This window comes from Mus musculus, chromosome 13 (genome assembly GCF_000001635.26).
Source record: "Mus musculus strain C57BL/6J chromosome 13, GRCm38.p6 C57BL/6J".
Classification (NCBI taxonomy): domain Eukaryota; kingdom Metazoa; phylum Chordata; class Mammalia; order Rodentia; family Muridae; genus Mus; species Mus musculus.
Genome location: NC_000079.6, coordinates 100470065 through 100613489, shown reverse-complemented (window position 1 = coordinate 100613489; position 143425 = coordinate 100470065). Strand labels below are relative to the sequence as shown.

At 43.4% G+C, this 143425-nt stretch overlaps 3 protein-coding genes, 2 non-coding genes and 1 pseudogene across 17 annotated transcripts in view; 4 read left to right on the top strand and 2 right to left on the bottom strand.

Moving 5' to 3' along the window:
• Marveld2 (MARVEL (membrane-associating) domain containing 2) overlaps positions 1 to 17533 on the top strand; it is a 21015-nt gene extending 3482 nt beyond the window's left edge. The window contains exons 2-7 of one of the 3 annotated variants that reach the window (NM_001038602.4): positions 906 to 2057; positions 5678 to 5713; positions 12453 to 12601; positions 12858 to 13029; positions 15638 to 15688; positions 16079 to 17533. In NM_001038602.4, coding sequence (NP_001033691.1) covers positions 921 to 2057; positions 5678 to 5713; positions 12453 to 12601; positions 12858 to 13029; positions 15638 to 15688; positions 16079 to 16201 — 1668 coding nt within the window. In that variant the 5' untranslated portion in view covers positions 906 to 920 and the 3' untranslated portion in view covers positions 16202 to 17533. The remainder of the gene's footprint in view (positions 1 to 905; positions 2058 to 5677; positions 5714 to 12452; positions 12602 to 12857; positions 13030 to 15637; positions 15689 to 16078) is intronic. The other 2 variants (XM_006517605.2, NM_178410.3) reach the window with 2 other exon arrangements.
• Positions 9028 to 9131, bottom strand: Gm24261. The gene has a single exon (XR_003950775.1). It is a non-coding gene; the product is annotated as a U6 spliceosomal RNA (small nuclear RNA).
• On the top strand, positions 53465 to 54269 carry Gm8847 (predicted gene 8847; annotated as a pseudogene).
• A 6502-nt stretch (positions 54270 to 60771) lies between these two features.
• Ocln (occludin) lies at positions 60772 to 116986 on the top strand. 6 transcript variants are annotated; one of them, NM_001360536.1, is made up of 9 exons: positions 60772 to 60926; positions 72306 to 72422; positions 73557 to 74229; positions 78366 to 78527; positions 98315 to 98463; positions 101863 to 102078; positions 107168 to 107339; positions 110513 to 110554; positions 114575 to 116986. In NM_001360536.1, the coding sequence occupies exons 2-9, from the start codon at positions 72373 to 72375 to the stop codon at positions 114674 to 114676; spliced, it is 1566 nt and encodes a 521-aa protein (NP_001347465.1). In that variant the 5' UTR covers positions 60772 to 60926; positions 72306 to 72372; the 3' UTR covers positions 114677 to 116986. The 6 variants fall into 6 exon arrangements, with proteins under 6 accessions (NP_001347465.1, NP_001347468.1, NP_001347467.1 ...); NM_001360538.1 differs by lacking the exon at positions 60772 to 60926 and adding an exon at positions 60992 to 61074; NM_001360537.1 differs by lacking the exon at positions 60772 to 60926 and adding an exon at positions 60992 to 61118.
• Positions 91008 to 91151, bottom strand: LOC115488221. Its single transcript, XR_003950733.1, has one exon. It is a non-coding gene; the product is annotated as a small nucleolar RNA SNORA48 (small nucleolar RNA).
• Positions 116987 to 120880: 3894 nt separating the features above from the next.
• The window catches only part of Gtf2h2 (general transcription factor II H, polypeptide 2), a 32392-nt gene continuing 9847 nt past the window's right edge, over positions 120881 to 143425 (top strand). For 2 of the 6 annotated variants that reach the window (NM_001360706.1, NM_022011.4), the window contains exons 1-15: positions 120881 to 121033; positions 123326 to 123414; positions 123930 to 124007; positions 124318 to 124354; positions 124555 to 124641; positions 126966 to 127016; positions 127365 to 127419; positions 130447 to 130552; positions 132188 to 132278; positions 132399 to 132486; positions 132843 to 132950; positions 134236 to 134299; positions 136280 to 136386; positions 136918 to 137020; positions 142572 to 142611. In NM_001360706.1, the coding sequence (NP_001347635.1) occupies positions 123359 to 123414; positions 123930 to 124007; positions 124318 to 124354; positions 124555 to 124641; positions 126966 to 127016; positions 127365 to 127419; positions 130447 to 130552; positions 132188 to 132278; positions 132399 to 132486; positions 132843 to 132950; positions 134236 to 134299; positions 136280 to 136386; positions 136918 to 137020; positions 142572 to 142611 (1071 nt within the window). In that variant the 5' untranslated portion in view covers positions 120881 to 121033; positions 123326 to 123358. Of the gene's footprint in view, positions 121034 to 121095; positions 121248 to 123325; positions 123415 to 123929; positions 124008 to 124317; positions 124355 to 124554; positions 124642 to 126965; positions 127017 to 127364; positions 127420 to 130446; positions 130553 to 132187; positions 132279 to 132398; positions 132524 to 132842; positions 132951 to 134235; positions 134300 to 136279; positions 136387 to 136917; positions 137021 to 142571; positions 142612 to 143425 lie in introns of those variants that run through there. The other 4 variants (XR_873759.3, XR_873756.3, NR_153794.1 and 1 more) reach the window with 4 other exon arrangements.

Sequence of the window (143425 nt, the reverse complement as noted above, 5' to 3'; positions counted from 1 at the left end):
GACCTTCGGAAGAGCAGTCGGGTGCTCTTACCCACTGAGCCATCTCACCAGCCCAAAATTTAAATTTTTTTCAGGTATATTAAATTCTAGTTATTCTAATCCTAAGATGCTTTAGTTGTCCATGGTAACAGCAAATTGCCTTTAGATAATTGCTGTGGGAACAGCGGCATTCACGGTTAGTGCTGCTGCTGTTTTACACTGGCTCTGGGGAGCCACAGCTGTGACGTTTTTACCTGGGAGAGCTCAGTTTGTAAGTCTAGTGCCAGCTGTTGACATTTTAGGAGGAAAGAAGCAAGCCTGCCAGACTGTTTATCTTATTTTGTGTATGTGCTTGTTTTGCTTGCATAGATGTCAGTGCACCACATAGATGCAGTCCCCTAGAGGCCAGCAGAGGGCATCAGATCCCCTGGGACTAGGGTTACAACCATCTGTGAGCCCCCCACATGGGTACTGAGAATCGCCCAGTAACTTCAGAAGAGCAGCCAGTGGTCTTAACCTCAGAGCCAGAGTTCTAACCCCTTGGCTAACTTTTTGATTAGGAAGGGAAAGGCCTTCTACTTGCTGCCTGTTAAGACTGCTTTAATGGCCCCTTAGCCATTCCAAAGCAAAAAGTGGGCTAATGAAAATGAAGAGCATTTGATGAGCCAAAAATTTTGGTATGCTCAGACTCGTAAATATTTTGATTTAGATGTCTAAAGACAAGACTGTACTTGGGAATATATTAACACTCTGTATTGCTCGTTTTTGTTTTGTTTTTATTTTTTGTCTACAAGAGTCATAATAAAACTTGGGTATAATCATGTTTGCCGCCTGAATACGTTTTGTAATTAAGTGAGTAAAATAACTGGATTTTATTTATGAAGGATAAAGTAAGCATAAATGATAACCTTTAATTTTGGCCACAGGTGTGAAAATCACAAATGTCGTCAAGTGACGCAAGGTCCAGGATTCGGGACAGGGGCTATAGTGAGGTTCCCAGGGACACGTCTTGTCCAGATGGTACCATAAGAACCTTCCAGTCTCTTCACAGCAGTGAGCTGGCAGTGAGCGCAGATCCTCTGCCTCCTCCCCCTCTCCCATTACAGCCACCATTCGGCCCCAGCTTCTACTCAAGTGACACAGAGGAGCCAGCAGTGGCACCAGACCTCAAGCCGGTAAGACGCTTTGTTCCCGACTCCTGGAAAAATTTCTTCAGAGGGAAGAAAAAGGACCCAGAATGGGATAACCCGGTGTCTGATATCAGATACATCTCCGATGGTGTGGAGTGTTCACCTCCAGCCTCTCCAGCAAGGGCAAACCACCACCCTTACAAAGACCCTTCCAGAGGGTCGCAAGGCACCTTTAATTCCCAGCACGAGGCAGATGCCATGTTTGCCCACGACCCCTATGCATCCTTAGACCGGCGCACACAGACGGCGCGGACGTATTCTGAGAAGGTAGAGGAATACAATCTGCGCTACGCCTACATGAAGTCGTGGGCAGGCCTGCTGAGAATCCTGGGTGTGGTGGAACTGCTTCTGGGGGCCGGCGTCTTCGCGTGTGTCACGGCTTACATCCACAAGGACAACGAGTGGTACAACTTGTTTGGCTATACACAGCCCTATGGCATGGGAGGTCTCGGCAGCCTCGGCAATACATATGGGGGTTATTACTACAGTGGCCCCAAGACCCCCTTCGTACTCGTGGTGGCTGGATTGGCTTGGATCACCACCATTATTATCCTGGTGCTTGGCATGTCCATGTATTACCGCACCATCCTTTTGGACTCTAACTGGTGGCCCCTGACTGAGTTCGGAGTTAACGTTGCGTTGTTTATCCTGTACATGGCTGCAGCCATAGTCTATGTGAACGATACCAACCGAGGTGGACTCTGCTACTACCCGTTATTTAATACACCAATGAATGCGATGTTCTGCCGGGTAGAAGGAGGTCAGATAGCTGCAATGATCTTCCTGTTTGTCACCATGATAGTTTATCTCGTCAGCGCCCTGGTCTGCCTAAAGCTGTGGAGGCACGAAGCGGCTCGGAGACATCGGGAGTTCCTGGAGCAGCAGGAGGTGCGTGCAGGGCTTCTCGGTACCTTTCTTTTGTCTTGCTTTCCTTTTCCTCTTAAAAATACATCATCCTCAAAACTTTGTCAGAGTCATTCTGTATCTGTATCTGTATTTAAATGAGCAGACTTTCAGAATGCCTTTCCCAGTGGCCACTCTGCTGGGTCTGCTTGTTATCTCAGAGAGACGCCACAGCACACAGTAGCTCGTTAACTAAGTGCGTTTGTGGTGACTGACTGATGCAGAGAAGGACGTGGCCACTGAGTTTTAGGTAAATGAAAATAACTTAAATTACATAATATATCATAAGTAAATACAATATGCATGCAATAATAAATGCAATACATAAAAAAAAAAAAAACCCAGGGGCTGGTGAGATGGCTCAGTGGGTAAGAGCACCCGACTGCTCTTCCGAAGGTCCAGAGTTCAAATCCCAGCAACCACATGGTGGCTCACAACCATCCGTAACAAGATCTGACTCCCTCTTCTGGTGTGTCTGAAGACAGCTACAGTGTACTTACATATAATAATAAATAAATCTTTAAAAAAAAAAAAAACCCAGAAATAACATGGATTAAGTGTCTAACCATCAAAGCAAATTCAGGAACAGCTTTGATTCTTTCCTAAGATAAAATTTAATAAAACCTCATGAAATATTTCACTTATAGGAGGGACATATGCATTTAAAGACTACAGTTTACTTTTTTACCCCTGGAAATAACAATAAGACTTCATAGCTGGGTGGCTCAGCCAAGCATGAGAACCCCAAGTAATAAGTCACTAGATCTCTTTAAGAAGTAAAAAAAAAAAAAAGTTGGGCCGGGCGGTGGTGGCGGCACGCCTTTAATCCCAGCACTTGGGAGGCAGAGGCAGGCGGATTTCTGAGTTCGAGGCCAGCCTGGTCTACAGAGTGAGTTCCAGGACAGCCAGAGCTACACAGAGAAACCCTGTCTCGAAAAAGAAAAAAAAAAAAAGTTGGCACCTGTACTCCCAGTGCTGGGAGGAGGAGGCAGGAGGATGCCTGAAGCTTGAAAGTGAAGCCCTCGTCTCAAACAAAAAGTAGGGTACCTGAGGGCTAACACCCTAGGCTGCCCTCTGACCTCCACATGTATGGTATGGAGGCTTAGGAACCCACATCATCAGATGCAGACACCCGCACACATACAAACGAGTTTGGCTAATGGGAGTAGTGGCTTACACCCGTAACTTCTGCCCTTGGGAAGTTGAAGCAGGAAGACCGCGAGTTCAAGTCCAGCCGGGGCCACGTAGTTTGAGGACAGCCTGGGATCCCAGTCTCAAAAAGCAAAGCCGGAAAAGAATGTGGTGATGGTGGTGACGGTGTTTGCGTTAAAACCAAGCATCAAATGCCAGAGTCATGGCGAGCATGAAGCTCATCTGGCTTTGATGGTTCATCGTTGGGGAGGTGTGAATTCCAAAATAAGAAAATACTGCCTTTGTTTCTCTTTCTTGGATTTTACTAACTAAAAATAACAATGAAAATAAAAAGCAATGAGAATAATACAGAGGAAAAGATGATGGTAAGACCTAATATATTACCATATGTAAATACGAATCACATAAAAAAATCCCATTTAAAATGACATGAGTTTGACAGTAGCAAACATTAGGTATGTTGTACTACTTTCAGTACGCTCTGAAGTAAGTTGATATTTCACTATCTTTCGGTAGGTTCACTAGGACCTCCTATCCTACCCAAAATGCTATTTGCCTTAAATCTGTTCTTAGTTGACTGTATTGTAAAAATTTCCATTCCCGCATTCCTTAAGTCTTCCTAGATTCTATATAATGGCACATGTATAAATGAAGATTAAATCGTATCCCTTTTAAGCACATTTTAAGCTTTTTCATGAGTGTGGTTTGTGCTATGTAGCCCCAGCTGGCCTGGAGCTCAAGGTGCAGACCAGGATCTTGCTGAGAGCCTCTGCCTCCTGCCTCCTGCCTCCTGCCTCCTGCCTCCTGCCTCCTGCCTCCTGCCTCCTGCCTCCTGCCTCCTGCCTCCTGCCTCCTGCCTCCTGCCTCCTGCCTCCTGCCTCCTGCCTCCTGCCTCCTGCCTCCTGCCTCCTGCCTCCTGCCTCCTGCCTCCTGCCTCCTGCCTCCTGCCTCCTGCCTCCTGCCTCCTGCCTCCTGCCTCCTGCCTCCTGCCTCCTGCCTCCTGCCTCCTGCCTCCTGCTTCCTGCCTCTGCCAGGATGATCATTGTGCTCGCCTGGCCCTGCAAATGGTGTTTATAACACCTAATGTGTTAATTAAGAAACTTCTCATGTTCTAGTGTGAAGTTGTTTTCTTCTGGTTTTGGTTTTTGAGACAAGATTTTGCTGTGTATCCCTGGCTGGCCTGATACTGTGTGTCAACCTGGCCTTGAATTCACAAGATCCTTTGCCTCTGCCTTTGAAGTGCTAGTGTTACAGGTGTGTGCTACCATCCTGGAAAGGAATTTTAAACTCTAATATGTGAGATCCAAAACAGGAAGGCTTTTACCCTTCTTCATAATGTTCATGCTTGTTTAATGATAATATTTAATTATTTAAGTTACTACAGTAACATGATTGTAATTATTAGCATATGTTTTTCATCAAGAAAAGCTTATTTCATACCAGGTTGTGGTGGCGCATGCCTTTAGTTCCAGCACTCAGGAGGCAGAGGCAGGTAGATCTCTTGAGTTTGAGGCCAGCCTGGTGTGCAGATCGAGTTCCAGGACAGCCAAGGCTACAGAGAAAACTTGACTAAACCAAACCAAACGAAAACCCAAACACTTACTTTGTTTTGTTTGAGAGGAGCTTTCACTATGTAGCCCAAGTTGGCTTACAACTCACCACAGTCCTCCTGCCTCAGCCTCCCAGAGAGCCATAATTACAGTTATAAGCCAGCGTGTTCACTTTAAAAACTTTTAATAAGATTTTTTAAAACAATATTTGAATTAAATTTGAGTTATTGAAGGTGCCACAACAGACTTTTGTCCTATTAAGTTTATAAAATGACTATATCAACATTTACTTATCTAGGGTGCCGGGCATGGTAGGTCATAGCTGTAATCCCAGCACTCGGGGCAGAAGCAAGAGGATAGCAACAAGGTTAAGGCCAGCCTGATCCATGCAGTGAGTTCTAAGCAAGCCTGGGGTACATAGCAAGATCATATCTCATAAAACAATCAAAACAAAATAAAAATAAAAACACTCAAGATAAAAGTAACTTAAGTAATTCAAGCAAGTTAACTAATGGTAACCCTATCCCATATCTCCAGATCCCTCCATGCTCCTGGCTAACACAGAGCCAGTAGTTCAATAGTTACCTGTCGTCCTCTGGCTCCCCACTGGCCCAGAGAAGTATGGGCAAACGAGTGTGGAGAGCAGACATCAAGAGAGGGTCGACCTCTGGGAACTGGGAATGCAAACAGATGGAAACTGTTGCAAAGTAGCTTCTAGTTTACTTATGTGTATGTGTGTCCTCTGTGTATGTGATGTGCACTCGTGTGTGCAGTGCCCAAAGTGGCCAGAAGAGGGCGGAGGCTCTCCTGATGTGGATGTTACAGGCAATTGTGCATAAGAGCAGTGAGTACTATAGTCAGCCCCTCAAAATCATTTTAACTCTTCTGTTATTGTTATTCCAGATAAATGACCCGTCGTTGTCATCGAAAAGGAAAATGGTAAGAGCACCATTAGTTTGTCATGTGGTCTCTGCAGACTGGCTAAACACTTGTATTAGTGGACAGTAGAATCTGTCATCCCTGTGTGAAAGTGTGGTTGTGAGCTCAGGTGAGGACTTTCAGTTTTTTTCTTATATTGGTATTCTATGTACATTGGCATTTTGCCTGCAAGTATGTCTGTGTGAGGGTATCAGGTCCCCTGGAGCAGGAGTTCTAGAGCTGTTGTGAGCTGCCATGTGGGTGCTGAAACTTGAACCCAGGTCCTCTGAAAACACAACCAATGCTCTTAGCCACTGAGCTCTGACTTTCAGCATTTTTTCTGATACTAAAAGGACGAAACCAGGCAGTCTTCCCTAAACCCCTTTTCATTTTCTTACCTGTTTGTTGTTGTTGTTGTTTTGTAAGTGAACATGGTTGGTCTTTCTCATATGCTGAATTATTTGAGATAAGTTCTTGCTGTGTAGCCCAGGTTGACCTTTAATGCATGTTGCTCCTGCTTCTGCCTCCTGTGGTACAGAACTCTGGGCTTACTAACTGTGCCTGCCTGGCTAATTTTCTTCAATGGAAGTCATTCTTCCTGTGTCTGGGATGTAGCTTGCTCAGTGCTTGTCTAGCAGGTGCTAAGCTCTGGATTCCCTCCCTATGCAGACTGGGGATAGTGGCCCTTGGCTGTAATCCCAGCATGTGGAACGTAAAAGCCAGAGAGTCCAAGTTCAAGGTCATTGTCTTAGTTAGAGTTTCTATTGCTGAGATAAAACACCATGACCATAATCAGGTAGAATGCTTGCCTGCCTAATGTGTGTGAAGCCCTGGGTTCAGTCCCCATCTCTGAAATCCATCCGTTCACCCATCAGTCACTTGTCAGTCATCTTTGGGGATGTTTTAAGGCGTCCACTTTGCAACTGCTTATTTCCCAGTACTGGGCTGAACAGGGCCATCTTACTGGGCAGTGCTGTAGTAGTGGCAATTGTGCTTGCCCCGGGTAGAAGGTATGGGTTCCTGGTTATTCCCCCTGAGGCAGTGGGATTGACCGATACAATTCATGCAGAAAAGCCAGGAAGATGCTGGAGAAAGCAGCCCTCAGTAATCAACTGTCAGTGTTCCTGCCTGTTGGGACATACAGGTGGGACAGGGCTATTAAGATCTGCTAGAGAGTTCTAGGGCACCTCTGTCGGGCTGGCTCGGGGCCAGACAGCATGTCCACAGCGTATTTCCAAGTTCTTTATTCTGAGAGGTCCTGGAATAGTTAGGAATTATGCCCACTCTTTTTCTGTCCCCCCCCTCCCACTCAGGGTTTCTGTGTGTACCCCTGGCTATCCTGGAACTCCACCTGCCTCTCCCTCCCAAGTGCTAGGACTAAAAGGCGTACGCCTCCATGCCTGGCATAAATGCCCATTCTTACTCTGGAAATCGTTTGACCTACAGTTTTCTTGACTCCTTCTAAAATACGGAAGCTGAAGCCAAAACACACCCTTTTAAAGGCCCCTCCCTGGAGACGGATCAGTGTAGAAAAAGCTTAGGTGTATTCTAAGAGAGACTCCCATGAATTAATTGAACTTAACCAATGAGAAACCTGATGGAAGGTTCTAGAGCTCCAGTTTTTCGAGGGTATGATTTTTCTCTCTGAATCCTAACAGGGATGGTTTGGCTGAGTGGCTTGAGAGAGACAGTGATACACTGAGAAGAGATGAACTTTAGAACTGAGCTGCTCTGAATCAGGACACCTGTGCAGTTGCCTTCTTGCCCTTTGGTCCTAGGGAAATTACTTATCTTCTCTGAACTTGCATTTCCTGTCCATCCACTGAGCTATATAGTAGGCTGAGCCTTATGGGTTTTTTTTTTGTTTGTTTGTTTGTTTTTTGTTGTTTTTTTTGAGACAGGATTTCACTATATAGCCCTGGCTGGCTTTGAACTCTCAGAGATCAGCCTACTGAGTGCTGGGATTAAAGGTGTACACCATCACACCTGACTAAAAAGAAAATTTTTTTTCAAAAAAGATATATTTGTTTTATGTGATGAGTGTTTTGCCTGCCTATATATCTGTGTGCCACACGCGTGCATGCTCATGGCGGGTCAGAAGAGGGAGTCAGATAGCCTGGAGCTGGAGTTACAGACAGTTGTGAGCTGCCACGTGGGTGCTGGCAATGGAACCTGAGTTCTCTGAAAGAGCAGCCAGTGCTCTTAACTTCTGGGCCCTCTCTCCTGCCTCAAGATTTACTTTGTGTGTGTGTGTGTGTGTGTGTGTGTGTGTGTGTGTGTGTGTGAGTAAATGTATGCCGTGTGTGTGAGTCCCCTCTGTGGCCTTAAGGGGCTGTGAGATCTTGAGGAACTGGAGTGACAGGGGGTTGGCAGCCCCCTGCCATGGGTGCTGAGATCTGGACCCAGGTCCTCTGCAAGAACAAGATGTGCTCCTACTCAATGAGCCACCTCTCCATCCCCGAGGTAATTTTTTTAACAAAATGTTTTATAGACATAAGATCAGTTATAGCAATGCATTCTAATAAAGGCCTATCTCTGGGCAGGGTTTTTTTTTTTTTAATTGGGCAGATTAATTTCCCTGAGATTATATTCCATAAGCCGTGTAAATGTTCATTAAGCCTGGAGTTTTGTTGTTTTTTTTTTAACATTTTATTTATTTATTTATTAGATATTTTCTTTATTTACATTTCAGATGCTATCCCGAAAGTTCCCTGTACCCTCTCCCTGGCCCTGCTCCCCTACTCACCCACTCCCACTTCTTGGCCCTGGCATTCCCCTGTACTGGGGCATATAAAGTTTGCAAGACCAAGGGGCCTCTCTTCCCAATGATGGCCAACTAAGCCATCTTCTGCTACATGCAGCTAGAGACATGAGCTCTGGGGGGTACTGGTTAGTTCATATTGTTGTTCTACCTATAGGGTTGCAGACCCCTTCAGCGCCTTGGGTACTTTCTCTAGCTCCTCCATTGGGGGCCCTGTGTTCCATCCAATAGATGACTGTGAGCATCCACTTTTGTATTTGCCAGGCACTGGCATAGCCTCACACGAGACAGCTCTATCACGGTCCCTTTGGTGGCATATGCAATAGTGCCTGGGTTTGGTGGCTGATTATGGGATGGACCCCCGGGTGGGGTAGTCTCTGGTTGGTCCATCCTTTTGTCTTAGCTCCAAACTTTGTCTCTGTAACTCCTTCCATGGGTATTGTGTTCTCTATTCTAGGGAGGAATGAAGTATCCATGCATTGGTCTTCCTTCTTCTTGATTTTCTTGTATCTTGGGTATTCTAAGTTTCTGGGCTAATATCCACTTATCAGTGAGTGCATATCAAGTGACTTCTAAACATATGGAACACTTCACGAATCTGCATGTCATCCTTGCGCAGGGGCCATGCTAATCTTCTCTGTATCGTTCCAATTTTAGTATATGTGCTGCCGACGGCACACGCCTGGAGCTCTCAAACTTTATTATGCAAACCCATCAGTAGTCAGCTTATTGCAGTGGACCCTGCTGGGCCCGGCTGGCTCATTTGCTGCTTTTCCTCAGGATGTGAGCTTGGTCTGAGGAACTACGTGGAGGAAGGAGAGAACAGACTCCTGTTGGTTGTGGCACATGTGCCTCTCCATCCTAAACAAATACATGGGATTTTTGAAAACGTAATGGCCTTTACACTTAGCAGACCCGTGCTAGAGCTTAAGCACCTGTGTATCTAACAGTTGACCACGTGGGAGTCAGAATCCTATGTGGGTATTGAGGATGCTGGGGTGGCTTTGGGTCAGGCCCGTGTGGACACTCAGGGAACGTCAGAACTTGCACAGACGTGCACTGGGCACAGGTCGGCTCTCCGTGCTTCTAAACCACAGGGTGTCCACCCAGCCCACTCTGAGTTTGTAAAGCGTAGTGGATTCCATAGTGCCACTTGTCTGTCCCGATGTTTAATCCCTTTGTCCTGGATCATCACAGAGCATTTCCAGTATTTGCTAACAGGACAAGTTTCAGTTAAGAGACAGGAAAGAGGCCGTGTTAAACCTTGGCTCTGCGGCCTTTCTGTCTCCTTCAAACGTGCTTGTAACTAGAAGAGTGTGGCTTGTCCCTAAACTGGAGCCCAACCCCACGCTCTCATATTAACAGGTAAACCAGAGAAGTAGCTCTGAGCAAACAATGAAAATGATTGGTGCTTGAGCCAGGTGTGGTGGCTCAAACCCATAGTTCCGTATTCTGGAGGCTGAAGCAAGAGGATTGTCATGAGTTTGGAGCCAGGCCACGGTACATAGTGAGTTTCAGATCAGACAGTGTGAAACCCTGTCTCTAAAATAAGCAAACAGATAAAATGAGTAGTAGTTACCTGACTTTTTTTTTTAATTTTTAAAATTTTTTTATTTTTTTTTTTTAATGTCTGCCTGGGCCAAGTTCATGCCTTTGCCCAGGTCATGTTTGCCTAAGGGCTGTTGGCGAGCTCCAAGACAGTCTATCCTGGAAAGCCTTCCTGAGCTGGTACACAGAAGTCTTGAGTGTCAATGCTAAAGAGAGGCACCATGCAACCGAAATCCATCGATTCAAGTCAGAATGCTTCCTCTAAGCCAGGTGGTGGTGGCGCTCACCTCCAATCCCAGCACTTGGGAGGTGGAGGCAGGTGGAGCTCTGAGTTCCAGGATGGCCAGGGCCACACAGAGAAACAAAAACCAAACAAACAACTCCCCCCCCTCCACCTGAACGTCCTCTAATGTTTAATCTCTGGAGTCGCGTTCAGGGTTGAGGTATGAGAAGCAGCATGCTAGGCATCAGGGAGCACAGCAGAATGACAGTGGTCTTTAAAAGGCATTCCCTAAGTGTCCCGGCTACTTTTCAATTGCTGGGATAAAACACCGTGACCACGGCAACTTGGAAAGAAAAAAATTTTAATTTGGGGCTTGTGGTTTTAGAGAGTTAGAGTCCACAATAGCTGATCAAAAGGCGTGGTAGGAAGCAGGAGGTAGAAAGACAAACTCTGGGAATGACATGGGCACCTCAAAGCCCGCCCCCAGTGACACGCCTCCTCTGACAAAGCCATACCTCCTCCTCCTTCCCAGGCAGTGCCACCAACTGTGGACCAGGTATTCAAACACATGAGCTGTGGGGCCATTCATATTCAAACCTCATCAGGGAGACATCCTTGTCTGTTTCCTATTCTGCCTCCACTTGGGGTTTTTTGCTGTGGGTCCCAGTACCCAGCTGTGATGTGATCCCCTCCCATCTGGCCTGTGGGTCTGGAGCCTTTCCTTTGCAGGTCCCTTACTCAGGGCTAGTTAACAACCCCACTAACCAGCCCTATGCTCTCTGGTGAGGTAATAGCTGATGGCCTTGACAGTGAGCTAATGTTAAACCAAACCTCAAGACCAGTCCCGAGGCAGGGAAGTGGGAAAACAGAAGTTTTAAAGGTTGCCATAGCAACAGAGGGCAAGGTTCAAAAGCATTGCATTTCTGCACTTTTGTTTTGTTTTGTTTTATAGGTTTAAGGGACTGGTAATGGAGAAAGATGCTTCTGCATCGGGGACCAGCCATGTGTCCCCCAGGTGTGGTTGGCACTACCAGCTTCATTCACCAGTCTCGTTTCTAGCATGCTTCTGGAACTTCAGGGAAGGTTAGCATGTGAACAGTATACACTGAAGTAAACAAGTTTCCTCATATTCATTTAAAGCAGTGTTTTCAACCTTCCTAATGTTTGACCCTGTAATACAATTTCTTATGTTGTAGTGACCCCCAACCATAAAGTTATTTTTGTTGCTACTTCATAACTGTAACTTTGCTACTGTTAGGAATTGAAAAGGTCATTCAACACACACACAAAGGGATTAAGACTCACAGGTTGAAGAACACCAATTTAAAGTATCAGTGACTTGTGTTACAGTATAGTGCTAGAACACTTGTCTGGGATGCTCAAAAACTGGGTTCGGTCTCCAGCACCACAAAAATGAAATACTTAGAGTTTAATTGTGGTTTTTTCTCGTTCCTTGCTGTGTGACTTTGAGGGTTTTCTTTACCCTCTCTGAACCCCTCTTCTGGCGTCTGCAAACCTTGGCTAGAGGGTTCTGGGTGCAGTGCAACTGAATGCCGACCTGCTTTGGCTGCCTACTCTAGAACATTCCTCTGTATCTTCATCTTCTACCTCCCTTCTGCTGGCTTTTGTTCGAAGCCTGTCCCAGCCATTTTCTTTTCTCTTTCCTGAATATGTAATGTTTTTATTGAAGGGTGTGGCTGTAGTCCACAGTCTCATGCCTGTAAGCTTTCTAAGCCCCAAGCCCGCAGTTTGAGAACACAAACCCACTTCTCCCTGTCCTCCGACTGGTTCTCCATGCAAGTTCCTCTTAAAGACTGACATTGGAGACTCTTTCTTTCTGGAACATTGTTGTTTTATTCGAAATGTTACGAAATGATCTTGTTATGATCTTGTTATGTAGCCCAGGCTAGCCTTCAACCCTTGCCAGTCTCTCCGGTGCTGAGGTGTGTACCACTACACTGTGCAGAAAGTGGCTGTCAGCATGGATTCTGTGCTTTCTCCCTTTCAGATAATGCATCAGTGTGGCTCGTCGTCGTCCCCTCCCCCAGCTGCTTCTGACTGACTCAGGCTGCCTACGTTTCTATAGGTCTCAGAACTCTTAAGTGATCCTTGTTTTTCTTCTTCTTCCTGCCCCCTCTTCATTTCCTCCTCTCTCTGGGGTGGACTCTCTCCCGGCCCCCCCCCCATCCCCCCAGGTTCACACCAGTCCTTTTCCTTTTCTCCTACAGTGTGAAGCGGCCATCAGTGATCGACAGAGGGATCAGGAAGTTAATGTCAAAGACTTGAGAACAACAACTAAAATGACTCCTGAGCTGTTGAGTGGGCACATCCCTCCCGGCCACATTCCGAAGCCTATCGTGATGCCTGACTACGTGGCGTGAGTCCGTCTCATTTTGGGTTTCATCTTCTAGTTTGTTATCCAGGGTAACATACTGGAAAATAAGAATGGGACCCAGGTCTGGTCAGAGAGCAGTAAGCTGACCAGTTTTACCAGTTCAGCTTGTTTTAGTAAAAGTTACAATGTTTTCCTACTCTGTGGCTAGAACCCAGGGTAGGAGCCACACTGGGCATGCACGCCACCACAGACCTCCTGCAGTGTAAGGTTGTCACTCTGCTTTGTGGTTTTCCCTCAGAAAATATCCTGTGATTCAGACAGATGACGATCGAGAACGCTATAAGGCTGTGTTCCAAGACCAGTTTTCAGAGTACAAAGAGCTGTCTGCGGAAGTGCAGGCCATCCTGAGGAAGTTTGACGAGCTGGACACAGTGATGAGCAGGCTCCCACATCATTCTGAAAACCGCCAGGTCCGTGTCCACAGCTCCGATGGGAGGAGCAAATGCCCGGGTCTCAGGATTCCCCAGCGCCTGTCTCTGCTGTCTAGGAATGCGTTTGGATCTTAGAAGTAGCTAAGCAGGTCTCCACTCCTGTCAGTAGAACAGTGTATGCAGAAGGCCTTAGGCTTGATCCCAGAGCTACAAAAAGAAAAGAAGAAAAAAAAAGAAAAATTTAAATTATATAACGAAATGTCTTTTAACATTTCTACTGTCTTTTTGTCTTTTTTTTTTTCTAGTGCTGGAGATCAAACTCAGGTCTCGGGTATGGTAGACAGAACTCTGTCACCCTCAGCCCAACCTTCAGTTACTAAATATTTTATTTTCTTTTTTATTTTTTTATATTTATTTATTTATTATATGTAAGTACACTGTAGCTGTCTTCAGACACCCCAGAAGAGGGCATCAGATTTCGTTACGGATGGTTATGAGCCACCATGTGGTTGCTGGGATTTGAACTCGGGACCTTTGGAAGAGCAGTCGGCGCTCTTAACCGCTGAGCCATCTCACCGGCCCTATTTTATTTTCTTATTTAAGTAAAATACAATTTGCCAAAGAAAAGATATATAGTGCCAGAGTATTGAAGGAGACAAATGGCCCACTCAGTAGAATTACCCCAGGAGGGGTTGTGGACAGTGCATTCCCACCCATCTCAGTCCCAAGCAAGGAGAGTTCTATGGGGAAGGCCTAGAGCAGAGCTAAGCCCCTCCGATGGCCACATCTGAGTGACCACCAGGGCTAAAGCAAAGAGAAAAGCTACAATGGAGACAGTAATTATGAGGACGAGAGGAAGTCTTCTTTGAAATATGCTTTTAAAGATGAGGTGGGGTAAACTCGACAGTGGAGACGCACACCTTTAGTCCCAGCACTGGGGAGGCAAAGGCAGGTGGATCTTTGAGTTCAAGGTCAGCCTAGTCTACATTGCAAGGTACAGGATAACCAGGGATACACAGAGAGACCCTGTCTCGAAAAACCTTTATAGAGAGAGAGAGAGAAAGAGAGAGAATATGAATGATTGAGGCTGACCGAGCATGGATGACACAGGCCTTTAATCTCAGCACTCAGGAGGCAGAGGCAGACAGATCTCTGAGTTCCAGACCAGCTTCATTTATATATTGAGTACCAGGACAGTAAGGACTACATGGTGAAACCCTGTCTCAAAAACAACGGTGTCACCTAGCTGGTCCCTCATGCAAAAATTTTTAAAAGAATTCATGTATTTGAATACACACACAGACACAAACAGATTTTTCTTCTGAGAACCTACATTAATTGGGGGGGGGGGGTCTTTGTTTTTATCACATATGTATAATATACATTTAAATCACTCTTGATTATGAGTTATCTAAGATAACTATGTATATAGTTATGATATTTCCCCAACCCTGAAGCAATGGAAGAGTGTTAACTAAGAAACACTCATTCCAGGAAGCAGGAGAGATCCAGCAAACACTGAGGTAGCATGTCAGCTATCACTGTATAGAAAACACTTCAGATCCACAGGTCCAAAAGGGTAACCAAGCTTAGAGGTCTTCAGAGGTGTGCAAGAAGAGCCACGTGTGGTGGCACAAGCCTGCAGTCCCAGCTGCTTGGGAACTAGGCAGGGGAAGCTGCTGAGCCCAGGAGTTCTAGGCCAAGGGAACAGCGGGAGATCTTGTCTTACAAGAAGTTGTGTAAGTGCCTTTAATCCCAGCACTTGGGAGGCAGAGGCAGGCGGATTTCTGAGTTCGAGGCCAGCCTGGTCTACAGAGTGAGTTCCAGGAAAGCCAGGGCTACACAGAGAAACCCTGTCTCGAAAAAACAAAAACAAAAAAACATATAAAATAAAAAATAAAAAAAGAAGTAAAGAAGTTGTGTAAGGAAAAACAAGGCATTCATGGAGAAATGGAAATATTTCCATAGTCGTCTGTAGTACTGGGGAGTCAATCTCTTCACACATCTTCCATTTATTATAAAGTTTATAATAAAATCAGAAGGGACCTTATATTAGCTGTTCTCAGGAAGAGCTGAATATTGAAGAGCCCCAGCCTTTTTTTTTTACCCTGATTCACCAGGAGGAGCTTTACAAGGACAGAGAGGGTGGTCACAGCTAGTGCTGTGGTCTTTATGTACCGAACACTTTATTAGAATCATTGCTAATAAGTGACCCCTCCTGATGACCATTTGAGATGGCTATGGATATGATTTTCAGGGAAAAAGAATGTTAGGACAAGTGGCTAACCCAGGGTCATATGGCTGCTTGTCACACTCCTGGAGACCAGCACCTGGTAGGTAGTTAATGTGCAGACACTTGTCTAGTAAGTTATATTTTTGTGCAAGTATTTTCTGTCTAGCTTTGGGCAAAAAAATAGAGAGCTTTGTTTTTGAGGCAGGGTCTCCCTCTGTGCCCAGACAGATTGAGAATTCATAGCGGGAGGTAAGAGGGGAGGCACCCACCCCACTCCTCCCTACCCCTATACCAGAATTACAGGCAGATGCTGACATACTTGGCAAAATAGTTTTCTGTTCTAATTCCCAGTGAACTGTAAGACATAATCTGAGTAAATATGTGTTTTAACTAATAAAAATATATTATTTTTAGGAACACGAGAGAATTTCAAGAATTCATGAAGAGTTTAGGAAAAAGAAGAATGTGAGTAATTTTCTAGGTCAACTCGTCCTTATCCTGGTACACCGGTGATAACCGATAGATTTCTGATTTCTTTTAAGCTAAATTATTAAATGTCTCTCCATCGAGTCTCTGCCGACCCTGAGATGCCGTGAAGGCTGGAGTTGGAAGAGACATGGGAGAGACTTTATTCATATTTCCTACACTTTCCTTTTCATGTATTTTGACTCCTAAGGGTACCTCTACTCTGTGCATTCCCCTTGGTTTTGCTGTGAACCTAAAACATAGGGTATGTTGTGTATTGTGCAGGTCGTGTCTCTGGGCAATCCTGCTGTGTCAGCAGTTTTCCTTGAGGATGTGTTTGTGTTAACCACTGAGGGAAGCGGTTCTGAATGACGACTGTTTCTCTCCTAGGACCCTTCGTTTCTGGAAAAAAAGGAGCGTTGCGATTACCTCAAGAACAAACTCTCTCACATAAAGCAAAGAATTCAAGAATACGATAAAGTGATGAATTGGGATACGCAAGGTTATCCCTAGACACTGTTTAGCCGCTGCTGCTGTGTGCTGGTCTCCTGGGTGAGCAGCAGGCACCTCCAGGTCATCTTCCGCTTGGTTGAAGCACATCCTAGGCAAACGCACTGTGACTTCACTCAGACATCTCAAAACCGTTTCAAACCCGCGAGGGCCTTTACTGAGATGAGGGGGACAGCGTATTCAGCTGGGATAGTTTAAGGTTCTTCTGATGAACAAGGGCTTGAAGCAAGATCAGTTGTCACACTCTGTGCTCTTGGGCGAGTTGGTCAGTCCTCTGTGCCTGTTTCTTTTGTAAAATGATACCTACCTCATAGGGCAGTTATGAGACCATATGTGCTCACCTTTATTTCTCAAGCATCTGGAACAGAGCCTCCTGCTGTTGCTGCTGCTGCTGCTATGGAAGAGCCACGTTCGTGTGGGGAGGGCTGTGGGCCCGTTTTTGGAGGATGAGCTACACAGGATGAGTCTCAGGAAGCAGTCCATAGTGAGCAAGGGTCAGCAGCTAACCAGAGGCGCGTGTCCCATAATGCCCTGGCGTTTTTCCGCCTTTAGCACTGTAGCCTTAAGTGGAAGTTTCACTGCTGCCTGTGAACTGTTATGGCCCCTCACGGCCTCCATGCCTGTAATCAGGGTCACTGTGCATAGATCCCCGTGTCCCACAGCCCACGCTGTGTGCATGTGAGAGCTAAGCCTTTCAGTTTACTTGGTGTCTCCCCTGTGATTCATTGCCACACCTACCCCATCTGTGTGACAGTTTCCACCCACTACAGCTTCCAGTCAAACAATTAACCAATCAATGTCCGAAGGGTTTTACAAAGTAGCGAAACCAAAGTAATTAATGAGTGGAGCTGGCAGAGGCCTGGAAAGTTCTGGGTGCTGATGACAAAGTTTTGTTTTGTTTTGTTTTATTTGTCAGTGAAACCTGGCAATACTCTTGCAGACTAACTTTTGTAGTGAGACCTTGTCTCAGAGCACGAAACAAATAAAAACAAAATAAAGGAGGAAAAAGACAAGTAGTAAATAAATAAAACATGGTAGCACGTGCACACCACCCTGACACTCAAGAGCAGAGGCAGGAGTGTGTCGAGTTCAAAGCCAGCCTGGGCTTCAGAGCAAGGACCCCCTCTCTCTTTAATGCAAGATATTGCCGTTTTGTACATACATTTAAAAAGCTTAGGTTAGCGTTAAATTTAAACGTTAAACACACTTAACTTTGTGAGACTTTATTTTACTACAGTTGTAAATGTTAATCTTTTAAGACTGATGCTGTAACACTGATTTATTTTTTAATGTTCTATCAATACAGAGGTGTATTAAAATGTCAGTTACCTGCTGTTTTGTGTGTGCTCCTTATTGGCTGGTTTTGAAACCTTCCTGTGTTCGCCGAGAATGTTTTAAGAATACTTTTCCTTAATCAGAAGATAAACTGGATGGCTGGAGAGACAGCGGTTAAGTGCACATACTATTCTTGCTGAGAATCTGAGGTCTTCCCAGTACCCACTGTTATGAAATATAAGGGCGAGGGGGTACCTGGCAGGCCCATGCCAAGGTGTGCCCTGAGTATGCCATGTAACAGATCTGCTATAAAGTTTGTTGGGGGAAGGGAGAGGAGTGAGACCTGGGAAGGGGTTTGGCAGGCAGTGAACATGTGGGCAGGCAGATAAATACCACCAGGCTAATAAATACTTTCTTGAAAAGAACTGGAAAGTCATAAATACCCGTAGGTCACAGCACTCATGTGATGTCTCCTGTTGGAAAGAATTTAATGACAAACCAGGCATGGAAATGCATGCCTGTGATCCCAGCACGTAGAATCCCAGACCCAGTCAGAGGTAGGAGGCTCCTAGAAAGTTACAGGCCCACGAGGGCTAAAATCAATAACAACAAAACAGGTCAGGAGAGAGTCCTCGGAAGTGCTTCAAGGTGAGTTCCCAGACGACTGGGTCATTCCAGCTCAGACTTACAGACAGGGAGATCCCAGCCTGGTGCACTTGGCAAGACCCAGGCCACCAGTTGGAGTGTCTCTCTCTCTCTCTCTCTCTCTCTCTCTCTCTCTCTCTCTCTCTCTCTCTCTCTCTCTCTCTCTTTCTCTCTCTCTCTCTCTCTCTCTCTTTCTCTCTCTCTCTCTCTCTCTCTCACACACACACACACACACACACACACACACACACACAATAAAGATATAGAGCTGGCTGGTCAGTGGTAACGCACACCTTTAATCCCAGCACTCAGGAGGCAGACACAGACAGATCTGAGTTTGTGACCAAACTGGTCTACAGAGTGAGTTCCTGGACAGACAGGGCTACACAGAGACACACCTGACTTGAAATAACCAAACAAGGAAAAAAAAAAAAAAAAAAGATAAAAAGCTGGCCTGCAGTGGCAAACACCTTTAATCCCAGAGCTTGGAAGGCAGAGGCAGGGGGATCTCTTGAGTTTGAGTCCAGCCCAGTCTACAGAGTGGGTTCCAACCATCTCAAAACACTAAAATACAAAAACCTAGATTTGTGTAATATTTGCTTTTATTTTGGGCTAAAGCTAGATTAGGTCTCTTTTCAGAAACAAATGTCTTTGTGCTTACTTATTTCATTTTAATGTAATTTCATTATACTAAAGCTTTTGATGTTCATACCAGATGATAGAACAAGGGATTAGGCTGAAGTCACATGACCTCAAAGCAGATCTACCTGATTGAGCAGTGACAGATGACAGAAGGTACAAGAGGCCTTTTGTAAACCTGAACACCCTGACGTGTAGTTGTAGAGTTTTGGCTTGGTAATGTTACTGGTAAGAAATTTTCTTGAGCCAAAGAATAGTTCATTGTTAATAAAGGGTGGACTCTGGAGGTTGTGTGTACCGACCGGTTCGGCCTATTGTCTCCACAATGCTATTCACATACACAGAAGCAATTCACCAAGACCGAAGTCACAACATTATTAGTCAGCATAAAAGGGGGAAAGGGAGAAAGGCGACTGGGAAACAGGAGACATTGTCTGATTAACAGGAGAAAGATTCGGTTTCTTCTTTATGAGGAAGGAAGGTGACACAGAGATGGCTGTCAGTGAGTGTGGGAAGCCGCCCCCACATTCGCCGTCACAAGATGGCGCTGACATCCTGTGTTCTAAGTTGGTAAACAAATAATCTGCGCATGAGCCAAGGGTATTTACGACTACTTGTACTCTGTTTTTCCCGTGAACGTCAGCTCGGCCATGGGCTGCAGCCAATCAGGGAGTGATGCGCCCTAGGCAATGGTTGTTCTCTTTAAAATAGAAGGGGTTTCGTTTTTCTCTCTCTCTTGCTTCTTGCGCTCTCTTGCTTCTTACACTCTGGCCCGATAAAGATGTAAGCAATAAAGCTTTGCCGTAGAAGATTCTGGTTGTTGTGTTCTTCCTGGCCGGTCGTGAGAACGCGTCTAATAACAATTGGTGCCGAATTCCGGGACGAGAAAAAACTCCGGACTGGCGCAGGAGGGATACTTCATTTCAGAACCAGAACTACGGATCACGTTTATAAAGGTTCCCGTAACACAGACTGTTGAGAAGGATTCAACTGCCGAATTCAGAACTCATCAGCTGGGGAACGACGGTGATAAAGGTTCCCGTAAAGCAGACTGTTAAGAAGGATTCAACTGTATGAATTCAGAACTTTTCAGCTGGGGAACGAGGTAAGTCTGATCTTGAACTTTCTAAGGAAATTCAAGACAGTCTATCAGAAGTAAAGTGGAAAATGGCTTTACAAGTTATGTTTGGCCTTAAATTTTTTCTAGTGTTAGAAGCCCTTTTGTTCCTTTTCACATGTTATATAGTGCTTAAGATAGGGCTGAAAATTCTAGAGGAAATTCAGGACAGTCTATCAGAAGTAAAGCGGGGAGAGAGAGTAGGAGCAAGGAGAAACGGTAAGTATACAGGCCTTTCCAAGGGTCTTGAACCCGAGGAAAAGTTTAGGTCAGGTAAGAATACCTGGAGAGAGATTAGAAGAAAAAGAGGAAAAAGGGAAAAGAAGAAAGATCGATTAGCGGAGGTCTCTAGGAGATACTCGTCACTAGATGAGCTCAGGAAGCCAGCTCTTAGTAGCTCTGAAGCAAGTGAAGAATCCTCCTCTGAGGAAACAGACTGGGAGGAAGAAGCAGCCCATTACCAGCCAGCTAATTGGTCAAGAAAAAAGCCAAAAGCGGCTGGCGAAAGTCAGCGTACTGTTCAACCTCCCGGCAGTCGGTTTCAAGGTCCGCCCTATGCGGAGCCCCCGCCCTGCGTAGTGCGTCAGCAATGCGCAGAGAGGCAATGCGCAGAGAGGTGCGCAGAGAGGCAGTGCGCAGAGAGGCAGTGCGCAGACTCATTCATTCCCCGAGAGGAACAAAGGAAAATAGAACAGGCATTTCCAGTCTTTGAAGGAGCCGAGGGTGGGCGTGTCCACGCTCCGGTAGAATACGTACAGATTAAGGAAATTGCCGAGTCGGTTCGTAAATACGGAACCAATGCTAATTTTACCTTGGTACAGTTAGACAGGCTCGCTGGTATGGCACTAACGCCTGCTGACTGGCAAATGATTGCAAAAGCCGCTCTCCCTAGTATGGCCAAATATGTGGAATGGCGAGCTCTGTGGCAGGAGGCGGCACAGGCGCAGGCCCGAGCAAACGCTGCTGCTTTAACTCCAGAGCAGAGAGAGTGGACTTTTGATTTGTTAACGGGTCAGAGAGCTTATTCTGCTAAACCTGATAAGAGGTATCAATGGAAGGTCTTACCACAGGGGATGTCCAATAGTCCTACAATGTGCCAGCTTTATGTGCAAAAAGCTCTTTTGCCAGTGAGGGAACAATTCCCCTCTTTAATTTTGCTCCTTTACATGGATGACATCCTCCTGTGCCATAAAGACCTTACCATGCTACAAAAGGCATATCCTTTTCTACTTAAAACTTTAAGTCAGTGGGGTCTACAGATAGCCACAGAAAAGGTCCAAATTTCTGATACAGGACAATTCTTGGGCTCTGTGGTGTCCCCAGATAAGATTGTGCCCCAAAAGGTAGAGATAAGAAGAGATCACCTCCATACCTTAAATGATTTTCAAAAGCTGTTGGGAGATATTAATTGGCTCAGACCTTTTTTAAAGATTCCTTCCGCTGAGTTAAGGCCTTTGTTTAGTATTTTAGAAGGAGATCCTCATATCTCCTCCCCTAGGACTCTTACTCTAGCTGCTAACCAGGCCTTACAAAAGGTGGAAAAAGCCTTACAGAATGCACAATTACAACGTATTGAGGATTCGCAGCCTTTCAGTTTGTGTGTCTTTAAGACAGCACAATTACCAACTGCAGTTTTGTGGCAGAATGGGCCATTGTTGTGGATCCATCCAAACGTATCCCCAGCTAAAATAATAGATTGGTATCCTGATGCAATTGCACAGCTTGCCCTTAAAGGCCTAAAAGCAGCAATCACCCACTTTGGGCAAAGTCCATATCTTTTAATTGTACCTTATACCGCTGCACAGGTTCAAACCTTGGCAGCCGCATCTAATGATTGGGCAGTTTTAGTTACCTCCTTTTCAGGAAAAATAGATAACCATTATCCAAAACATCCAATCTTACAGTTTGCCCAAAATCAATCTGTTGTGTTTCCACAAATAACAGTAAGAAACCCACTTAAAAATGGGATTGTGGTATATACTGATGGATCAAAAACTGGCATAGGTGCCTATGTGGCTAATGGTAAAGTGGTATCCAAACAATATAATGAAAATTCACCTCAAGTGGTAGAATGTTTAGTGGTCTTAGAAGTTTTAAAAACCTTTTTAAAACCCCTTAATATTGTGTCAGATTCCTGTTATGTGGTAAATGCAGTAAATCTTTTAGAAGTGGCTGGAGTGATTAAGCCTTCCAGTAGAGTTGCCAATATTTTTCAGCAGATACAATTAGTTTTGTTATCTAGAAGATCTCCTGTTTATATTACTCATGTTAGAGCCCACTCAGGCCTACCTGGCCCCATGGCTCTGGGAAATGATTTGGCAGATAAGGCCACTAAAGTGGTGGCTGCTGCCCTATCATCCCCGGTAGAGGCTGCAAGAAATTTTCATAATAATTTTCATGTGACGGCTGAAACATTACGCAGTCGTTTCTCCTTGACAAGAAAAGAAGCCCGTGACATTGTTACTCAATGTCAAAGCTGCTGTGAGTTCTTGCCAGTTCCTCATGTGGGAATTAACCCACGCGGTATTCGACCTCTACAGGTCTGGCAAATGGATGTTACACATGTTTCTTCCTTTGGAAAACTTCAATATCTCCATGTGTCCATTGACACATGTTCTGGCATCATGTTTGCTTCTCCGTTAACTGGAGAAAAAGCCTCACATGTGATTCAACATTGTCTTGAGGCATGGAGTGCTTGGGGGAAACCCAGACTCCTTAAGACTGATAATGGACCAGCTTATACGTCGCAAAAATTTCAGCAGTTCTGCCGTCAGATGGACGTAACCCACCTGACTGGACTTCCATACAACCCTCAAGGACAGGGTATTGTTGAGCGTGCGCATCGCACCCTCAAAGCCTATCTTATAAAACAGAAGAGGGGAACTTTTGAAGAGACTGTACCCCGAGCACCAAGAGTGTCGGTGTCTTTGGCACTCTTTACACTCAATTTTTTAAATATTGATGTTCATGGCCATACTGCGGCTGAACGTCATTGTTCAGAGCCAGATAGGCCCAATGAGATGGTTAAATGGAAAAATGTCCTTGATAATAAATGGTATGGCCCGGATCCTATCTTGATAAGATCCAGGGGAGCTATCTGTGTTTTCCCACAGAATGAAGACAACCCATTTTGGGTACCGGAAAGACTCACCCGAAAAATCCAGACTGACCAAGGGAATACTAATGTCCCTCGTCTTGGTGATGTCCAGGGCGTCAATAATAAAGAGAGAGCAGCGTTGGGGGATAATGTCGACATTTCCACTCCCAATGACGGTGATGTATAATGCTCAAGTATTCTCCTGCTTTTTTACCACTAACTGGGAACTGGGTTTGGCCTTAATTCAGACAGCCTTGGTTCTGTCTGGACAGGTCCAGACAACTGACACCATTAACACTTTGTCAGCCTCAGTGACTACAGTCATAGATGAACAGGCCTCAGCTAATGTCAAGATATAGAGAGGTCTCATGCTGGTTAATCAACTCATAGATCTTGTCCAGATACAACTAGATGTATTATGACAAATAACTCAGCTGGGATGTGAACAAAAGTTTCCGGGATTGTGTGTTATTTCCATTCAGTATGTTAAATTTACTAGGGCAGCTAATTTGTCAAAAAGTCTTTTTCAGTATATGTTACAGAATTGGACGGCTGAATTTGAACAGATCCCTTCGAGAATTGAGACTTCAGGTCAACTCCACGCGCTTGGACCTGTCGCTGACCAAAGGATTACCCAATTGGATCTCCTCAGCATTTTCTTTCTTTAAAAAATTGGGTGGGATTAATATTATTTGGAGATACACGTTGCTGTGGATTAGTGTTGCTTCTTTGATTGGTCTGTAAGCTTAAGGCCCAAACTAGGAGAGACAAGGTGGTTATTGCCCAGGCGCTTGCAGGACTAGAACATGGAGCTCCCCCTGATATATGGTTATCTATGCTTAAGCAATAGGTCGCTGGCCACTCAGCTCTTATATCTCACGAGGCTAGTCTCATTGCACGAGATAGAGTGAGTGTGCTTCAGCAGCCCGAGAGAGTTGCAAGGCTAAGCACTGCAATGGAAAGGCTCTGCGGCATATATGAGCCTATTCTAGGGAGACATGTCATCTTTCATGAAGGTTCAGTGTCCTAGTTCCCTTCCCCCAGGCAAAACGACACGGGAGCAGGTCAGGGTTGCTCTGGGTAAAAGCCTGTGAGCCTAAGAGCTAATCCTGTACATGGCTCCTTTACCTACACACTGGGGATTTGACCTCTATCTCCACTCTCATTAATATGGGTGGCCTATTTGCTCTTATTAAAAGAAAAAGGGGGAACTGTGGGAAGCCGCCCCCACATTCGCCGTCACAAGATGGCGCTGACATCCTGTGTTCTAAGTTGGTAAACAAATAATCTGCGCATGAGCCAAGGGTATTTACGACTACTTGTACTCTGTTTTTCCCGTGAACGTCAGCTCGGCCATGGGCTGCAGCCAATCAGGGAGTGATGCGCCCTAGGCAATGGTTGTTCTCTTTAAAATAGAAGGGGTTTCGTTTTTCTCTCTCTCTTGCTTCTTGCGCTCTCTTGCTTCTTACACTCTGGCCCGATAAAGATGTAAGCAATAAAGCTTTGCCGTAGAAGATTCTGGTTGTTGTGTTCTTCCTGGCCGGTCGTGAGAACGCGTCTAATAACAAGTGAGGTACTAGCATGACTGGATCCGAGAACCCTCATAAAAAACAGGTACGGTGGCGTGTACTTGTAGCCCTAGCAATGGCAAGACAGGCATAGATAGGCGGATGCCTGCTCACTGCCCGGCTAGGTTAGCCCACTTGGCAAAGTTCCAGGCCTGTGAGACCCTGTCTCAAGCCAACAGTGAAAGCTTGAGGGGCAGCACTCTAGGGTTCTCTGAACCCCACATTGGATACGCTGGCATTTGAGGGAAAGGTGGGACAAGAGATGGGGGAGGTGGTGTGGAAGGAGGATGAAGAACACAGTAAGGCAATGTGTGTGAAAATACCACAGCAAAGGCCATTATTTTGTGTACTAAATGAAAGGGTACATTTTTCTTTATTTAGGAATAATATTTTAAGATATTTAATATTTAAATATTATTAAATATTTAATAATAATATTTAAGTCCTCATTAGTTAGACTAGGCTGGCCTCTGACTCACAATGATCTGTCTCCGCCTCTGCCTCCGTCCCCTCCTCCCAACTGTTGGGATTAAAGATGTGCATCACCATGCCCAGCTAAAATAAACAACTTTCTTTTAGGGCCTAAAATTTAGCCCTTAGACTTCCTTCTCTGTCTCTGAAGATCCTTGTAACAGGCTCTGATACATAGACTACGCTTGAAGTGCAAACACAAGGGATATAGGTGTAGATATTGTGTGAGTCACTTCTTTGTTACCCAGAGCATATTCAATAAACACTAGTTTGCTAAAATATACAAGGACAAAGGGCCCCCAGATACAAGGAGCTTTCAGCTACCCCATCTCTGGGTATGCACTTTCAGATTTAGTTCCTTGGCCCTGTAGATGCTTTGGAAAAACTATGCTACTGCAAGGTACTGGACTAGTGACAGGTTGAAATATTTCTCTTTACCCAGGCACCATTTATGGGAGCAATTACTGCAGTAATTACCAGTTATAGAGGGATTTTTGTTGGGAGGATTTATAAGTTAAGGACTTTTAAACTTTTTATTTATTTATTTACTATATGAGATTTCACTATGTTGCCCAGGTTGGCTGCCAACTTCTGGGCTCAAGTGATCCTTGCTTCCAAGCCTCGAGTAGCTTGGATTATAGACAACTACCACCATATTTGGCAAGGCTCCTAGCTCTGTTCCACAGAAACTAAAGCTGGTTGGCTTAAAGGGAAGAACTTATTACCATCTTACTGTACCTCTAACAGAACTGGAGAAGGTGTAGAGAACTGAGGTCAAGGCCACACAGGAGGAACAATGTCCCAAGTCACATCTATAAACCACCTGGTGAGAAGAGCTCCCCTGTGTGTCAAGTGCACCATTAGCCCCACCCTCCTCAGTGCTGCACTCCTGCACAACTCAGATGCAGAACAAGATGTGGACTGATGGGTCCAGGTCCTGTGCCAGGCCCCGAGCGCAAGGGATGCGGGTAGCTAGGGCCTTTTAGCATCAGTAGATGGGCTCTTGCTGACAATCAGCTCAGTGGGGACTCTCCGAAAGCATGAAGTGGTGGGATGCTGAAAACCAAAACAGGATACTGGCTGTCTTACCGATTAGAAATTTATCTTCTTTTTATAAGTCATTATTACATTGATTGAGTGGTTGATTGGGTGTGTACATGTGTTTTACAGAGTGCATGTCACAGCACACGTGTAGAAGTCACTTATAAAGGAGTGGGTTCTTTCCTTCCACCACAACCAGCCAGCCCTTCAGGGCTGAAAGCAAAGGCATATAGGAATCCTCTTAAACCATATTTAAAAGAAATACAGGGTTTCTTCATTGTTGTTGTTCTTTTTGATTTTTCAAGTCAGGGTTTCTCTGCGTAGCCCTGGCAGTCTTGGAACTTGCTGTGTAGACCAGGCTGGCCTACAGTTTATAGTCACTGGCATGCCTCTGCCTCTGGAGTGCTAGGATTAAAGCCCTACACCACTATTTCTGAAAACTTTACTTTTTATTTAAGTGAGTACAGATGTTTGCCAAAAACAAATGTACAAGTTTACTCATAGACTCCAAATTGGTAATAACCTAGATATCTGTTTTAGTTAGGGTTTCATTGCTGTGAAGAAACGCCATGACCATGACAACTCAGAAAGGAAAACATTGAATTGGGGTTGGCTTACACTTTCAGAGGTTCAGTCCATTATCATCATGGTGGGAAGCATGGCAGCATCCAGGTAAACATAGGGCTGGAGATGGAACTAAGAATTCTACATCCTGATTCCCAGGCAGCAAGGAGGACACTGGCTATATTTCACTCTGGGCATAGCTTGACCTATGAGACCTTAAAGCCCACCTTGGTAGTGACATACTTCCTCCAACAAGGTCACCCCTCTTAAGAGTACCACTCTGTGCTCTAATAGTGCCGAGCATTCAAACACGAGAGTCTATGGGGGTCACGCTATATTCAAACCACCACAGTAGATCTATCAACAGTAGATAAATAGAAATGAAAAATAAATTGAGCAAAAATGAACTACTATTACACAGAACATGGATATTTGTCTGAGGGTATAGTAGTCTCAACAGGAGCTAGATGAATGCTTTCTGGACAATTCATTTATATAAAGCCAAAAACCACAGCAACCAGGGAGGAGGAGTGGGGGAGTGCAGTAAGCAGCAGATGTGATCAAAGTGCATTACACACACGTGTGCAATTGTAATAACGAAACTTATCACACTGTGCAGGTAATATGTGCTAATAGGAAGAAGAAAAGGAAGGGGAAAGGGGGCAGAAGGAGGAGGAGGAGGAAGAGGAGGAGGAGGAAGTAGTGGTAGTGATAGTGGTAGTAAAGGCATGTACCTTTAATTCCAAGCACTTTGGAGGTAGGAGGCAGAGGCAGGTAGATTTCTATGAGTTCTAGACCAGCCTCATCTACACAGAGTTTTAGGCTAGCCAGTGTCTCAAAAACAAACAAAAAAAAAAATCCACAAGAAAAAAAATGGCAAAACTAATTCAGTCAGAGCAGCGGTAGCTTTGGGAGAGCAAACACTAACTGGAAAGGAGCACAGGGTGTCTTCCAGGGTTTGAAAGTCCTCTAGGTGCTGCTCCGGATGGTCATTGTATCAGCATCTTAGTCTTCTGTGTGTGGTGGGGTGTAACAAAATATCTGAGGCTGGAAATTCAGTTAAAAATTCTAGAGCTGGAAATAAGGAACAGCATGGAACAGCGTGGAAGACTGATCCTGCTGAGACTGCTTGGCTACATCACATCACGGCAGGGAAAGGGGCTAAGAAGAGACCAAGCGCACAGGGTAAGCCTCCATAGCAACCTATTCTAATAAGAAGTAAGTCACTACTGGAGGTCAGCACTAGCTGCCGGGGGCACAGTTCCAGTCATCTAAGTATGTGCATTACAGCCGTTTCTTAACAGTGCCACCACCTTGAAGCTGCCACACTGAATCGAGCGTCCAGCATGAACCGTACAGCTGTGATAAAAGCAAAAAGCCATTCACGGAAGAAAGAGTTTACTGAGCTTACAGTCCCAGAGGAGAGTCCATAATGGTAACTCAGGGATGGCAGCAGGTGGCCGGAGCAGGAAGCAGAGAGATCGTAATTCCTGCCACACAGAGAAAACGGAGAGGGGACAAGAGGTGGGTGAGGCTGTAAATTCTCAAAGCCTGCCCCAAGTGACACACTCTCTCCAGGAAGGCTCCATGCCCGAAATGCTTGTTGCTTTTCCACAGGACATGGGTTTGGTCCTCAGCACCCAAATGGTAGCTTGCAACCACCTTGTAACTCCAGTTCCAGGGGATCTGACATCCTCTTCTGACCTCCATAGGCACTAGGCTCACATGGTGATATACATACATGCACGCAAAAACAGTCTTGCACATTAAACAAATACATAAACGTTCTAACCTTCCCCAAACAGCACCCATAACAGAGAACCAGGTGTCTAAATGCTTGAGCCTGGGGAACATCTCTCGTTCAAAGCATCACGCTGAGCTGCCCTCTCGAGATGCAAGCCCTTCATGTGCTTAACATCCACGTATTACATTCATTGTGTATCACTAACAACACCTGGTTTTAGATCCTAAAGCTGCAAGAGCCTGAGGTGGGGTGGTGGGGTGGTGGCTCACTGGTTATAGTGCTTTCGACAGGCATAAAGACTAAAGTTCAGAGCCCACCCCACCCCGGGGCCCACATAAATGCTGAATAAGTGCCAAGGACCAGCCTTGGCTTGGAGAGGGTTCTGAGAGATGGGGTGTCTGTGAGCAGTGAAAGCATGGCTCCAAGCAGTCCTGCTTGATGCAGCCTTTCCAGTCTGCTTCTATGTTCTGCTTTCTCTCTGGAGATTTCTGGTTGCTTGCTATTCTAAGAGATCTCTCTATCCATCATGCTCAGCTTGCTTACTTGTGTGTGTGTGTGTGTGTGTGTGTGTGTGTGTGTGTGTGTGTGTGTGTACACTGTAGCTGTCTTCAGGCACATCAGAAGAGGGCACTGAATCCCATTACAGATGGTTGTGAGCCACCGTGTGGTTGCTAGGAATTGAACTCAGGACCTCTGGAAGAGCAGTCAGTGCTCTTAACCACTGAGCCACATCTCTCCAGGCCCACTCCAATTCTTAAGGGACAGCAAGCATACATTTTTCTTAACATTGCAAAAGAACTCAGAGATCTGTCTGCCTTTGTTAAGCACAAAGGATAAACTAGTTGGGTGGGACTCTGTCTTGAAATTACCATTTCTACCAGATGACAGGGAAGACAGTTCCCTTCCTGACATCAAAATCTGATCTTTGGCCGGGCATGGTATCGCATGCCTTTAATCCCAGCACTTGGGAGGCAGAGGCAAGCAGATTTCTGAGTTCGAGGCCAGCCTGGTCTATCGAGTGAATTCCAGGACAGCCAGTGCTATACAGAGAAACCCTGTCTCAAAAAACAAAAACAAACAAACAAAAAAACAAAACAAAAATCTGATCTTCATATGTAAGTATGTGGAGACTACCCACACAGGGGCCTATAAAGGGCATAGATGCATATACATACAAATGCACAACACACACACACACACACACACACACACACACACTTGGCACACACGGAAAACAATTCTAAAGATGTAGTTATAGCAACTGGGTCAGGGGCCACATTCTTCAGGGATGTAGCCACTGGTACCATTCATTAAATGCAAAGGAGAAAGGATAAAATTGGACCATGAAACCAAACCATGAAAACGGGGAGTGGGGGGACTGTTGGAAAGAAGTGGGGGGTTGGGGGGGAGGATCAATATATGTTATATATGATGAAACTGAAAGAACAAATGAAAAAATGAAATGGAAAATCCAAGAAACAAATCATTTATAACTTAAAAAAACCAACAGCAAGTGCTGGGCATGATGCTATATGGCAGTAATGCCAGCTCTTGGGAGGTGAAGTCGGAGGATCAAGAGTTCAAAACCAGCCTGGGCTACACAAGACCCTGCCTCAACACCCCCACACAAGCTGTTTAATCAGTGGTACAAATTTCAGAATTTTAGAGGGGCTTCATCTGAGAAAGCTTTGTTTGAGAAGAGGCACTTAGGGAATTAAGGAAACTTCTGGATACTACGGTAAAATTCATTAACCATTTAAGATCAGTGCTCTTTACGGTACATGTATTGCAGCTCAACTGGAGTGTGTTTACGTTGCATGTATCTGTGCAGGTATGCAGGTGTGTGTTTGTGCATATGGAAGCCAGAGGTCAACCATAGGGGTCACTCCTTGGGAGCTGCGCTCTTGTTTTAAGTGGTTTCTCATTGGCTGGAGCTCCCTGGTTAGGTGAGACCCACAAGGAGGCTTTTCACACACAGGCTCTGGAGGTTGGCCTTATGTCCTCCTGTGTTTGCACAGCGAGCTCTTTACTACGAGAACCTCAGCTCTGTACCTGAATTTTATCTTTTAAAGATTATTTACACTTTTAGTTTTTCAAGACAGGGTTTCACTGTGTTACCCTGACTGTCCTGGAACTCTCTATAAACCAGGTTGGCCTCAAACTCCCAGAGTGAGTGCTGGGATTAAAGGAGTGTGCCACCACACCCCGCTTACCTTCATTTTTAACAATCTACACATTTGAAGAAAAGCATGTTACCGGGTGTTTGTCCTTTTTGTTGTTTTTGTTTTTGTTTTTCTGGGTTTTTTGTTTGGTTTGGTTTTGGTTTTGGTTTTTCCAGACAGGGTTTCTCTGTGTAGCCCTGGCTGTCCTGGAACTCACTCTCTATAGACAAGGCTGGCCTCGAACTCAGAGATCTACCTGCTCTTCCTCCAGAGTGCTAACATCTGGCACACATACATATGTGCAGGCAAAACTTTCATATACATAAAGTAAAAATAAGTCTGTTTTTCAAAGAAGGAAAAGTCCAAAGTAAATTTGGAAACATAATCGCTTCATAAGCTGGAAGCTGCCTTTGGTGTTCTCATGACTTTTTTTAATTACTATTTTGTTTTTAAGTTTGAATACAAAATAATGAGCTTCATTATGGTGTAGTGATCTTAGGAGAACACTTACTGGGTTGTGGCAGGTTAGCACAACAATCTTATAATTGTTGGTTCCATGAGTCATGCTTGCACCCCGTGTGTGTGGGGGGCGGGGCGAAGAGGAAGGGAGAGAGAGAGAGAGAGAGAGAGAGAGAGAGAGAGAGAGAGAGAGAGAAAGGGAAAGGGAAAGGGACAGAGAGGCTCTGAACCTGACCTCACGACTAAGAGGGCATCTTACAATAACATGGTTACAACAATGTCCTTCTCGTCCTTCTTGTCCCCATGAGCAGTCCTGAATGAGCAGAGCGCCAGGCAGTGAAGGCCCCTGAAGATGGTTTATATTTGTTTTAACACGTTTATCCTAACTGACACTTGATTCCTCCCTGTGTGTGCGGCAGGAGGCAGAGGAGGGTGATAGGGGAAGAAATGCTGTTTGTTACCAGAGTGTGAGATACTCGGCTCAGTCCTATTTAAACTTCTCCTGTGACCTGAAAGCTTGCCAGTGTCATTAATATTCAAGAGGACTCCAGGGATTTTTACTGCCAGAGGGCAACCCCAGGTTAAACCATGGGAAAAGCTATTCAGAACACCCCCCCACCCCCTGCCTGCCAGGTGACTCAGCCACCAGGAGATGGAAACTGCTGCTGCTCACAGAACTGCTGGTGATAGCCAGGATTTTCTTAGAAACACTTTGGATTAGCCTTTGAAATCAGAGAATATGAAGGACTGCATACACGCTGCAGGAACATTCCAGACAACTGGCTACACTATGTCCTATGGCCATGAGTAGCTACTGTGCTGTCTGCTTCACTGAAGGTCATTTCTTGATGTCTGCCTTAGCCTCAGGATGGGAAGCAGGTGCTAAAGTATACTGAAAAAAAGTCCTGCTCCTGGGCTGGGTATACAGCTTAGTGGTAGGGCACTTGCCTAGTATGCATGAGGCCCTGTCTTCCATCCCTAAACCAGGAACAAAGGAGGGATGGAGGGAAGGATGGAGGGAGGGAGGGTAGGGTGGATGAAGAGAGGGAGGGAGGGAGGAGAGAGGGAGGGAGGGAGGGAAGAAGGGAGAGAAGAAGGGAGAGAAGGACGGAGGAAGGAGAAACAGGGAGGGAAGAAGTGGGAGCCTGGAAACGGCTCAGTGGGTAAGAGTATTTGTTGTGTGAGCTTGAGGACCTGAGAACGGATCCCCAGTGCCCATGTAAAAAGCCTAGCATGGGGGGCTGGTGAGATGGCTCAGTGGGTAAGAGCACCCGACTGCTCTTCCGAAGGTCCGAAGTTCAAATCCCAGCAACCACATGGTGGCTCACAACCATCCGTAACGAGATCTGACGCCCTCTTCTGGAGTGTCTGAGGACAGCTACAGTGTACTTACATATAATAAATAAATAAATAAATCAAAAAAAAAAAAAAAAAAGCCTAGCATGGCTCTGGTTCTCGCCTGTGATCATAGTACTGGGGGCTGGAGAGGGAAATGGAGACAGAATAACCACAGAAGGCTCCTGGTGGACTCCAGCTTCAGGGAGAGGCTGTTCTCAAGGGACATGATGAAGAGACACAGGTACTCCACATTGTCCTCTGTCCTCCACATGCATACAAACCAAGTGCCTACACCTGGCACCCATGTGTGTACATTTGCTCACATGCATGTGCCATATTTACACACACACACAGGAAACAGAAACTACTCTTTCTCTTTGAGGCACTCATTAGCAAGGTTCCGACTTCTCCACATCTAATTTTTTATTTCTTTGAGGCAGTCTCATGTAGCCAGGGCTGACCTTGAAGTTGATGTGTAGCTAAGAATAACCTTTAACTTTCGATCCTCCTGCCCCAAGGCACTGAGAGCTAGGATTACCTAGGACTCCCAGCATGCCACCATAACCCTTGGCCCATTCTCCAAATGTTTACCAACACACACACACTCCTTTCCTCTCTTGCCCCTTTAGTAACAGTCATTGTCATACGGATTTGCATTTTTCTAAGGATGTTGGTCATACATCCATTTTCTTTGAATAAATATCTATATAAGTCCTTTGTGTCTTTTTAATTAGACAAGTTTGTTGTTGTTGTTGTTGTTACAGAGATTCTTTCTATAGTTGAGATTTGATTTAGATATATATGTTTGTTTCAGGTGACGGTAAGTGAGCTAGGGCCCTGGGCATGCTGGGTAAGTGTTTACTGTATTCCTAACCCAGGTTTTGAACTTGGGTAAATCTATCTTGTTGTTCACCAGAAGATGTGGAAGTAGCCTTCAGAAGATAATCATAGTCAGATTCCCTTAAGAAGCAAAAACACTCACTGTGCCCTGCCTTGGTCTGGTGGCTTAGACCTGCAGGTGTCACTGCATGACTGGTTGTGCTTACCAGGTTAGTTACAGACAGCAGGTCATAGAAATTAAAACCAAGTCAAAGAAGAGCTCAAACTAGGGCCCCTGAGATGACTTGGTGGGTGAAGTTGCTTGCTGCTTAGTGATGCAAGACTGACAATCTGAACTCAGGACCTCTGGAAGAGCAGTTGGTGCTCTTAACCACTGAGCCATTTCTCCAGCCCAACAATTTTTAAAGTATAAAAGTCAAATAACAAAATCCAAGGTGTCTTTTGTACCTGCAGTCATAGTTCCTGAGGCTGCCACCGGCCTCCTTCCTTCAAGCCTGGCAAGCCATAAGCCAAGTGGGAAATAAATGGGACCTGTCCCTTAAATGCTTTGTGTTGTATTTTATTTTTGAGACAGCGTCTCACTATGTAGCTTTGGCTGTCCTGGAACTTGCTATGTAGAGCAGGTTAGCTTTGAACTCATAAAGATCCACCTGCCTCTGCCTCCATATCCAGTCACAACTGCCTTTAGCTTGCAGTGGGAAAGGGAAAACTCTAGTGAATGGTCTAGAGACCATTCTGTAGGTCAAAAGATTTTTAAAGAAATGAGACAGATCTGGTGAGAACGCTGTGAGCCATGGGGGTAAAATTAGGAGGGTGGGAGCTGAGACATAAACACCAGGCAGAGATTAGGAAAGAAGGTAGTGGAGACCGCTCAGTAGGTAAACACTGGCTGCTGTACCTCTGCCAGGTCCCACGTGGTGGAAGAGGGAAAACACTCCTCAAAATTGTCCTCTGACCTCCACAAACACACTGTGGTACATCTGTAAACACACACACACACAGGAGGGAGAGAGAGAAAGAGAGAGAGAATAAATACATACATTCATACATACATACATACATACATACATACATACATGTAGTAAGAATATAAAACTGTCATCTAAAGTAATTCCCCGGCACTGGGAACAACCTCATTATGCTTTTCTCTCCATAGCTGATTTCAGCAACAGTTTCATGGAATATTGTTCTGGACTGCATTGTTTTAAGCAACTACAAATATTTACTTCCATGCTTTGCCTTGATGATAGTCCCAAGACAAGATACAAACCTTGTACTTTTGAGATAGCAGTATTAAGTGTACAAAAGCCCAAAGTCCATGCTAAGCCTTGACCTTTTAAAAACCAGTAACATAAAGCTTGATGATATCTGCCTATCTATCTATCTATCTATCTATCTATCTACCTATCTATTATATATATGTGTGTGTATACATGTGTATATCCACATACACACACACACACACATATATATATATATATATATATATATATATACACATATATATATATACACACACACACACACACACACACACATACATACATATATGACATACATGCATACATACATGGTGGAAGGAGAAAATACTCCCCAAAGTTGCATATGTGTATGTGCGTATCATATATATTTTGGAGGGTGGGGGCAGTGTTTTCGAAATAGGGTTTCTCTGTGTAGCCCTGGCTGTCTTGGAACTCACTCTATAGACCAGGCTGGTCTCAAACTCAGAAATCTGCCTGCCTCTGCCTCCCAAGTGCTGGGATTAAAGGTGTGCGCCACCACTACCCAGCTATTTTCTTTTCCTTACATGAAGTGATAGAGGCACATACCCGTAGTCCCAGCTACATGGGAGACCAAAGGCAAGATAGCTTGAGTCCAGAAGTACCAGACCAGTTGGAGCATTACGACTAGACTTGGTCTCAGACCATAACAAAACAAAGAGAAAGAAAGGAAGAAAGACAGACAGACAGAAAGAAGAAAACAGCACATAGGTATTTTTCTTTTCTTTCTTTTTTTTTTTTTATGTTTGTTTGTTTGTTTGTTTAAGACTGGTTTCTCTGTATAGCATTGACTGTCCTAGAATTTACTCACAAAGTCTAGGCTACCTTTGAACTCAGATCCGCCTGCCTCTGCCTCCTGAGTGCTGGGACTAAAGGTGTGCACCACCATGCCGCCTGGCTGATATTTTTTCTTAAGCCTTGGCCTGAAGAGGCTAAGCGACAGAAGAAAGTTGGTAAGTACATATTTCTGTCTCCACTTCAAAGCCCACTGGACACTCCTTTTTTCTGCCAGCCTTGAATGCTAGCTAGACTCTCCCTTTCCACATGGTTGGGTTTCTGCATATTAGAGGGCACAGGCAGCCAGTTCAAAAGGCTCCGACCGACCGACGGGTGTTCCTTCCTTTCCTTCGCATGTTTAAAGAACCGTGCACAGCAATAACCAGTTCCCAAGGATAAGGCGCGGATATGACATCACCAACTCTTACTGACTTTGAGGCAGGAACAGAAAATCTAGAAAGGCTTAAGTTCTTTATTATTTTTAATCCTGGAACAGGGAAGGGTGTTGACCCTGATCTGCAGCTCTGGATATCGAAGGACACGAACACTCTCAGGCACTTTGCTTGTGTTCTCTATGAAATCCTTTGGTTGCTGACTGATAGCACACAGAAGCAGAGTCCGCCCTCTCTCTTTCTAGCCTACTCTGGATGTCTCTTTCTGGTGCGATTATCTAAGTCCCTCTCAACACCAAGAGGAGCATGTAGAGGTTCCACAAGCACTTTTCCTGATGTGTACGCCTGGAGGCTAGAAGCCAGTTTGAGTCTGGGAGTGTGAAGTCACTCTGGGTAACACAGAGGGACCTCTTCTGAAAACAAAACGGAGGGCTGGAGAGATGGCTCTGTGGTTAAGAGCACTGGCTGCTCTTGTAGAGGACCTGGAATTGATTCCCAGCACTCATATGGTGGCTCACAACTGTCTGCAACTCCAGTTGTGGGGGATCCGACGCCAGCACACAGACACACGTGCAGGCAAAACCAATGCACATAAAATAAAAACAAATCAATCATTAAATCAAACGAAACTGGGGTGGGGCTTGAATCTCTGTCTTCCCTGAGCCTGTGTCTAGACTTTGAAACTGTTCTCCAGTGGCCAAGTTTTCAAACTCAAAGGCCAGGAATCCCAACCAAATAAAACACGCAGGCAGAAACACAGCCTCCTGCTTTCCCCTCTCAGGAACCCACACACTTACTTCATAATCTCCATTGTCCAATGTCCAGCTAGTGACCAGTCTTTCCTATTACCCATGTAGAGCTCAAGACCCTTGCCTTCAGACCTCCATGAGTTTATCCCATAACTTACCACCTCCTGGGGTATGGTTTAGATCTTAGATGTCTCCTAGCCTACTCTGGGATGTGTCTTTCTGGTGTGGTTATCTAAGTCCCTCTCAATACCAAGAGGGGTGTGCAGAGGTGCCACAAGCACATTTCCCTCTTAACCTGAAGAACCGAGGTGGCAGCGAAACACAGTGATGTGTGCACCTAGAGGCCAGCTTGAGTCATGTATTCAGGCCGTGGGAGTATGCCCCTGCAGGGGGTACTGGGACCTGAGCCCTGCTTTCTTTCATTTGTAGTGCTGGGGATGGAACTCAGGGCTCTCATGTTAGGTTTGTTTGTAGAGATAGGATCTTTCTTGTTTCCCAGGCTAGTCTCAAACTAGAAACCTATTTACCTCAGCTGTGATTACAGGTGTGTGCTGGTATGCTTTGCTCCTCCTTCTCCTTCTCTTCTCCCTCCTCCTCTTCCTCTTCCTCATCTTTGTCCTCCTCTCCCTCCTCCCTTTCCTCCTCCCCCTTCTCACCCATCCTTCTTTTTCCTTTCTGGTTGCTTTGAGGTAAGTAGCTTTGCACCGCACATGTTCCAAGTGTTAATCTCAACGTGTGAGAATAAGACCATTTTGAGCCAAGTTTGAAGCAAATTTTATGAAGTACTAGCCAGGCCAATGGACTCTGGCCAGGTCCATATCCAGGGTTCCTACCTTATGGCAATGAACCACTTTAGACAGGGATTTATAAAGGCAAGACCCATTTGGCTACATACTTCCTATCTTTGTCCAATCAGGAGCAAGCATACATCCTGACATACTTCCTGCCTGCATACCTCCTGTGACCTACACAAGCGTATCCTGTGTAGTTGGGGCAACCAAGCTTGTTTACAGAAGTGAAACCAGAAAGCTTCTTATCTTATCTTCCAGTATTTCAGGAAGTTATCTGTCCTTGGGCAAGGGTGACGTATAGGTTAGAGGCATTTTTGTTTTATAGATCTCCTGAGCACTGTAATCTAAACTTAAAACATAATGTCAGCCCTCACTTTAGCTATGCTTGCTCTTCTCACCTCAGGCCCCAAAACAACTGAGCTGAGCATTCACAGATTGAACGCTCTGGAAGCTACAACTAAAATGCATTGGTCCTCCTTTTAAAATGATTATCTCATGATGAGCAGTGCTGGCACACGCCTTTAATACTAGCACTTGAGAGGCAGAGGCAGCAGAGGCAGGCAGATCTTTCAGTCTGAGGCTAGCCTGGTCTACAGAGTGAGCCTGGGCAGTACTCTTGCGCTCGCGCGCGCGCGCGCGCACACACACACACACACACTTACATTGCAAATCCCAAAATAACAATAACAAATAAATAAATAATGATTATCTTAAAGGCTGGAGAGATGGCTCCGTGGTTAAGGGCACCAAGTGCCCTTTCCAGAGAAGGCAATCCCCTCTTCTGCCCTCTCCAGGTCCTAGGTATGCACACAGTGCACAGTTGTGCACTTGGACAAAACATATACACAATATAAGAGAAGTAAGTCTAAAAAAATTATCTCAGTCATTTTGTCACAGTGACAGAAAACTGTTGAACACTTACCCCGTGTAATGACACAATGCTACCATGGAAACAGACACAACAAAACCTAGTGGAAATCTCAGTAGTGTTTATAATCGGCTTGGTGCCTCCATTTTAAAACAAACTGAACCAACTAGTCCAGCCTGGCCCCAACCACCTGACACTTTTTTCTGCTAAGTCTCAACATATATATTTTACAAATGAAGATACTGAAGGGCCGGAATAATTACATACCATGTTCAAGGTCACAGATTCAGTGATCAGAAAGAATCCTGTAAGAGTTCTTTATCACTCAAAACATATTGTCTATTTTAGGGCTGGAGAGACAGCTTAGAGGTTAACCTGTTGCTCTCACGGAGGACCAGGGCTTGTTTTCCAGCACCTGTGTGGCAGCTCACAACTGCCTGGAACTCCAGGGAATGAACATCCTTTTCTGGCCTCCATGAGTACTGGGTATACATATGGTACTCATACATGCAATTGCTTACACATGCACTTAAAGTAAAAATAAACAGGGGCTGCGCATGGTGGTGCACACCTTTAGTCCCAGTGCTTGGAAGATAAAGGCAGGGTGATCTGAGTTCAAGGCTAGCCTAATCTACAGGGGTTCCAGGCTAGCCAGAGTTGCATTGTGAAACCTTGTCTTATAATAAAACAAAACCGCCAGGTGTGGTGGCGCACGCCTTTAATTCCAGCACTTGAGAGGCAGAGGCAGGTGGATTTCTGAGTTTGAGGCCAGTCTGGTCTACAGAGTGAGTTCCAGGACAGCCAGGGCTACACAGAGAAACCCTGTCTCGAAAAACAACAACAACAAAACCAAAACATAATAAAACAAAACCACCAAATATTTTATTGGTTTTTTGAGACAGGGTTTCTCTGTGTAGCCCTGGCTGTCCTGGAACTCACTCTGTAGACCAGGCTGGCCTCAAACTCAGAAATCCACCTGCCTCTGCTTCCCAAGTGCTGGGATCAAAAGGCATGTGCCACCACCGCCCGGCAAAAGGATGCTACATCCAAATCTTTTTTGTTGTTGTTTGTTTGTTTGTTTAAGTCTTTTTTTTATTATAGGAACAGAAAAAAGATAGCTCCTGCTGCTATGCAGACTGCATTCTACTGAGAAAGACAAATACTAAGGGAGAGATCAGATAATTTTAAATAATACAATATCTACACAAACCAGGTAGCCAGAAAAGGCCACTTTTCACGTTATTTATTTTATGTCTATGTTATGTGTTTTGGCTGCATGTATGTCTGAGTACTACATGCATACCAGATGCTCACAGAGGCCATAGAAAGCAAAAGATCCCCTGAAAGTGGATTTCCAGATGGTTTTGAGTTGCCAGGTGGGTGCTGGGAATCAAGCCCAGGTCCTCTGGAAAAGTAGCCAGTGCTCTTCACTGCTGGACTGCCTTCCAACCCAAGGCAACCACTGTTTAAAAGCCTATTTAGGAGGCTGGGGTAATGTCTCCATGGGTAAAGTATGTGCTGAGCAACATGAGGATCTGAGTTCACATCCCCAGCACCCAGAAAGAGAACTGGGCGTGGCAACACAGGTCTGTGACTCCAGAGTTGGTGCAGGAAGATGGTGTGGTAGCAGAGACAGGCAGAATCCAGGGATCAATAGTCAAATGGTCTAGCTGAACACAAAGCTCAACGGTCAGTGCAGAGACCCTGTATCAAAAGATAAGGTGAGCCGGGTGGTGGTGGCACACGCCTTTAATCCCAGCACTCGGGAGGCAGAGGCAGGCAGATTGCTGAGTTCGAAGCAAGCCTGGTCTACAGAGTGAGTTCCAGGACAGTCAGGGCTACACAGAGAAACCCTGTCTCAAAAAACAAAAAACAAAACAAAACAAAACAAAACAAAAAGATAAGGTGAAGAGATAGCTAAGGAGGACATCCCAGCATCAGCGTCTGGACTGCACACATCACTTCAGAGCATCATCTGCACATGTGCATTCCCATGTCTATACCACACACCAAATCACAACTAAGTGATGTGTTCTCCACATCATAGTAAAACAACACCACAGTATACAGCAGGGATGTAAGAAGCTTTGTTCATAAACAATATGAAGTAGGCATGTTACTGATACATAACATACAATAACTTGGCAGGCGCTTGATAATAGAAGAATGACTTTATCAGTGTGGCTCTATATTGTAAGAAGCCATTTAACTGGGCTGGAGAGATGGCTCAGTGGTTAAGAACAGTGACTGCTCTTCAGAAGGTCCTGAGTTCAAATCCTAGCAACCACATGGTGGCTCACAACCACCTGTAATGGGATCTGACACCCTCTTCTGTTGTGTCTAAAGACAGCTACAGTGTATTTATGCATAATAAAAAGTAAATCTTTGGGTCTGAGCGAGTGGGACTGAGTGAGTGGAGTTGACCAGAGTGAGCAGGGATAACCGGAGTGGGTGGGGTTGATAGGATCGAGCAGAGGTCCTAAATACAATTCCCAACAACCACATAAAGGCTCACAACCATCTGTACAGCTACAGTGTACCCATATACATAAAATAAATAAATCTTTAAATTTAAAATTATTATATTTATTTATTATTATGTATTTATTATTGTTTATTAATATATGTAAATACACTGTAGCTGTACAGATGGTTGTGAGCCACCATGTGGTCGCTGAGATTTGAACTCTTAACTGCTGAGCCATCTTTCCAGCCCCCAAATAAATCTTTAAAAAAAAAGCCATTTAACCCATAAATAATATTGAAAATATACCTTTAGATAATTATATAAGCATATGATTCAGCATAAAGTATGCCCTATTTCAATATCAAACCTGCCAGACAGCATTCAGGTAGCTGAGGGAAGGCCAGCCTGAGCTATAAAATGAGTTTCCGGCCAACCTAGGCTATCTAATACCAAACCACCAAACTGGGAGTATGGCTCAGTAGTAGAGCCTTTGCCTAGCACATGTGAGAGTCTGAGTTCTCTATCTAGCTCTAGCAATAGTGGCGAGAAAGTAATATCAAACCATATCCAACTTAAAGTCTATCCTGTGAATGCAAATAAACTTCACAAACTGATATAGGAGGGACAAAGAAAGGCCTCAGCTGGTTACGATGGCTCTTGCCACAGCCTGACAACCGACTCCTGCAGGTTGTCTTCTGCTTCTACAAATATTCCATGCCTCTTGTGTGAGCAAGCACACATGCACACATGCAAATAAAACTGCTAGGCACCAGTGGTGCACATCTTTAGCATTAGGGAGGCAGAGAAAGACAGAGTTCGAGGCTAGCCTGGTCTACAGACTGAAGTACAGGACAGCCAGGGCTACACAGAGAAACCCTGTCTCAAAAACCAAACCAGAACAAAACAAAAGAATAAAAAGAAAAGAAAAAGCTGGGTGTGGTGGCGCATGCCTTTAAGCCCAGCACTCGGGAGGTGGAGGCAAGCGGATTTCTGAGTTCAAGGCCAGCCTGGTCTATAAAGTAAGTTCCAGGACAGCCAGGGCTACACAGAGAACCCCCCCACCTCACCCCACCCCCCAAAGAAGAAAAAAAATTAGAACTTCTGTCTTTGTCTACAGTAACCAAGAAAAGGACTTCCAGTTGGGGATTTGTGGACAGCCCTTGGGAGGCGCACTCAGAGAACAGCCAGGTAGTCCAGAGAAGGAAGAGGGAGGCTCCCTCCCCTCTGAGAACCGAAAACCTGAGTGTTTGATGTGTTCAAGGGGTGGGAAGAGAAGACAGAAAAAGAGGTTGATGCCAGATATCCTTCAAGAAAGATGGGAGTGGCCCACACTCATTAAAAGCAGAGCTGTGTTTAGCTGTGCCTAAAAGGTTGCAAGAACCAAGGCATCTGGAGACTCCTGAAGTGCTCTTCAGCGTTTAAAGAAGGCATCTTTGGCCCTAATGGCAGCTTAGAATCAAACCACAGTACTAGAGATGCTAAACTTCACGTGTTCTGTCTCTCTTAAGCTCACCATCAGGGCTTCTCTCAGGATTGACAGACATCAGCAGTGACACACAACAGCACTTCAGGGAGGGAGAGTCCTGAAGAATGTGTATATTTGGCTGCAGAACATTTGTTTTTTGGTTTTTCTTTTTTCTTTTCTTTTTTTCCTCTTTTCGAGACAGGGTTTCTCTGTATAGCCCTGGCTGTCCTGGAACTCACACTGTAGACCAGGCTGACCTAGAACTCAGAAATCCACCTGCCTCTGCCTTCCAAGTGCTGGGATTAAAGGCGTGTGCCACCACTGCCTGGACATTTGAAGGCAACATATAGGGCTGGAGTGGGCTCGAATGACTGGTCACTTGTTAAGTTAGTAGGTGAGACTGAAATAGACCAGAACAGCAGCAGAACCCAGGTTCAAGAGGCCACCAGAGATCAGTTACTTCTTGCTGGTGTGACCGACCTGCCACTTCAGACAGAAGGGTTTTTCTTACAGGTTGATGGTACTTCCTTCAAGAGCAGAAGGCACAGTTACAGGATCCTGAGGCAAATGGTCACACTGTGTTAGCAGTCAGGAAACCCAGAGCAGACAGGAAGTGGGGTAGGTCTATAAGACCTAGACTTAGAGTCCCAGTCAGGAAAGTGAGCCACAGTAGTAACTGTGGTGATGGATCCTTAGCCACAATCTCCTCCCAACCACTCTGTCGATCCCCAGTCAGGATCATCAGTCTTAAGACAGGTTTCCTTGTGCAGCTCCCTTCAAAAAGCTCTTTCTGTAAGGCTACACCAGGAAATCAACCCTCCAGGACTCTCCACTTGCCCTTCATCTATGTTAGGAAGTTGGGGAGTAGGGCTGGGTAGCAGGGCTGTGCTCTTCAGGGCAGGCAGTTAGGGGGTATAATGTCTGAAGAGAACTTGAATGTATGAATAAAACTGAAGCCTGGCTTGCCTTTTTATTACCGATACACAACAGCCCCACAAAAGCTCAGAGTAAGGCATGAAGAAGTTTGATCTAAATTCTATGCAATTGCTGCAGTTGGCAGGATGCTATTTTTAGTTGTAATTCTTAAAGGAAAATACATTGCTTTTGTTAGTCTTAGTAAGTGTTTTACAGACATTAATCTGGAGAACAGTTATACCATTGGCCACATTCTGATTCAGCTATTATGTTCTTTTGGAGAATTAACTTATAAGGAAGTCTATATTTCTAGACTGTACATCTTACTGAATTTAAGTTGTAGGTTCCAAATGCCCAAGGGCCTAACTGTGACCATAAAGACAAAACAGAAGTTAACTATGTCATTTTATATGACTACTGTGATTATTCATTTCTGTATATCAATAATTATAAGATATATTAGTTAAAAATGCCAATATTAGTTCACACTTAAGAGTATTTCACTGAATGGGAATAATGCCTTTAAAATACATTGTTGCAGGATATTTGACCACACTGGAAATACAGAGATTGTGTTGTTTACTGGAAAAGCCTGTTTCTAGTTGTGGTGTGGCTTGGACTTTGCATATATCTTTAATTCCTTGGGGTGGAATACAGACACACCCTTAGTAAACACCTTTAATCCCAAACAATGAAGGTAAAGTTAGTTTGTAGAAGGAAGCACCCATGTTTGAAAGTGATGTCTAATTTGAGTGTCAGACAAAGTGATGAATCAGAGAAAGATTTGACAGAATAGGACATGAGAATAGAGAGAAGCCAGGCGTGGTGACACACGCCTTTAATCCCAGCACTCAGGAGGCAGAGGCAGGCGGATTTCTGAGTTCGAGGCCAGCCTGGTCTACAAAGTGAGTTCCAGGACAGCCAGGGCTACACAGAGAAACCCTGTCTCGAAAAACCAAAAAAAAAAAAAAAAAAAAAAAGAGAGAGAGAGAGAATAGAGAGAAAACAGAGGCTACTTAAAAGAAAGCAGCACAGAGACAGAAAAGAAGAGAGGGCAATTTTACTGGGACAGTTGTACAGAAACAGGTTGCAGAGAGAGAAAAACCTAGACACAAGTTTAGTCAGAATGAGCCAGAGAATGAGAAGGAGCCAAAAGACTAGAACAGACTGCCAGAGTTAGTTTGAGGCTAAGCAGAGAAAAAAAAAGAGGTTGAGAGAGAAGCCAAATTGAATCAGTCAGCTTGAAGTTGAGTTTGAGCCAGAACACTTGAGTTCATCAGCCAGCCAGAGGTCAGATCAGAAATAACTAGGAAGGGGTGAGCTTACTCAAGCAGTGAATCTCAGAGGCTGACAGCATTCTGGGTCTAAGTTAGATTGTACAGAGGTTAGAGGCTTCCAGGACTAAGCCTTTGTTGGCAGACAGAGATAGGAAGCCTCTGAGATGACAATTACATCAAGCGGATAAATGATATTTTAACAATACATATTTATTTTTGCTTTAAAAAAATAGGCTCCCACTATGTTGCTCTGAATTCACCATGTAGCCCAGGCTGGCCTCAAACTCAGAGTAATCCTCCCACCCCTGCCTCATGTCATCACATCTGGCTTTTTTTTTTTTTTTAACATGGATCATGGTGGGGACCATGGCAGCAGGCAGCAGGCAGCAGGCAGCAGGCAGCAGGCAGCAGGCAGCAGGCAGCAGGCAGCAGGCATGGTGTTAGTGCTGAACAGAAAGAATCTTGCTATGTCATTGTCTCCGTTAGGCTTTCAGTGCAACGCTCATAAAGGAAACCATTTCATTGGGTTTGGCTTACAAGTTCAGAGACTTTGTCCATTATAATCACCGTGAGAAACATGGCACCGTGCAGGCAGACATGGTGCTGGAGAAGGAACTGAGAGTTCTATAGCTTGATCTATGGGCAGCAGAAGGAGACTGTGTGACACACAGGGTATAACTTGAACATAGGAGACTTCAAAGCCCTGTGTCCAGTCATCCTCCAACAAGACCATACTCATTCCAATAAGACCACACCTACTCCAAACAAAGCCACACCCACTCCAACAAGGACACTCCTTATGGGTCAAGTATTCAGGCATGTGAGTCTATATGGGCCATACCTATTCAAACCACCACAGGAGCCCAGGTTGCCTGAGATTCTTTTGCCCTAACATCTTAAGTGCTGGATTATGTGTGTGCTACCACCTGGCTCTTTTCGTATAAACCCACTGTTTCCATTCTGAGGGGTACCATGCTCATTACATCACCTGACCCTATGTGCCTCCCAAAGGTCCTATGGCACATGCCAGCAACACATGGAATTAATATTTGGAGAAAATATTCAAACCACAGTAACAAGTAACAATTTTCAAAAAAAAAAAAACCAAAAAACAAAAAAGCCGGGCGTGGTGGCACATGCCTTTAATCCCAGCACTTGGGAGGCAGAGGCAGGCAGATTTCTGAGTTCGAGGCCAGCTTGGTCTACAAAGTGAATTCCAGGACAGCCAGGGCTATACAGAGAAACACTGTCTCGAAAACAAACAAACAAACAAACAAACAAGTAACGATTTTGTGACTTGTATGAGTTTTTCTTTAAAGAAGAATGTCACAGCATAAGGACCTTCACTCCTCATTAGCATAATACATGAAGATTTTTTTATTGTTGTTGTTTTTTATCCTATTTTGAGGGGCTGGGAAGCTGGCTTGGTAGGTTAGAACACTTGCTACACAATCAAGAGGACCTGGTTGAGATCTGCAGCGCACACATAAAGGATGAACTGTTCACTGTCACCCCACTGCTCGGGGGCAAGGAGAGCAGAGACAGGAGGATCTCTGGGACTGCCAGCCAGGCTAAACAATGGTGGGTTCAGTGGGAGACTCTGCCTCAAGGGAATAAAGTAGATTGTGGTAGTGCAGGACCCTCAGATATACCACACACAAATATACACACATACCACACACATATATATACCACACACACATACCCCATACATACACGCATGACATACACATACCACACACACATATACACACCTACCATACACACATCCATACACCACACATGTACCACACACACTATACCCACATGACAGTCTGTACCAGCCTGATGTGAGATCACAACTACTGGAGGTTTATTTCCTTAACTTGTAAAATGGGGATGACGATTCACACCTTGCAAAGGTCGCCTGTAAACCTGCATGTGAGATTGGACTTTTTGGGGCTGAGACTGTAACTCAGCTGGCAGAGCACCTATCCACTGTGTTAATTACTTTTCTTGTAGCTGTGACAAAATACCCCGACACAAAAGCAACGCAAGGACAGGCTTTATTTAGTTTCACTTGTCGGGGCACAGGCTTTCATGGCTGGGAAGACATGGCGGCAGAGCTGGGAGGCAGTTATCACACACACACACACACACACACACACACACACACACACAGACCTCAGTTAGGGTGGGTCTTCCCATACCTCAACTAACATAATGTAGATGATTTCTCACAGGCATGCCCACAGGCTAACCTAATCCAGACATTCCTGGAGGCTTATCTCCTGGATGATCCTAGGCCCTGGCAAGTTGGCAATCAGTACTTGTCACAAGAAACTCAAAGCCCCTGCATCCCACACTGCAGGGTAAGCGGCATGGTGGTACACACCGGTAACCTCAGCTCTTGGGAGGTGGAGCCACGAGGATCAGAAATTCAAGGTCATCTCCAGCTGCACAGAGAGTTTAAGAGATCAGCCTGGAATATATTTTTTTAAAAGTCCTGGCACAGAAGAAACACTATTTATTCAATGGTCGTTTAGTACATACAATACTTGCTCTATCAAGACCATGTCGGTTTGCTACCACAAAAAGCTCCATTGAGATAGCTGAACACACAGAACTGGACGCACAGAGAAGGTTCTGCACCTATTTCTTAGGTTGTTCTGGCTTTGTCTCCTCTCCCATGGAATCGATGCTCACACTGATCCTTCTGTAGTTGGCGACCAGCAGCCTGGGAGCTGCGTGTTCAGCTGCGTGTTCAGCTGCGTGCTGATTGGTGTCGGTGGGAGTTCCTGATCTAAACACCGACTCGGGGCCTAGGTCTCAGTAGGCAATACATACTGTTCCTGGGGCTGCCCGGGGAAAGGAACAGACGCGTAATATTACCATTTGGTGACCTAGGAAGAAAGAGGTATCGGAAACAGGAAGAGATTCAATTAAGGTCATTATCTATGTACCAATGCGTTGGGGCAGGTAAGGTGGGCACAGGGATCTCCCAGCCTGTAGGAGTCAGCTGCTTAGAAGCACAGTGCGATCTCACAGGTCCTTGTGGGACAGAGAGAAACAAGATTTTGAATCTCAGTGTTATCAATTTCTGTCAAGTTTGGGACAAGATTTCAACATCTATAACTCACTTTTTTTTTTTTAAATCCACAAAACAAAGACATTTAACTTAGGATGTTGTAAATGGTAATTCTAGAAGACATTTGGTGACACACCAGGGTGCTCAATAAACAGTATCTTCTATTTATTTTCTCTCAGGGTCCAAAGCCTCTAAGAGGAAGTAACCGATCTACCTGTGTAACCAGACCAGGTCCCTGCATCACAAGTGCCCAAATAGCTTGCAGAGGACAGTTGTGGTCATTCGGAATCGTGCCTATTACTTTGCTTAAGAGGCTGTGTTTTAACTCCTCTAGATTTCCATTAAAAAAAAAATAGTCAAATGGTTCTGGAAGTTCTTAAAGCTCAAAGCAACTCTGCTTCTCTCAAGTGCTGCCGTGATGATCTAATACCTTGCCGAATTTCTCTTGCACAGAAAGGAACAAATACTTGATATTCATCTTCATTGTTTTCTGTGAGTAGGTTTCCTGTTATTTTTTTTTCCTTCTGTCTGGGGGAAGGGAGTAAAGGAAACTTTCTGGTTAACCCCCTCCTGTAGGGAACATGCTTGAAAAAATAAACAGAAGGAAAGGGCAGAGTTTCTCATCAAAGTCTTACCAGCAGAGTTCAGCTCTGGTATACTTAAGGATAGCATTAATACCCAGAAATCCATTCAATTACTCAATTAAAGTGATAGCTGAGCAAAGCACAAGGACAAATGGACCTCAGAGAATATACCTTTTAGGGGGAGGGTCCTTCACCTGCTCATATGAATAATGTAAGATAGGAAAACAGCTAAGCGACTGCAATCAGTTTGGGAATATGTGGAGAATTAAGAGAAGCCAACATTTAGAGAAGAGAAATCAAAGGAGGCTTAAAAAGTAGGAGTCAGTCCTTCGTTTTAGTCCTGAAGCACTTTTTTAGCATACTGACCTCCAAACACAAAGGAAGAAGGAGAACACTCTAGGTAGAGGAATTTATGGAAGCAAAGGGCAGGTCCTAGAGAGGGGCATGGACAGGGTTCACCAAGGTGAGAGGAGGTCCGTAGGTCCTTACCACCATTTTCCACTCAGCAATTGCATCATCATCATCATCATTATTATTATTCAGTATGCATCATTTTGTAAGCCTGCCTTAGAGAATGCCTGCTTTGATTTTTTTCCTATGCCACTTACCCTCCTTAGTAAGTATGCTGGTTAGTTGTTCTCAATTTGATACAAACTAGGGTCCTCTGGGAAGAAGGACCCTCAATCGAGGAATTGCCTCCATCAGATCAGACTGGCCTGAGGGCCACCCTGTGGGTCATTTTCTTGATTAATAATTGATGTAGGGGGGCTGGTGAGATGGCTCAGTGGGTAAGAGCACCCGACTGTTCTTCCGAAGGTCCAGAGTTCAAATCCCAGCAACCACATGGTGGCTCACAACCATCCGTAACAAGATCTGACTCCCTCTTCTGGTGTGTCTGAAGACAGCTACAGTGTAGTTACATATAATAATAAAATAAATCTTTAAAAAAAAAATAATTGATGTAGGAAGGCGTACTGCCAACTCTGGGCCAGTGGTCCTGGGTTGTGTAAGAAAGCAGGCTAGACTGCCAGGCAGTCTGCAGCATCCCTCCATGGTCTCTGCTTCTCTCTCTGCTTGAGTTCCTGCCTTGGCTTCCCTAATGGACTGTTAACTGTAAGCCAAATAAATCCTTTCCTTACCAACTTGGTTTTGGTTAGTGTTTTATCACAGCAACAGTAAGTAAACAAGTAACATATATTTTATGTAGGGGGAGGGACTGATTAGTTCATTAAAGGCAAATAGAAAATATGTCTTCAGAAAGAACTTAGGTGGTGAAACACACACACACACACACACACACCATTAATTTTTTTTTTAAATCAGGCATGTTGGTGCATTTCTATAATCCTAGCACTGTGTGTGTGTGTGTTTATGTGTGTGTGTGTAGAGGCAAGGGAATCAGGACTTCAAGGTCATTCATCGGGAGTTCAAGGTTATACAAGAATATATAGTAAGTTTGAGGTTAGCCTGAGCTTCGTGAGATCCTGCCTTTAAATTTTTCTTTTTGCCAGATAGTGGTGGCACATGCCTTTAATCTCAGCATTTGAGGGGCAAAGGCAGGCAGGACTCGGTGAGTTCTACCTATAAGTTCCAGGACAAGCCGGGCTACACAGAGAAACCCTGACTCAAAACCAAAACCAAAACAAAAAACAAACAACAAGACAATTATTTTCCTTGGCAGTGTTGGATATTATCAATAATAGTATTTTATATCTTTAGAAAATAATTACTATCACAACCAACAAAACATCAGAATACAAAAGGAATCAGGGAGGAAAATCAGTGTGGTGCAGGATATTTGATCACTCTGTGAACCCTGAGATTGTGTTATTTTTTTGAAAAATTCTGTTTTTAGTAGTGGTGTGGTTTAGCCTTAGCACACACCTTTAATCCTTGGGGCTGGAATACAGACATGCCCTTAGTACACACCTTTGATCCCGAACAATGAAGGTAAAGTTAGTTGGTAGAAGAAAGCACCCGTGTTTGAGAGTAATGTCTAATTTGAGTGTCAGACAAAGTGACGAATCAGAAAAAGATTTAATAGAATAGAATATGCCCAACTCTCTTGAGAAGAGAGAGGAAAAGAGACTGCTTAAGAGAGAGAGAGCAGCACAGAGAGAAAAAATAGGAGGCAGGTTTTTTTTTTTTTTTTCCGAGACAGGGTTTCTCTGTGTAGCCCTGGCTGTCCTGGAACTCACTCTGTAGACCAGGCTGGCCTCAAACTCAGAGATCTGCCTGCCTCTGCCTCCCCAGTGCTGGAATTAAAGGTGTGCGCCACCATGCTGCGATAGGAGGCAGTTTTAATGGGACAGTGGTACAGAGACAGTCTGCAGAGAGAACAAGCTTGACACAGGTGAAGACAGAATGAGCCAAAGAATTCGAAGGAGCCAGAAGATAAGAACAGATTGACAGAGATAGTCTGAAGTCAAGCAGAACATTTCAGGAGGAGCCTAGAAAGGCCAGATTAAATCAGTTAGCATGGAGAGAAGCTTTAAGCTAGAACAGCTGAGTTGAACTATCCAGTGAGAATCCACAAAGAACTAGAAAGGGTGAGCTTATTCAGCAGTAAGTCTCAGAGGCTGAAAACATCCTAGGCGAAGATTAGATTGTACGGAGGCTAGACGTTTCCAGGTCTAGACCTAGGTTAGCAGACTGAGGCAGTAAGTCTTGGAGACAATAATTACATCAGGAGAATAAAAGATACTTTTACATCAGTGTATTGTACCAAAGAACACATAGTTAAAAAAAGAGAAGGTAGAGCTCTCAAAGGCACCACCTGAACTGAGCATTCAAATGTATCCCTCATCCAATTGCCCTTCTGATATAATGTCCTAGGAAGTCCAAGGTATTATCTGCACACATTTGTGTGCACACATTTGTGTTGCTGTTGCTGCAGCTTTAATCGAAACTACGAGACGACTAGAACATGCCGTCATGTTTCAGACCTTGTCATCAAAGTAAACTGCTCAAAATTTAAGACTTAAGAGTCATGACAAAGAGATGCAAGGAATGGTCTTTGATTGGTCCTTGGGTTTTAAAGCAACTGGAACAACGTGATGAGATAATGTTTCCTTCAGGAGGTGTGTTGTACAGCCCAGTGTGTGTATGGACAAGTTCTTGAGAGAAAACTGGACATGCTGAGGTACTCAGGGTGGAGTATCACTATCTAAAATGACTTTCGGAGTTCAGGGATATAATGTGGTGGTAGAACACATTTCGTATGTGAAAGTCCTTGTAACTGGGCTGGAGGGATGGCTCAGCAGTTAAGAGCACTGAGTGCTCTTCTGGAGGTCCTGAGTTCAATTCCCAGCAACCACATGGTGGCTCACAACCATCTGTAATGGGGTCTGATGCTCTCTTCTGGTATGTCTGAAGACAGCAACAGTGTACTCACATATATACAGTAAATAAGATCTTTTTAAAAAATTGGAATTTATGTACGCACGTAAGTACACATGTGCGCACACATACAGAGAACTTAAAAACAACCAAATGTACCTGCTAGAATATAAAAAGATTAGGTGTAAACAGTGTTCTATATATAAATCTCAGATCTATGTATATGCAAGAACATAAATGTGGTCCAGTTACATACACCTCACCATAGATAGTTGGTGAATTTTGGTAAAGATACCATCATACCATTTTCTTAATTCTTCTACAGATGAAGTTCAGGACCTTTCACATACTTCATACACACCTTGCCACTGAGCAACAGCCCAGCCCTCTCTAGAGTAAAAATTTCAACATAATAAGTTAGTAAAACAAAACAAAAATAAAACATACATACACACACACACACACACACACACACACCCCATTTCTTTTCTTCTTCTAGTTTTCATAACTAAGAGAAGTCTGTGATGATTAGGACAGAGCTTCCAGCATCTTGCTTCCTTGTCTTTCCTGAGTCCTGTCTCTGGGCCTCTCCCACACCAGGCCAGCCCCACTAGTTAACACTCATGTAGGAAGACTGAGGGGGTCACCTCTCCCTCATGTTTTCAACTGGTCTCAGATCATCTTAGCTCTCTTTCTCAAGGTCAATCCATTCTATGCAGAAGCTACAAACTTTCGAGATAAAACACTTGTCTAAAATATTATTTTTTAAAAATAGGAAACCGTCTTAGCCGGACATTCAAAGCTCCACAGAATTCAAATCAAAAAGCTTTCAGGGGCCTTGACTCAGGGAAAACCAGGATTCTTGGCTTCAACACTGAAAAGAATTTCAGGGCAGCCAGTATGAGAAACAGAGTTGATGATTTTATGAAGGATATTTTAATATAGGCATAAGCATGAGGGTTAAGAGAAAGAGAGACACTCAAAGACACAGAGAGTAGGGAAAAGTAAGACATCTCCAAGTGTAGGTACACACTTTTCTCAAAGAGAGTAAGCCAGTGCTCTAGATTAGTCATATATACCCTTTTGATTGCTAAGAAGTGGCCTTCTCCCTTTTGATAAAGAGATACTTGAAGTGGCTCCTAAGAGGCCTTGGGTGGAACTATATGATCTGACAAGGTAAAAGCAGATGCTACTAGTATAGCATAAGGACTTCAGTACGTGTCTTTTTCCTGTAAATAAGGTTTCTAGTACAATTACTAGAAAACTGCAGGTTCATGGCCAGGAAGAGAAAAGGCCTTAGGCAAATGTTAACTGTGCCAGCAAAGGCTGTAACTGGACTCCACCCCACCCCTTAAGTACCAAGATTTTCCCTGCCTTTCTATCCTGCCTCACTTAGACTCTCAGACGCGACCCTGGGTTCAACCTCAGGGTGTTTGTGAACCAGAACTTTGCATGGCTGCCTCAGTTCAAACGTTCCATCTTGGAGTAGCTGCTTGGAGCCACCCTCTTCCAGACAGCTTGCTTCCCAACCTGGCTCCTCAGACATCCTGTCAGCCTGTTTGCTTTCTTCATATCGCTGATATATCACTATCTGGAATGACTTTTACTCATTTTCAGGTCAGTCCTTTGGGTTGGGTGTCTTCTCTACCTCTTTCAGCAAGGAGCCCCATCTATCCCGAGTTCACGGTATCTCTAGGATTTACAGCACACATGACATATTTGCTTAGATATGTGTTTATTTTTGCAGTGTGGGGAATCAAACTTGGGGCTCTACCTCAGAGCTCCTTCCCCAACTCTCTGAGTCAATACTGTGAATAAAAACTCCTCTATGTGGTCGTGGGATCAAGCCCTCTGTTGGTGAGCGAGCTTCCCTTTGCAGGTCCCTTCAGTTCCTCAAAAACAAAACAAAACAAAACAAAACAAAACAAAACAAAACGCAGAAAGTTTGCCCGTGGGAGTCTCTGGTGACTAAGAACCATCCCCCACGACCAGCTATGTCATACCCACCCATATGCATTCCTAAAACTAGAATTATTTTATGATTTTTTTTTAAATTTATTTTACTTTGTTTTTTCGAGACAGGGTTTCTCTGTATAGCCCTGGCTGTCCTGGAACTCACTTGGTAGACCAGGCTGGCCTCGAACTCAGAAATCCGCCTGCCTCTGCCTCCCAAGTGCTGGGATTAAAGGCATGTGCCACCACCGCCCGGCTCAGTTTTTTTATTTTTAAAAGTTCTCTTAGCCACTTCCTCTCCCCCCCCCCCGCCGCCCCCCCTCCCAGATTTATTTATTTATTTCATGTATGTGAGTACACTGTCGCTGACTTCAGACACTGTCTTCTTTGTTGCTGGAGATCCTGGGTCTCTTATGCAAGAGCATGGGGTTCCAAAAAGGTGGGGATGCAGTGGCAAGAGGCTGGGGTGAGCTGGAGAGAATTTCTAGCAGAGGGTCAAGACTCATTGGCTCATTTGTGGCTGAAAAGAATTTGGAATAGACCTTGGGAGAAGAATCTGAAGCTCCTGGGCAGAGGGCGCTCCCCTTCAGCAGCTAGAGAAGCAGCTGAAGGACTGCGGCAGTAATCAGCGTGCAGTAATCAGCGTGAGTTTGATTGGAGAGAGCTGAGACTCCTCTCCGAGGGGATGTTCAAGTGTTGAAAGTGGGCGCAAGACTGCTGCAGAAATACCTGTGTGGTGAGCAGAAGGAGCTATGAGCACTCTAATGCTCTCCAGGCCCTTGTAGTGAGAAGTGACCTTAGAATGACCTGCCAACCTGCTTCGGATGTTCTTTGAGGCTCTATATGATGAGGATGTGGCTAAGGAAGATACCTTCTACAGCTGGGAGAGCAGCCGAGGACCCTGATGAACAGCAGGGCAAGGATGTGGCGCTTAATTCTATCACAGCATTCTTCAATTGGCTTTCTGAAGCGGAGGAAGGAGGATGAGGAGGAGTCTGATCACAACTGATGGCGGGTGGGGCAGACTTGAAGCCAAGGACGAGTTGATGGCCCAGCCAGCCGCCTGGACTGCAGGGTTTGGGGCTGCTTGGGCAACCCCCCCCATGCTGCCAAATGTCTCTCCCCCCCCACCCCCCAGGGCACAGAGATATACATAAAGTCTTGAAATTTGGTGTGTCTTTTAGGGGTGCGGGGCACTACCGCCTGCCTCTAGGGTCCTTTTATTTTTTCTGAACTCACTCTTGGGACTGCAGTCCTCACTATTGGAGCCATATGCCCCAGTCCATCCCTGCTGCTGCCTGGGCAGGGGAAAGGGGGTCCTATAATTATTAAACATGAATTTAATAAAAAAAGACTTCTTTCTTTCTCTCTTCCTTCCTTCCTTCCTTCCCTCCTTCCTTTCTTTTTTTTTTTTTATCTGAGACAGGGTTTCTCTGTATCCTGGAACTCACTCTGTAGACCAGGCTGGCCTCGAACTCAGAAACAGGCCTGCCTCCACCAGGATTAAAGGCGTGGGCCACCACTGCTTGGCTTTATTTATTTATTTCATGTATGTGAGTATACCGTAGCTGTCTTTAGACACACCAGAAGAGGGCATCGGATCCCATTACAGATGGTTGTGAGCTACCATGTGGTTGCTGGGAATTGAACTCAGGACCTCCAGAAGAGCAGTTAGTGATCTTAACTGCTGAGCCATCTCTCTAGCCCGATAAAGGTTTTTTATTATTATTACTTCTTAAAGTTTGGAGACATAGAAGGCCAACAGCCCTATGAAGTTAAAATTAGATTTGAGAACAAAATATCTGTAGTATTTGGTTAGTGTTGATTTTATATTCTCACCACTTGAAATAAAAGTCTCAGGAAGGGCTAGAAAGACAGTTCAGTGGTTAAGAGTACTTGCTGGTCTCGTGGAAGACCTCAGTTCCATTCCCACTGGCCCATACCGGAGCCTACAACTATCTGTAACTCCATTTCCGGGGGATCTGACACCTTGTGGCCTCCACAGGGGTTAGGCACAAATGTGGTTCACATACATAATAAAGAACTCATATGCATAAAAGATTAAAGTAAAATGAATCTTAAAAGAAGAATCAGAGCTAGAAGGTCAATTCATTACTACAATGGATACTTGGTACTTAAGAAGAAATTAAGAAAAAAAGTCAACTTGAGTCTCTTTCTCTCTACATTATTCATATATATCCCACCCCATACCAAAACCATGTACTTCATCCTCAGACGGCTACAACTTACTCAAATTCATATGAGTTATTCTCTTTGGGTAGGCAAGGCATGTTCTTCCCAACACACCTGCACAAGGTCTCCAACTGTCTTCTAACAATGTCTCTATGTCCTAGTCTGTGAAGGTTTCGTATCAGTCAGGCATGGTGACACATGCCTGAACTCCCGGGCACCTTCAGGCAGAGGCAGGAGGACTGTGAGATCAAAGCTGGCCTGGGCTATACAGCAAACCTCTGTGGGGGTGGGGATGGGAGTGGGGGAGGGGGAAGATCTCACAAAACATAAAAGGAATGTGTGAAATACACCATTTAATAAACAATTATATGGTAAACAGCCATGTAGGGGAAAAAAAGCCTACACCCAAGGGAAAAACAGAATGCTTATCAATAGGCCATGGAATATTGCCTAGAGATAATAAGTAGTCAGACCAAAAACACAGCGAGACTGCTAAGAACATTCATTAGCTCAGGAATCAGGTGGCCTGTGACCGAGACCTGGCTTAGCAGATACCTGGAATAAATGAGGAAGCCATCCGGAGCCTTAGCCTTCCGACGCCTCAAAGAGGGAAACAGTAGCTGTCCATGCATTCTGTGAGGACCAAACTATAAAACTCACACTGCAGGAGGCATGGTGCCTGGGGATGGCGGCTGTTATTAATTACCCTTCTTGTTGAGCTCCAGCTCTGGTGCTGACAGGCACCCACTCATTTCTCGGTTTCACCAGGGTCCCTCCCAGAAGGATCTTGCTTCATACACAGGTCCTGAGCAGCTTATAGCTTTACTCACGCAGAACAGGTGTCCTCTGAGAAACTGCCCCACAGAGTCCACCATAAATGTGTCCAAGGAAACTGCCTCACGCTGACAGCTGACAGGGTGCCTCCCTCCTTATTACTAGGTGGCCATAATAGAGGCCTTTCAGGCCAGGCCAGCAGCCACTCCAAACTGAGGTGCCCTTAAACGAATACCAGACATTGAGTTCACTCACTAGACTGGCACAGTGGAGTGGAAATATTTTAATCTCCCCTTCTTCTCTTCCCTCTAAACCCTGGTACTAGTGATTTAAGCCTTGGAGAGGAATGTGCTTGCTTCACAACAGCAGCTGGCTAGGTTAGAGACAGACACGGTGCTCAGAGGCACCTTGGCTTTGGGGATACTGATTAAGTGTTATTCCATAACAGCTAATGAATGTGCACTCAACTAGAATGGTTTCATGGAGATGGTAATAACTTGTCATTTTACTGAGACTTGCTTGATGCCTCGGAATACAGTATGTTTTGGGGGGCATGCTTCCCCAAATTATAATAGGGCACTAATATTATTTTTATTTTTCATGCAATGCTGAGGAGAGAGGGCCTTATGAATATTGGTGAGCATCCTGTCACTGAAATATATCCCGAGCCCTGATTTTACTCCCTACAAACTATATTTATTTATTTTCTCGGTATGCGTATGCCCACACTCATGCCCGGGCTTGTGTGGAAGTCAGAGGTCAAGCTGTGGGAGTTGGATCTCTCTTCTCACCACGTGGGTCCCAAGGTTCCATCTCAGGTTGTCAGGTTTGGTGGCAAGTGCCTTAAGTCAGATACATAGGAAGTTTCAGGCTGTCCTGAGCTCCAAGGAGCCCTACCACCTCTCTCATCTCTGCTTTTACTTTTGGACGGAGAGACTCATTAGGTTGCCTAGGCAGGCCTTGATCTTGTGATCATCTTGCCTCAGCCTCTGGAGCAGCTAAAGAAAGTACTATTTATTATGACTCCAAATGTGGTGAAGGTTTTACTGAGGGGCAACACTGAGATCTGATAAGGTTTCTCTGTGTAGCAGTGGCTGTCTTTGAGCTCAGAGAGATATGCCTCTGCCTCTGCCTGCTGCCTGCTGCCTGCTGCCTCTGTCTCTGCCTGCTGCCTGCTGCCTCTGCCTCTGCCTCTGCCTCTGCCTCTGCCTCTGCCTCTGCCTCTGCCTCTGCCTCTGCCTGCTGCCTCTGCCTCTAGAGTGGTGGGGTTAAGGCTGTGCTCCATAACACTCAACTTTTATTGTTGTCGTTGGTCAGCCTTTGTTTTTAAATCTTAGTGATTTGAAAAAAAACAAATCTAAGTATGGATCTTCTAATTAAAAAAAAAACTTGCTTTGTTTTGGGATAGAATGAATTTTAATTGAACATTATTTAATATTCAAGAGTGGATAATACGACCAAACTAGTGTGAGTTGCCAAAAAGGATTCTTTGGTTAGAAAAGTATTTGCTACAAATTACGATTATATAAGTGAATAAATTGATCATGGTGTCCTTTAGCATACAACTTGTTTTGTTTTAGTATTGAGGAGTGATGTGCTTTAGACTGGGTTTTCTCCCTAGACACCTTGTCAGCACAATATTAGAAGCTGTGAAAAACCACAGGTTTAGATCTTTCCATATCATAATATTATTTGAAAAAGTAATCTGAATCAAATGGAAACAGTATACAGTATCTTAACAGAAAACATAAGAAGCTGACATTTTTACAATGGAAAATGACCACCTACTGCCAATTTCATATAGCTCGACTTATCTTCTTAAACCTGGAATTCCTATTAAGTAGTCACTAGAAGGCAGGTCTCATGGCAGTGGGGGTGTCGCTGCTCTGAGCAGAGCAAGCATTTAGAAAACTAGTTCCTGGCTGGAAATGTAGTCCAGCAGCAGAGCAGGGACATGAGCAAGCGCAAGGCTCTCGGTTCAATCCCCACCCCTGGAAGACACACAGCTGGGAAAACTGGAAGGAGGAGGAAGAGGAGGAGAAGGAAGAAGGGAGGGGAAGGGAGGGAAAGAAGATGACAAAGAGGAAGAAGCCGTCTTCTTGACAGATGGATGTGGCCAAGCAAATAGGAGGGCGTGGTGCAGCTGTAATGTGGCACTGGGGAGGTAGAGGCAGGAAGGTTGTAAATACATTACAATAAATAATCTTCCTTCAGATGTAAGGTGCCTTTCTGTACAAGTTTAGAGTGGGAATAGGAGAAAGTATTATACACATATTATCATCTTGAAATGACAAAAAATGTCTACTCAAAATCTTACGCACGCCTTTAATCCCAGCACTCTGGAGGCAGAGGCAGGCAGCTTTCTGAGTTCTAGGCCAGCCTGGTCTACAGAGTGAGTTCCAGGACAGCCAGGGCTACACAGAGAAACCCTGTCTCGAAAAACAAAACCAAAAAAACAGAGTTTGAAAATGTATGTTCATACTAAAACTTATGCATGAATTTTCACAAATAGTAGTCTTTAGAACAGCCCCAAAGGAGAAACAACCTCGATTTTCCAACAACTGGTAAAATGATAAATAAAATGTGGTATAACTGTGCAATGAAATACTACTCATAAAAAAGACTAAGGTACTAAATACATGGGCTGGCATGGGTGAATCTTGAGAAGAAAGCATGCTAAGTAAAAGCCAGACACACTGAACTCATGGATGGCGTTACCCATTCATATAAAGTGTCTAGAATAGGCAAGTCAACCGAGATAGAAAATACACTAATAAGTCAGGCAGTAGTGGTGCACACCTTTAATCCCAGCACTTGGGAGACAGAGGCAGGCGGATGGATTTCTGTGAGTTTGAGCTCAGCCTGGTCTACAAAGTGAGTTCCAGGACAGCCAAGACTGTTACAGAGAAACCTTGGGGGGGTGGGAGGGAGAGAAAGAAAAGAAAAAGTCAGGGGCTGGAAACAGAAAATGACTATTAATACATATTGGGTTTCAAATGAAAATGCTCTGGAATTAGAACATGGTAACAATGGTTATACAACCTTGCAACTGCAAAAAAAAATATTAAGCACACACTATATTTTAAATAACAATTTTTATCTTAAGTGTACAGGTAATTTGCTTGTATGTATTGTCTATGTACTACTTGTGTGCCTACTGCACAAGGAGGCTAGAAGGTGTCATACCCTCCAGAACTGGAGTTACGACGGTTTATTAGCTACCGTGTGGTGCTGGGAATTGAACAACTAGAGGAGAAGCCCGTAGAAGAGTAGCTACTGTGTCTAACCACTGAGCCGTCTCTCCAGGCCCCAGGAATACACTTGGCAAGGTATATGAACTAAGGATGAAATCCTAAGGCTTCAAACATGGCAGGGAGGTGTTCTGGGGACAAGATGCATCCCCAGTCAATTTATATTTATTTTTAAATAGGAAAAACACCACTATCACCACCACCACCACCTCCAAACCTATGAGATCCTCTTCAAAACAGAGCGAAATACTCAATAAGATAATAGTCAGGTGTTTACAAAAATGTTTCCTTGTGTAATTATAATCCGAGTTGGAACGTTTGGAAATATTAGCAATCCGGCAGCTAACATTAAGAGGATTAACCTGGCTTCCTTGGGGTGAATATCAATTTAATCTACATCAATCAAAAACTACAGTCACATTGAAATAATTATAGCGATGACTTCATGAAAGATTACTAATTAGATTAAGAATCTATTAAGGCTGTCATCATTTAAATTTTTACTTCCGGAAGTACTGAATTGTGCTTTAAGATTTAATGCAAAGGAGAACCACACCTGTAGCTACTTAAAGGCAGAAAGGAGCATGGGATTGGACTAAGATGTATTAGCAATGCAGACATTCAGGACTGGAACACAAAAGGAAGCAGGGCTTGCGAAATTTAACTATCTTCGGTGCAGATAGTTAACTAACAAGAACTAAAATCTCTATATCGTAGAGTAAAATGAATATGAAATACAACAAAATCGCACACACACGCACAAGTCTGTAACAACAGAGTTATAGACAGAGTAAAAAAATACAACCCTTAGCAACCAGATTGGTTTTGCTTGTTTTGTTTTGAGCCAAGAAAGAATACCGAAACGGCTTTAAATCCCTTTAGAGTAGCCTCAATCACACCGTAGTTACGTTTCGTGCATGCGTGGACAAGGACCCTGTGGCCTGGGGATTCCGTGTGACTCACACAGCTACAGTAATCTCTCTTCATTTTAACCACTCCAGACCAGAGGGTAGTCTTTTTCCGAATCCTCTGAATCGGAAGGTGCTAGTAATAAGCACTTCTGAAAAAAGTCCACTCTTTCGCTGGACCAAGCATCGGGTACTGTTTTCCACCAGACATTTAATCAAACCTGGCAGCAGAACACAGTAGGAAGAGAACTCAGACCTTCTCATCAGCCTCCAGGCGCCCTTGGACCCTCTCTGAGTAGCAGCACAACAGCTCCCTCCTGACCTCTGACTCTCCTCCCGGAACCAACACCCCACAGGGGCCCTGAAGCAGGCGTATCTCCGAGCACACCCAAAATGGTCTAGGATCACCCCATTGCCTCCACGATCTTGAGACCCTTCTCTCCGCACGCCCCCGCCCCTCTCCAGGCAACGTCGGTGCTGTTCCTTTAACTCGGCTTGCTCTGGGTGGTGAGCCCTGCCCGGTCCTCCCGCCTCCTTCTCCGTCGCTCCCTCCCCCTCCCATCGGAGTTTCAGGTGAATGGGTCACCGAGGGAGGAGGCTGGCCACGCCACACCTCGTCGCTAGTGCCCACCTCCCGGCCCCTCTTTCCTTAGGCGACAGCGGTGGAGTTGCGGGAGAGCGGTCCAGCGCACGGAGCAACCGGCTAGGGGCTCGGCAGGTGGGTCCCAGCGCACAGCCCCGGGCGGGTTCGGCCAGAAATTGGTGCGCATGCCCGGGGGTAGGGGGTGGGGGAAGCGGAGGACGGTCCTCCTGGCTCAGTTGAACTGTGGATTGGCAGCGCGGGCGGCGGCAGGTGCACCGGCCAGGTGAGCACCTTGGGATTCCGGCCGCCAAGGTGGGTGCGAGGCAGGTGCGGTGCCCGGGGTCCCCCAGGGTGACGCGCCGGGGCTGGGAGGCGAGGCGCGGGGAGGGCACGCGGAGCCAGTTTCGGTGGCAGTTTCGCCCTGGACTCGGCTCTCACGGAAACCAGAGAAGCGCGTGTGCCTGAGCGCAGCGCGGGAGGATCTGGGGGGCTCCCTTTCTCTCTCGGAGTCGCGGGCGAAACCTTGTCCACCAGAAATGCCCGAGCTACTTTCTACTTTTGCCGAGGCGGGAGCGTCGGGGGCGGATCCAGCGCTCAACTGGGCGCTGGAGATCTGTGGGTTACTCGGGGTCTCTAGTTAGGGCTGGTGCTGGGCGACGCAGGGCGATAAAGATCCCTGTGGCCCTTCTGGTTTCCGCTCTTTTGGGTAATTCATCCCAGGAGGGAGGCCGGGGGTCCTCTGCAGCGTCCCCAGAGTCGTGGAGTGTATTATTCTGGCTGTTTGGAACAGGGGGCGGTGCGTGCGTCCTTGTTGATTTCAGCTTTTGGTGTTCTTTTCGAGTGAGGCTGGATTTCGAGGGAAGCTGCTCACGCGGTGGATTCTCATCCGTGACCGCGGGCCGGGGACCTGCCCCGGGGCAGGGCCTGCTCTGCTGCCCTGCTCTGGCCTGGCGGCTCCCGAGCGCAAAGCTGCGGTGGGGCGCACGGTCTCGGGGACCCGCAGCCTGTATAGGCGGTCCACTTTGCAGACCTCCTGGGCAAAGTCGGCCCCGCGAGTCTAGCGGCGAGTGGCCTTGCATCAGAGGAAGTATGCGGGGACAAATGGGTGGGGACCAAAATGGCCTCTGCATCTTGGCGCTGGAACAACTCTGAGCCCCTTTCGACCCAGGTGGAGTAACCGGGGTTCCAGCGGGAGCGGAGGTATCCTCGGGCCTGCCCGGGGCTCACCGGGCAAACTGCCACTAGGGGAATTACCTGGGGCGGGGAGAAGGCAGCTTTCCAGGCAGGTTAGCAATGCGTGGCTTTCATATACAACAGGTGTGTTGTTGGGATCACCGGAAAAGAGGAATGCCTCTCAGTAATGCGCTTTCTGGTGACGCTTTCAGTGGTTCGTGCGTTGTTCAACTACATATCCCTGAGTATAACTGTAGTTCCTTTGCGCCGTATGTATAAATCTTAAATTTCCACTGTTGGTGGTTTTCTTTTCTTTTTTCGTTTGGATTTATCTTAGTTGTTAGTGCTTTCTTTGTTAGGCAATGGAATGGCGAGGTTGGCCAGATAGACTTAAGTAGGGAGTGGGCACAGTCCACATTCCAGCAGCTTCCAGGCAACTTAGAAAGTATGAGCATCTTTGTGAAAGGTAAATCCTACCAGAACTCTATTTTAAAGGTTGGGGAAGGGGGGGGGGTAGGCTAAGGTTGGAATCTCAGCAAAGCTTCAAAAATCTACAGAAGGCAGGATACAGAAAACTTAAGCAAACTCACAAGGAGTAGTTAACTGTAGAGAATTTCAGAGAAAATAACTACTATAGCGAGCCGAGGCAATTATCAAACCAGCCCATTGTACCACTTCCACCTTTAAAATAGAAATGACTAAGTATCATTTACACATTGAACAGTTTTACACATTGGGGAATACAATTTAGGGCTCAGCTCTAAGGACCTTAAAGCTGAGCTGTGTACTCCCAACCCCCAAGCAAACTTGTATTTTTGTTTTTTAGTCTTTCTTGGCTATTGAATTTTGGAGCACCTTGGCTTTGTTTATTTGTTTTCTTTTGTTTTTGTTTTATTCCCTGAGGTACTTGTGTCTTGTAGTTTGGGACAGGGTCGTTTATTCTGCTTTTCTAAGAAGTTAGAAGGAATGCCTCTGCTGTTGACTTTCCTCCTCCTATCTGGGAATGTAGCAAGCACAGACTTTGGCTGACCTCAATTTGATACATTTACTATTCATTTGTGTAGTTTAAGATCTCCACTGCCAGACTAAGTCGCAAGTTATTAGCATCATGGAGCATCAACCTTATTAACCCAGCATGTAACGCTAAGGACCAGTAGAGTGACCAGGGAAGGTGATGTTCAAGACATTTATGAGTGTTTGTGGAGCTCTCTTGTTCCCCCTGGGGTCAGGTATGGAAGAAAACTCCTGAGTGGTCTGGAGAGCATCCCTGAGACTATGTTTGAACTGTGAACTGAACTTGGGGATGTGCCTGGCAACATCAAGATGCTCACTGGGGGCGGAGCATAGTGTTTCAGAACTTGGGAGGCAGAGGATCTCACAGATGGATCTCTGTGAGTTCAAGGTCAGCTTGGTCTACAAAATGAGTTCCAAAAAATCTAGAGCTATATAATGAGATCCCTGTCTCAAAAAGGAAAGTGAAGGGCTGGAGAGATGGCTCAGCAGTAGTTAAGAGCACTGACTGCTCTTCTGAAGGTCCTGAGTTCAAATCTCAGCAACCACATGGTGGCTCACAACTATCCATAATGAGACCTGACCCCCCTCTCCTGGGGTGTCTGAAGACAGCTACAGTGTACTTATGTATAATAAATAAATCTTTAAAAAAGAAAATGAAAAGTTAAATTTTGGAGGTTGGAGAGATGGCTCAGTGGTTAAGAATATATGCTGCTCTTCTATAGGACCTGGGTTCAATTCCCAGCAATCATGTCCAGCAGCTCACAACTGCCTGTAACTGGGAGATGGCTTAGTGGGTAAAGCACTCGCCAGCAGGCCTGATGGCTTGATGCATCCCACGTGGAGGGAAGAGAACACCACATACAGTGAGACATGAGTGCAAATTAACACAAATAAAAAGGTCCTCTTTAGAAGCTGGGATGTAGCTTAGTGGTAGAGTGCTTGGTTAGCATGCATAAAGTCCTAGGTTCAATCTCATTTTGGTGGGGTGGGAGAAGGGGGGAGGGGGGATCCTACCTGGGTTTCTAGAGAGAGACTTTTTTTTTTCGAGACAAGGTTTCTCTGTATAGTCCTGGCTGTCCTGGAGCTCACTTTGTAGACCAGGCTGGCCTTGAACTCAGAAATCTGCCTGCCTCTGCCTCCCGAGTGCTGGGATCAAAGGCGTGCACCACCACGCCCGGCGAGAGAGACTTTTTTAGAGATCTGTTTATTTTACTTTATGTGTCTGAATGTTTTGCCTACGTGTATATATGTGCCTACACACCTATGCCTGTTACTGGATCACTGAAACCAGAGTTATTGATGGTTTTGAACTAATATGGTGGTGCTGGGAATTGAACTCTGATCTTCTTTAAGAGCATCAAGTAATTTTAACCTCGGAGCCATTTCTCCAGTCCCTAGAGAGATATTCTGTATGTATGTATGTATGTTAGGTTTTGTTGTTGTTGTTTGTTTTTAAGACGAGATCTCTCTGTGTAGCTCCAGCAGTCCTGGAACCTGCTTTGAAGACCAGGTTGATCTCTAACTTGCAGAGAGATCCACCTGCCTCTGGCTTCCAAGTGCTGTGATTAAAGGCGTATGCAACTATACTTAGCTTCACACACACACACACACACACACACACACACACACACGGCTAGAAATGTGAGGTTTTCTGTGTAACGTGTTCTGTAAGGAACTGTTGGAGCTGCCTTATAGCTGTGTGTCTAATCTTTATGCTCTGCTGATGAAAGTGACCAGTGGGCCCCTTAGGCTAAATCCTGGAGGTCTTTTCACTCCTTGTTTCCACCTTCTTTCAGGAAGTGCTGCTGGGCTCTGCTCTAGCTGCTGGCAGTGAAGCCTTGTCCTAGATGTTAGGGACCTTGAAGTCTCTAAAATACTAAGTAACTTCTCTAGGGAAGCGGGAGCTCAAATGGTTATTTGTTATTCTTGGAAGGGGTGGAGCCAGGGCCTAGGAGGGGAAACTTCCCAACTTTGAAATGAAATCTGACCCTGTGGTTTTGGGTGTTTTTTGTTTTTGTTTTTAACCATTTCTAGGACTACAAAGATGTTCTTAAAATATCTCAGGGCTTTTAGAGTAGTCTAAAAGGACATTAAAAGATGGCTGGTTCTCCAGGTCAAGATCTCCAGGACAAGCATTTCCTTTTTGCAATTATTTTTTTTATAAGGACATGATTGTTTGTTTTGATTTTTTTTTTTTTTTAAATTAAGAACCTGAACTCTCTCTGGGATCTGTACCTAGGGTGGAACCTGATGCACACGTTCAGGGTTTTGTTTGTTTGTTTGCTTGTTTTTTTTCAGCATTCCTAGATACGAACACTATTTCTGAGTACCCTCTTAAGATTTGGATATCCTTTGCTAAAATTCTTACCAAAGGAAATGCACTTTTTATGCAGAGATAGGGAAGGCACCTTTAAGAACACCCAATGAACATCTGCCGAGCAGGATCCCCTTTACCCGGTATAATCATATGGACGTTTATGAATTAAGCAGCATACTCATTTTTCCAGGTTCCCCCCACTAATCTTAGTCCCTCAGTTTTCAGGGAGTAGGTGGTGGTGAAACCTCTGCTTAGGCAATGGGTTTACGGTCTTTATTGTTTTGATTCTGGGTTTTGAACTCAGGGCCTTATGATCGGCAGCCACTGAGCTATGCCGGAAGTCCTGGGTGTACATTTCTAAGTGACTTATTCATGCTTCCCAACACTTCAGCGTCCGAGCACGTATCTCACTCACCTTCCAGGTAACCACTTCAGGTATGAATGCATTTGCTTACTTTCTCTGCTTTATTTACCTCTGCCAAGGTGGGGGTCATCCCCTCTTTTGACAGAGACATGAAGTCATCGAAGCCCAGAGAATGTGAGAAGGTGTATGTGTGAGGTAATACTTGGCGGATAGAACAACCACATTTCTTCAAACTCATTTTGATCTTGCAGAGACCTTGCTCGTTCTAGATGGATTCCTAGCCCTTGGGGATATTAGTTACTCTTTCCAGTGTTTGGTCAGCTGCAAATCTGGATAACCTTGTCTGCGGTGACCACTAGAGTTTTCACCCCAGGTGAACATAAATGCTCCATTCTTTGTGCTAATTAGATGCTGTTATTGGGCTCCTTGGTAATCTGCCCGGTCCTTCAGTTGTCCTCCAGATCTGGATTCCTTCTCTGTGTTCCTGCCTGGTAACCTTCTTCAGAAGAGGAACCAAGGCGTGGCAGGAGCTGTTACAATCTGCTTTCTGAAATTGTTTCATAGTTTAGAAGTCCCTGCTCCTGGAAAAAAAAAAACATGACAGCCAAACCCCACCTCTAGAAAACAACATTTAGAAAAGGGACTTTGTTTGAATTTCTGATAACTAAAGCCTGAAACTCAAGTAATCTAGTTTTTAATAACTGATTTCGAGCCTGGAATTAGGGGATAGTCGGCATCACCATCTTTCTCCTCCGTCTCCTCTTCTTTTTGAGTCAGGGTCTCACTATGTAAATGTAGCTGCCCTAAACATTGTTCTGAACCAGGTTAGCCTTAAACTCATAGAGATCCTCTTGCCTCAGCCTCTTGATCTTAATCTTGAGGGCCAAGATTAAAGATGTGTGCCACCATACCTGGTTTACCTTTTGTATTTAAAAAAAAAATTTATGTACTAACGTGAAGGCATGTGTGCCAAAATACGCTTATGTGCACCATGTGTATGCAGGTACCTGAAGAAGCCAGAGTCTGTCAGATCCCTGCAGTTATTGGCACTTGCGGCTTGATGTGGGTGCTGGGAACAGAATCCCAGTCCTCTGTAAGAGCAGTAAGCACCGTAAGTGGCTAAGCTATCTTCCTGGCTCCTTGCAGTATTTTTGGACACAGTCTTAACGCTGAAGTCCATGTTGGACTCAAACTCTAGGCAGTCAGTCCTCCTGCCTCAGCCTCCAAGTGCCAGGCCAGTGGAGAACTCACGGTATGGCCCAGACGGAACTTGACCTCGTGGAAATCCTCCTGCTCCTGCCTCCCAAGTGCTGGGTTTCAGAGTTGCGTGCGCCATGGTGACTGGTTTTGGGAATAGTCTTGAGTGACTGAGTTGTAGGTGTAGAAGGGTCTGAGATTCCTTAAGTTCAGCATTGTCACTGTTCGACTCTCAGTCTCAGAAATAAGGTTTTTGTTTTGTTTTTTTTTGTTTTTTTTTTGAGACAGGATTTCTCTGTGTAGCCTTGGATGTCCTGGAACTCACTCTGTAGACCAGGCTGGCCTCGAACTCAGAAATCTGCCTGCCTCTGCCTCCTGAGTGCTGGGATTAAAGGCATGCACCACCACGCCCGGCCCAGAAATAAGGTCTTACAGTCAATAATGTTTACAGTTTTTCCTTAATGTTCTTTTCCCAAACGTCGTTTAGGAAGCCATCTTGACTTTTGTTTCTCAAAGCCTCCTTTGGGTTTAAATTGATCATGTTTGTATTTCAGCATGAGATGAAGGGCACGGCTGCGTACCTTAGGATTTATACATTTGTTTGTTGTGCATTGGTACTGTAAAAACAGAGTTTTTCCTCCTGGCTCCATGCTCCCAGAATAATGACTCTGAGACTCAAAATATATTTATAAACCCCTTGCCTATAAGCTTTGCCTATAAAACCCCTGATTAGATTGTAACTTAATATCACATTTATTCTAATCTAAGCTGTGCCACGTGGCTGGTTATCTCTACTCAGCTCCCATCTTTCCCTCCTCCACACCTTGGCTCTCTCTTAGCAGTTCATCTCCCTACCAGATGTCCCTCTTTCTGTTTCCTGCTTATAAGCCAATCAGCATTTTATTGGCAGGTGCTGCACCCTATAGTATACAAGAGATTTTTTTTTTTTTTTGCTACCCGATAAAATGGTTTTAATAAAACAAATGACCTCCAGGAAACACCTTGGTTGCTTCCTGGTCCATTGCCAATTTTCAGTGTATGCCGAAAACCATTTGTCTTACAAAAAAATTGCTGAGAGGTGGTGATGCTTGCCTTTAATCCCAGCACTCAGGAGGCAGAGTTTCAGGACAGCCATGACAGAGTGAGTTGCCAGGGCTACACAGAGAAACCCTGCCTTGAAAAACAAACAAACAAACAAACAAACAAACAAACAAACAGGGGCTGGAGAGGTGGCTCAGCAGTTAAGAGCACTGCCTGCTCTTCCAAAGATCCTGAGTTCAAGTCCCAGCAACCACATGGTGGCTCACAACCATCTGTAATGAGATCTGACGCCCTCTTCTGGTGTGTCTGAAGACAGCTACAGTGTACTTATTATACATAAAATAAATAAATAAATCTTTAAACAAACAAACAAACAAACAAACAAAATCCACAGCATGAGAAGTTATCTTTGCTTGGTATTTGTGTTGCTATTAACCTGGATTTTTATTTTCGAGGTTTTTTTTTTAAAAATAAGAGCATAATCTTTTTTAAAAAATTTATTTATTATTATATGTAAGTACACTGTAGCTGTCTTCAGACACTCCAGAAGAGAGAGTCTGATCTCGTTATGGATGGTTGTGAGCCACCATGTGGTTGCTGGGATTTGAACTCAGGACCTTCGGAAAAGCAGGCGGCACTCTTAACCATTGAGCCATCTCTCCAACCCTCGAGGTTTTATTTAATATACACAGTCTTATTCTGAGATTCGGAGTCAACTATTTAGTGATGTGGAAGAGAGTTACTATGTAGCTTACACGTCACGTTTTAAAAGTCTAAATTGATTGAATGGAGTAGCTTAGAATTGGGCAGATGCTATTTGAAAGTGAGAGCAAATTTTGCTTTAATGTACTCAGATCATAGCCCTCGCTCAAGTGTCTCTTGGAGGTACCACTTTGTTGTATTGTCCTGGGAGTTTTTCATTACCGTCAGCCTGAGAGCACACGAGGTTGTGCAGGCTGTATCCATGGTCCAAACTGATATTCATGTAAATGTTGAGCAAATATTTGCACCTCTACCTTGTGCCAGGTGCTGTTTTAATCAGTGAACAACATGTAGAAAAACGCCTGTTCACATAGAGTTTACCTAGTGGATCTAAAGTTCTCTTCCTTGCTAATCAATTACTAGAGTTGCCTGGAAAGAACACATTGTAACTGCCTGAATATACCCTGCCTGAGGGGCAGGAAGTGCTCAAAGGGGTAAAACTGAACTTAACGTTCATTTGTCCATTCACTTGCTAGTCCGTTCCTTCCTTTGTTCTTTCCTTCTTGCCTTTATCTTCTGGGCACACTTGTGTGCACACCACAGCATGTGTGTAGAGGTCAGAGGACAGCTTACAGGTGTTGTTTCCCTCTTTCCTTTATGTAGGTCCTGGAGATTGAACCCAGTTCCTCATCCTTGGTGGCAAGTCCCTTTATCTGCTGAGCCATGCCATAGGCCCTTTTTTGACCTTTCTTTCTTTCTTTCTTTCTTTCTTTCTTTCTTTCTTTCTTTCTCTCTTTCTCTCTTTCTCTCTTTCTCTCTTTCTCTCTTTCTCTCTTTCTCTCTTTCTCTCTTTCTCTCTTTCTCTCTTTCTCTCTTTCTCTCTTTCGTTCTTTTGTTTTTTTTGTTTTTCGAGACAGGGTTTCTCTGTATAGCCCTGGCTGTCCTAGAACTCATTTTGTAGAGCAGGCTGGCCTCGAACTCAGAAATCCGCCTGCCTCTGCCTCCCAAGTTCTGGGATTAAAGGTGTGCGCCACCACGGCCAGCTTTCTTGACCTTTCTAACGTTGGATTTTCTAGAATAAACTCCAGCTTTTAGTTCTCACTGGTTAGTATTATTTCCAAAAGATTTCTCGGGTACCATCGAGTCACCTTGGACCAGGACAGGTCATGTCCAGATTCACAGCTTCATGGACATTAACACCAGTTTGTCCACTGCAGAAAAGCTAGCATATGAAATGAAATTCACTTAAAAACCTCTGATAGTGGAGAGGACAGGAAATATGGGTCAGGTTACATCTCAGTGACTCACTGGCTTTGAGCATGTTACTTCCCCGCGTCTTTCTGGTTCTTTCTGGATTTGTAAAGTAGGTAAGATAAGCAAGGTGAGTTTCAGTCTCAATTGGAATTTTGTGGAGCAGCTGGCACATGGGTGGATACCCAGTGCCTTGGCCTCTCCTCAGCCTGTGCTTCCTTACGTCAGGTTCTTTGCTGCTCGGCTCCTGGGTGGCCTCTTTTGCCTGTCTTCTTGGTCCTAACTCAGTCGCCTGTCCACTGCTGAGAATCAGACTGGCTTTCTGTTTCGCCCCTGAGTGAGAGGAGAAACTCTCAGTAGATGTTCAAAGCACTTTGTACTCTCGTGATAGTATTTATTTTAATAGGTTACCATGTCCATATATGGCTTCCTCACTGGTCCATAAATGAGCCCCAACCCCATGCATATCAGCACTTAACCTGCCTGGATGACCTTCCTTCCTTCCTTCCAAGGCACTGCTAGTTAATGCTCTCCATCTTCATGGCTTCCCGACTTATCCCTTGCTGCTCTGGGTCACATAGTTCAGCCTGAAGTAGTTGATTGTGTGTGTGTGTGTGTGTGTGTGTGTGTGTGTGTGTGTATCTCTTGCTTCCACAGGCTCCTCTGTATAGGGGCCTCTTTAATAAGTATGTGTTGATTGAGTGAAATTGCCTATTAGGTATTCAGAGAATTCTAGAGCAAAAATACTGCACTTTTCACTCAGGAAAGAACTCTTTGATACGTGTTTCATGTTTTTCTTTCCTTTTTTTTTTTTTTTTTTTGAGAATTGGAAACCCAGATAAGAGAATGTGGTGGGCTGCAATCACACCATCCACACCTACATTTTGAAGTCACTTTTAATAAGGGCATACTTGTAAATTAGAGTGTGCTTTAGTTACCTCTGGAGGGCTGACAGGTGCTAGACACTGTTGTATCAGCAGTCTCAAGTGCATTCTCATCTTACATGAGCATTTAAAGGTAATAGGAAATTATTTATCTTTTTTAGTTCGGAGGGATTGGATCTAGGACCTTGGACATTCTAGGCAAGCCCTCCACCATGGCGCTACAGTTGTCAGCTTTTTGCTTTGTTTTTGAGAGAGGAAAGGGTCTTACTGTGTTTGTGTGCCTAGGTTGGTCTCCAGCTTGCTGTTCTTTTGCCCCAACTTCCTGAGAAGCCGGGGTTTCTGGTATATAACATTGTAGCTGGCAATGAGATTATTGCTTTTTTGGCTTTTGTTTCTTTATTTTAAAAATTTAAGGGGCTGGAGAGATAGATGGCTGATAGATAGATGAAGAGATAGTGGTTAAGAACAGTGGCTTCTCTTTCAGAGGACCCAGATTCAATTCCCAGCGCCCACATGGCAATTCACAGCAACTCTCTGTAACTCCAGTTCCAGGGGATCTCACACCTTCTCTCTCTTTCTCTTTCTCTCTCTCTCTCTCTCTCTCCCTCTCTCTCTCTCTCTCTCTCACACACACACACACACGTACACACGCACGCACGCGCGCGCGCGCACACACACACACACACACACACACACACACACACACCACTCAGGCAAGACCACCAGTGAACATAAAAGTAAATCATTAATCTGTGTTGTCTCCACTCCCTATGATGGTGGCTCATGCCTTTAATTCCAGCACTCGGGGAAATAGAGGCAGCTGGATCTCTAAATTGAAGGCCAGCCTGGTCTACAGAGTGAGTTCTGGGGCAGTCAGGGATACACAGAGAGACCCTGTCTCAAACCAGAAACAACAAGAAAATAAACAAATGAATAACTAACTAAATAAAAATATTTTAAAAATTGTTTAAAAATTTAGACATCTCTGTGTGTGTGTATGTGTGTGTATGTGTGTGCGTGCATGTGTGCGTGTATGTGTATTTGTACGCCATGGCACACACATGAAGTTGAGAGAACAGCTTGTAGGAGTTGGTTCTCTCTTTCCAATTTCTGTGTTCCAGGGATTGAACTCAGGTCATCAGACTTGGTGGCAGACACCCTCCCACTGTGCCATTTCACTGACCACAAATAGTTAATTTTATGAATAAATCCTTTTTCTTTTTTGAGACAAGATCTCATGCTAACCTCGAATTTATTTCTTTTTCTTTGTATGCTTTTGTTCTTAGTATTGGCTATCATTTATTTATTTATTTATTTTCCTTCTGGGTTATAAAAGAATGTGAAGTTGTTATTATTGTAACGTTTAAAGATAACTTGAGTGCCAGGGCCATGCAGAATGCAATACTTGCCCCATGAGAAATGCCAGGTTCTCTGTGCATAAGGAATTGGCGGGTTGTTACATACAGTGGGGGTGGAGTGAGTGGCTACCTTGGAGACTCCAGTCTTACATTTCTCTGTGCTGTGAACTCCCCTGGCCTCGGTAATTCCATTGCTCCACTTTTGTTGCTTAGGTTCGCTTATCTTGGGAGCCTGGACATTTTGCTCATCATAAAGATTAGGTGACCAGTGACATCAGCCATGTCCGTGAGGCCTTTTGAAAGTCCACCTCCTTACAGACCTGATGAATTGTAAGTAAATAATGATTCCTTTTCTTTTTTCTTAATGTTATTTTTCAGTTGTGAGCCTAGCGTTTAATGGCTGAGCCATCTTTCCAGGCCTCTCTTTTCTCTTTTCTACTGGGGTCTGTTGCATGTAAAAGAAACTTCCATCCATTAGGTGTATGATTTTAAAATTTAAGCTAGGGTAGGACTGTTGCTCATCAGCAGAGTCCTAGACCCTTCCCCAGTTTTGAAGCCCCTTCCCCACCACTACCTAGCACTTTTGACCTGGGACATGGCTCAGTTAGGAGAGCATTTGTCTAGCATGCATGAAGCTGCCACCCTGGGTTTGATCTCTAATACCGCATAAACCAGACACGGTGAAACATGCCTTCATCCCAGCATTTGGGAGGTGGAGGCAGGAGAATCAGAAGGTCAGCTATATGATGAGGTTGAAGCCAGCCAGTGCCACACGAGATCCTGTCTCAAAATAGTAACAAGACAAACAAACCAAACCCCTTAAATCCAGTATGGTGGTGCTTTTTTTTTCTCTTCACTTTTGCCTCTCCACTACCAAGCACGAGGTCCGCATAAGTCAGCCTGGCATCTCCAGCAGCCAACCGTCAAAGAGTTGATGAATGAATGTGCTTTCTGATGTCAAAGAGGAGGATGCTAGGCATTGTACAGGATCCTAAATAGGCTGGTGGTGTGGGCATTGTGTTTAAATGCACTTACCCTGTGCCACAAGGGAAAAAGAGTTTGATACATTGTTCTGAAGCTGTCTGGGTCCCATTCACATACACTATGGCTGCTCCCAGTCCTGGGAATGGAACTCAGAAACCTTGTATTTACTAGACAGTGCTCTGCCATAGAGTTAATATCACCAGTCCCATTATCAGACATTTTATGTATTTCCAGATGATCATTACATGGGGCGAACTTGGGAGGTCCTTTGCCCTTAAATGTACTAGAACAGTCATTGTCAAATACGTTTCCCAGAGCAGCAGTGTCTGCATCAGCTGGAAACTTGATCCACTTCAGACTTGTTCTCCTATAAAATCAGCAACTCCTTTACTGTTCAGCGGGTTTTAAATAGTTTCACCTACAAGGCTGATTTTATTCCAAGCAGTTTTTTAACTTCAGGTCTCTTTATTTCCCTTTCAGCAAACCCAATCATTATGCACCAAGCAATGACATGTATGGCGGAGAGATGCATGTCCGGCCGATGCTCTCTCAGCCAGCGTACTCTTTTTATCCGGAAGATGAAATTCTTCACTTCTACAAATGGACGTCGCCCCCAGGGGTGATCCGGATCCTGTCTATGCTCATTATTGTGATGTGCATCGCCATATTTGCCTGTGTGGCTTCCACACTTGCTTGGGACAGAGGCTATGGGACAGGGCTCTTTGGAGGAAGCCTAAACTACCCTTATAGTGGCTTTGGCTACGGAGGTGGCTATGGAGGCGGCTATGGAGGCTATGGCTATGGCTATGGCGGATATACAGACCCAAGAGCAGCCAAAGGCTTCCTGTTGGCCATGGCAGCCTTCTGCTTCATCGCTTCCTTAGTAATATTTGTGACCAGTGTTATAAGATCTGGAATGTCCAGGACAAGAAGATATTACTTGATCGTGATCATAGTCAGCGCTATCCTGGGCATCATGGTGTTTATTGCCACGATCGTGTACATAATGGGAGTGAACCCGACGGCCCAGGCTTCTGGATCTATGTACGGCTCACAGATATATATGATCTGCAACCAGTTTTATACTCCTGGAGGTACTGGTCTCTACGTGGATCAATATTTGTATCACTACTGTGTGGTTGATCCCCAGGAGGTATGAAGAGTTCTTTGTTCTTCCCCTGTAAGATTAGAGACGCTCAACTAGAATATGTAGACACTCAACTCAAGTAGTCAGTATGGGAACATTTAAAAAAAATATGTCAAATCCCTTCTTCAAATTATGTCAAAATGTTGGGGGGAGGGGCTGGATGTCATTATTAAGCCATGATCAGCGTTCCATATGTTAATACCTAGCTAAAGGATAGCTTGATGATCTGTTCTGTGACATCACTACAGTTGTGGAATGTCTTCACTTCTCCCCAAAAAACTTTTGTGTCTGTTGCCCGTGCTCTGGGCAGCCACAGTGTTTACTTCATATGTTTGCCTGTTCTCTGGTATTTCATAGATTTTTTTTTTTTACAAGATATGGTCTCTTATGGTTGACTTCTTTTATTTATTATATATATCTGTAAAGGTTTATCTGTGTTTTCATCATGTGTAATCCTTTATTTCTTTTTATTGATGAGCAACTTAAGAATATATGTCACATTTTATTGACCCAGTGGTTTGTGAATATTAAGGGTGCTTCTGCTTCATCTCTTACTTATGCTCCTATGATCTTTGATGTACAAGTGTTTGCATGACTCTTAGCATCTCTTGAGTTGTGAGTAAGCCTATGGGTAAAGTTGATAAGCTGCCTGGTGACTCTCCAGAAATGTGTGAGGGCCCTAACCTTTCTGCTTCCTCTCCAGAGCCTGTTACTGTCAGTCTGTCTGATTCTGGTCGTGCTAATGTCTATGAAATGGTCCTTTATTTTAGGTGGCTTTTTCTGCGTATGTTTTTTTTGAAATAGGATTTTGTGATGTGTCCCAGGCCATCCTTGAACTCACAGCAAATCCTGCCTTAGCATTCTGAATTACAGGCATACTTGTGCTTTGATTGGTTTTTCCTTGACAGCCAATGGTACTGGCATACTTTAATATATGTGTTAGACATTTGTCATCATTTGATATTTGGAATTTTACTTTTAAAATTGGCCTGTTTAAAATCTTTATGACTGCTTCTCGGCCTTTTGGCTAAGACCAAGTGTGAAATCTTTATGATATGCACACAAATCTGTATCAATAAGTAATGGAGTTTTTGTATTTGTCTTTGTTTTTTTTTTTTTTGAGACAGGGTTTCTCTGTGTAGCCCTGGCTTCCTGGACTCACTCTGTAGACCAGGCTGGCCTCAAACTCAGAAATCTGCCTTCCTACACCTCCCAAGTGCTGGGATTAAAGGCGTGTGCCACCACTGCCTGGTGTTTTGTTTTTGTTTTTTTAAAGATTTATTTATTTTATGTATATGAGTACACTGTAGCTGTCTTTAGACCCTCCAGAAGAGGGCATCTGATCCCATTACAGATGGTTGTGAGCCACCATGTGGTTGCTGGGACTTGAACTCAGGACCTTTGGAAGAGCAGTCAGTGTTCTTAACCGCTAAGCCATCTCTCCAGCCCCCAAGTCCATATCAATGATTAGCAGATACTTCTTATTTTGCTACCTCTCTTTTTAACTTTTTTTTTTTAATGATATTCTTTATACAGAACTTTAGTTTTGATAGGCTCTCATTTGTCTGGTTTTTCATTTAATGTTTGTTTTTTTGTTTTGCTTTTGGTGTCTTATCAAAGAAAGTAAGGGTCTTATTGTATAGCCCACATTGGCCTGGAAATTGAGATCCTACTATAGCATCAGTCTTTTGAGCTCCATAATTACAGGCACATGAACTACCTTTCCTGCTCCATTAAATTTTCTCTATGCCAGTGTCCAAAATGATTTGACTGTATGGATGATGGATATAGCTCATTGGTAGAAAGCTTGCTTATCACGTATGAGGCCCTGGGTTAGAAACATCTGGGGTTGGTTATGGTTCAGTGGGCAGAGTGTGTGCACAATCCACGAGGACTTGAGTTTGGATCCCAGAACCTATGTAAAAACCCAAGCATGGTGGTGTGCCCATGTAACCCCAATGTGGATGAGACAGAAATAGGCAGCTATGAGCAGTTCCCTGGCCAACCAGCCTAGCTGAAACGACAACCTCTAGGTCCACTGAGAGACTGTTTCTCAAAAAAATGAGAATGAGAAGTGATGGAGGAAGATACCTGTTATTGACCTTTGACCTCCTCTCACAGATAGACACACATGTATAGGCAAGTATACCCATGTGCACACACAAGGAGCATGCAACATATACACACATTGGTCATAAATATGAACATTTATTTATTCTTAAAGATTTTATTTTTTATGTATGTATGAGTACACGTTACCGTCTTCAGACACTAGAAGAAGGCATTGAATCCCATTACAGATGGTTGTGAGCCACCATTTGGTTACTTGGAATTGAGCTCAAAACCTCCTGAAGAGTAGTCAGTGCTCTTAACCTGAGTCATCTCTCCAGCCCAAAACATTTATTTTTTTGATGTCATTAATCTATGCTTCTGTCCTTATACCCATACAATAGTCTCTTATTTTAGCATTATAGTATGTTTTGAAATTGTGAAGTGTGAATTCTCTTACTTAGGTCAAAATTATTTTGACTAGATTCTTTATTTCTTGCATTTCCATATGATTTTTAGGATTATCCTTTAGGGTAATCCTTGTGCATGGTAGGATGAGTTTTAGTTTTTGCAAGCCCACTTGCTAGGACTTTGAAGAGTTGCCCCAAATCTGTAGATTGGTTTTGGGGAATCTTGTCATGTTTGCAATCGTTTATCTTCCAGTCAGTGAGCAGAGAGCCTCTCCCTGTTTTCTTCACTGGATTTGGCAGTTTCCAGAGTGTTAGTATCTTTTGTCCAGGTGATTCCATGTGCTGCGGGGTGGTGTGGGGTGTAAAACCCAACCTTAGGAAACTGTGATTCATCTTAATTACATTAAACCACAAACACTGCTCCTGGTTTTTTTTTTTTTTTTTTTTTTTTTCTTCCTCCCCTTGACTCAGGAATTCCTATTCTTTTTCCTGAATGAGTCAGTCTTTCGGGTTAGACTTTCTCCACTGACTGCCTGGCTTTATTTTGAAGATAGAGTGTTTTCTTTCCTTGCTGGTGTAGGTTTTCAGAGTGCCTGCTGCTACTGTTCAGACCTGTCTGTGGTGGGCACTGAGAGCTGGCGGAGTTGGTGTGTCTAACTCACCACACGCCCGTCCCTCTTAATCCGCTGGCTATTTGAAACCTATATTCTTTGAGAAAGGATGTCACTGTGAGGTAGACAGTGGGAAGGAGAGCTCCTGCTCCTCAGGAGTGTGTAACACGCACTGGACTCCAATTCAAGTGTGCCCAGGTTAGGGCGCCACCTAATGCATCTGCCTGACAATGGATGAGCCATCAAGGGGAGGGGGCTGCATTGTTACACGGGTGTTTCTAGTACAAGACATTGAAAACAGATGAACTTGCTAGATCAAAGGGATCATTCATCCATTTGCTCTAATTTTTAGGTTGGTTAGATTCCTCTCTTTATCATTTATGTTAAGATAGATCCTGTATGGCCCCAAAACTTAACCGTGTAAAAAGAATTGCCAGGCATGTGTCATGAACAGGGTTGTAGGTATGATTTGGTATCTAAAACTGCTTCTGAAAATAGCAGCTTTTAAACTCTTTAGAAGAGTTTGAGGCTGTCTAATCCTAGCACTTGGGAGGTAGAGGCAGGAAGATCAATAGGTTGCAATCACCTTCAGCTATGTATAGAGTGTTGAGGCTAGCCTGGGCTACACGAGACATTGTCTGGGCTAGAGAGACAGCACAGTAGTTAAGAGCCCTGTCTTCTCTTGCAGAGGACCTGAGTTCAATTCCCAGTACCCACATGGCAGCTCATACCTGTCTGTAACTCCAGTTCCAGGGCATCTGACTGCCTCACACAGACATACATGCAGGCAAAATTCCTGTAGCTATGAAATAGGGTTCTGATGGTTCCTAGCTAAGCAGGGTTTGAGTACTGAGTCATGTGGAATGTGTCCTTTTTTGTTTATATGCACCTGGATCACTCTGTATGTGTTTGGCCCCCTTTAGTGTGGGTTAGTTTTATGACAGAACTAATCTGTGACAATTTACTTTTAGTTTTATTAAACCACAAGTACTTAGGCCCTTTGGTAAGGGTTTTTGCTCCTAGAAGGTAGGAGCAATTAAAATTAATTATGCCAATATCTTTCATCTTTTAGGCTATAGCCATTGTCCTGGGGTTCATGATTATCGTGGCTTTTGCTTTAATCATCTTTTTTGCTGTGAAAACCCGAAGAAAGATGGATCGGTATGATAAGTCCAATATTTTGTGGGATAAGGAACACATTTATGATGAACAGCCCCCCAATGTTGAAGAGTGGGTAAGTTTAAACAAAGCAAAAACACTTTTAACCTTTGGTTAAATTCTCACCTTATGTTCTCATTTTTTTTTTTTTTTTTGTACTTTGTTAAACTTCATGCTTAGCATCATTGTGTTTGTATGATGTGTAAGTTGTTTGTCTTTTGTTTTTTGTTCTTGAGACAGAGTTTCTCTGTGTAACAGCACTTGTTGTCCTGAAACTTGCTCTGTAGACCCAGATTTACAGAGATCCTTCTGCCTCTGCCTTCCGAGTGCTGGAATTAAAGGTGTGCGCCACCACACTGGGCCAAGTTGTTTATTCATTTGTTTGTTTGTTTGCTCAGAATGTTTAAAAGGTAGGTCAGTGGAAATTGCTTTATTAAAGGGTAAAATCATCTCTATTTTCCGGGAGTAGATCGAGGCTCTGGAAGGAGACCCTCCTAAAAAAGTCACAAAGAAAGCTTGGCTTTTGCAGAATGCAAGAACTCTTCCCCACCCCTTTTTCTTTCTTCCCAGTTTTGGCGGAAACACTGTTGCCTATGGGATGGAGGCAGATGGGGTCCAGATGGGCAGAGGCATTGTGGGAATGGCCACTGTTGGTAGCCTTCTCATTGATAGCAGCACGGTCGGTCACTGTGACTCACTTGTATCCCACTTAGCTTCTCAGATACTTGAGTGTGACAGAGACAGAGATTACAGAAGTTTCTATTTTAGGGAGGGCACCATACTGTAAATCTTACCCGGCTTCCTATGTTGTGTTCTTTTCTGAAAGCCCAGGAATCCTTTAAAAGACCTGAGCAGGCAGTGTTGCTCAGCAAGTGTGTGGAAAGAGACTTTGTTTCTATTGGGATGCTGTGAAAAGCAGCTATAGACACTTGGTTGCTTTCTTTCTTTTTTTTCCTTCTTCCATTTCTTTCTTTTTTATTTTTTTCTGAACCTAGGGCCTCCTGTGCTACTAGGCAAGCACTCTGCCACTAGTTCTGTCCCTAGGTTTTTGGACTGGCTCCTTTTTGTTTTTAGTCTTTGTGAGTTTGTGTTTAGTAGATCGTGGAAGGCATGTGTTTTGAGTACAGGCACTGCCACTGGCCCTGTGTAACTGTCAGAAGACAGGCTGGGGGTTGGCCCTCATCTCCCACCTCATGCTTGCCATGCCAGCTGGGCCTGGGGACTTCCTAGGATGGTTCCTGTGTTTGCCTCCATCTTACCACAGAAGAACTCTGGGTACAGACTTGCGAGTGCATCTAGCTCTTACCTGGGTTCTGGGGATCTGAACTCATATATTCACAGTTTCAAGACAAGGGCTTTACCCATTAAGCCATCTCACCATACTTCAATACTTCCTGTTTTTGAGATAGGGTCTCCTTAAGTTGCCCAGGCTAGACCTGAATTTACTCTTTAACTAAACAGGCTTCCCAAGTAGCCAGGATCCCAGGCTTACCCACCTTGCCTGGTTCTAGCCAGACTGATTTCTTGCCATGAAAACTAATTGAAATATTGGACTCTGGCTGACTCTAGGGTAGGGTCGTTGTGGCCCCTGGGGCTGGGGTATAGGAGGGCTTCGAAAGAGCTGATGAGAAACTGGGAATGCCTGAGTTGTTAGGAAATCTACAAGCTTAGATGAAACTTAGTTCTAGTTAGTGAAGGGGGGGGGGGGGGAAGAGAAGAAGCCATGTTAAGAAAGCCAGAAAGGGTGGGTGTGGCTTCCCCCGCTGGAGAGTGGTGGGTGCTGTGCCCTGCCTTCTGTTGGAAGCCAGTTCCTCTGTGAAGTGTGAGCTTTGGGGGAGAGTTTTCTTTCGACCTTTAGCTCCAGGCGAGGCCACTTGTAGATAGGCTAGGACAGTCCATTGTGGACCATGAGTAAATGTTTTGCTGAGAGTTTCTGGGTGTGTCAGGTTTTCCCTGGCAGTCAGGATTTGTTTACTTATGGTTTCGAGAGGCTTTAAAAAAATAAACAAATAAACCAGCTCGAGGGAGACCAGCACCAGCGATACTAGAGACACAGTGAACTTTAGCCTCTCACTGGGTTTACTGTCTAGAAAGTTTAATCAGTTATAAGTGGTTTTGATAATTTATCAACAGGTATTTGCAGTAACTCATGGTAGTGGTGAGGAAGTGAAAGATAGTTCTTGAAAAAACATGCCTTTTGGCTGGTGGCATAATTAGGTGAGTATTTCCCTAACATGTAGAAAGCCTTGGGTTCAACCCCGACCGAGTATATACCCACAAAAATTATTTTCATATGTAGTTACCTTATGATAAGTGACGGGTATTTCAGCCTCAAGCAATTTTTTTCTTCTACTCTTTTGCCTACCCAAGCTCATTCCATTGAACTCAGTTACACATTTCAGTCGAACTCCAGTCTGGCACTAGAGTGATGAGTGTTATTCACAAGCTGGGATAGGTCTAACGGTTTATTACTATAATAAATCTTGCCAGCTCTTTAGATTTTAGAATCACTCCTTGTTCCCTAGCTCCTTTTGCATATCTATGAGAACCTTTCTGACCTGCTAAGTTCCCAGTCCTGCATCTCCTGTGCAAGTGGATTCTTTACCTTATGGGGGGGGGCATTGTTATTTTGAGGGAGGTTGTACTAAATATAATTTAATAAATCCTGTCTGTGTTTCTTCCTTCCTTTGACCATTTATGTTTCTGGAGTGAAAGACACACACGTACACACACACACACACACACACACACACACGCACACACAGCCTTTATATTTTAATATGCCTTAAGCAACACAATAGCCTATTCTTCATGCTGTTAGAATCTACTTCCTATCCATAACCCAAGTTATTGCTTACTGTGTTTCATATGTACTGCTCATAGCTCCAACCAGGCAGCGCTCTGAGCCATGTTGTCTTGGCCCCTAACCCTAGCTGCTCTATCTCATGGCAGCTCTCCTTGCTTCTCTATGCCACGGCTGGCTGCTTTCCTCCATCCCTCCAACCTTCTCTGTACCTCCTTCCTAGTGGTCTCTAGCCTGGGAAACCTAAGCCCCACCTACGTCTCTTCCACTCCCCCTACTCCCCCCCCCCCCCCCCAGCTATCGGCTGCTGACATCTATATTAACCAATCTGAATGAACTGGGGTCCCTCAGGCTGTGTGCAGACTCAGAACCCTGGAGGCCCCCCACTTAGCATTATAACAAACAGTAAAAGACAAAAACCTCACAGGAGATGTCTTTTCTGTATTTGTTGTTTGTAAAGTGAGCCTACCTTTGCCTACCTTGTCCTTTATAGTCATTAAGTGGGTACTGGGCTGTTTTCCAGTGTTCAAAAGAGGTTGTTGTGTTTTGTTTTGTTTTCTGCAATTCTAGGGATGGAGCCTAGAATTTTGTGCGTGCTAGAAAGCCACTTTGTATTGAGCTGCATCTCCAGCCTTCTAATTTGTTCTTTTAGTTACTTCTATAGCGCTTTAGTTGTTATTCCAGGTAGACTTTTACTTTGTTATGCCCTGAAATCACAGATTTTACTGTATTTTGATTGATTAGAGGTGTTAAATGATAGAGTGCTTGCTTAGCATGAGAGAGTCCCCGAGTTGAACACCCTCCCCGCGCCCCCACAAGGATAAGGTATATCAGCTGATTTTAAGCAGAGAGAATTCTGAAAATTCTCTTTTCTTTTTTTTCCTTTTTTTAAAAGATCTATTTATTTATTTTTTTCTATATGAGGACACTGTAGTTGTACAGATGGTTGTGAGCCATCATGTGGTTGCTGGGAATTGAACCTCTGCTCCCCCAGGCTCAAAGATTTATTATTATATGTAAGTACATTGTAGCTGTCTTTAGACACATCAGATGAGGCTGTCAGATCTCATTACAGATGGTTGTGAGCCACCATATGGTTGCTGGGATTTGAACTCAGGACCTTCAGAAGAGCAGTCTGTGCTCTTAACCACTGAGCCATCTTAGCAGTCCAAAAAATCTCTTTTCATTACTGTTTGATATACTTCTTTTATCATTTTTCCTAATTACTTCTATGTCAGAAGTATAATCATAGTCTTTTGTAAGTATAAAATCCTGTCATTTTGACTGAATATTATAGGTCTTTTATCATGTCCTTAAATCATCCTCAAAACCAGTATTAAGGACCAACAAGATGGCTCAGTGGATAAAGATGCTTGGTGCCAAGCCTCGCGACCTTTTGTTTTTTTAGCAACAGAGATTCTTTTAAATTTTATTTTATGTCTATGGGCGTTTTACTTGTAGAACATGTACATACCTCATATCCACAGGGACCAAGAAAAGGTGTTGAATCCCCTGAAATTGGAGTTACAGATGGTTGTGAGCTACCATGTATATTCGGGAATTGGACCCAGGTCCTTTGTAAGAACCGCCAGTTCTCTAGATTACTGATCCATTTTTTTTTTAAAGAGCCCTGATGACCCTATATTAATTTATAGGGTGAAAGGAGAAAACCAATTCCTATGAGTTGTGTGCTCATGCATATATGTGTACACACACACACACACACATACACACACGTCTAAATAAAATGTAATAAAATAATATTTTCTTTTTTGGGGGTGGGGGGATAGGGTATAAATATGTATCCTTGTCTGGCCTACAGCTTGCTGTGTAGACCAGGATAGCTTAGAATTCATAGAGATCCACTTTCCTTAGCCCCCTGAATGCTGGGATAAATGGCTTAAACGTTTTTTGACACTGTTAAAATTGAAGTATGATATATATCTATCCATATACTAAGTGTCTTAGTGACTGTTCTATTGCTTTGAAGGGATGCCATGACCAAGATAGCTCTTATAAAAGAAAGCATTTAATTGGGGGCTGCTTTATAGTTTCTGAAGTTTAATGCATTATCATCATGGCAGGGAGCATGGTGTCACCCATGGCACTGGGACAGGATCTGAGAGCTACATCCTGATCTAGAGAGGTGGAGAGAGTGAGACTGAACCTAGTGTGGTCATTTGAAGTCTCAAAGCCCCAGTGACCCATTTCCTCCAACTGGGCCACACCCACTCCAACAAGGCCACGCCTCCTAATCCTTCTAATCCTTTCAAATAATTCTACTCCCTAGTGACTAAGCATTGAAATATATGAGCCTATGGGGGCCATTTTTATAAAAACCACCAAACTCAGAATAAGTATAAAATTTGGGCCAGGCAGTGGTGGCACAAGCCTTTAATCCTGGCACTTGGAAGGCAGAGGCAGGGGGATTTCTGAGTTTGAGGCTAGCCTGGTCTACAGAGTGGGTTCCAGGACAGTCAGGGCTACATAGAGAAACCCTGTCTTGGAAAAAAAATTTTAATTGGGTGGTGGTGGCACACACGTTTAGTCCCAGCATTTAGGAGGCAGAGGCAAGCAAATCTCTGTGCTTGAGGCCAGCTTGATCTACAAAGCAAGTTCCAGGATAGTCAGAGCCACACAGAGAAACTCTGTCCTGAAAAAAACAAAAAATTAAGACATAAATCTGTAAACTTGATGAGTTTTTATACATGAGTATCTGTCTCATAACAGTCACAGAGCACATCTGTCTTTAGTTAGAAGGGTCCATGAGTTCAGGCTCCCGGCGCCTCCTGGTCAGTTTGCAGAGGATGCTAACCTGACTCTTGTCTCTGTCAGGTAGTGTTGGAGAGATTCATTTGGATTGTTGTATCTTTCACCTTGATACTTTGTGGTTATTTGTATATGTGTTTGGTGACAAAAAAACTTCCTGCATGATTGCTTTTAAGAAGCCTTTGGCTGAATTTAAGCAGGTCATTTAGGGAGCTCATTCCTTGCTATCTTGGGTATCTTTTTGGTTTACTGATACATGGTTTTTCTATGTAGCCCTAGATGTTCTAGACCATGCTAGCCTTGAGCCCACAGAGATCCATCTGCCTCTACCTCCAGAGTGCTGGGATTAAAGGTAATCATACATGTCCTGTCCCATTTCTTTTTGTTTTGTTTTGTTTTGTTTTGTTTTGTTTTGTTTTGTTTTGTTTTGTTTCTTTGTCTGTTTAGACAGCCTTTCTCTGTGTAGCCCTGGCTGTCCTGGAACTCACTCTGTAGAACAGGCTGGCCTCAAACTCAGAAATCTGCCTGCCTCTGCCTCCCGAGTGCTGGGATTAAAGGCATGCACCACCACTGCCCAGCCTGTCCCATTTCTTGTTTCCTTAAGGTCCCCTCGTTTCTTACTTTAATTGCTTGTTTGTTCACTTGTGTGCATGTGTAGCACGGCACGAGTGGAGAGGTCAAAATTCACTTTTCATCACCGAGTCTTTCCTTCATGTGGTTTGCAGGGATTGAAATCAGGTTCTCAGGCTTGGCAGCAAGCTCCCTTACCTGCTGAACCATCTTGACGGCCATGTTTTAGTTTTTATCATTCCCCCCCCAACCCCCCCGAGATAGGGTCTTGTTATCTAGCAGAGGTTGGCTTTGAACTCTTCATATATCTATCCTGGGCTGGCTACACTTGCCTCAACCTTCCAAGTAGCAAGGATTATAGGGACACGCACCAGCACACTTGTCTTATTTTGTAAGGCCCCCACCAGCTGCCATGTCGAAACTTTCTGCCTTCATTTTGCCTGTTGTACATTATGAGGTATCTTGGTGAATCTCCCTTACCTTCACAGTTGTCTGATTGGTGGCACTCTGCCAGTTTGCTGATGGATACATTTGCCATTTTGAATTGCATAAGGGAGCTTGCAACCAAGCCTGAGAACCTGATTTCAATCCCTGCAAACCACATGAGGGAAAGACTCAGTGATGAAAAGTGAATTCTGACCTCTCCACTCGTGCCGTGCTACACATGCACACAAGTGAACAAACAAGCAAATAAAGTAAGGAGGCTGGAGAGATGGTGCAGCGGGTTAAGAGCACTGACTGCTCTTCCAGAGGTCCTGAGTTCAATTCTCAGCAATCACATGGTGGCTCACAACCATCTGTAATGGGATCTGATGTCCTCTTCTGGGGTGTCTGAAGACAGAGTACTCATATACATAAAATAAATAAATTAGAATTGCATACAGAGATTAGAATGAAAAAACAAAAACAAAAAACCTAGCCAGGAGGTGGTGGCATATGCCTTTATTTCCAGCACTTGGGAGGCAGAGGCAGGCAGATATCTGGGTTAGAAACCAGTCTGGACTATACAAAATGAATTCTATGACAGCAAGGGATACATAGTAAGACTCTGTCTCAACCCCCACCACCACTCCCACTCCACCCCATCCCTCCCAAAAAAGAATTAAAAAACCTACTTTGTATTTCTTGTGTGCATGTCTTCAGTTCTGTGGATCCTCCACAGTAGTATTAGTAAACTAAAGGGAAATGCACATGGAGCCATTAGATATTAAGAAAATGCAAATTTATAGCAGCACCATCTGTGCATTATACAACTGTTAATGGCATACGGGATTTCCACACACTTTTTTTTCCTAATTTTTAGTTAATCATTTAATAATTAAAATATAAATTACATAATTTTTCCCTTTCCCTTTCCTCTCTCCAGTCCTTCCTGTATATCCCCATCCACACACATTTTCAGGAAGCATTCTTTTTGTGGACATCCATTAAGCCAAATCTGGTCCTAATTTTTGGTAATTGGGGTTTTTTTTTTCTTTTCAATTTTTGGAATTTTAAACAGTGGCTTTTGTTTGTGACAATTTGTAAGAAATTCTTAGTATAAAAATAATAAAATTTTGGCAGGCGTGGTGTGCACCTTCTAATCCTGGCCCTTGGGAGGCAGAGGAAGGATGATATTATGAGTTCCAGGCCGACCTGGTCTACATAGTGAGTTTCAGGACAACCAGGGCTACATAGTGAGACCCTGTCTGGAAAAAACAAAACCAAACAAACGTACGTACGTACGTGTGTGTGTGTGTGTGTGGGGGGGGGGGGGCGGGGGGGTGAGGCGCGTGTAGTTTTAACAATTGCCACCACCTTTTCTTGGGAGCTACGGTGCTACCAGCCCCTCCCCGCTACCAGCCTCCCCCAGCTTTCCGGCTTTCTGTTTTGTTCCACCCAGTTTAGCTCTGGGATCAGCCCCACCGGCCCTAACCTGGCTTTCTTTCCTACCCGCCTTTGCTCTGGGGGGGGGTCGAGCTACCAGTTTCCACCCAAAACCCTTGAATTCATGGGTAAAAGACATACAGACAGCTTTGTTACTTTTTAACTTGCCTACTAGGCACAATTGCTGGGGTCAGATAACTCTGGGCTGGAAAGGCTTACCCTTAACAATTTACTATCTTTGTCTCTCCTCCCACCCTAAACTTAGTGGCTTGTTTCACCTAGCCCCTGTTAAACATCTTTGGCCACCCACCCACAGTGGAAACCGCAGGCCTTCTCTGCGCCCCCCCCCCCAATGTGATTGCGACATTCTTTTTTTCTCCAAAGCATGGCAGAAAAGCCCCCCTTGCCTTCCTTGCAGCTGCCTTTTCCTCCTGGGACTATAAGTCCCAGTTGTACCCTCTGCCCAGCATTTGGCTCCTGGTCTTCTTTATTGACAAATTAAGAACCAATTGGGGAGCAGGGTTAGCGTCAGACCCACCCCTTGTGTGTGTGTGCGTGTGCATTCCTGTGAAGGCAATAAGAGAGTGTTGGATGTGGGTGCAGGGGAATGAAACTCAGATCTCCTGGAAGAGCAGGAAGTGCTCAGAATTGCTCCTGTACCACATTTGCTTTATCCATTCTCTAGTTGATGGACCCATAGGTAATTCATATTTATTTTTTTAAATGTATCAAATGTATTCTCGGGAACTGGCTTTTCCTGGATCACGCTGTGGCTCTGTGTGGAAGGGTCTCAGTCAGGAACTGGCTTTTCTATGACTGTACTGGTTTACATTCCCACTGATTGTGCAAGGATTCTCTTCCCTCTGCATCTGTGCCAGCATTTGTCTCTAAGCAGCTTGCCTTCCGGTTGCCTTGGTTTTAAAAGCTCTGCACAATCTGTTACCTGATTACATTTGAAATTGCTCATTTTCCGACACCTTTTCCTGTCCTGGACATTATCAGTCTTTAATTCCTGTCAAATTTGTGAGTTTCATCTAAAGACATTTTGTGATTAAGCAGGTTTGTCTGCTATTTATGATCTTACCACTTACATAGCAGGCTTGGCCGTCGTTTGCATTGTTCTGTCTTTTCTTCCTGCCATTCTCACAAAGCTTGCTATGTTACAGTTACTTGTTACATTGAATCTTTTTCCAGATTCCCAGGGTCTCTCTCCTTTGTCTTCAGTGTTCTTTTTTTTTTTTTTTAAAGATTTATTTATTTATTATATGTAAGTACACTGTAGCTGTCTTCAGACACTCCAGAAGAGGGAGTCAGATCTTGTTACAGATGGTTGTGAGCCACCATATGGTTGCTGGGATTTGAACTCCAGACCTTCGGAAGAGCAGTCGGGTGCTCTTACCCACTGAGCCATCTCACCAGCCCCAGTGTTCTTTTAAAGCCATTCCATTGAAGTATGAGTGACAGGGCTTTTCAGTTTTTACGCTCTTAGATTCTCCTGTCCATTCCTTTGTGGTTTCTGTTGTTTCTGGTCTAGACTGTCTTCTTGCTGTGCTCTGTGAGGTTGGGACCCAGTACATACTAGACAAGCACCGTACACCAAGCCATTCCCTAGTCTCTGCAACTCACTTTCAATTACAGTATGAAATAAGTCCTAACTTAACTTGCCCCAATGTGACCTTGCACTGACTGAACTTGTATCTCCTAAGAGCCATCCCCCACCCCCACCCCCTTTTTTTTTTTTGGTAAAGGTTGACTTCTTCTGTTCTTTCCTTTTATCAACACATTTGACCAGAGCAATTATGTAAAAGGCCAACAAACCAATTTCTCATAGCGAGTTTACAAAGCGTTAGAGAATCGAGAAGATTGGCGATGAGCTTGAATTTTCTCTGCAGACAGCATTTTCATTCATAAAAATCGGGTCACAGAGTCTGTGGCAAAGCTTGGCTGGAAACTGAGTATTTCACACTCTCAGGCTGCCTTGGGTTTGTTTGTTTCTAACTGGGACTTAGGACACACACAAGTAGATTAAAACAATCTCGGTTCATTACATTGTTATCTTTGAGACAGGCATAGCATTTCTTGTTACTTTCATTGGTTTCATAATGAACCCTTATGAACACACATTCCCAGCCAAGGTTTCAGCTAAAAACATTTTTAGCTTCATAGAAAATGTTGGACTGAGAGCATTTGCCTTACATGTGCAAGGCCCTAGGATCAATGCCCAGTATATGTGTGTGTGTGTGTGTGTGTGTGTGTGTGTGAGAGAGAGAGAGAGAGAGAGAGAGAGAGAGAGAGAGAGAGAGTATGTGTGTGAGAGAGACAGGGAGAGAGGGATAGAGGGAGGGAGAAAGACAGACAGAGAGACAGACAGAGAGAAAGAGGGTGTGTGTATGTGTGTGTGTGTATGTGAGGGGGCTATCCTTGTAAATATTGTCTTATCACTTGCCTTTTAAACTCAATATTATACTATTTAACTAGGGACAACAGTCTGATCCCCTGTGTTCAAGAATTTCTTTGTTTGTTTGTTGTTTTTTTGTCTTGGTTTGGTTTTTGAATTTTTTGAGACAGGGTTTCTCTGTGTAGCCCTGGCTGTCCTGGAACTCACTCTGTAGACCAGGATGACCTCAAACTCAGGAATCTGCTTGCCTCTGCCTTCCAAGTGCTGGGATTAAAGGAGTGCGCCACCACTGCTCAGCCAAGAATTTCATGAGAGTTCATCTTGTTCCTGTTGATGGGCTACTGAATAGCGTTGGTAGACTGGGGCTGTATAGCTCAGTTGTAGAGTGTGTGCTTAGTGTCCTGGAGGTCCCAGGTGTGATCAATAGTGTTGCCACAAAGCAAACGAGAAACACAATTGCTAATCTTATGAACCCTTTAAAAAGCTTTTTATTGATTCCTCGTGAGCTTCACATCATGCACCCCAGTCCTAACCATCCCCCCCCCCCCCGTTCCCTCATATCTGCCTGTCACCCTTGCAACCTCTCCTCCAAAATAAAACACAAACAACAACAACAGAAAACAAAGCATAGAAAACATCTCATTGTAGACACTATAGTGTGTCACAATGTGTCCCACAGTATAACCCTCTGTCCACACATCTTCACTTGCAGATGTTCATTGCAGTGTGTCATTGACCTGGTTTGAGATCTCTGGCTTCTGTGATGAAATCAATATCAGATCCTCATCAGGACTCCTCCGGGTTATCCTGTTGTTGCCCTGCATCATGGAGATTCTGCAGCTTTGCAATAGTAGGAGTGGCCTTTCACACATCCCAACTGTTAGCAGATGACATAGATTTTAGGATGGGCCAGTTCAGAGCCCTGGGTCTTAGCTTACTCTCAAGCCCTCAGGGCTGGCTCACCTGCGCCCATACTTCCTGAGCCAGTTCCACTGTGCTGTCCAGTCAAGGTGCAGGGTCTCTCCCAAGTGCTCCAATGAACATGGCCACCTCACCTACTCTCATACCCCAGAGTTGGCTCTCCTGACTGCCTCAGGTAGTGAGGGGCAAGGGGGCAGAGGGCATTCCCCCCACCCCCAGGCCACCTCAGCAGAGGGGTGGCAGGGCCAGTTCTCCCACACTCTGGGAGCTCACCTGCCCCCTCACCCCTCAACAAGGCTAGCTAGTTCTACTATGCTGCACAGATGGGGGTGCAAGGCTTGCTTTCCCAAGTGCTCCAGCCTACAGAGGGTGGGGCCAGCTCACCTGTCCTCATGACCCCAGGGCCAGTTCTCCCAACTGCTGCATGTGGCAAGGGGTGGGGCAGCACCTCTGCAGCTGACCCACCCCATGAAAAATGAGTGGCCAGGTCAGCTCTCCCACACTCACTGTCAGAGCATGCTCACCCATATCCAGCCCCCCAGGGCCAGCTCCACTGTGCTGCCTGGTTGAGGCCAGGGCCCGCTCTCCTGATTGCTGCCATAGTTGAGAAATGGGGCCAGCTTGCTAGAGCGCCATATTCAGTGAGGGACTGGGGGCAGTTCTGCACAACCCCTGGATATCCTCCACATGGTTCCAGTGGCTGCCTCAATCAGAGACATCACCATGGTTATCTATACCCACTCCTGCTGCTATGTACCCACAGACTCAGTCATGGCCCTCAGCAGCAGCTGGGGCTGGGACCTCACTGTGGCCTCAGGTGGCAGAGCTGGCTGACTGCTCACAGCAGGCTTCTCTGCTCCACCCTGGAGTCTCCAGTTCCATCTCTCTTCATAATGCTCAAGCCACTCCACTCACTTCTCTTTCTCAACCATCTGACCACCACATATGGGCACATTGTGGTGGCTCCTGCTGTAGGCTGGCCATGTGCTGGTGGGCCCCTGGGTGACATCCCCAGTCTATGCTGCCCCCACTCTACCCTCCCCTCCCCAAGCAGTAGGGAGAGTTGACCCTGGGGTCATGAGAGTGGGTGACCTAGCCCAAGCAGGTATCTGTAGCCTGCCTGTGCTGTGAGCTGAAGGGGAGATCTGTGGGGGATATGGCGGTCCTTAGGTCTGTGTGTGTCTTCCCCCTCCCATGCTGTGTTGCCTGGAGTTGATTTGATTTGATTTTTATGAGTCCTAGACATAAGACAGCTTTGGCCACCAAGCCATGTGCCAAGCTAGGATGAACAAAGGTCTGTCACCCTCTCTGCCTCTGACTGATAGAAAACCACCATCACCAACAGGGTGACTCTGTGCCCAAGGCCAGGGGAATATGAGTCTCCTTGAGTCATCCACACTAGAGCAAATTTCTCTTCAACCCGTACTCAAGTGTGGAGCTCCTGGGGTGAAGAGTTGGTGAATATACCTCTTTATAAAACAATGCCCAATTGTTTTCCGAAGCTTGCCCATTAATTATCTCAGCCACAACTCCTGGAACCGTTAGACTTTATACTGTCTGTCTATCAACAGTAGAGTGCATCACTGTTATCTTTCTTTATGTACATTTTTTTTTTTTGGTCATTGGCCTAATGCATTTCCTTTCTACTTTGCCACAGTTGTTGAGTTAGCAGAAACCCAAGCAGTGTCTCTGATATCTTGATTTTTGTAAGAGTTTTGATGGAGGCAAAGGGCAATTTTTATGAGGCATGAGATAGTCTAAGCCCTGTTTGGTGTTCATGTGTCATGCACAAGTGACTAAGCAATATGGATATGACAAGTCTATGTGCAGTCATCCTGTCGGTCCAAGGATGTGCTCCCGCTCTGTGTACCAGTGTCTGTGCGATGGAGTGGCTTCTCAGTGTTTGTGAAGAGAATGGAAGCCACAGCTGGAGGCTGGGTCGGTGTGGAAGTCGATGAGGGAAGAAAGCTTGACTTCAGGAGAGAAAGGCCAGCTGAGCAACCTGGGGAGACCTGTCTCAAAGACAACCCTGAGTTTTTCTGCACAGTTACCTGAGGATATTTTACCACACACAGGCCAGAAAAGCCGGCTCTAGCGAGTCTGTATCATCAAGAGGCAAAGCAAAACCCTTTCTTGTGGGCTTCAGTTCTTGTGTCAGTGGACTAGCATGACTCTTAGGCCCCCATTTCTTCCATTCTTTATGTGTAAGGTTGTCTTTTCTACTTTGTGTTTGTTTCTCAAGACAGGGTTTCATTATATAGCCCTGACTGTTGGTTATCCTGGAACACACTCTGTAGACCAGACTAGCCTCAAACTCAAAAAGATCCCCTGTCTCTGTCTCCAGAGTGGTGGGATTAAAGGCATGTACCACCACCAGCTAAACTCTGATACTTTAACCCCCATGTTTGGTTGAAGAGAGTACCTGGATATATGTGAACATCTCTGGTGCCAGTGTGAACTAGCAAGCAGGTCAACACATCTTTGCATCTTAGTTCCTTTGTGCAGTTATTTGTCTGCCTCTCAAGACTAGTGTGAGATGTGGCTGATTAAAAATATGTGAAAAATGCACATTCACTTTCTCTAGATAAATACGAGGAATTTTACACCTCTATGGTAAATATTTAAAAGTTGATTGTGAACATGTGCTTGAGATTTGTTTTGTTTTAACTTTTTGGAGTGTGTGCTACCATGCTTGGCCTTGGGATCAATTTTTATTACTACATTATCTGATCAATTGGCAATTAAAATTCAGAGCTGGAGTTTCAGGTTCTCCTGATGTGGTTGGAGAATCTGAGATGGGTCTGTTATTCTCATGAAGGAGGATGGAGATCTGAGGGGCAGACAGGGGTCAGAGGTGAGATGGTGGCTTGCAGTGATCCATGGCTTGGGCTGTTTACACAGACTCCTTCAAGTGCAGGGCACTCTGGGACTTGGGCTTGAACTCTATAACTTAATTTTGACAGAAAAATTAAAAAAAAGAAACCAACTAACCAACCAACCAACCAACCAACCATGAAAGTATAGAGTCAGGGCAGGATTTGTGCAGTGTGGGCCTTACTACTTGTGACCATTCCAGGATGTAGAGTTTGGTGTCCTTAGCTTCTGATGAAGTGTCTGTCTGTCTGTCTGTCTGTCTGTCTGTCTGTCTATCTATCTATCTATCTATCTATCTATCTATCTATCTATCTATCTATCTATCTAATGTAAGTACACTGTAGCTGGCTTCAGACACTCCAGAAGAGGGCATTAGATACTACTATAGATGGTTGTGAGCCACCATGTGGTTGCTGGGAAATGAACTCAAGACCTCTGGAAGAGCTCTTAACCACTGAGCCATCTCTCCAGCCCCTGATGAAGTTTTTAATAAGTTAGATGTCTGTAAGAGTCCCATCCATAGTCAGGCTGTTGAAATTGAAGGTCAACCAATATAATCTTACCCAGTGATTTCTTTTTTAAAGACAGCTTTATAGAAATATATTTGACACCCAATAAACTGTGTATATGCACCGATGCTCCTGGGTTTTATATGGGGGTTATATCTTGATAAAATCGCCGTACATTGAGATCATTATAAGAAATATATTGAGTACACCCACACCCAATACATTTAGAATCACATTTAGTTAGAATGGTGATCAGTAGCGTCTGCAGCTTGCATAAGAGTATGTGAGATGTCAGGACGTAAATGTGCCATCATCGAAGTGTGACTGACTCCTGGTTACCCTGCTTCACCCTTACAGTGAAAACATGCTTTCCTCAGGATCTTCCGTGTCCTCTCCTCAGCATACAGATGTCCACAGTGATGAGCACGCTAGGCTGGAGCGGCCAGGCAATCTTGGTCATCAGCATTAGACAGCTGATGAGACTCCGATAGCCCTTCACTCTCCCCAGTGCAAGCATTCTTGCCTGTACTGTTGGTTTACTGGACTCTCATGCTGGGGAAGATGACACGGTTGTCTGTGGTCCCTGATGGAACAGAGTGTGGCAGAAATAACAGCTGCCTGGCTGACTGTCTGAACCACCCAGGAGGAAGAGTGCAATAGGCCCTGACTGTTTCAGGTCCACCGTGAGTAGAGAGAGGCTGGAGGACAGACAGAAACAAACGGACAGACAGACAGACAAACAGAGCCTGTTTTAGAGAGGTCTGTGGGAAGAGGAAGAGTTTGTGTTAGAAATGGAGAGTGCTTTCTGTGGCTCTCTGAAAGCTGCAATTCCTAGATTTCTGGCACCAAGAGTTAATGTTTCTGAAGTCAGCCATGTGGATAGGTGTAATGATCTAAACATGGCATGGCTGTCTGCAGCCCTGGGCATTCTGTCCCACATCAGTGGCTCGACTCCATTGCCACCATCAGGATCCCCTGGAGCCAGTGTTAGAGCAGTTGACTCTGCCACGCCCCCTGGTTTCTGATTCAGTGGTTTTAGAGCTGATGTTGGGAATGTGCTGTTCTGGGGAACATGATTTGAGAACCCCTGTTCCCCAAGCTAGCCACAGCTGTTACACTGCAGACCTGTTTAGCCTTTGACTTTAAATGTAGCTAAAAGCCCTTTCTGTGCCATAACACACCATACCGTAGTCAACTGAAGGGCACTGAAAGGCATTAGTAGACTGAAGGGTATTTGGGACAGCTGATGGTGGCTCAGGGATATTTCTGGCCCTTTAGAGGAGCCATAGCCTGAAATACTTGTATACTGAAGTACAGCCTTCCTTGGGATTTCAGTTTCTGCAAGAAGCCACAGATTAGATGCCGGTAAGGTTCACTCAGTGAGAGTGAGGTTCTCCACCTCTCCTGCCTCCACCTCCCAGGCCTAAGGGCTCCTGACTTGCTTCCAAACCTCTGACAGAATTTGTCTTTGTTGATATACAGTTTCTTTGGGGAGCACACAGCTGATACTGAACAAAGGCCTTAGTGCCACTGAGCAATTTAAACCAGTCCGTTGTTCCAACTTGGTCTATGGTCTCTTAATTTGTAGGATTGGTCCATATAGGAACATTTCAAACAACTCAAAGTGAAAAAAAAAAGGATTGGGGTGATGGTGGCGATCACCTTTAATCTCAGCACTCTGGAGGCAGAGGCAGGTGGATTTCTGAGTTCGAGGCTAGCCTGGTCTACAGAGTGAGTTCCAGGACAGACAGAGCTACACAGAGAACCCTGTCATGAAAAACCAAAACCAAAACCAAACCAAAAAGAAAAGCAAAACCAAAAAAAAGAACTTTTGAGAAGGTATTTTGAGCTTTTTTGGGGGCTGAGCTTCTGCAGGGATAAAAATACCAGGAAACAGGAAAAACAAGTTGGACTTCTCAGTGTTAGAGAACTTGTGCAAGGATCGTGGCTCGTGAAGGTGGGTTGGGCAGGTTGTAAAATGGAGATGGCACGTTGAGATTAGCCTGCTTCTCTCTGTGCTGGGCTATTTCTCTGCTTTCCTTCCTCCAAGCAGGCGAAGGCCCTTCTGGTGAGGAATTCTCAGCATCACTAGTGATTAAATTTTGTCACTCGCTGCTCTTCTGAGGTTAGACACGTAGAGGTTTTATGATGTATCTCCGAGTGTGGTGAGTGTGAGGAGAGTGATCTTTGTTTCAGGGACACGTGATGTACCACAGTGCACACCTCCAGAAGCTGGGGTGGACTTGGAAGGGAACAGCTAGTTGAGAGGGGCACAAGGCTCAGCTTCCACACCACTATGTCTTCTTCTATTTTACTTTGAGCAGATTAATTTCCTCATATGAAAATGCTATCTCCCTGGGTGGGGCTAAAATAACCACACTTAGACTGCTAGGCACGTGATCAGGCACTCATCAGGCGACATTTCTTTTCCTTCATAGTGGTGGGTGACTTCTGTCACATTGCTCGACTGGCTGGCTGCGAGTGTAGCCTGACTGTGCGCATGTGAACTTGTAAAGAAGGCAGAGCAGAGAGGAAGTGAAGAATGCTGTCATCAAAGCTTTTTTTGTTTTGTTTTTGTTGGTTTTTTTGAGACAGGGTCTCTCTGTGTAGCCCTGGCTGTCCTGGAACTTGCTCTGTAGACCAGGCTGGTCTCAGACTCAAGAGATCCTCCTGCCTCTGTGCCCTGCTCCAGCTTTTTTTTTGTAAATTGGAACGTGGACCTTAGTATCCATGTATCCTGTGCATCCCCCAAATTAACTATTTTATGCTTTAAACTAGTTTGTGTAAGATACATTTTTGAGATAAACTTTTGAATTTAATCTCAAGAGTGAGTCTGTGGCATTTCTTGGTTGGCCGGACTCCACCGTGTGGCTTTCCATTGCCCTTTTCTATCAATTCTTTTCCGTGCTGGAAGACCTGGGGTAGAGACTTGGTCAGGGCTTACCAGAGGCTGCGCTGAGTGGCGAGTCCAGCACTTGGCTTGGGAATGACGGCTGCTGAGCTTTTCTTCTCCCAAGACAGATTTTAATTTGTGTTTCGCTTTATATTCTTTTGCTCTAGTTTCACAGGAAATCTTTTTACAGCAAGCTCTGGGCCTCTTTTTATTATATTTATTTATTTGTGTATATGTGCGTTGGAAGGTGCACCGTGGGACTTAGCTTTCTCCTTCTACCACGTAGGTCCCAGAGATTGAGCTCAGGTTTGTGAGGGTTCCTTTGCCAGCTGAGCCACCCTGAAGGCCAAGCTCTGGGCTTCTGACTTATGCAGACACTGTCCTGGTTTTGATTAGCAAGGCCTCCCGCGTGACCATTTTTATTAGGTCTAGGTCCTTGGGAAGGTTATCCAATATCCTGAGCCACAGCTTCCTCGTTTCTGAGAGAGGTGTCATGGCTATAAGATTGTGCCATGCTCTGTCAGATGAGCATTGTTAGCAGCCCAGTCCCTTGTCTCGATAAGTGAGCGAGCCATTGCTATGAGTCAGTGAGTGGTTGCTCTGGCTGGAGGATTGTAGGGATAGATGCGGGGAGATAAGAGAGGCTTGTACCTCATCCTGCAGGGACTTGAGTGAAAGGCCTCTAGGAGGTGGTTGCACTTGAGCTAAGATTTGGAGTTCAGTGAGGGATTAGCAGACAAAGAAAGGGGGAAGGGCATTCCAGGCTGTAAGGAGCCAGAAGGACTAGGGCTCTGGTAAAGTTCCTGTTGGAGGGGAAAGGAGGGGGAGTAGATCCAGGAGAAAAGTAAAACAGGCTTTCAAGAAAAGGAAGCCTTTTAAAGTTCTGATGAGATCTCTAGAATAAGAACAGGCCTTTGGCTTGGCAACCGTTTTGGCTGAGAGGGTGTTTGTTGTGTTCAGTTGTAAGGAATTCTGTGGGAGCCAAGAATGGTTCCCACCCGGGCCCCCTGAGGTGGAATCTGAGTACACTCCCTGGAAACCCACCTGCTGGCTTGGCAGTGACCCCGAATTCCACTTTCAGAGAAATGATCCCGTCTCTCTCTAAGCCTGAATATGAAACAATCAAAAACACCACATGCTCCCATAGCAGAGAACGTAAGATGTAAGGCTCACGTATAGTAAGAACATACAATGTATAGATGTAAGGACACACCATGTATAGATGCAGATAATAATTGCAAGAGTATAAAATAGCAGAATCATCCAGTTTCAAGCTTGCAAATTTTGTGGCAGAAAAAAAAAAGCTCAATTGGATCCAAAGGATTGACTTGTATCCAGTATAGTAGGAGTTTGTTTTTTGCTCTTTTGTTTTTTTAAAACTATGTTCAGAAGGCGTGGTAGATAGGATACTTCATGTCCTTTAATCCTACAGATATTCTTATGAAGTAATTGCCCTCAATTTATGCAGACGGGAACACTGAGACCCAAAAAGATTGATGCCATTATTCTTTTTAAAGATTAACTTGTGTGTGTGTGTGTGTGTGTGTGTGTGTACACATGCATGCAAATGCCCACAGACAATGGGAGATTCTGCTCGATCCTTTAGAGGTGCTGTTAAAGGTGGCTGTGAGTTGCTTGACAGGGGTATTGGGCGCGGCACTTGGTTCCCTCAGCCAATCAGGCAGTGAGCTCAGGCTTCTCACGTGGAAGGGGTGAGTGTAAGAAAGTTACTGTAGCTAATTACTTCACGTTATTCTATAATCTGAGCTAAATATTATATAGTTTATATGTGATAACTCCCCTCCCACTTCTGAATGAAAACAAAGAAGAAAGGAAAAGACATGATTGTTCCTAGGTGAGGTGGAGGAGAAAGTTTGTGATAGAGATATTGGAGATCGTAGCCAGTGGCAGACACATCTGGAGTCGTCATGACCCTAAACCATGTCCTGAGAGAAGAAGGGGAAGGGAGAGAGGGAAGCCAAGTAGAGCACCCAGGAGGCCAAAGGTACAAAAGGAGAAACAGGTAACCCTAATGTCTGGATGACATAGGGAAGGGCCTCTGTGGCTGCAGAGTTCAGGGAAGAGGGTGGGGTATGCAGACCATACCCTGTAACAGGTAGGGACTGAGGGATTCTGGGAGAACCTGGAGGCCAGGCTCACTTCTTCTCCCAGGTTTGCAACATAACATTTACCCCTTTCAGTTCTGAGTGAGAAATGACAATGTCTCCTGGGTTGATTTTTTCTTTTTTCTTTTTTAAAGGTTAAAAATGTGTCTGCAGGCACACAGGACATGCCTCCACCCCCATCTGACTATGCGGAAAGAGTTGACAGTCCAATGGCCTACTCCTCCAATGGCAAAGTGAATGGCAAGCGATCATACCCAGAGTCTTTCTATAAGTCAACACCTCTGTAAGTAGCACTTTAATTTGATAACATTTGTCTAAATATGAGTATTGGCCTATTGTTTTGTGCTATCCTCCCTTTTCCTTGTTAGTCAGAAGGCTGAGAAGTGGCAGTGCCATTGTCCTTTCAGATTTAATCTTTTCAGAAGTCCAAAGGCTTTTTCTCTATTTTTTTTTAAAGGATTATTTATCTTATGTATGTGTGTACCCTATAGCTGTCCTTAGACACACCAGAAGAGGGCATCGGATCCCTTTACAGATGGTTGTGAGCCACCATGTGGTTGCTGGGAATTGAACTCAGGATCTCTGGAAGAGCAGTCAGTGCTCTTAACCATTGAGCCATCTCTCCAGTTCCCAAAGTGTCTGAAACCGAAAATCTGTTTAAAAATTCTGTCTTGCAACTGTGGACTCCTGTAAAATAAATAATAAGTTAAATATTTACTTAACTTCAAGAAGGAAATACCAGGGCATAATCATTCTGATCAAAGCAAAATCTAATATCTGGGATTCACTCATGATTTTCTGGGCTCCTCAAAGGGCTTGAGTCACTTCTCCAGCTCTGGCTTCTGCAGTACACAGAGCTTGTCTTAAGCTCAGGCAGAATCCACTCATAGGCTCTCTTCATGGTGCCAAGCTTCAACTTCTCTGCATGACCCCTTCAATCTCTGGCCTTTAACTGGCACCGAGACTGTACCTTCACCAATGACACCTCCTGGCCTCTCACGGTGCCAAGCCTCAGCTGCTCTCCATGACCCCTTCATGCCTTCAAAACCAGTATCACCTAGGTGACTGACTCTTGCACTAACAAGTTCCGCTACCAGTGTGAGGTGTACCTTGGCCACCTCTGGAACACAGCCTCTGTGTGCTGACTCTCAGGAAGCACATCCAGAGGATCTCACCTCAGCGGTGCTCGTCTCTTCTTAGTCATCACTAATTTCTTAGCTTCAGCCAACCAGCATCATTTATCCCAGTAAAACAAAGTTTTTACTTTAGTGGTTCTGGTATTTTGTTAGTCACAGCTGAGTCTTAATCCCCAGCTGACCAGAACTACATTTTCCTCACACAAATGACCCACATCTTTTCATCCCTCTGAAACTTCCCAAGCCAGATCTCCATCATCTGCCCTGCTCTCGACAATCTTAGTTTTCAGAGCCACGACAGAATAGCTCACTGAGCTCTCAAACACTCAATGACTTTTCTTACCCAAAAATCTAATATCACAGTCCTCCGCAGAACACGGTCAGGTCTGCCACAGTAATACTCCACCATCCTGGTATCACCTTGTTTTCGGATTACTATTGTGACGAAACACCATGACCAAAGCAAGTTGGAGGAAAGGGTTTGTTTTGCTCACAGTTCCATTTGTTCATCTTCAAAAGCAGTCAGTACAGGAAGCTGCAGGCAGGAGCTGATGCAGAGGCCCTTAAATAGGCCAAACCATATCCAAAAGAGTTTATATGAAGCCTGCCATGGTGGTACTTACCTACCATACTAGCCCTCGGGGGTATGGAGGCAAGAGGATCAAGAGTTCAAGGTCATCTTCAGCTATGTTGTGAATTTGAGGGCCAGGTTCCATGACAACCTTGTCTCAACAACGAACAAACTCCTTCAAAACAAAGGATAAAAACAAAGTTTGGTTTTACTGCCTCAAAGCAGAAAGCACATAGAGTGGCTGGCATTGTGGGTAGAGTGTCTAAGAGCTGATTAATCATTGACACTCATGTAAGGTTAACATAAGGGTAGCATAACACATACAGCAACATTGAAGAAATAAATACTGCCCTCCCCGGTTCCCCAGCTACACATCATTCCCCAAAGCTTCAGGGTCAATAAGAGCTTAAGTGTGGTTAGAATGCTCAGCAAAGGAGGATGGCTCAGCGGTTAAGAGCACAGACTGCTTTTCCTGAGGTCTTGAGTTCAATTCCCAGCAACCACATGGTGGCTCACAACCATCTTTAAAAAAAAAAAAAAAAAAAAAAAAAGAATGCTGAGCTAAGGCTCTGACAATAGTGAGGCCCAGGTGGCACCGGAAAATCATAAACCTAGAGATAAAACTTAGCTTCTGGATTCTGTAGATTGGAAGCAATAGAGAGGGGAGAAAAAAAAAGCTTCAGTTACTTTTATTTAATACTTGGTCTGAACAGAAGGCTGATAACTTAGAATGTCTCTGCCATTTTGTTGTTGTTGTTCATTTTTGTTCTTTACTGTTTACAGAGCAAAAATGAAACTGTTTCTGCTGCTCAGAAATAGCATGTGCCCGTCTCAGCCCTTTTTATTGCTGTTGGGTTTTGTTTTCATGCCCAGCGGCAGGAACATTATATGCAATTTAGCGTCTGATGCAACGTGAAATAATTACGTTAGGAACATAACATGTGTTCTGTTAAACCCCTGTTGCTTCTACATGGCTTTAAGTTCAACACAGACGGAGTTAAAAAGAATACTTAATAAGCTCCGTCCCTTGAAAGGTGGGTGTCTTAGTCAGGGTTTCTATTCCTGCACAAGCAGCATGACCAAGAAACAGTTGGGGAGGAAAGGGTTTATTCGGCTTACACTTCCACACTGCTGTTCATCACCAAGGAAGTCAGGACTGGAACTCAAGCAGGTCAGGAAGCAGGAGCTGATGCAGAGGCCATGGAGGGATGTTACTTACTGGCTTGCTTCCCCTGGCTTGCTCAGCCTGCTCTCTTATAGAACCAAGACTACCAGCCCAGAGATGGTTCCACCCACAAGGGGCCTTTCCTCCTTGGTCACTAATTGAGAAACTGCCTTACAACTGGATCTCATGGAGGCATTTCCCCAACTGAAGCTCCTTTCTCTGTGATAACTCCAGCTGTGTCAAGTTGATACGAAACTAGCCAGTACAGTAGGTATTTAGATAGGGCCTCTCGGTGTAGCCCACTCAAGATGACAATGATTCTTCAACTTTAACCTCTTGAATGCTGGGATGACAGGCATTCATGACTATACTCAAAACCATGAAGCGTTTTAGTTTAACACACACACACACACACACACACCAGCATTCCTGGGGACTGGAAGAACCTGTAGAAAAGAACTGTCCTCATTATTTTCCTGATAAGTCTTTTGTTGAGTAAGTCTCTGGCACAGGGCAGATAAACACCTCTTACAGCTTAGTCTGAACTTCCTAAAAGGAAGCGTGAGATCCACTTTACTTAGAAGTTTTAACATGGACTCCCCTCCCCCAATCAGAACTTTAAAGCTGCTTGTGTGTTGGAAGGGTCTGAATTGGTGCCAGACTGAATGCAGGAATCTGTGCATCTGCTCAGGGTGAGCGCCCTTGACTGTGGGTGTCTCTTAGCCCTGTTCTTGCTGCCCTTTTGGTTGCAGGGTGGTGGCAGAGTCAAAGTGTATTCTATCTCTGAGCGATGGCCTGTGTTTTCACTAGGGTGCCTGAAGTGGCCCAGGAGATTCCTCTGACCTTGAGTGTGGATGACTTCAGGCAGCCTCGGTACAGCAGCAATGGTAACCTAGAGACACCTTCTAAAAGGGCTCCCACGAAGGGGAAAGCAGGAAAGGGCAAGAGGACGGACCCTGACCACTATGAAACAGACTACACGACAGGTGGGGAGTCCTGCGAGGAGCTGGAGGAGGACTGGGTCAGGTAAGCCCTTCTCTTCTGCCCCTTAAGCATTTGGTTACAGGCCAGGTTTGTGGTTGTTGCCTTGGAAACTGGGGTCATGATGTCATCTCATTTTTTCCCCTCCAGGCCTGGAGACAGTTTTGAGGGTTTTGTTTTCCTTTGGTGCCCTTTTATAAAACAGAAGTGCAGGGCTCTGTTTGGATGGTAACCATGTCTCTTTCACACACTCTTCTCCCTGAAGTGGCTCTTCTACCAATTGACACTCAAGAAAGGCTTTCTAAGAAATGAAACATAAGTTTAGGAGAATTGTGTTGGACTGATAATAAAATTTCCAAGTACACAGACTTTCCTGAGGCAGTTACTTTCAAGTTATGCTTTCATGGTAAGCCCAGAGATTCTTTTCAAGTTTAACCCAAAGAACTCTGGCAACAGCCTTGTAAGCAGTTGAGGTAACGGTTTATTGCGTAGCTAAGGTGATGGTTAAGGTTTTTGTGTTGATGGCTTGCCCAGTGCTAACTATACAAGTGTGACAGGTAGCCTTGTCATGCCAGGACCACAGTCACAGCAGATTTTCCTTTCCTTTCCTTTCCTTTCCTTTCCTTTCCTTTCCTTTCCTTTCCTTTCCTTTCCTTTCCTTTCCTTTCCTTTCCTTTCCTTTCCTCTCCTCTCCTCTCCTCTCCTCTCCTCTCCTCTCCTCTCCTCTCCTCTCCTCTCCTCTCCTCTCCTCTCCTCTCCTCTCCTCTCCTCTCCTCTCTTTCTTCCTTTCTTTCTTCCTTTCTTTTTTCTTTTTTTCTGTTTTAGACTAGGTTTCTCTGTATAGCCTTGGCTGTCCTAGAACTAGCTCTGTAGACAGGATGGCCTTGCCTCTGCCTCCCAAGTGCTGGGACTAAAGGTATATACCACTGCCGCCCAGCTCATTAAACATTTTTGCAGCATGAATGGTGGTTTATAAATCTCAAGTTCTTAGGAGATATGGGTGGGGCATGGATATACCTTACTTATGATTTTTTCCTTTGATTTAAGTTTTATTGCATTATGATGAGAAAAGATACATAACTTAAATTTATCTGAATTTTTTTAACATTTAAAAACATGTTTTGAGTAAGTAGACTTACATCACATTCTTCTTTGCTTTTTGTACCCCGACTCCTCCAGGAGGGCCCTCCAAACTTGCAATACCTTTCGTTTTTTATCATATTCTTTAAAATTTATAAAATATTGTAACAATAAAAATGAGTATTATAAAAGTTGTTTGATATAAAACAACAATCAATTGAACAGTTAGGTAGATAATTGTCTACAGCAATACTGAAAATACATATATTTTTCTCAGTGTAAATTTTAAATAACTCCAAATATATTAACTGTATGATATTTTAAAATAATATATTACTGTTAGTTTTTTTAATGAACATAAATAAAGTTTTTTTGTTTGTTTGTTTTATTTTTAGTAGAGCTTAAAATCTGGGCTCTTACTGTGGTACAAACACAAAATAAGAACAGTGTTTGGACATTGGAGTTCATTGTAATAAGGCTGTACTTCAATGTCCCTCACATCACCAAAGGATTTTACCTCCATAGTAGATAAGCTAAGAGTTGACAGTTCTGCTGCACCAAGGAATGAATTGTAGGCACGATTTTTGGATACAGATTTCCTGCTATGGTCAAAGCTGTTTGACTTGAGTGATTGTCATCATTCTCAGGCTACAGGGAACAGGTTACATTCATTTAAGAAATGGTATGTGTATTAAGATGGTCTATCCATGAAGTCATTCATCAACTGTTTCAATGAACAATGGTTCTGCTTGGAGGGTGGCACAGATATTAGGTGAGGGTAAGATTCTGGTTCATTGGCTTAGATGATTTTGAAAAGCATTCATCTCAGAATAAGAGTAACTTATAAAGTCCTCTTCTTCAAAATTGATACAGTAATTATAAATATCAAGCAAAACCTTCAGTCTCACTCTTTGCTATTATTCTCTTACAAGCCACCTCCCATTTCTTTTGGCTGTCTACATTTCTTTTGGCTGTATAAATAATTTTGAAATATGTAAGCTGTTCTGAAAACCATACTATAGTCTAAAAACATCAAATAAACAATCCTACTAATAGAGAGGCTGAGATAGGAGAAACATGATTTCAAGACCATTATGTGGCACACAGTAAGACCCTGATATGTACAAACAAGCAGAAAGTATATATGGATTGTATAATATTGGACCTATTTCTCCCATTACCAAATTAGAGAGACCACGGAATGACAGCTGACAAATTTCTAATTCCTCATATTTTTGAATTTCAATCGATTTGGATATGTTAATAATATTAATTTTCATATTAAGAGATATTAAGGAAAAGTGATTGTTACTTCCTGTTAATTTTCTTGTTAGAGGTAGAATTATGTTTGGGTGGGTTTGTTGTCAGTTTCTTGCTCTTTTAGGGTGTAGTTTCACTCTTTGTGTTGGTGTTTTCCATCTATTATCCTTTGTAGGTTTGGATTTGTGGAAAGATATTGTGTAAATTTGGTTTTGTCATGGAATACTTTGGTTTTTCCATCTATGGTAATTGAGAGTTTTGCTGGGAATAGTAGCCTGGGCTGGCATTTGTGTTCTCTTAGGGTCTGAATGACATCTGCCCAGGATCTTCTGGCTTTCATAGTCTCTGGTGAGAAGTCTGGTGTAATTCTGATAGGTCTGCTTTTATATGTTACTTGACCTTTTCCCATTACTGCTTTTAATATTCTTTCTTTGTTTAGTGCATTTAGTGTTTTGATTATTATGTGATGGGAGGAATTTCTTTTCTGGTCAAGTCTATTTGGAGTTCTGTAGGCTTCTTGTATGTTCATGGGCATCTCTTTCTTTAGGTTAGGGAAGTTTTCTTCTATAATTTTCTTGAAAATATTTACTGGCCCTTTAAGTTGGGAATCTTTGCTCTCTTCTATACTTATTATCCTTAGGCTTGGTCTTCTCATTGTGTCCTGGATTTCCTGGATGTTCTGGGTTAGGACCTTTTTGCTTTTTGCATTTTCTTTGACTATTGTGTCAATGTTTTGCTCATTAAAATTTTTTGCAGCATGAATGGTGGTTTATAAGCCTTGCTTCCTCAAGTTGTTAGGAGATGTGGATGGTGCATGAATAAACTGCTTAACATACCTTACTTAGGATTTTTTTTTTGAGACAGTATCTCTCTGTGTAGCCCTGACTGTCTTGGAAACTGCTCTATAGACCAGGCTGGCCTTGATTAAAGTCATGCACCATCTCCTCTGGCATCCACACATATGATTCCTCCTTTTTTTTTAAAGAAGTTTTCATTTTTTTCCCATCTCATCCTTTTTTTTTTCCTTTTATTCGATATTTTATTTATTTACATTTCAAATGTAAGGCAATTTTAAAAAAAGATTTATTTATTATTATACATAAATACACTGTAACTGTCTTCAGACACACCAGAAGAGAATATCAGGTCTCATTACGGGTAGTTGTGAGTCACCATGTGGTTGCCGGGATTTGAACTCAGGACCTTCGGAAGAACAGTCAGTGCTCTTACCTGCTGAGCCATCTCGCCAGCCCCCACATATGATTGTTATACCTTGTTTTCCTTACCCACAAGTCTTTTTGACCTGGTCAATTCATCTATCTGGGATATATTTGTCTAACTTAAATAATGGAACATTTAACTGAATACTGAGAAATCACCACATTTGTTTTCCTTTCAATCAAAAATATAATTTTCCTCTCTGTAGAATGAAGACATCTTATTGACTACTAGAGCTAAGATTTAATTAAGTCTCATGCTCTGTGGAGTTTTATCGTCCTGTCAAATTAGCTTCAAGAATTTTCCCAGTGGACATTTTGAGGTGTCAGCTTCATATGCAGGGAATAGCTGGCACGTTCAGACATACACAATCCAGCACAGAATGCTTATTACATTTTCTTTATTGGGGTGGGGCACTCTGTGTGTGTGTGAGAGTGTGTGTGTGTGGTCCCAGAGGACAATATGATGGAGTCACTCCTCTTCTGGCATTCAAATTCATGTCTTCAGGCCTGGAAGTGAGGCCTTCTGCCCGCTGATCTCGATGGCCTCAGAATTCCGGCATTAGTTCGTCAGACTTTCATGAGTTGCCAGTTTATTTACGCAATGCATTTGTTTTCATAGGTGTGTGTGATTTAATGCTGGAGATTGAACCTAGGGTGTTACACACACTATACACCCACTTTAGTGCTGAGCTACGCCTCTAGCCTCTGTGTGTGCATTTTTAATGCATACTTTTATAATGAAAGAACAAGATAAGCTCTTTCCACTTGGGAATAATAAGACCAAAAATAAATAAATAAGCTTGTCTGAAGATGGTAGGTGGTAGCAGGAAACAGCCACTCCCAGACAGCTGTTTTGAGGTAATCAAAACAGGCTATGTGTCCAGCATTGTTTTAAGACTTTAAACCTAGGTGTTCTATCACACTGTAGTATCATTAGTGAGAATCAATGTATTCTCATTAACTAAAACCTTAAATTTCATGACATTTGCCTTGATTTGTAAATATATGAGAAGTATTTATATAATATGAATGGTAATATAAAAAGAATAATCAGTCTGTGTGTGTGTGTGTGTGTGTATGTGTGTGTGTGTGTGTGTGTGTGTGTCTGTGTGTGTGTATGTGTGTCTGTGTGTGTGTGTTACTATGGCTTAAACCCAGAACTTTGATTGTATACAGTGTAGGAAAATGGTCTGCCACTGAGCTTTTGAGGTCTAAAATCATTCCAGAGAGCTTGTCATTTTAGCAAGGGAGCACAGAACATTCCTTCTGACAAGCATTTGGCTTTGGTAGGGATGTGTTTAGAGGTGAGGGAGGCAGGGAATATCCACTTAGCTACTTCAGACTGAGCCCCTCTGTAGTGAATAGGTGACATGTGATGGGCAGCGTACCCTTACTTTTCTGTAATAGTTCTTAGTAGAAATTAATGGCACCTTACCTTTCTCCTAGGACACAACAGAAAACAAGAGGATATGATTTTTAGTATTCCTTACCAGTGTGCTGTCTTTGAGAGAAAACCACTGGCTTTTAATATGTGCAGAGGGTACTCACAAATCATTTTCTCTTCTGATTCTCAGGGAATATCCACCTATCACTTCAGATCAACAAAGACAACTCTACAAGAGAAATTTTGATGCAGGTCTGCAGGAGTATAAGAGCTTACAGGCAGAACTAGACGACGTCAATAAAGAGCTCTCTCGTCTAGATAAAGAGCTGGATGACTACAGAGAGGAGAGTGAAGAGTACATGGTAAGTTGTCTGACTTTTCAGTTTTGTGTTTTGTTTTTCAAGACAGGTCTCACATACTTCCTGCTGACCTCACACTTAATATATACCTGAGGATGGCACTGAATTCTTGAGACTTTTGCCACCATCTCCCAAATACTGGCATTTCAGACATGGGCCACCTTGTCTGGTTTCCAAACTCCTAAATGTTGGAATTCAAATCAATCTCTCTCTCTCTCTCTCTCTCTCAATAAAATTTAGATGTTACAAAGCAATAGTCTAAATATATAAATGTATCAATTTCTATTTAAAAGAAAGTGACCATATTAATTTTTATATATCATTTTTCTTGTAAAAACCTCAACTCAGAACTGTAGATATGGAAGTATATCCCTTGGGTGGGACTTGGTGTCTGTTGAATACTTTTAATCTCTGCACTTGGGAGGCATGAGTAGGCTCTCTGAATTTGAAGCCATTCTAGTCTACATACTGAGTTCTAAGATAGCCAGGGTTACATGAAGGGCGGGGGTGAGGGTTGGGGTGGGCTGGTGGGCAGGCATGTGTTTTCTTCCTTAAATTTCTACCACATACCCCAGAAAAAGTTTGTTACCATGAGTGCCTGGAGTGTAGGTAGGCAGACACAATCTTCAATCAGGACTTGTTTTGAGCAGTTAAGAGCACTGGCTTGTCTCCCCAGATGACTGGAGTTCACTTCCTAAGGAGCCACTACCCAATCAGTTATCTGTAACCCCAGTTCCAGGATTTCTGATGCCCTCTTCTGCCCTTCATAAAGACCGGACACAAGTGATATGCAGACTTACTGCAGGCTAAGCATCCATACACACAAAATCAAAATTCAAATTAAGGTGTGCATGTCTTTAATCCTATCACTTGGAAGGCAGAGGCAGGGGGATCTCTGAGTTGGAGCTCATCCTGTTCTACAAAGAGAGTTCCAGGACACAGAGAAATCTGATTTTGAAAAAACAAAGAACAAACAAATAGAAAGGGAAGGAGAGGGAGAGGGAGAGGGAGAGAGAGAGAAATCAAAAGTAAGCAAGCATCATTAGATAGGCACTCAAACTAGTCACCAAAACTTGACTGGGCAAGGGCAAAGTAGAGTGTCCTCTTGTGTTAGGTTTTCAAGTACATGAGCAAATAACAGCAGGAAGGTTATCAAATTAGGGGCTTGCAAATGTCCAGCAGACACTGACTGGGGAAGCCTCTTTCAGGCTGTTGTTCCCTGTTGAGCTTTCTCTCCCACTTGCGGGCTTCCCATGGCTCAACTTCAGCTCCTGGTTCCCACTGCCAGGAAAGCTGACACTTTTCTGCCTTGGGGTAAACAGTGGTAGCCTCTGGATTCAGCTCTAGCAGTTATTAAGGACACAGCGTTGTTACTCGGGCTGTTTGGCTGTTCTCTCCCTGCCTTGGAGTAGTGGGTGCTCCAGTTCTTGCTTAGGTGGTAGTATTATAGGCATGTGCTGTCTCACCTGGCTTTTCTTCTTCTTCTTCTTCTTTTTTTTTTCTTCTTCTTCTTTTGCAGAGATAGACAACACTTTAGGCAAGCTCCCTCCCACTGCTACTTGAACACAGTGCTTGGCACGGCTTTCCTTCCATCTCCTTTACACAGAAGTGGCTTGTGGTTATTGTCTGGTATCAGTAATAAAAGTCTACTTCTAGTGACCCAGCGCCTGGCTCTGAGCACAGGCTGACCTTGAACCCTTCATGCTCATGCCTCTGTCTGCCAATGCTGGGATTTCAAGTTTGTAGCTATAGGATTTTTAATTTTATGATTGTATGTATCATCCTTTACTGAAGGATATTTCTTTGGAAATAGTGTAATACGGAAAAAGCTACTGGCAAGCCTTTCAGGTTTGTATTTGTGTGTTCTTAGGTAGTGAAAATAAAAGCCAGAATGTGACACTGTTGATCCAGAGAGAGGGCGTGCATTTAAAATATTTCAGTTGCCCATCAGGATTGTACCAGCCACATTTCCCCAGTACTGTGCTAGGTGGCTCATTTGACTGCCTTAGGTATTAGTAACTAAACCTTCCCTCCCCATCACTTCATATACTCACTAGAGATCTGCCTCTTTTTCTTTTTCTTTTTCTTCTTCTCTTCTCTTCTCTTCTCTTCTCTTCTCTTCTCTTCTCTTCTCTTCTCTTCTCTTCTCTTCTCTTCTCTCTCTCTCTCTCTCTCTTTCTTTTCTTTCTTTTCTTTTCTTTTTTTTTTTTTTTCCGAGACAAGGTTTCTCTGTATAGCCCTGGCTGTCCTGAAACTCACTCTGTAGACCAGGCTGGCCTCGAACTCAGAGATCTGCCTGCCTCTGCCTCCCGAGTGCTGGGATTAAAGGCATGCACCACCACTGCCCGGCACTACTGTACCTTGATTTATCTATTGTTTTATAGCTTCTATCTCATATTTTGGTAAACCTTTTTCAGTTCATTCAACACTTATTAATCAGTTTTTGTGTGTTTGATAATTTTATGTCCCTCCCTGCAGAGAACTCAAATTCTAATCAGGAGCCTGATATCTGAATGGCTTAGACAGTATGACTGACACTGCTCACATTATCTGTAGAAAGGACTGTCTGAGTAAATACTCTGAGAGGGAATTAAGGCAGTCAGATGCCTAGACAATTGAGGGGAGGCTTCATTGAGTTGTGACTGGATTGGGGCTGGAGAGATGGCTCAGCGGTTAAGAGCACTAATTGCTCTTCCAGAGGTCCTGAGTTCAATTCCCAGCAACCACATGGTGGCTCACAACCATCTGTAATGGGGATCTGATGCCCTCTTCTGGTGTGTCTGAAGACAGCTACAGTGTATTCATATACATAAAATAGATAAATCTTAAAAAAAAATAAAGAGAATTGTATGGGAAGGGTGTGTGGCTTTCACATGCCCTTTTAGGTACTTGGAAGGCCACAATCTCAACAACCAAGCCCTCTCTCCAGCTCCAAAGAATACTATTCTTTCTTTTTTGTTTTTTGTTTTTTCGAGACAGGGTTTCTCTGTGTAGCCCTGGCTGTCCTGGAACTCACTTTGTAAACCAGGCTGGCCTCCAACTCAGAAATCCACCTGACTCTGCCTCCTGAGTGCTGGGATTAAAGGCGTGCGCCACCACGCCCGGCTAAGAATACTATTCTTGAGGGAGAAAATGCTTCAATAACCATTTTCTTTCTTTTTGTTTCTTATCCTTAGGCTGCTGCTGATGAATATAATAGACTAAAGCAAGTTAAGGGAGTAAGTATCCAGTTTTTTGTTTTTTCTTTTGGTGTCTCTGAGACAAGGTTTCTCGATATAGCCCTGGCTGTCCTGGAACTCACTCTGTAGACCAGGCTGGCCTTGAACTCAGAGATCCATCCGCCTGCCTCTGCCTCCCAAGTGCTGGGATTAAAGGTGTGTGCCACCATGGCCCGGCATAAGTATTCAATTTTGAGACTCTTTTATTTAATGTTTATAGTGACTATTCCTTTCTTATGTATGTACACTGATTATAGACAGAGTCCCTGTCTTTTACCTATGAGCATTATAACTGAGAAGTTAGGACTTTAGTTTTATTTGTTTATACCGATTTTCTAAATACTTTTTTTGAGACAGGGTTTCACTGGATATCCCTGGCTAGTCTACAGTTCAGCTTTGTAGATCAAGCTTGCCTTTGTCTCCCAAGTGCTGGGGTCAGATGCAATGCTTTACCATACGCAGCCCTAAAATCTTTCTTTAAAGTTGAAGTATATCTGTAAATACTGTGTAAGTCCTAGTGGGAGGGTTGGTAAGTTTTGACCTTAAACCTGTATTCTTGGCACCCAGAAAAAGAAATACATTTTTTTAGTAACCTTAATAGCTCCTCATTCTTATTCCTCTCCTGTGTTATGGGAAATATTAAAAAATGAACCTTCCAACTCTCCAAGGGCAGGACTACGCTCCCGCACTCCTGCCGGCCCTCCAGCTCTCTTCCAGCCATGCTGCACCACAAGGCTTCCCCCCGCCCCTTAGGTCCTCTCACTACCACGCAATGCCTCACCATGGTCAGCCATTTCAACACCTAATTACCTGGTAGAATCAAGACTCTTAGAGCTTAATTAACCCATCAGATTTATGTATCACTATAATTGCTATTTATAAGATGCCAGTACAAGGGGCTGGAGAGATGGCTCAGCGGGTAAGAGCACTGACTGCTCTTCCAAAGGTCATGAGTTCAAATCCCAGCAACCACATGGTGGTTCACAACCATCCTTAATAAGATCTGACGCCCTCTTCTGCTGTGTCTGAAGACAGCTACAGTGTACTTAGATATAATAATAAATAAATAAATAAAAGAAAGAAAAAAAGATGCCAATACAATAATTTCAGAGCCAATTCATAATGATAAAAGCTTGATCCCAAAATTTCTAACCTTGTGAAATCATAGCGACTTGTAGCTGGTAAGTAGACATGGGTTCATGTTCCCAGCCATCTTCCTCCTCTCCTCTCATCCCCTGAGATGCTGTCTGTGCAACTCTTAGCTCTGCCTCCCTTTTCACTGTCCAACCACAGGTCTCCTCTGCACTAATAATTGAACAGGGAAAATCCTGCAACATTCCTGTTCTTATACCATCCCCCAAAATTATACATTAGTCTTGACTATTTAAAATTACTTGAATAAAAAGAAATGATGGGCCTGGAGAAAGAAAGAAAAACAAAGATTTATTTGTGCTTTTGTGTGTTGTTATTCATTTATTTTTATCATTATGTAGTGTTATGTTGTACAAAAATAGAACTTAATCATCTATTTTATTTTATTTTTTGGCTTTTCGAGACAGGGTTTCCTCTGTGTAGCCCTAGCTGTCCTGAAACTCTTTTGTAGACCAGGCTGGTCTCAACTCAGAGATCTGTCTGCCTCTGCCTCCCAAGTGCTGGGATTAAAGGAATGTGTTGCTGCTATGTCTGCCTATTTATTTTATTGTTAACGATTATTTGATTCCTTAGTTTTAAGAGTTCACAAATAATACAGCATCAGTGTGCACACATCTGAGAGGTTTACAGTTTGTAAACTGTAGAATCATTAGGCTCATGCCTGTGTGTGTGTGTGTGTGTGTGTGTGTATGTGTGTATGTGTGTGTGTGGTGTAGGTGTCTGTGGGTGTGTTTGGGTGTGGGTTTCTGTGTGTGTGTGTCTGTGTGTGGGTGTGTCTCTGTGTGTGTATGTCAGTGTGGGTATGGGTGTGTGTCGGTGTGGGTGTATCTGTGTGTGTCTGTCTCTGTGTATGTGTGGCTTCAGTAGATTCTGTCATACAGCCTTCCCAGGAGCTTACACTAGTTCACACCTTCACTGAGAATCTTACTTTGTCCTTGCTAACACTTGATATTACAGGCACTGTTGTCTTGTAACACTTTTTGTTTTCAAAATACTTAATGCTAAAAGTTTTTATTGTAATTACAGAGCATAATGATTTTAACTAAGGTGTGTGTGTGTGTATGTGTGTGTGTTTCCTACTTTATTTTTTGAGATAGGCTCTTCTGTTGAATCTGGAGCTTGCTTTACTATTTTTGCTAGATTGAGTGGCCCAAGATCCTCCTATCTCCTCCCCCCAGTGCTCCTTACCCGACAGTGCTCCTCCCTCCAGGGCTGGAATTACAGGTACAGGCATCACACCTGGCTTCTTATGTGTGTGCTGGATATCGAACCCAGTCCTCCTGCTTTCAGTAATAGGCCCTTTGCATCAAAGCCCCTCCCTAACCCTTTAAATGAGTTTAAAGGAGTATATGGGGCAGAGGACCTGAGTTTGTTGCCCAGGGGAGCCAGCACCCTCTACTTACTTACTGTGTGTATGTATGAAGTTTGCATTTATGTATGTATGTACTTACTGTGTGTATGTATGAAGTTTGCATGTATGTATGTACTTACTGTGTGCATGTATGAAGTCTTCTTACTTACTGTGTGTATGTATGAAGTTTGCATGTATGTATGGATGCGTGGAGGAGCATGTGTACCATGGCACAGGGGTGGACTTCAAAGGACACTTGCAGGAGTCCATTCTCTTTCCACCGTGTGGATTCTGGGGATGGAACCCAGATCTCAGAGCTCTGCAGCTGGCGCATTTATCTCCTGAGCCATCTTACTAGTAGCCCCTGAAATTTTTTTTTTTAAAAGATAATTTATAAACACAAAGGTCAGTGAATTCTCATAGTGACTTAACATATTTTTTAGAAATAAACATATCCTTTGTAAAAAATCAGTTTAAAAGATATTATTGAGGAAAAAGGGCCATCTGCCTATGTGGTCAGTGATAGTGCTCAGTACCTTAAACCATCTGCCTGTGTGGTCAGTGATAGTGCTCAGTACCTTAAACCATCTGCCTGTGTGGTCAGTGATAGTGCTCAGTACCTTAAACCATCTGCCTGTGTGGTCAGTGATAGTGCTCAGTACCTTAAACCATCTGCCTGTGTGGTCAGTGATAGTGCTCAGTACCTTAAAGATACTCATTTAGTACTCATTACTTCTTTATGACTAGTCTTTCCTTTTTTTGTTTTGTTTTGTTTATCCTTGCTTTCTCAGGAGGCCCATTTTTTTAATTTAAATTTTTTTCATATAATTTTGATGTTTTCCCCTCTCTCCAACTCCTCCCAGATCCTCCCTACCTCTGTATTCACTCACCCAACTTGGTGTGTTCTCTTTCTCTAAAACACACTTTAGAAAAAAGGAAGAGGCTGGGGAGATGGCTCAGAGGTTAAGAACACTGGCTGCTCTTCCAGTAAGTCTGGAGTTCAATTCCCAGCAACCACATGATGGCTCAAAAACATCTGTAATAGAAACCGATGCCCTCTTCTGGTGTGTCTGAAGAGAGCTACCGTGTACTTATATACATAAAATAAATAAATCATTCCTTTTTTTTTTTTAAAGGAAAATCAGAAACAAAAACCCAGTATGTTAAAACAAAACAAAACAAAACAAAACACCCAAACAAAAAGCCCACAAACAATACAAAACAAAAAACCATGGAGTTTTGCATTGGGTTCTGCCATGAGTGTAGTTAATATATCCAGTGACACTTCTAGAGTTTTATTTCATTTTTAAATTTTTTTGTTTTTTCGAGACAGGGTTTCTCTGTAAAGACCTGGTTGTCCTGGAACTCACTCTGTAGACCAGGCTGGCATCGAACTCAGAAATCCACCTGCCTCTGCCTCCCGAGTGCTGGGATTAAAGGCGTGTGCCACCACTGCCCAGCTAGAGTCTCATTCTTTAGTGTGTTGGCATTTATGTGATTTACTCTCTCTGTCTCAGTCTGCAGATTATAAAAGTAAGAGGAATTACTGCAAGCAGTTGAAGAGCAAATTATCGCACATCAAGAGGATGGTGGGAGATTATGACAGACGGAAACCTTAGAGAGATGCCAGTTGCGGGAGAAGGGAGAGGTGCATCTGCCTGCACGATGTCTCTGCAATTCTCTCCAGAGGCAAACTGACTTTGGACTCTAATCTGGGAAGTTAAAACTTTGTGATCATTACAAAGTTTCCGTGGCTTTAATTCCATCAGTTTCCTATCTCCAGTATTGAAGCATTTTATAAATGGCTTTTGATAATTGACTGGGCTGAACACTCCAATTAAGGATTTTACAGTTTCAACATTGATTCTTGTATTAAGAATTAAAATGTTGCTTGATATTTTAAATGTCAAGAAAGGTCCTGGTGTGAGCTGTGATGTGTGTTGAGCTTTGATGTGAAGGTTCACACGCCAGGCAGTGTGTTCCTCCAGGTAGACCGTCTAATCAATCTTTGCAGCAGCCCTCAGGTGACTGTTATTTAGAATCAGGTTGTTTTTGGTTTTCCAGACAGGGTTTCTCTGTGTAGCCCTGGCTGACCTAGAACTTACGCTGTAGACCAGGCTGGCCTTGAACTCACACAGCTTCTCTGAGTGCTGGTTCAGGAGTTAACGTCGTGGACCGGTATCATCACTTTTCCTGCGGTGACTTCTCCAAACTGAAACTGCTAAGGCAGTTTTGGCTAAGTCTGTTTTATGACTGCAAATGACAGCATTCCTGCCTTTGTATTTCAGGGGAAATACGATACATTATATCGGCCACGTTCCCCACCACTGTTTTTCTTATATTGACTTTTAACAAATGAATAGGATTATTTTTGGCTTTACATTTTTTCCTAACACTTAAGATCATATAAAATTAACAAGTATGTGAAATTTAAGAATTGTAAATATATATTTACGTTTGAAAGATGATTTTAAATCCAGGGTTAAAGTGCTTTTTATCTTGTATAGTTTACATGCTTTTTTTTTTTTTTTTTGATAACCCACTAGACCTTTCCATTGTATCAGAGTATCCAATTACATTTACAATTATGACTTGAATTGTATTTCACAGGAATGCTCAAGTTTTGTACATATTTTATAAGGTATTAAACCTGATGTTCTCTTTCTATAATGTGCTCATTTGATGTCATTAGTACTGTTCTATTCAGTTGTGCAAAGCTATACTAAAGTTTCAGTGTGTGAACTACCTTGGGTGCTGTGCTAGCAGGTGATTGCCCAGTCCTTGGGCAGTGAACAAAACTCTGACTAGAAATGGGATAATGTTCATAGAACAGCATGATACTTAAACAGTGTCTGTAAATCCCAGGATGTTCTTTATAAATTAAAATTTTTGTTAATAGTATAAAATTAGCTGATAGTGCTTCATAGACCACATTGACATCCAGCCCAATTTGGTCTGTTTTAGCTGAAAATGTTTTATATACCTTTCAGACATGGCAGTACATATTCTTGTTTATACAATTTTTGAATTATTTTCCAATGATAAAAATTTAAATAATGTTTTTGTATAATACTGGGTCAATTTTTTTTTCAAATTAAAGAAAAATTTTATTTTCTACATGCTGAACATAGTACAAAAAAGTATTTTCGTCCCTTTTGGATTGACATCGAGTAGGAAAGACTGTTTGGAGCTCCTTAACTGGTCATTATGTTAATTAACGTCTCCCTCTTGGAAATCATTGTTCTTTTCTGTTGTTTTGTTTTGATTTAGACAGGGTTTCACTAGGTAGCTCAAGATGGCAGACTTCAAATTTGCAGTCCTCCTGCCTCCCACTCCCCGGGTGGCAGGTAGATTAGAGGTTCTCCTCCAGGCCTGGCTCCTCCGTAGTTTATGAAGCCAATTTGCTAGTGTCCTCACAAAGCAGGTCTGTTCTGTTAGATGAAGAAAATGAAGTGGCAGGAATTATAAAACTGTGCCATAAAATTAGATGTTGGAAGAGTAAAAGAAATAATTCTTTTCCAACGTGGTGCTACCACTGCAGGCCTGAAGCCAGTACCAGGGTGTGTCCATCGGTCTGTTCAGGCAGTTTCTTAATGTAAAATAGGGGCTAGATTAAACCTTAGAGGCGTTTTACATTCTGACCTATGGTTTTTGGTTTTCATACCTACGTTCTGTTAGTAAAACTATTCTTTACATGCTTTTTTTTTCAATAGTTATGTGAAAACATAACCCTTCTTATGAAGTTCCCTGCATTAAATGATGCGCACGTGTGTGTGTTATTGTAAGTTGGTAAGATCAAGGTTTCCATTTTGAAAAGCTGAAAACATTAGAATAAACATACATGAACTAACCCCTCCCCCAGGAAAGGCAATGATGTTTTGTTGTGTGTGCTTTATATTTTTGAAATAAAGTCTAGTATTTACAGTAAATACTAGTCCACTGTTTGCAGTTAACATTGTATATACAGATATACAGGATACCTCGTTCAGTTCTCATAACAGCCTCTTAGCATGGGACTGTTGCTTGTTCTCATTTTATGGATAAGGAAAGTAGTGCTCTGGTATGTTATCTGCCTCAGCCACATACTAGTGAGTTTAGATGGAGGTGCGATCTTGATCCTTTGGACGAGGAAATCTTTATTTTTCCATCCTAGACTGACTGCTAAGTGAAACATTGTGTAGTGTAGGGCACTGACTGCTAAGTGATGCACTGTGTCATGTAGGGTACTGAGTGCTAAGTGATACACTGTGTGATGTAGGGCACTGACTGCTAAGTGATGCACTGTGTCATGTAGGGTACTGAGTGCTAAGTGATACACTGTGTGATGTAGGGCACTGACTGCTAAGTGATGCACTGTGTCATGTAGGGTACTGAGTGCTAAGTTACACCCTGTGTGATGTAGGGCACTGACTGCTAAGTGATGCACTGGGTGATGTAGAGTACTGAGTGCTAAGTGATACACTGTGTCATGTAGGGTACTGACTGCTAAGTGATATACTGTGTCATGTAGGGTTGCTCTGTCTAGTCTAAGTATCTTGTTTTAGTTTTGAATGTATTTGAAGTACTTTATATTAATATGAAAAGCTTCATCTGAAATCTGAAGAATCTGTAAAGACCTGAAAGAGTCAAGAATGACCAGAGCAGAAGGCTGATTCCCCTTGGTGTATGGGAATTCTTCACTTGCCAACACTTCTTGGGTATACCAGCAGTTCAGTACAGTAGTGTTGGGATAGCAGCAGCAGTGGCATGACCTAGCAGGGATGGCCAGGCCTGAGATGAATTGGTACAAGTCAGCAGGAGGGACCAGGAAGGACATTCAGAAGAAGTTCTGGGCTGTGCCTCTCTCGGGAAGTGTGGAGATAAACAAGCATCGCACAGCGGGCTGTACCAGCAAGCCAAGCCCCACCTCTGTCATTGTCTGTTGAGTCCTATTTATACTCCCTGCAAACATCACATGTTCTCCATGGGTCTGGCCTCAGCACATGAGTCTGACTTAGCGAAACTTCACATGAGTCTTGTCTCAGCTGCCATCACTCTGCCAATTGGCCTGGGTCAGCAGAAGCAACAAGCCACAGAACACCACCAGAAGTCTCTTCGTGCGTTTCTCTCTATGGAGTCCCAACAAAAGGAGCTCAACTACGCAGTGTAAAGGCAGACCAATACATGCGTGTCGTTAGCAAAGACTCCTTTACCATGTGTCCTTTCATGCGCTTGCTTTAGCAGAGCATCTTCTCTCTCGTGTCTGCTTCAGTGAAAGGTTCCTTTACCTGTCTGCTTTAGGAAAACACTCCATCATGTGTTTGCCCCAGCAAAATGCCATCCAACATAACTGACTTTCCAAAGAACCCTTAAGTTTCCACTTCATATGTGTGTGTGGTGCTGGGGACGAAACCCAGGTCTCACACTTGTCTACACCCTAGTCATAGAAATTTAAAACGAGTATTTTGCTCTATTATTTGGTTTCAACTTAGAGGCATTTGGATGAGGGCGGAAGAGGTGACTCAGTGGTTAAGAACTCTGGCTGCTCTTCCAGAAGTCCTGAGTTTAATTCCCAGCAACCACATGGTGGATCCATAATGGGATCTAATGCTCTCTTCTGGCATGCAGGTGTACATGCAGATAGAGTATGCATAACTAATTTTTTTTTTTTCGAGACAGGGTTTCTCTGTGTAGCCCTGGCTGTCCTGGAACTCACTTTGTAGACCAGGCTGGCCTCGAACTCAGAAACCCGCCTGCCTCTGCCTCCCGAGTGGTGGGATTAAAGGCACACGCCACCACACCACCTGCTTAACTAGGTCTTTTTTAAAATTTTTATTTAATGTCTGTGTGCTCTGCTGCATATACATCCGCCTGCCTGAAGAGGGCGTCCGATCCCACTACAGATGGTTGTGAGCCACCATGTGGTTGCTGGGAATTGAACTCAGGATCTCTGGAAGAGCAGCCAGTGCTTTTAATCACGGAGCTATCTCACCAGCCCTAATTAAATCTTTTTTAACCCTAACAGAGGCTAAGGTTGGCAAATCTCTGTGAGTTCAAGGCCAGTCTAATTTACAGAGCTAGTTCTAGGATTGCCAGGACTACACAAAGAAACCCCGTGTACACCAAACAAAAAACAAAACAAAAAAGTATTGGGTTGTTAAGGCTCACTTTCTTGCAGCCTTTCAAATTAAACGCTTTTTGTATTTCAGTTACACTACCCAAGCTGTTCCCAGATTTTCTAACTTCATTGTGCCAGCCAGCTATGGACACACACACACCACACTCAGGGAGGGAGAGGGAAAGAGAGAGGAATAGAGAGGGACTTACACGAGGTCTTATAATACAGCCCAGGCCAGTCTTGGGCTTGTAATCCTGCTTCAATCTCCCTAGTTCTGGTATAATCGGTATGTACCACCACACCCAGGTTTTATTCAATTCTTTCTTTACGGTTGTTCTTAGTTTCACAGCTTGAAAAGGTATTTCACTAGGTAAGATAATTTTATTGTTACTTTATATGTGATTGGAATATTAGTCATAGTTATACTGAGACTACCATGATTTCTGTGCACATTTTGTTTTGCTTTGGTACCCTGTTAACAAAGTTTTAATAAAAACCCCCTGTTCCAGCAGTCCTAGCAGACTTGTCTGGCCACGCGTCTCAGTTTGCCAAAGAGACACGTAATGATGAATGACAGAGAAAAGGGTTTTATTAAGGTGGCCATGATGAGAAAAACAGATAAAGGGGTTTGCATATACCAAGTCTGTCTTCGAGGGGCTGAGATGAACTTTGACATTTTATAGAAAAGGGAAATGGGAGGGGCTTGTGGTGTGCATAGATGACAGAGCCTGTGGTCTGGTCAGGTGATCTGGTCAAGGCATGGGTCTGATCACTTATGCCAACAAAGGCCTTGTTTCGCAAGGGTTTCTGGAGACCTTGCTAGTGATGTCATTACTCCGAGGCAGACTGTTTATGGCGAGGTAGTTACCCCAGCGCCAGCTTTCAGCCTCCCCACCATACGTAGTTGCCCTCATGTGGGAGGTGATCTGTCCTGCCAGGCTTGCTCTTTGCTTGGGAGTAGTCTCGGTTCCACGTCATAAGGATGTTTACAGATCAGTCTTGCCATTCCTTGTGTTCAAGAGAACTACAGAAGAGAGTGAGTGACTTAGCAGGAAAATTGTTTTTTAAAAAAAAAAGTCAGAGAATGGTGCCCTTCGTCTTCCTAGCTCAGTCTTAGTTTCTAAGACTATTTTACAGAGCCAAAGTTATGAGTGGGAAAAGTTCGAATGTGTCTTACTTCTATTCACAAATATGCTTAGATGTATTTTTATTTTATTGGGGGAATCCTCTTATTTTTGGGTTAAAGAGCATGCTTGGCGCTCGTGGGGGTGGGGCGGCAGGTGGGGCTATGGCTATGCAGTTAAGAGCACTTGTTGCTATTCCAGAGGGTCCGGATTTGATTTCCATCATCCACATGGCAGATAGCAAACATCTGTAACTTCAGTTCCAGGGGATCAGATGCCATCTTCCGTCCCCTGCCCCAACTAGGCACGAACATGGTGCACAGACATGCACGCAGGCAAAAACATCCAGATACTAAACAAAACCCAACAAAACAAAACCCACGGACAAAAAAAAACCTCCCTAAACGCATGTATAACGTATCCAGAACTTGTAGTTTTAGCTGTTTGGTCTATAGAAATGCACCCCACAGCAGAAATATTGGTGAACTGGAAGGCAGTTACGCTCTTGGGCACCACTTGCTCCCTAGCTCCCTCTTCTGGCAGCAGCTGCCCTCTGCCGCCGGAACATTTTTTTTTTCCCGTGGCTCCAGCGCGCTGCGGAAGAATTTTGGCGGCGCACTCAGACTGCCGGTACTTCCGGTGAGGGTCGTCTCGTCGAGGCTGGTGGGTCTACGCGAGGAGACCTGCGGGGTCCTGAGGCTGTGGAGGGCTGGAGTGAGGCGGACAGGAGAAGAAGCCTGGAGCTGAGGACCGAGGTGCAAAGCCCGGGTTGGCCTCGGGGGGGACCTGGAGGGCGGAGGGGGTGGGGGCGTGTGCAGGGAGCGCGGCAGCTTCCGCCTGAGGAAAGTTCTCGCTGCAGGGCTGCCGTTTGCCGTGAGTCTGTGTGGCCCGAAGCGAGTTTGCAGCCCCGAGCTGTCCCTCTCTGAACACGGGGGACAGTAAATCACCCTTGACCTCGGGCCAGGCAGGGTAAGGCGAGGCAGAGCCTCCGCAGTGGCCATGCGCGCTGCGGCTCGCGGGTGCACGCGAGGAGCTCACCGTGAGCATCTCCCGGGGCGGCTGGGTGTGATGACGGAAAGTCTAAGAAACGGGTGATCTGGCTGCGGCGTGGGGACTTCTAACTTCTCCCCGGTTGGATTCTCCATCATAAAGAGGCCCCGTATACCCAGCCAAAAAGTGTGCGGCGTTTACTCGTTGCTTCTCATTTTCTCTGAATTTAAGAGAGTAATAGAAGAGTAAAATATAAAGCAAATGTTGATGCGGTGGAGCAACATTTAAAAAGCTTAAAAGTAATATTATGCGAACTGTGTGTGCACACGCACACACGTGTGCTGGGATCACAGGTGTATTCCACTCTGCTCATCCTGAACAGAAATTTTATTTATTTTTAATTAATTAATTAATTAATTTGGAGATGGTTTCTCTGTGTAGTGTTGGCAGTCCTGGAACTCACTTTGTAGACTAGGGTGGCCTTGAACTTTAGAGATCTGCCTGCTTCTGCCTTCCGAGTGCTGGGACTAAAGGTGTGCTCCACCACAGCCAGGCTCATAGTTTTGTTATTTTTTAAAATTATTATTTTTTTTTTATTTACAGTTCCAATGTTATCCCCTTTCCTGGTTTCCCCTCCGAAAACCCCCTATTTCCTACCCCTTCCCCTGTTCACCAACCCACCCACTCCTGCTTCCTGGCCCTGACATTCCCCTATACTGGGGCTTAGAGTCTTCACACGACCAAGGGCCTCTCCTCCCATTGATGACAAACTAGGCCATCCTATGCAGCTAGAGCCATGAGTCCCACCATGTGTACTCTTTGGTTGGTGGTTTAGTCCCTGGGAGCTCTGGGGGTACTGGTTAGTTCATATTGTTGTTCCTCCTAGGGGGCTTGCACACCCCTTCAGCTCCTTGGGTACTTTCTCTAGCTCCTTCATTGAGGACCCTGTGCTCTGTCCAATGGATGGCTGTGAGCATCCACTTCTGTATTTGGCAGGCACTGGCAGAGCCTCTCAGGAGGCAGCTATATCAGGCTCCTGTCAGCAAGCTCTTGTTGGCATCTGCAATAGTATCTTGGTTTGGTGACTGTATATGGGATGGATCCCCAGGTGGGGCAGTTTCTGGATGGTCATTCCTTCAGTCTCTGCTCCGAACTTTGTCTCTTTAACTCCTCCCATGGGTATTTTGTTCCCTCTTCTAAGGGCTCATCCTTTTAATTTTTTTACTTTTTTGGTTTTCGAGACAGAGTTTCTCTGTGTAACAGAGCCCTGGTTGTCCTAGACTCTGTTAGTAGACCAGACTGGGCTCGAGATCCACCTGCCTCTGCCCTCCTGTTTCTGAGTAAAAAAGCCAGTCCTGCTTCTACAGATACCTGTCTTTTATCTTTTATTTCCGAGTCACCTCCCATCAGTTCCACCATGTCCAGGCAGAACTTTACTTTTATGTTCACAGTGGTGTTTGAGGGGCTTGAGTCTCATTGTGTAGCCCAGTCTGGGCTTGAAGAGGGAAGGGTGCATCAGCATGAGAGGCTCAGGGAATAACGTTCTGGCTTTAGTTCCCTGTCTGCGGTTTCAGATAGGAACTGTCTGGGCTGACAGCTATTCTTGCACATGGAGGATAGGATGCTGAGTAAGCATTTGCCAGTCTGAGGTATTTTTACCTTTTAAAGACAAACGATCAAGTTTTCTGAGGCAAATGATGACTCCGTGGGAAATATACAGAATTTAATTAATAACGTTATATTGTAGCAGGTTTCATAAAAAGCCCCTTAGGACTAGTCTCTAATCTTCTGACTTTTTTTTTTTCTTTGAGAGAGGGTTACTTTGTGTGTAGCCTTGGCTGTCCCGGAACTTGCTCTGGAGCTCACTCTAGAGCTCGCTCTGTAGACCATGCTGGCTTGTGCCACCACTGCCCAACTGAGAATTTTGTATTTTCATAGAATAGTTACTGAATACACTGCAAGAATAAAATGACCTTGCATTCTGATATTTTAAACTTTGTCCCTAACTGTTAAGTAATTAGGTTAATTGGTGATCTATTTTTTTTTTTTTTTTACAGAGTTGAATAAGCATATATATCATTATAAGCACCATGGATGAAGAACCTGAGAGAACCAAGCGGTGGGAAGGAGGCTATGAGAGAACCTGGTAAGTTAGATGTAATTGGCCGTGCTGTAGATACTGTCTCTTTCTCTTTAACTTCAGTTTTATTAAAGTGTGTTTCATGTGTATTAAAATTCAATATATCTCAGTTGACAACCCAGTGAAATTCTTTTGAAAAATATTTACTGTTTTGTATAACTCTTGCCATAAACTACTTTTAGAACAGTAAATGAGGGCAGTAAGTGCCTTTATACTCATTCCGTCCCCACCACCTGTACACACTGTCATGACCTACAGATCACCTTTCCTGCCCATTTGATGTAAATTTCACAGCTCCTTCATGTTGAATGTGCTCCTTTGTAATTGCTGGAGAATATCTCTATACTCTTATGCTACATTTTGTGCATTCATTCAGCATTTGAGATGTTTTCATCAACTTCCAGTTTTTTGTTATTATGGATTGTGCTGCTGCGAACATACATATACAGATCTTTGTATGTTTTACTTTTTATTGGATTAGTATTTTTAGCTTATTTCAAACTAATAAATATTGCTTTCAGGGAAATTCTTAAAGAAGATGAAACTGGATCACTTAAAGCTACAATAGAAGATATTCTCTTCAAGGCAAAGAGGAAAAGGTATGAGCTGCTTTTGAGAAAGAGTTACAAAAGGAAAAGAGGTTCTCGAAGCCTTTCTGTCCCTCTGTGACCGTCCTTCATATTTCTTTTTAACTGTGTGCTTAGGGAAGCTTACCACAATTGTCTGACTAGGGGTAAAGAGCTAGCAAGTAGCCCTTGCCCCCAAGAAAAGTGGTCTCCAGAGACTACCCATGATGCCTTTAGTTTTATGTATTTCAAAAGTTAATAATTAATGAAAAAGACACAGATTGTTTTATTGAGTTTTGGTAGCTGTGATGTTCAATTAACTGTTTTTTTATAATTTTAACAGAGTGTTTGAGCACCATGGACAAGTCCGACTTGGAATGGTATGTTAGGAATTTTTCTGTTAGTTTGTGCAGAACTAGTTTGGATCAGAGAAATATTCTGACTTGACAGAATAAACAGTGAAACAACAACCTTTTAAACGAATAGATTTAAAACTTATGCCTAGAATATTTGAATAGTAAGTAATAATTTTGCTTCTTCCTCAAAAATGTACTTGGACATTTCTCCTTGTTTTTGGTAGATGCGCCACCTGTATGTGGTGGTGGATGGATCGAGAACAATGGAAGATCAGGATTTAAAGCCCAATAGACTGACTTGCACTTTAAAGGTATAGTAGACTCCCTAAGTTTGTGCTAAATGTAGGGAAAGGGTATATACATATGTATAAGTAAAAATATATATTATATAACAGTTTAAGAGTACAGGAAATTTTGTTTTGCTTTTTTTTCCAATTAGTAACAAATGTTAACTGAGTAGAAATGTTGGTCCCGTGTTCTGCCTCTCTGCTGGTTGTATCTGGACACAGCTGATACACAGATAAATCAGCTCAAGGAGGGTTGGGCAAAGTCTGGGGCGGGGAGTCCGGAATCTGGGTCTCCCTTTGGGGCATCAGAGCAAGGCTAGGAGGGGAAATCAGGGCCTGGGACAAGCAAGATTCCAGGCTGGTTGGGAGTGAGTGCAGAGTGCAGAGTGCTGAGTGCTGAGTGCAGAGGGGTGGGAGTCTTAGTGTGGGCGACGTTCTTCCCTGTGGTGCAGCTGCTCCGTGAAACGGCTTGCTTGTTCATGGTGTTTCATTGGGGGTGGATTGGCTGCATAGGCTTTGTTCTGGGTGATCCAGGGATTGTATAATTTTGGGGATGGTGGTGAGAGTCTCCAGGAAGGGGCATCTCATTGGCTGAAGGCAAAGGATGCTGAGGTGCCTCTAGCATGGAGAGGTGTTCTAGGTGCCGTGCTGTGTGACTGGGTGCCTGTGGTCACCTCAGCTAGGGGTCGTGGTTACGTGTTCCAGAGCAGGCATTAGAGGCCCCGGGGCGGGGTGGGGGAGCAGCCCCAGTCCTGCTCTGAGATTCCAGGGGTTTGAGCACGCCTCACTTTTTCTTATGCTGGGCTGGAGGCACTGTCCACAGACTTTACACCAGATCATTTCTAAAGTGACTTTTTATTCCAAGAACTAGTCTATAAATATGTGTTGAATTAATCCTCCAATAATTCAAACAAACAAACAAACAAACAAACAAGCAAATGGGCTGACAGGATGGCTCTGTGCTTTAAGGTTTGCTGTGCAAGACTGACAACCTGGCTTTCACTAGTTTTTCTTCCAGGCAACCCTGGCTCAATTTCCAGCACCCATATGGAACTTCCTAATTGTCAGGAACTCCTGTTCTAGAAAGTCCAACACCTAAGCATCAGGCACGTATATGCACAGATATACATGCAGGCAAGATACCCATATACATGAAATAAAATAAATAGGTCTAAAAAGAAAAAATGGTGAAAGGAGAAAACCCATTACCTCTAGAAAGTGGTCCTCTGACCTCAAGTGTGCCTGGTCTACAAAATGAGGTCTAAAATGAGCCTGAGCTACAACAAAACAAAGAACTTGAAAAAGTGGTTGTCTTGGTTTATTATTTCTCTAAATCAGTGGTTCTCAACCTTCCTAATGCTGTGAACTTTTATTACAGTTCCTCATGTTGTGGTGACCCCAACCATAACATTACTTCATTGTCACTTCATAACTGTCATTTTGCTCTAATGGTCTTAGGCGACCCCTGTGAGAAGATCATTCAGGCCCCCAAAAAGTTGTGTCCCACAGGTTGAGAACTGCTGTTCTGAGGCTAGTTACTCACCTCTCCCCAACTGACTGTTCATTCTCCTTTGACTTTGAATTTGTTTTTTCACCTTAACAACATACTAATAATATTCCAACTTATTTATTTATTTAGTTATTTAGTTTTTTCAAGACAAAGTTTCTGTTTAGTCCTTGCTGTCTCAGAACTAGCTCTGCAGACCAGAGACTCAAGAGATCATCTGCCTCAGTGCCTTGTTTGTTTGATGCCTGTTTTTGATTCTGCTGTCACCTCTCTCCTCACTGGATATTTTTCTTATTTATGTTGTTTTAGACAACTCCAAATGGATCCATTAATTTTTTTGGTTTTGAATTTCACGATGAGATCTTGCTGTGTTTCCTCAGCTGACTTTAGACTCCTTGCCTCAGGAGACTCTCCTGTTTCAGATTCCCCTGTAGCCAGGGTAGCAGGTGCCTGCTGTGTTTGATGCGGCTCATCTTTAAACGGGGCTGTGTCTGTCTTATCACCCACTCCACATGCTTTTACAATTGAACATTTTCACAACGTGTTTACAGTTATGACAATCTGAGAGAGCTGGAGTTACATACATACCTACAATCCAGTGCCCAGGAGGCAGCGAGAGGAACATCTCGCCAAGTTCAGTGTCGGTCTGCTCTAGGAGTGAGGTGAAGCTAGCCAGGGATGCATAGTGAGACACTGTCTCAGCTCACACCCTTGTGTCCCCCAAAGTCATGAGAAGCCCTGCTCCATAAATAGGTTCTACAGGGCACTGGCGTGGCGTCTGCTACTGCTGTTTTGCCTTTTAATTTTATTATTATGCTGCCTTTTAATTTTATTTCAACAGTTGCTGGAATACTTTGTAGAAGAATATTTTGATCAAAACCCTATCAGTCAGGTATGTAGACAAATGAATTCAGAACTAGATTCCTATTTTGCTGTCAAATATAGTTTATTTTTCTTTTAAAATGGGACATATATTCTTTGAAGTATTAAGGGAACCAGATTATGTACCTATTTTTGGTATACTTAATATTGAAGAGCAAAATAACTCTAAATGTTAAACATGTAGTATGTCTTATTAACGTATAGACAGTTTATAGCTAGATTTTTCAAAAACACTATGAGAAAAGTTTCATGTATGTTCATTATTTTGTTTTGCAGTTACTAATTGATATTCCGTGTATTTTTATCAAGAGGAAATAATTTGTTATATTAAAATAATCATTTTTGTTTTTACTTTGAGATTGGAATAATTGTAACTAAGAGTAAAAGAGCTGAAAAACTGACTGAACTCTCAGGTATGCATAAAATGTCTTTACAAGACTCAAGGACTTTGCTTATCTAACTCTGTAAAACCTTCCTATGTGCATTTTAGGTGAAACAACATAATCTCTTCCTATTGAACTCTTGGAATCTACTACTAATTGTTTCAAATTGAGGTCTGAAGTAGTAGATGTACTGGAAGTAAATATGCTTATTTAAGTACACATTCTTCATCCTGAAAATATTAAGCTAGCCCAATTGGTAACTAACTACAAAATTTAATTTTCAAATTAAAAAGTGTCTAATTTAAAAAGCAGAAAGTATAAAAGTTGAATTGGGCTATTTATGAATGAGTCAGAGCATTTGTTCTTGCAGAAGACATGAGTTTGGTTCTCAGCACTCACATAGGGGCTCCTGACTGTTACTCCAGGTCCAGGGCATCTAACACCATTCTGTGACTGCATACATGCAGGGAAAACAGTCAGTAGGCATAAAGTCAATACATAAAGTAAACAACATTAATCTCAGTTTCTTTTGTCTTTGTTATGTATGCTGTTTCAAATTGCATCACACTTTCTTTTTGTAAAATAGTCTATTCCTTAAATGAGGTTCTCAATCTTGTTAATACACATAAGGGAGATGACTTTGTTCACTAATAGTTCTTGACTCTGGCCATAAGGAATCAAATATAAATTTGCCAAAAGTATGCCAAGAAATTAGTTAACAGTAGTTGGGGTTTTCTTGCTGTGAAGAGACATTGTGACCACAATAACTCTTCTAAAGAACAACATTTATTGGTGCTGGCTTAGTTTCTGTATCTTCATGGTAGGAAGCATGGCAGCTCACAGGCTGAGGTGGTGCTAGAGATGGAGCCAACAGTTCTACATCTTGAACTGCAGGCAGCAGGAGACTGTCCCACTGAGTATGGCTTGAGCATAGAGAAGACCTCAAAACCCACTGCCACAGTGACACACTTCCTCCAACAAGGCCACACCTACTCCAACAAGGCCACTCCTCTTAACAGTGCCACTCCCTGTGGGCCTGTGGGGGCCAATTGCATTCAAACTATCACAACCCCCAAGAAGTCTTAGGAAAGGTTAGAGATATAGCTTAATAAAGCCCTGGGTTTGATCACCAATACTAAAACTCTGCAGGGGCTGGAGAGATGGCTTAGTAGTTAAGAGCACTGGTTCTGAGTGCAATTGCTATCACCCATATTGCCAGCCTATAACCATCTTCAACCCCATTTCCAGCAGATATGATAGTGCCTTCTGGTCTGTAGGGACACCAGGCAAACACATGGTGCATAGTTAAACATGCAGCCAAAACAGCCATATATGTGAAAAAAACCAAAAGACATAAATATAAAACATCTTGAAATAATTTCACTGCAAAAAAGGAATTGGCATATATTTAGAGGTAGGCTGATTTCTTAGGTAGCTGTTTCTAGGGATCTTGGTTTTATCCAACTTCCTTCTCAAGAAAAATGATGTTTTCAATAGCCTCAAGTTTTTATGGCCAGCATAGTCCATAGCTTCATTATAAATTCACTAGAATTCCTCTTGACCTTACTCAAGGTCTGTGAGGCCAGGGAGCTGAACTTGCTGTGCCCATAGCAGACCAATAGAATGGAGGAAAGTCAGTGCCACAAACTGACTAGGATTATCATGAGATTGAGGAAGGTGAGTTCCTCCAAAAAAGAAGAGAAGATCAACTCTCTTCTCTTTCCCTCTTGTCATCAAATTTTTTGTCGAGATGTCAGTGAATTCATATGTTGAAAAGATGAACTGTCCTTTAGGGATTCTGCAATCCTCTTGGACAGCTTCTGTCCTTACAGTCAGACCATTGTGTAAGCCACCCTGACACTGAGGTAGTGTGCATTTCCCCGGTGCCCAGCACACAGTGGATTTTAAGTACTTTGTGTGGGATGCTAGTGGAGAAAGTGGACAGAGAACCAGGAGACTGACATTTGGGTGTTGGTACTCCCACCAGAGGTCAGAGGTCTGTGTCTTTCACTTGTTTGGATTTGTTAGAAAATGGAAGTAGACAGTTCATGCCAGAAAAGACCAGAAACTATTTAACAAATAAACCAGGTGCAATGCAAACCTGTATTCCCAGCAGTATTGAGGCAGGAGAATTAAAAGTTCCCGGCCACCCTGGTCTAGTGAGTTTGAGGTGTTCTGAGCTATGTAGGGATATCCAGTCTATCAGCAAAGCAAAACAGAAGGTGGGAAAGCCGAGAAGTTACTCATGACTTGTTTATAGCAGTGTTACGATGATGTCTGCCAGCTGTTCTAGGAGCATCGGCAGGCATAGGCCGTCCCTTCAGATAGTCTTCCAGTCTTCTCAGATGTTGATGAGGTAGCAGCTGCACTTTGCTGAACCCTCCCTCCTGTTTAGATCTTTGTGAGTTCTTGTTTGCTTCCCCCAAGAAAAATACGGGATTGTGTCATTTTTATGAATATTTATTAATAAAATATATACCTCGCTGCTTTTATCTTTGCTCAGTTACATAAAAATTAATTTTTTATATCAGTAATCTTTCTGGGAACTTTTTGTACTGTTAATTTTGGTTTTTGACACTATGTAGCTCGGGTTGGCCTAGAACTTGTAATCTTCCTGTTTCAGAGAAGCTAAAATATGAGAATACTGATCTTGATAAGTGTAAAGATTGCTCACTCTAGAATAATATTCATTTTAAGTGTATATTAATGGATATGGATTTTATATCTATCAAAAAATTGTAATTTCCAGTACGAAATGAGACTTGAGCCTCAGTAGTGTTGCACATCTTTAATCTCTGAGATCAGGAGGCAGAGGCAGGCAGATCTCTGAGTTTTGAGTTCCAGGACAGCCAGAGCTATATAAGGAGATTCTGTATCAACAAGACAAATGAGCCAAACAAAAGAAAAGGAGACTTCTTATTAAACATGCAAACTGATAAAAGCAGAAATTGAAGGCATTCTGTTCTTTAAAATCATAGATTTGTACAGTTTGGAAACAATATGCTTTTCCATATTTTTATATAGTGTTTTACTAAAAGATATTTCACTTTACTTTAGGAAACCCAAGGAAACATATAACATCTTTGAAGAAAGCTGTAGATATGACCTGCCATGGAGAACCATCGCTCTATAATTCCTTAAGCATGGCTATGCAGACCCTAAAGTTAGTAATTTTCTTTTAAAGATTTATTTATTTTTTATGTGTAAGTACACTGTAGCTGTCTTCAGACACCCCAGAAGAGGGCATCAGATCTCATTACGGATGGTTGTGAGCCACCATGTGGTTGCTGGGAATTGAACTCAGGACCTCCAGAAGAAAAGTCAGTGCTCTTAACTGCTGAGCCATCTCTCCAGCTCCCAGTAATTTAAAATGTATTTATTTTTAATTATGTGTCTCTGTGTGTGTATATACATGTAAGTATACGTGAATACATCAGGCCAGAGTCTCTGATCCCTTGGAGCTATACAGGCAGTTAGGAACTGCCCAACAACGGGTGCTGAGACTTGAACTCAGGGCCTCTGCAAGAACAGTGTGGGCCCTTAGCTGCTGAGCCATTGCTCCAGGCCCCATTTCCTTCCTCCCTCCCTTCTTCCCTCCTTCCCTCCCTTTCTCCCTTCCTCCCTTCTTTCCTTCTGTCCTTTTTTCTTTCCATCTTTTCTTCCTTCCTTCCTTCCTTCCTTCCTTCCTTCCTTCCTTCCTTCCTTCCTTCCTTCCTTCCTTCCGTCCTTCTCTCTCTCTCTCTCTCTCCCTCCCCCCTCATTCCCCCATCTTCCCTTTCTCCTTCCTTCTTTTCTTCATGTCACTATTTTCCCATGTTGCCCAGGCTGCCCTCCAATGTAGCCAATGATGACTTGACTCCTGACTCTTCTAGCTCTACTTCCCAAATGTTGAGATTACAGGCATGCGCAACCATAACCATTTATATTATTATTTTTTCAGATTTTTTTCTGTAAATTGTATTGAAAGTATGTCAACATGGGTCTCTATGAAGCCTGTTATAACAAAAGAGTTAAATAGAAAAAAACCCTAAAATGTTATTTATGATGCTTATTTTGGTGTTTTTTGTTTGTTCGTTTGTTTTGTTTTGGCTTTTTGAAACAATGTTTCTGCCTGTAATCCTTGTCTGTCCTAGAACTTACTCTGTAGATGAGGCTGGCCTTGAACTTGAGATCTGTCTGCCTCTGATTCCCAAGTTCTGGGAAGCATACTCTACCACTGCCCCGTGGTGTTGGTTATCTTTAATTTATATTTTATCAGTTAAAGTATAGTTTAGAAAGATAAAAGAAAATCCACAGCAGTACGTAGAACTAAGAAAAAAAATTTAATTGAGAATTAATTGAATGTCAAGGCATATATTGCATGTTAGTAATTCTAGTACTGCAGAGACTAAGGCAGGAGGCTCATGAGTTTGAGGTCAACCTGGGCTAAAAATCTATCTATCTATCTACCCATTCATCCACCCACCTTTTTGAGAGAGATTGAAATTTAGAATTTAATCATCATGAGTTGGATGTAACTTTTATTTATTACCTCTCTTTGTAGCTTAACTGAATAAACCATGTTTACTCTCCATTTGGATAAATTCTTAGCTAGTGTAATTTATTTGACCTATTGGAATGTATCTTTTTTTTTCTTTCTGTTTTTCCTTTTTATTAGATATTTTCTTCATTTACATTTCAAATGCTATTCTGAAAGTTCCCTATACCCTCCCCCTGCCCTGCTCCACTACCCACTCACTCCCACTTCTTGGCCCTGGCGTTCGTTCCCCTGTGCTGGGATGTATCTTTACCTTTGCAGACACATGCCTGGACATACAAGTAGAGAAGTGCTCATCATCTTCAGCAGCCTCACCACCTGTGATCCATCTAATATTTACGATCTCATCAAGGTAGGATCAAGACTCAGGCTAGACTCTATAGCACTAGCTTTCAGAACAGTAATTTTCAAGGTTATTCATTAATTTTTTTTTTCCTCCTGAAATCTTTCATGTTTTTTGGATCTTATGAAGACCCTGAAGACAGCTAAAATTAGAGTGTCTGTTATTGGATTATCTGCGGAGGTTCGAGTTTGTACTGTACTTGCTCGTGAAACTGGTGGTATATATCTGCTATCTTCAATAATTATAATTACTGTGTAAGAAATATAGCTATATTCTTAAACATATCATTGAGTGTTCTAAGCAACCATTTAAAATGCAAGGAGTTCTCAATAGGTCAGTGTTTTAGAGTTAAAACTTTCAAAAAGGTAGCAATCTCACTCTATGTAATACTTTGTAAAGATTGGCTTTAATTTTTTAGTTACTATTATGTCTAGAGACATTGAGAGATTTAAATTATTTTAAGTGATAATTAAAATGGTTATGAAATTATATATTTTCATCTCTAGAAACTTTGGTAGGTTTTACACAGAAGCGCTTGTCTTTAACCTGCTGTGCTTTGCCTTTGCCTGTTAGGCACATACCATGTTATCTTAGATGAAACCCATTACAAGGAGTTGTTGGCACATCATGTGAGCCCCCCTCCTGCCAGCTCAAGCTCCGAGTGCTCACTCATTCGCATGGGTATGTGTCTCTCCCGTGTTGCTTTACTGTGCACCTTTGCTTCAAGTCAGGCGTTCTGCTTTCATTTGTGCAAGTTACCATTTTCACATTTAAGAATTGTTTTCCTACTTGAATTTATTATAATAAAAATACATATTGAAACATGTTTATAAAAAGAAATTAAAGCCACCTATCCTGTTTGTTGATAACACTTCTGGTCTTGTTAAATTAGAAAGATAAAAAGATACTTTATATAATTAAAAATACTTGTGGTAAGAAATTTCTTTTTAAGATTTATTTATCAATTTATTTTTATGTATATGAGTACACTGTAGCTGTACAGATAGTTGTAAGGCTTCATGTGGTTGTTGGGAATTGAATTTTTAGGACCTCTGCTCACTCCAGTCAACCCTGCCCGCTCTGGTCAACCTGCTTGCTCAGTCCCTGCTTGCCCAAAGATTTACTTATTATTATATATAAGTACACTGTAGCCGTCTTCAGACGCACCAGAAGAGAGTGTCAGATTTCATTACAGGTGGTTGTGAGCCACCATGGGATGATTGCTGGGATTTGAACTAAGGACCTTCAGAAGAGCAGTCAGTGCTCTTACCAGTTGAGCCATCTTGTCAGCCCAAGAAATTTCTTAAATAAGCCACAAAATCTTTATTGTTCAATCAAAGTATGTCATACAAACTGCAAAAACAGAAAGTTTCAGCAAAGTTTGCCAAATTACTCTGATTTTTTTTTCAAGGAGTAGAAAATTATTGGTCATAAAAATGATTATTTTAAATAATCTTCTTTTTTTGAGACAAGGTCTCACTTTGTAGACCAGGCTGGCCTCGAACTCACTGAGATCCGCCTGCCTCTGCCTCCCAAGTGTTGCAATTGAAGGTGTGAGTCACCATGCCTAGCACTTAAAGGGATTTTGGTTTTCTTTTATATGTGCTTAAAGAGATACTGTATCATTTAATACATATTTGGTTGTATTAGGAGCTATATAAAACGTGAACTATTTTTTTAAAATGTGGTTTATTAAATTAAAGATATAAATTTCGGAGTGTGAGGTTGTATATAGAAAGATCATCCCTCCTTTTCCTCTGCTTTTTCTTATACCTTGGCATTAGAGTTTCATTATACTATGTTTCATTATACTATGATAGGCACATATCGACCTCAAAGGCAGGAAAGAGCTTTTATACAACTTTGTTGACTTTCTGATAAGAATATCTTAAGATTCTTATTCATAAAATTCTGGTTTTTGCTTATAAAAGAAATTAATGCTGTAATTTTTTTTTAACCTATTAAGGATTCCCTCAGCATACCATTGCTTCTTTGTCTGATCAGGATGCAAAACCATCCTTCAGCATGGCGTAAGTAAAGAGCAATTGTCAGTGATAACTTTTTTTTTAAATGTTATGTACATTGGTGATTTGATTATGTCTGTATGAGGGTGTCAGATACCCTGGAGCAGGAGTTATAGACACTTGTGAGCTGTCATGTAGATGCTGGGAATTGAACCCAGATCCTCTGTAAGAGCAGCCAGTGTTGTTAACTACTGAGCCATCTCTCCAGCTCCCAGTAATAACATTTTAACACTTAAAATTTATTCCTCTAAGTTAGAAGGTCTTAATTTATAATGATTTTTATAAACTAGTACCATCTGCATAGCCATGAAAAGAAATGGCCCTCTTTATGTATGCATATGCTGTGATCATCAAGATATATTACTAAATAAAATAGCAAGGTACATGTGCGTAGTGTTACCCATCATCTAAATTAAAGGCGGGGGCAGGCATGCTGGCTCACATCTGCATTTCTAGGATTCTGGAGGCTAAGGCAAGGTGATAGCTTTGAGTTTGAGGTCACTCTGAGCTATAGAATATATTTGTAAAAGCCATAAATAAATGAAATGAAAATAGAGACATGAGTAGATGTATATACTTAGATCTGCATTTAAAATGTAGATATGTGTAGATGTATATGTATAAGATACATATGTATATAATACACATTATGTATACATGTTTACATATTATTCATATAATACATATATATTCTAATGATTAAAAAAATGGAATAGAAAGTTCAAACATGAAGAAAGTTTACCTTGGTGGGTGCTTGAGTAACATAGTAAGACTCCTCTCAGAATAAAAGGGAAAGGAGGGCTGTGGTCAGAGCTAAGTGGCAAAGCACTTAACATAAAGCTGAGGTTCAATTCTCAGTTGCACAAAAGACATTTTAGAGAGCCCACAATAATGAGACTTGGTTAGATTAGTAGCTACTAGGCTAGGCTAATGATACTTAAACATTTTTTTGAATAGATCAGTAAGTACCTAAGTTACTTCATTCTAAAATAAAGCTCTAAATATTTATGGAGGAAAAAAAAATTAGTACCCAGAACAACACAGATTACAATCTCTCACAGGATGTAGAAGTATCTGGCTGCCAGCTGTGCTGCTGCTGTACATCACCACAGGCCAGCACTTGGGCACGAGAAAGGAGGGTCACGGCAAATTTAAGGCTGGCTTGAGTTATATAGAAACACTGGGAAGAGAGAGGAGGAAGAAGGAAGATGGGTGGTAGTGAGAAAATATGAGAGAGTGAGAATAACAGAAAAACTACAGAATGGAAACAGCCAGAAAACACTTGCTAGAATTAATAGACGACAGTATTAAAATAGCCAATGTAAATACACTCTCTAGTCTCTTAAGTGAAGGAGAAGTTGAAACTGTATAAAAAGAACTCAAATGAAGCTTCTAGAAATGAAGAATATAACGTCAGAGATGAAAAGTGCACTGGAGGGCTGAAGGGATAGTTCAGTGGTTAAGCTCATATAATGTCCTCCTCAGAACCAGAGTCTGGCTCTTAGCACCTACCCCGGGCAGCTCACAACTGCCTGTGACTCCGCCTTCAGGGGATCTGACACCTCTGCTCTCTGAGCACACCTGTACTCATGTACACATACCCAGTCATACACACACACACATACACAGAATTAAAACGAAACTAAATCTTAGAAAAGAAAAGAAAAAACAGACTGGATGGAACTAACAGATTAGTCATCAAGAAAGAAAAAAATAACTCTAAGAGAAACTTTAAAAGTGAAGACAGAAAAAAGAACAGCATTAGTGAGCGAAAAGACATACATGTTTTCCAATAAAATTTTATCTATTTTATCTTTTGAGACAGGGTACTACAGTGTAGTCCTGGCTGGCCTTGAACTCACTATTAGACCAGGCTGGGCTTGAACTCACAGACATCCACCTGCCTCTGCCTCCTGACTGCTGGGTTTGAATAACATACTTGCTTTAGCTCTTTTCATCTTTTAAAAATAACTTTTCCACCCATAGGCATTTGGATAACAACAGCACTGAGCCAGGGCTTACACTGGGAGGCTACTTCTGCCCACAGTGCCGAGCAAAGTACTGCGAGCTTCCTGTTGAATGTAAAATATGTGGTAAGAACCCTATTAGTCCTTACTAAGTAAATTAGCATTAAATAAATTCGTAATTATGTAGCTGCCGAATTAAACATAAGTGTTGGATCTTGCTTATTATATATTTAATTTGTATAAAGAAAAAGATTGCTTTTTTCATTCAAGCCCTAGTAATTAATTTCTAAAAATAAGCATAGCATCACAGAACTTTCCTGATTCTCTCTTTGGTAAATGTTTTCTTTAAAAACACTATGATAATTTTAATAGGCACTTTTTGGGTCATGTATTTAGTGACAGATTGAATTCTATCCTGAAATATCTTTTCATGGCTACAGCTAAAAAGTACTCAGGGTCCTAAAAATCCTTGAGTGCTGGCTATGTAGTATAGTGGCAGCTTTTCTAGTGTGTGTGAGGCCCTAGATTGGATCCCCATCACTGGAAAAAGAGAAATGAAAACACTTGAAAGCATTTTTTTCTAAGTATATCTCTTGACTTTTTAGCCTTTGTCTTTATGAGGTCAGGCTTGTTAATGTCTCTGTCTTTCTGCATTAGGTCTTACTTTGGTGTCTGCACCTCATTTGGCAAGATCTTACCATCATTTATTTCCTTTGGATGCTTTTCAAGAAATTTCCCTAGAAGAATATAAAGGAGAAAGGTATATGAATTTTGATTAATTTATATGTCACAATGGTAAGCTAATGATTGAAACAACTCCTTAATATAGAAAATGAGATGTAGAACACTGTGTCTAGCAATCTGTTTATTTCCCTAAACTCACATATTTATAGTTAAGAGAAATATATAATAAAGAATAATAGTAATAAAGAGTAAGTTAAGAGTAATATTATATTGGTTTGGTGGGGAATGGAAGCTGGGGTGGGGGCTAGAAAGGTGGCTCAATGGTTAGGAGTGTGCACTGCTCTTAGAACCCAGGTTGGCTTCCTAGCACCTATGCAGCTGCCTGCACTTCCAGCCCTAGGAGATTCTATGCCTACATTTTCTGAGTCCTTTAATAAAATGGCCCTGCCAATGGCCAGTTTTCAGCAGTCAGTAGTTTAACAACCACCCCCAAAATTTATGAATACCTAACGCTGGCCTTCTTGAATATTACTGGAGAGAAGAGGCTAGCTGAACATAATCAAGAACCTGTGGTTATTTTCTTACTGACATTTCCAGTAGTAAAAGCTGAAGTGGAAGTGGTCTCGGTTGGTTTTTTTAGGAAATGACTTTTTATTCAAAAAGTATCAGCATTTTAGAACTTTTGATCACAAAATAATTATATTTTTCATATATAATAATGCATCACTTTTCACACTTAAAGATAGTGTAGAACAAATTTAATATACAGATGAAGAGATGGCTCAGTGGGTAAGGATACTTATTATGCAAGAGTGAAGACTTGAGTTTGGATACCCAGCGCCCACATAAAGAATGCTGGATGTGGCCTCATATTTTTGTAATTTCAGTGTTGTGAGGTAGAGACAGGAGAATTCCAGGGATTCAGTAGGCCAGCTAGCCTAGTCATTCAGTGAGCTCCAGGTTCAGTGAAAGACCTTGGCTCTTAAAACAAGGTAGAGGATTGAGGAAGGCACCCTGTACCAACCTCTGGCTTATACATGTATGCGACACCTACACTACATATGCAAAAGAAGTAATTTCAAATAAGCATGTCTAGATCAGTCTTGCTTCTCAAATTACATCATTTTTCTTGGATTATATTCTATGACTTACATAACCAATTGCCTTGTATTAACTATTTAAGATTGTCTCTTTGCTGTTAACAAGTAATGCCCATGTCTGTATCTCCAAATAGTTGTACAAGAGTATGCAGGACAAATTCTCAGGTAGAATTGTTGAGTCAGAAGTTATATGAGTTTTGGTAGATGTTGTAAATTTGTCCTTTAAAGAGGCTTTATATATTATTTGCCCAAACTTTACTGATACTAGATGGTATGAACTTTTTTTTATAGTTGGTTCAAACTGGCAAATCAAAACTAAAGTTGCATTGTTTCAGGTTTCATGTAAGTGTGAACTTAATGAAAAGTCTAGTAGATGGATTTGAAGGATTTGGAGTTGAAGAAAGATGGCAGGATTAAAAGGTGTTAATGAGGTGTAAATAGGAGAGTTAAAGGTGAAACATGAGTTTATATAAAAGGCCCACTGTTAGGATAATGTGAAAAGAAAGATACATTGTAGGGTAGGAAATCATTGAGTAGTTCAAGGAAGTATTTTCCTTTTAAAAAACATAATTTTCTACACAATTGTGAAAGTTCAAAATATGCAGCAAAACATTTACACTACTAGCCACACCAGGTGCTAATGAGAGCATTCACCCTCAAATCTTTTAGGGAAAAGTATAACTGACTTAAATTATATCCCCAGGTAGGCAAGTTCTTTGTGTTTATAAAAACATAAAGATGTTTTGAGACTTGTGAGGTCTCAAAAAGACTCTTCCGGGGGAGGCCTGGCCTAGTACATAAAGGCACCTGCCACCAAGCCCGATGAACTGAGTTGAATCCCAAGGACCCCCATGATAGAAGGAGGGAATTGACTCCACAAGATGTCCTGTGTTCTAAATGCACACCACAGCACACAAATGCTCACACACATACACGCACAGATAGATAAATGAAATGTTATAAAAATTGCTTAGCAAAATAGAGATGCTTTAGGGGAAGTTCTAGAGGAAGTAGGACTGAGAAGGAGAAGGACATGGAATCGGAGGATCTGCCTCTAACTGCGAACAAGCCAAAGGAAGCTTAGGACAAGGGTGAGTGGAGATGATGATGATGTCTGTTTCAGGGAGAGTAGTCAATCTTGTTTTGGAAAGTTAGAATTCTCTAAGAAAGATGTCTTGAGGGGATGAAAAGAATACATTTCCTGAGAGTTAAATGTATTTAGAGGCTGTCTAGGCTATTCATGGAAAGATTAGAGCTAAATTGTGCTAGTTATGTAGGAAAGTACGCTTGGAATTAATTATCACCAAAGGAAAATTAGAGGCTGAGGAGATGGGTGTTGGATATTGCTGTGTGTGTGGACAGTAGGTCTGCAGTTTAGATCCCCAGCACTCAGGTAAAAGGCTGGGCCTATCAGTGTGTACCCTGGGGGTGGGCACACTGGGGGGTGGGCACCCTGGGGGTGGGCACACGGGGGGGGGGGGCACCCTGGGGGTGGGCACCCTGGGCTTGTTGGCCAACTAGAATAGCTAGTTAATGAGCTCCAGGTTCAGTAAGAAACATTATCTTAAAAATAACCTTGAATTGGGTAAAACAAAACAAAAATAAAATGGAGTAATTAAAAAAGACATCAGGGTAATGGCCATGGCCTCCACACGTACCTGCACATGCACCATCACACACTCATACCACACACATGCACATACTTGTCAGAGCTGAAACATTTTATGTGGAACAAACTAAATAGTGAATGCTGTTTTGTCCAAGTTGATGATTTAATTATATAGAAATACCACATGTGGTGCCACATGGCAGGCTGCTGTCTGTGAGTTCAAGTCCACCCTGGTCTATCAAGTAAGTTCCAGGATAGCCAAGGCTACACAGAGAATCTCTGTCTCAAAAAAAAAAAAGCAAGAAAAAAAAAGGAACTATATACAGATACATATTATTGGATCTAGAGGGTTAAAAGACAATTTCTTGCATAGTTGAAGGTTCATGGCTAGTACTTATGAATAAAACTGCACGCTCACAAGAGTGTCAGCTACATTTTTAAAGATGATTTTGTTATTTTCCCCTATGTGTTGACATGAATGTGAGTATAGATGCTGGTAGAGGCTAGAGGCTTTGGACCTGGAGGTTGTGACCCATGTGATGGGAATAACAGCATGTGCTTTTAACTGCTGAGCTATCTTTTTAAAAAAATGTTAAAGATACTTCAGGGGAGGTAGAAATGAGGTGAAGAGAATAAAAAGATTGCTGGGGAATTTTTGTTTTTTTGTTTGTGTGTTTTTCTGAGACAGGGTTTTTCTGTGTAGCCCCAGCTGTCCTAGAGCATGCTCTATAGATCAGACTGGCCTTAAGCTTAGAGATCTGCCTGCCTCTGCCAGGAATAGAGGTATGTGTTACCACCACCCAGCTAAGATTGCTATTTTGTAATAAATTCTAAGGACCCATGGACAGGGATGATGTTATTGCTTTTAGGGCTTTATACATGCTAAGCTTGTATTGTACTACTAAGGTATATACCAGCCCGTCCTGAAAAAACAAAGCCACAGGCATCCCTTATATGTAACAAATTCCTTGGTGTACTCATTTAGGGTACATACCGTATTTGGGATAACTGAAAGATAGTTTTCAGATAGTTTTCTTTTTTTTTTTTTTTCCGAGACAGGGTTTCTCTGTGTAGCCCTGGCTGTCCTGGAACTCACTTTGTAGACCAGGCTGGCCTCAAACTTAGAAATCCGCCTGCCTCTGCCTCCCGAGTGCTGGGATTAAAGGCATGCGCCACCACCGCCCAGCTCTGATAGTTTTCTGTAGGCATCAAATTCTCATAGAGTTCTAGTTCAGAAAGCACGTGTATAATGAAAATAAGAACTAAATTTTGGGCTATGTGATGACCTGGGACATATTGTATAATTTTTCTTGTTCTTAGGAATTATAAACAGGGTTATTGTGTATACTGCAAAGGACAACAGACTAGGCAATAATAATAATAATAATAATAATAATAATAATAATACTGTAATCAGATAGGGGACTAATATCCAATATATATAAAGAACTCAAGAAGGTGGACTCCAGAAAATAACTTCATTAAAAAATGGGGCACAGAGCTAAACAAAGAATTCTCAACTGATGAATATCGAATGGCTGAGAAGCACCTGAAAAAATGTTCAACATCCTTAATCATCAGGGAACTGCAAATCAAAACAACTCTGAGATTCCATCTCACACCAGTCAGAATGGCTAAGATCAAAAATTCAGGTGACAGCAGATGCTGGTGAGGATGTGGAGAAAGAGGAACACTCTTCCATTGTTGGTGGGATTGCAAGCTTGTACAACCACTCTGGAAATCAGTCTGGCGGTTACTCAGAAAATTGGACATAGTACAACTGGAGGATCCAGCAATACTCTCCTGCGCATATATCCAGAAGATGTCCCAACCGGTAAGAAGGACACATGCTCCACTATGTTCATAGCAGCCTTATTTAAAATAGCCAGAAGCTGGAAAGAACCCAGATGTTCCTCAACAAAGAAATGGATACAGAAAATGTGGTACATCTACACAATGGAGTACTACTCAGTTATTAAAAACAATGAATTTATGAAATTCCTAAGCAAATGGATGTATCTGGAGGGCATCATCCTGAGTGAGGTAACCCAATCACAAAAGAACTCATATGATATGTACTCACTGATAAGTGGATATTAGCCCAGAAACTTAGAATACCCAAGATACAATTTGCAAAACACATGAAACTCAAGAAGAACAAAGACCGAAGTGTGGACACTATGCCCCTTCTTAGAATTGGGAACAAAACACCCATGGAAGAAGTTACAGAGACAAAGTTTGGAGCTGAGGCGAAAGGATGGACCATCCAGAGACTGCCATATCCAGGGATCCATCCCATAATCAGCTTCCAAACGCTGACACTATTGCATATGCCAGCAAGATTTTGCTGAAAGGACCTTGATATAGCTGTCTCTAGTGAGGCTATGCTGGGGCCTAGCAAACACAGAAGTGGATGCTCACAGTCAGCTATTGGATGGATCACAGGGCCCCCAATGGAGGAGCTAGAGAAAGCACCCAAGGAGCTGAAGGATCTGCAACCCTATAGGTGGAACAACAATATGAACTAACCAGTACCCCAGAGCTCGTGTCTCTAGCTGCATATGTAGCAGAAGATGGTCTAGTCGGCCATCATTGGGAAGAGAGGCCCCTTGGTCTTGCAAACTTTATATGCCCCAGTACAGGGGGACACCAGGGCCAAGAAGTGGAAGTGGGTGGGTAAGTGAGCAGGGGGCGGAGAGGGTATAGGGGACTTTCAGGTTAGCATTTGAAATGTAAATGAAGAAAATACCTAATAAAAAATTGGAAAAAGAAAAAAAAGAATATTTTAACTCATATTGAAAGATGAAAAAAGACCCCAAAAATCCAAAACTAAGACTCTCCCTAAAAGTCACATATAATTATTAAATTATTTTAATGAGTGAAAACTAGAAAAATGATTCTCAAACTTTCTTTTTCAGGTTTTGTTATGGATGTCAGGGGGAATTGAAAGACCAACATGTAAGTTTATTGGCTTTTTCAACATTAATACACAAGAAATACTGAAATAGTGACACCATAAGAAGTTTGTTCCCTATAAAGACAGTAAGGTAGAGGTAAAATGGGAACAAAATAATTTAAATAGTTTTGTCATTCTCATTCTTATTTTACTACTGAGAGATTTTAAATACTTTTCGGATTTTCAAGCAACATTGCATTTAGTTTAGAAGTATTAAAAATATAGTATTAGTTGGGTGTGGTGGTGCACGCCTTTAATCCCAGCACTCGGGAGGCAGAGGCAGGTGGATCTCTGAGTTCGAGGCCAGCCAGGTCTACAGAGTGAGTTCCGGGATAGCCAGGGCTACACAGAAAAACCCTATCTCAAAAAGAAAAAAAAAAAACCAAAAAACAAAATTTCATGTTTGCACGGTAAAGTGCTTTATCCTTTGAGCTCGTTATTCACCCAACCACCCGTCTGTCCATCTGTACCTAAATACACAAGCAAAGCCTGCTCTGTGCATTGCTATGTATTTTCAGGTTTGACCATTGATATTGGGTAACCTGTTGGGAAGGCTATTTCTCCCACTGTCAGTGTGGCTGAGGCCCTGTGGGCTTCCCCAAAACCATGTTAGCATGTTTGTTGTCCTTGTTCATGTTTAGGCAGTCAGAAAATCAGGCTCGATGGTTGTCTTTAACATTCTTGGGAGACACGATCTCACGACACACTCCTAATTTCTCTGGCTTTTACAATCTATGATCCCTGAGCCTCAGGTGCAGGAGTTGTATTGTAAATGTGTCAGCTGGGACCAGGACTCTGCATTTTGATTGGTTGTCG

Bases quoted from the DNA above. Each gene is read 5' to 3' on its own strand.
- Ocln (NM_001360536.1), top strand. From the start codon at position 72,373: ATGTCCGTGAGGCCTTTTGAAAGTCCACCTCCTTACAGACCTGATGAA. The intron at 72,423-73,556 runs GTAAGTAAATAA...TTTCCCTTTCAG, and splicing joins CCTTACAGACCTGATGAATT to CAAACCCAATCATTATGCAC. The intron at 110,555-114,574 runs GTAAGTATCCAG...TCTCTGTCTCAG, and splicing joins GACTAAAGCAAGTTAAGGGA to TCTGCAGATTATAAAAGTAA.